The following is a 119,888-nucleotide window of genomic DNA, read 5'->3' as shown; positions in this document are numbered from 1 at the left end:
CTAACCACATGCTACCATGACTCCCTTTACCCACACACTTCTTATATATAGAGCCCACAGCATGCCATTTACATGGGAACAAATAACACTGACTACAGTAACTGTATGTCGTGGGACGCTGTATGAGTGTAGAGAAGAAAATTAGGGGATTTAGGAGCTCTGGTATAAAATCATATCTGACGTCCTCAGATATATTTTAAGGCAACATAATTGGAACCTCTGGATCATTACGTTCCTTTTAATATCACACGCATTCAGGGTCTTATACACTTGAGACATGAAGCATTTACGGATGGCCTTTGTTTATAACCATGTGGCAAATCACTGATTGCCTTTGAAGGAATAGTTTGACATTGTAATGCGCTTCATTTATCTTATCTTGTACTGTTATCGTAATGTTTTAACATCCTTCCACAACAACCCATGATGTTCTTAGCAGATTATTTATTTCTACCAGGTTAATTTATTGTCTTTCACTGAATTCTTCTCCAGTTTTAACTTAGGAAAAGTAAGCTTAACGATGCACAACCTAATTAATTGGTCTGGAAACCGCAAAAAGTTCAATATAGCAAGTATAGAAAGCATTAAATCAATACAATTCTCTAAAGACAAACACACACACGAGCATCCCACAGGAGACGACCAAAATATTGATGCAGTCATACTCGAATAAACCCGTCAATGACCGAGCAGAGCTTGTGAACATATTACATGTGCTGCCCAAATTGCCTCCATTGTCATAACAAACCAATTTTTACCTGTTTTCCTTTCATGTGTTCCTCTTTTTTTTGTATTCCTGTCGTTTTCTCACTGCCTTTTCATCTATTTGAATAGTAGGTCATTTGCAACAATTTGGAGATTTCATCCTGGAGAGAGCAATTTCTGCCCTGAGAGCTGGAGAAAGAGAATAATGGTGACAAAGGGAAATAAAAGAGGGTAAAGTGGGGAGACCAAGATGTGATAGAGAAAGAGAATGAAAGATGGCAGGGTAATTTCATTGTCTTTGACCTGCATGCCTTCAGTTAAATGAAACGTTTTTGGGGCCTGATTCATAGAGGAGCTGTCACTGTAACACTGAAGGAGATGGAGGAGGAAGCAAATATCACAGGAGCTGTCAAGTTGTGGTCTACCAGCTTCCACTGACTGCGTTCAACATGTAGGTCAGAGACTCACAGACTGTCGAGTTCATTTATTGTGGGCGATAAAACTGGGACTTTGTCCAAATACTGGATGAAATAAAAACCAATGGAGACTGGAAACGTAAGCCGTGAAAATCTTTTCTTTCTCCAGACCGGAACCATAAGGTCTAAAGCTTCAGTTCCACTGATTGTTTTCTAACTTTTGAACAGTGATTTCTGCAACAATTATTCATTTTTATGTAATTGAATGATGCTGTGTGAAAAGACTGCATGGATCCATGCATGTATCATTGTTGCAGGATATCTACTAATATTTGTTATCCATGTATTATGCATTCTCTGTTCAATAGCTTATTTTATTATCTCAGTCATGTGGAGTTAAAAACACAGAAGTGAACAGAGTTTTGAAGTTTATAAAAATGAGTTGAGACAACAAAAATCATCAGTATGTTTACTACGTATTTTGCAATATTAATGTTGCAGTTAATTCGTTAATATTCTACAATCATGTTTGATACATATATTTGTACATAGATTGGTTTAGTTTTTATTTGTATAGAGATTAACTGACCAAATGTTTTTTACCGAAGATAAAAAATGACCATAGTCAAAGATTGGTTGGCTGCGTGTTCTGTATGTTGCATCTTAGTACACAAGGTTTGTATTTAAATTGACTTTTTTTCAAATTAAATAATGACTAAAACGATAGCAAAGACAAGGAGGCCAATCATAGTTATCATTTTTTTAATAATGATTTCAATAATGATTCAAAGGTACTTTGTAGTACACTTACACAAAGATTTATCAACGGCAAAAAATGAATCAAAAAGCAAAACCCCTTCTTTGTTATTTTTTCCCCCACACCGTATCCCATCTCCGGTCTGACTCCACAGCACGGCTGCACGGTGGTCACACTGACTGGAGGGTCCCAGTATTGTTACGTTACATCCCAGTAAGAAAAAACATGAAGAGAACCATGTCATCATGAAGAGCTAGTAAGTTAGAACAAATGAATGCCCTGTGACCGCTTTTGTTCCATTTGAAGAAGGCTACTCTCGCTCTTTCCTAGTGCTCAGTGTGTGGGCGTTTGACTGCAGTGAGTCAAACTATGGTGAATTTTAAAAATCCACCTGTTAATGCCAAAGTGCTGTGGCAGCACAGTGTTTCTGCAGAGAGGAGAAGTGCTCAGCAAAAGATGTAATTCATGTGTTCCCTTTCCCAACGCAGTTACAAAATCACAGAGTTGCTTCCTGGTATGTGGATGTGCGGCGAGCTGCAGCTGAATGCTCGTCTAAATTCTAGTGCTCACTGTTTCTCCTTCTACACAGGCTTCTGGTTCTCCTCAAATCCCATTAATGCATCTGCAATCCCAGCCTTCTAATGTTCATATATTGAATATATATGAATATGTTTATAGATAGGTGGTACCCACAATTGTGCCAGAGTTTACGTTTTTTGGGAATTTCATTTGGCTAGTCTTTTAATCTTACAATGTTAAATGTGCTTTTTATTGCTCCAAGACAACTAAAAGAATTAGATAAAACACATCCACAAAGGATATGTACAAGCAAATCCTTGCTCCGGGCTCTTCCAAAAAAGCTCCCTACTCCTCATTTCTTGTGCCTTCTGATAAACAAAAACACTGATATTAAAAACACAGGGAGCGTCTTGTTAACACTGCCCACTCTCCGTTCTCTTTACTGTTCCCAATGGCCACAGATCAGCCCTGAGAGGTGCCTTCACAGGCCTTCGCTGAGGGCCAATTTGGAGTGAGGAGACAACGATTCATTAATTGGGAGATGAGACGAACTTTGTTTGGCCAGAACTGCTCTTGTTCTCGCTGCCGGGTCTGTTGGGAGCCTCCAAAAAGCCTGTGAACGAGGCCCCAGTGTCAGCGACAAAACAGTGTGGAATCCATTTCGGCTCTTAATTACCAAAACCTTTGCTGGAGTAAAACATCTTATTCCATTTTGCAATGGCTGAAGCCAGTCTAAAGCTTATTTGTGGGCAAAAACAGTGATCGAACATAAAATCTGCCTTAAGAATTTGTCTACAAACCCCCCCCACCTCACCCGTCATCAACCCCCACTACGAAGCCACTTTGAAACACTCTGTATCTTCCAGCTAGAGCCACACAGTATATTCTCACATTTCACAGAGCTGAGTGAAAATATTAAATAGAGAATCAAATATCCAAATATAAAACCACTTTCCATTATGACACAAATATAAAGCATCAATTTACATTCTACAGTTCTGAACATCAGAGAAAAACAAAAAAAGAAGCAAAACAAAACAACAAAGCTATAAAAAACAGTCATGGTTACAGTAACTCACTATTAATGCCCATGAGGGTGGATAAACACAGCAGGGCTTCCTCTAAAAGATGATGAATTAAAGCTCTTTGTTACATTTACTAGATTATGGCAATATTTAACAGCTTAAGAAAAACATTTTGAATTTGAAAAAGAAGGTCATGTTTGTTTGTCCAGTTTAATCAAATTACTGCCGTGTTTATCCAACCCTAACTAAAAAATGTAGAAGCACTTGATAAGAAGATGAGAGGAAGTTGGCACTGAGTGGAGAAGCGTATGTTAACAATGTTAAAAATGCCGTGATAAAACACCACTTGAGTCTGGGGATACTCTGGAATTCAAGCCAGACTTCGCTGATATTTTTAAATAAAGAACTAGTAAACATTTATCATAATTTTCATTTCAGTAATAGTAATTTTCTGCCTGGAGTAAATAAATACTTATAAATGAATTTAGAAAAATAAATTACATTCTACATACTCATTATAGGGAATTCAGCTAATTCCACTTCCCTTTAATTAACTTTACGGTAGCCCCATCATCATTTTTCTTTTTATTGATAAACCTGGATTGTAAAGCGATTCAAATACAACACAGCGCCCTAATTAAAATGCAGATGAGCTGCCTTTTTTGAGATTAAGAGAAATTTGTTTTGGGCTCAGATCACTCACCTCAAATGTTTGCGTTTGCTTACAAGCTTGTAAAATGTCACACCAAGTGAAGTCAGTAATTAAACCATATCATCTTGATCATCTCAAGTGAGCAGTAGGAATGTGAACATACTTATTGATATCTCTAACACTCTACTGAAAATTGAATCTCATCAGAATTTAAAGCAGGGGGTATTATTGGGGATTTTTTTTGTGTTTGTGTCCACAGCAGTAATGCAAACAAGCAAACAAGATGATCTATGAAAAATATAAAAAAGCACGCAGCAGAAAACCGTGTTCTCTGACTTTTCAAAGAAGTCACCCACATCGGCGTTTCTTTGATTCCCCATCATGCCCTGCAAGGATACCGCTGTGTTATATGGTGTAATAGTCACAGCTCCGTTTGGTTTAATTCTCTTATCAAAAGAAACATGTTAACTAAATTATATTTCACAAACCATCAATACACAATACTGTAAATTCTGCAACTTGCCTGCTCTGTATGCAAAACAAAATGCCCTTAAGACACACACAGATCTGCTTAATAAGTTATTCCACTTTTCCATTATTCCTGAAGCCAAAATACATACACAAAGTCCTCTCTTACTTTTAATCAATATAATACAGACCTAATACAAACCTAATTTCTTATCAGGAAACTCCTTCTCCCCTCTACTATATAATCTACACTGACCTAAAATCATTTCACTCTATTGGCTGAGGAAACAACCGCGTATTTAAACACACATGCTCTTTACTCAGTTATAAAAAGCAACATTCAAATAAGCAGCTTCGGACCAACTTAGAAAAATACTGTTGATGGTTTTTAAGACATCTAGCTGTCAGCCCCAGGGACACAAGGTTCATTAAACCAGCTGCAGCAAAAGTGGATTCATCCAATAAAGAGTGTGCCAATCTCATATATCTCTTACCCTTTTTTTTCATGAAGCATTTACCCGTAGGGATGTGTATCGTTAGGATTTGATCCATACTGCTCATCGATTTCTTTTAATTAGTGTGCAGAAAGAGAAAAACAAAGAAGAGAATTAACATAAATGTGAAAGGATTTACTGCTTGGCTGGTTGATCTCAGCGTCAATGTATATAAGAATTTCAATACCGAGCCCTGCTCGACACCTCCCAAAGTGTGCGTAAGGCCAACACTTTTCTTTTTTTCACACAAGCATCTTGTGATTTACCAATTTCATAAACACCGTTAAAAGGGTAGGGAAACAATTTGTGATGTCTACCAAATTACACCCACAAAGGTGTTCATCATGAGGCATTATTTATAACAATTATGTAAGAGCCTTTGACAGTGGACTGACAAAACAAACTTCTCCCAGCCTGCCCTGAAAGCCTATTCAGCCCTATGTTTTTGTGGCGTTTACACAGTAAACACAGCTCTGTTTTCATGTTTTCAGCATCAAATCAAACAAATAATCGGGCAGGGCAGTGGGAGAGGCTGCTCAATCACAGGACTGTCAGTTGGATTGATAAAGCCTCATCAGTTTCTCTCATCAGTACATCACCAATCTGCCTACAGATTCAAATAGCAATCCAAAACTAAATAATAATGCACCCCGAAGCCAAGGCTTGTTTAAAATGCAGTTTAGCGCGAGAGGGAAACATGATTACGTATATCTGGCTGGGAAACCAGGACTGGTTTAATATTTTCATTCACAAAGTATAAAATAAATGACCTTGTGTCTTTTTCCCTCCGATCAGCAGATGAGCATGTCTGGATTAAAAGTATTTTTGAGTGCAGGGATTATCAATCCAATTCTTTAGAGTGCATTTACGAAAATAACAGCGTTTTGGGTAGAAATCATCAGGAGATCATCTTCCTGGCGAGCATAAGATTTTACTCACCACGAGCATCATCATGTTTTGGCAAGAATATGTAAAAAAAAATGTCTTTTGCTGAGCTTTTTTTGATCCTTGAGGTAAAATGTGGAGCAATGTTATTAATGCAAAAAAACAAAATGTCCTGTCTGCATTAGGACTGCAGCTCGATTTTGATCATTTCCATACAGAAACGATTACCACGTTTTTGTCATGGAAAATGTTAGAAAGTTCACCAGGTGTAAAAATCCCCAGACAGTTCGAGATTGGATTCAAATGCGAGAGGACCTGAAATTGTACTTTGTCAAAATGCTACATGACAGATTCATCTTTCTCTCCCTGTGAGTTTATGTGGAGCTTACAAGTCAATACCTGCTTTATTTCTTTACACCAAATATATGAGACCAGGATTCTACGCTACTTCAACCTGCAATACCATAATAAGCCTGCTGTACTCTTATGATCTATATCCGTTTTAATGACAACTTGATTATTAAAATGAGATGATGTCACAGAGCTGAGCCCTTAAAGAGAATAAGAGAGCAGTAGATGTGAGCTCTGATCCTGTCTTTTTCTGCAGAGGTAGCACACAACTGTCGAGCCTCACCCAGGGGGGCTGATAACACGCAGCTGAAGTGCTGAAGCAAGCTCCCTGTTACACTCTCAGCATGTTTTTAACGTCGTCGGTGACAGCAGTGCACAAAACAACTCCTCCCCGATAACATCTCGGCAATAGCACTGATTCATTTTCTGACAACAGGTCAGAGCCTCCATTATTAAATTTAGATGAGTAGATGTAGCGGTAATGATGCACAGACAGCACGTTGAGACAGGAACCAATTATGTCACCAATTATGACCAACAGTTCTCGTTGCATGCTTTTTTCTGTGTACATTTTTACCAGGTTAGCATCTTAATTAACTGGCGCACATCTTAAAAAAAAAAAAACAGCAAAAAAAAAAAGGTTTGCAACAATTAATGGCACACACAAATCATCTCTTTAACTATCTCACAAAGCAGTTATGTCATCAGTGGATTGGACTCCGAAGTTAAGATCAGAGACTTAACCGGGAATACATTGCTGAAGAAGTGGGGGGAAAAGTGGAACTACAAGCCCAACGTGAGAAGAAAACACCGCAAAAATAGGGAATCGCACCTTCTTTGTTACTAGAAATGACAAAATGTATCCCTCATTACATAAAGAAAAATGTCAATTTATCCACCTACCATCTTCCTTGCTGAATTGTCCACCAGAAATTACAGCAGGATGAAAAAGAAAGAAAGAAAGAAATCTAAAACATTGTTTCAGATGTGCACCTTGTATACGTATGGATAATATTGCTTTAACACTGGAAAATATGGAATATTTATATAGAAAATATCCAAAACAATAGAAACAGTTTTACATTTACATTTTTTTACTTTTTTATGAAACCACTTATTTACCCACGAGCTATAAGCTAGACCCTCCCCATCCCCTTTGGCACAATAATCATATTAATATTAATTATTATTATATTGTAGAATTACAAGACATTTGAATAGGAATGGTCACTCACACATTCAGAGTAGTAACACAGTTTCTGTAGTCGTAACACATATTGGTACTGTATGATGTTATAACATAGTTCAAAAACATCTCTTTTTTTCATTTTTTTTCACCTTTGTTGATATGTAAATAAATTTACTGTCATCTGAAACAAAACAGAACTGTCTTTGCATGCCCTTGTTATTTACAGAATCTTTTTGTCTGCATTTGTTCTTGCTGGCTACTGTAGAGCAGAGATACTACACTCACAAGGAGAAATCAGACCGTGGACTGCATCTGCATCAGTCAGCAGAAAACATGGAGATCAAGATGGACACACAGGAAACATAATGAAGTACTGATATTTGTTGCAATACCAACAGTCCAATTATCTTAAATCGAGTCAAATTAACTAATCTATGTCTTCGCTGCAGATAACATTCCTTGTATAAAATGTCTAAAAATGACTCTTGTTTGTTCTTTGCTATGCTGAGGGCTTTTCCTCTGTGGAGGGAGCTGTCACAAGGCCAGGGCCCCATTTCTCAAAAGCATCTTAGTGAAGGCATTTCCCTTTGTTTTTGGCACATGTAAGTACAATATATTCCATTTAAAGGCAAACATTTTAACCAGAATCTTAAATAGTCAAATTAGATATTTTAGGTTTTGCAATCTTTTGCAAGTTTTGTTTACTCATCTGCACAGACATTTATGATTGGAATATTGCGTTTGCAATTTGCAATGATATACTACTATTGTAATACCTTTTAGATAAAATATGATTACCACTACTAACTTTTTTCCAAATCCAGGAAGTCTGATATTTGGGATTGGTTTTGTGAGGCCAGTTCTTACGTTAAAGCAGCAGATTGACATTTTGGCAACTTACTGATTGGCTTTCGTGCTGAGAATGAAACGAGAAGATCGATACCACTCTCATTGTCTGTTCGTTCAGTATGAACGTCTTTTGTTGTTCTGCCCATCTTTGTCTGAAAAGAGTGGAGAAGTTCAAAACGGTCTTTTCACCTGTTGCACAGGTGACCCTGGGATAAACTCTCCCAGCTTGAATCTATCAATCTGTGCCCATTGACATGAGAGATGGTGGTAATGCGGATTAATCCCATTCAAAGTACTGTCTTTGAGGAAACAGACACTTGTGTTCCGCCGACACATTGTACAGAGAAAATGTCATGACTGGGATCCAGCTGAGCCTTATATTATGCTTTGTCAAATGTCACACACTAACAATACGCTTTGAGGTCAGATTTCTGCCAATAATCCATCTGAACAAGGTTTAATGACTAAGATGTTTGAGGAAAAACATGCTCTGGTCTTGTCAATCCCTACTCTCCCTCTTTCTCGAGTCACGGACAGAGAGGTACAAAAGGTTTTGGTCCCAACTGCTTCAGGAATCATGTAGAAAATATACATTCAAACTTCTGAAGAAAACTAACTGGAAGAGTAGAAAATACTGAAATACTGGCAGGATAAAAGAAAGCAGCGAGAGACAGACGGACTGACAAAAAGAAAGCTATGTTGAGGGAAAAGATTGTAGAGCTGAATAAATGGAAAAGGATGCTTTTGTGAGAAAGTTCTTCAGAGTAACATACAGTCTGGTATGTTAACACAATGCACTTTTGTCAGAAGCATGACGGATTTCATCACCAGAGAAAAATCCAGAACCTCTCTTATATTTACAGTGTTTTCCCTTACATTGTATTTGTCTGTGTGTGCTCACTCCTATGTGTGTGTATGTGTGTGTGTGTGTGTATCAGCAAATATATATATATATATATATATATATATATATATATATATATATATATATATATATATATATATATATATATATATGTGTGTGTGCCCTTGATAGCCTCTGTTAAGTCCATACAGGCTTAAGGAGTCTTACCCCATTAATACTCATCAATGTAATGTTGCCATACATCTCAGTAACTAAGACACAGCAAAAACATACTCACACACACACACACGCACCAAACACACTCACACACATATACACACACACACACACACACACACACACACACACACACACAATCTCTAATTAGTTGATAGCCATGTTACCTTAAGGCCACTACCCAAACCTAAATGACACGCAGCTCTAGACCTTCGAGAATGATTTGTGACTTTACAGACACCAAAACATTGCAGAGTCATAGTGGCCCCTTTTTGCAGTTCTTCACGCTCCACTTGAGAGAAGCTGCACTAGGATCTCACTGCAAACATGTAAACACAAACACAGCAGACTGTCACAGCTTGATGTCTTCACTGACCAGCCCTCAACGACTCCTTTGCTTCAGGTTTTTACTCCACGTAGGGATGAATGGATTTCATCTTTCCATCCTCCCGTACTCTTCACTCATATTCACCGTGTTGTTTTTGAGCGCTCCCCTTTCACATCTGCATTTTCTTTACGCGTCATCTCTGCCTCACAGTGAGGATGAACTCTGGCTGTAGTTTCCGAGTGTCAGTCTGCTGTACCTTGGCGAAGGGGGAGAGGGGGGAGGATGGGATGGGACTGGGGGGAGACACAGATCTGTCTCTGAGATAGCTGAGCCACTGCTAGATGCCAGGGAGTCGCGGAAAGGCGAGGGCGGAGTCAAAGCAATAAGCTCCTCTTCCAACTCTCCCCTCCTCAGAGGGGAGTTGTTGAGGCAGGTGATCAGGCCACCTCGCATGGGGGAGAGAGACGGGGAGGTCTGGGCGTGAGGAGGAGGCAGGGGGTAAGGTGAATGAGGGATCGGGTGAACGAGACAGCCACTCCGGCTCCCCATGCTGGACTCGACAGGTGGGAGGGGTTGGACGTCGGCGTAGGTTGTGAGGGTCGGGGGCATCTGGACTTCACGGGGCAACAGGTACGGGTCGGCGGGGTGAGGAGATGGAGGCGTGTGTTTGTGAGTGTGCGAGTGCGTCGGAGAGGGGTACAGCATCATGCTGTTGAGCTCGCTGATGTTGGCGGTGAAGCGGTTCACCACGCAGCTGATCTGATCCATCAGTGAACTCTGGCCCGGTCCCGGGTGATTGTCCACAATGACCAAACGGCCATCACTCCCCATGACGAGAGAGCCGCTGCTGGCACGACCGCAACTGCTGCCGCTGCCGCTGCCGCCACTGCAAATGCTGCTCGGGTAGTTTGGAATACCGGTCATCATCGGGGGCTCCTCACCGACACCCGCCCCTAGCCTCTGGCTGACCGTACTGATCGGCGAGGGCGTCTGCGGCCGGTATGTGATGGAGTAGCGCTCCTCGGCTTCAGAGAGATCATACAGGGTCTTGTCTGTGCCAGAGTCGGGATGAATGGACAGTGAGGACATGGAGGGAAGGGAGGGCAGAGGGATATGTGGAGGCAGCTCCCCCCCTCCAAAGTAACGCTCCTCCGAAGTTTTAGAGAAGGGCTTGATGACCGCAGTCTGATTGTTCTCCTTCTTCTTGATGTGGAAGGACAGCCGTTGCCACAGGTGGTTGCCACGTGAGCCGCTGCGCTCTGTCTGCGCCCAAGACACAGATTTACCGTTGGAGCTGGAGAGCCGGGAGGAAGTGGAAGGAAAAGAGAGAAAAGAAAGAGGGGGTTGTTTATAAAGCATGGAGGTGGATTCACCACCTTCAGTTAATTTGTAGTTTATTGATTTTTTTAAGGGCTTTGTTTAAACAAACTACATGTCCGATTAGAGCTCATATGAGAAGGTTCATACACGTTTATTCTATTTTCTTCAGTTTAGATGCAGCAAAAAGTGAATTTTTTTAGTTGAATCAATGTGTATTAACGTTTTGTTTAGGTCCGGGCGTTAGTTTAACAGCAGCATGTCTAAATGACAAAAGGAGCATTGAACATTTCTTTTTTCTGGCAACTGAATGTGGGTATTATAGGCATACTCAACAGAATTTACTTTCTTTCAAATAAAATATACAGTGTTTTTTCTTTGATATTCTAGTCAGAGGACTTGTTTTTGTGTCACATCATATGACATCCCAAAAATAGATGTGGAATTCCTTACTAGTCAGTTATTGTATTGTCATTAGGAACTTGTAGTTTTTAAATTTTATTTTAATACTTTTCCCAATAAATGTAAATTTAGTGTGTTGTTCATTATTAATTCAGGTTTATCTTGATCGAAAATGTAAGAGCACCTGTTAGTAATTAATTCGTATTATGAGTGAAAAAACTGTTAAAATTAAATTTGGATAAAGGTAAAAAATCTTCACTGCAATAAAACCAATCAAGACAAAAACATTACATCGACTGTGGCTGCTCTATATTAGTCGTTATTTATTATCCTACGTGAACAATGACATTTAATAGATACAAACATATTTAATTGGGGCCTTGACTCAACCAAAGATCAATTGGACAACAAAAGGCCTTCAGAGTAATTCCATTACAGTTAATTTCTCGTTCTATTTTTTCCACACAATATGTTCTTCATTTGTCTTTGTCAGGTTCTCTCTTCCTCTCTCTGTTTCTCCCTCTATCTTACAATTTCCTCCACTTTCCTCTGCTTCACATCAGTCACAGCACTGTCCCCTGCCTCCCCCCACTTTTCTTCCTCTCATCCTTTTGTCAGGTTAATTAGTGTGATTAATCTACAGTGGAACTTCTGATTAAACCTCACACAACCGTGGCTGGGGGTGAAAAGAACTCAAATCACCCTGGGGACACACACACACATACATGCATACATCGACTCTGTGATATACACACACACACACACACACACACACATCCATATGCTGCACATCGACCTTCACCTACACAGTGCTGTAATCTACTCATTTGATCTCATAGGAAGAGCCTCTGACGGCTTTAGAGCACATGTTGCGCCTACTTAAGGAGTGCTTTACTGATCGTATCATACATACATCATATCCACTTCTGAAGCTGATTTTAATGTCTTCATTAGCGCAAACATTTGGTTCAAACATCAGTCAAATATTTCTTCTTTTAATACTTTTTAATATTTCTTCTTTTCCCCTCCTGGTCTGCTGGTTTCATGTCTGTCTGCTCAGACGACACAATGACAGCATCTCAAAGGCAACAGCTTCCAGCCCTGAACTGAAGAGATAGACAGCCCTGCCAATTACCACCACCCACAGGGGGAGATAGGACCAAAAGAGATGGAGAGGGAAAGAGAGGAATAAAAGGATCCAAGATGGAAGCACTCCTGACATTTCTCTTAAGAGCGTGATTGAAATCTTGCTTGCCGAACGGGGTGAGCTGGAGTAACGTGCTGACAAACGAAAATATGTTCTTGTCTTTTTCCTCCCTTTTCATTCTGGGCAAGTGGCTGTGCGTCACTCCTTTTGTGTCCTTTGATCGGTTCCCTGTCACAGTAGATGGCTTGTGGATGGCCTTAAGCTGGGTGTGAAAGCTATTATGTCTCTCCTGTCCACACTATCCCTTTAGCCTTTTCTTCCCTTTCTTTACAATCACTCCTGCTTTCCACCTCTCTGTCCATTCCCTCCACCCTCTTACTGTATTCAGATTTCGCTCTCTATTTTTTTCCTTACCCCCCTTCCTCAGTTCACTTCTCTCTTTCTTTGCTGTGTCTCCATTAGGCAATTGTCTGCAGTTCATGTTAGGGTCAGAGGAACAGTCAAGCAGACTCAGGGGAGTTCAGAGAATCAATCTCTCAGAGAGCTCGAACACACACACACACACACACACACACACACACACACACACACACACACCATAAATGGTCTCAGAGTGGGGCCATTACAGAAATGGTGCCTTGGACTGTAACTGAGAAGGAACCTGGCATTAACCTGGCCAATGAGCCTCTTGGGTACACACAGACACACACACACACACACACACACACACACACACACACACGTACCTGAGTGTCTCTCCAGTAGAGCCTCTGCGTTTCCACAGGTTAACCAGACTAGAAGAACGGCTGGCGGCTGAGGATGATTTGCCGTCGCCTACATGCATGCGCACCACTGTGCTAGTGGTGAAGGCACTGCGCACATTACGCTCTGGTTTGGCTAGAATAATGTATACCTGTCATGAAATAAAACATGATATATGTTAGTTATTATTGTCAAACAGTTCTTCAGAAAAGAACAACACTCAATTGAATACTGCACAGAAAAAGTAAATACCTACATCACTGCATTTGTTTTGGAAATAATTTGTGTACACAAAACCTGTCCTTTAATCAATGTTCATTTTAGAGTTATGAAGGCTGTCATGACTCACCTTATTAATGTAAAACTCTGATAAAAGACAATTCTCAAAAGAAGCAGCAGCTATTTGTTTCTATTGATTGCAATTCTGCTGTTTAAGCACAAACTTTCTCTTTAAAGCTCCACAGGAATATCTAGCTATTGTAGAAGTGTGAGAAACCATCATATATGACAGTATTCTAAAGTAGCCTTTTCACTTCAGTGCAAGTATTTGGTGAAAATTTAATTTAAATTTTCAAATCATGTATTCAAAAATGGAGTTAAGTTGAACACACTTTCAACAACATGGTGTTCACTGGGTATGCTGGGTATGAAACAAACACTTTGGGGTGCCTTATCATCAAATTGAAGTATTCACACACCAAACCAAATTGTAGCGTACGACATGCACAACATGAGGCTGAATGTATGCAGTGAAGAAAAAGTTCTTCTTTCTTTGTTCTGGGAGGAGGACATAAACAACTGTTCTTATAAAAAGAATACAAATTGACTTAAAGTTGCTATGAAGAACGGGAGAAGGAGAGCTCAGTGCTCGGCAGCAGCGGCTCCTCCTCTAGCAAGGAGCAAAGCTTTACCTCACTGCTCCAAAATGAAAGTTCCTCGTAGTAACTTTAAATACTCAACGTGTCATGACATAAGAAAACAGCTGTAAAATGAATATATATATATATAAATATAAAATCATTGAATATTTATTGAAAGATGTTTATTGTGGTATTAGCTTCAACCTTACCTTGGGTACGAACATGCAGCACAGCGCCACAGTGGCACTGAGGCTGACACTGAAGCACATGGTGATAATTTTGTAGTTGGAGCCAAAGTAGATGGGTACGAAGGCCAGCCAGATAATACAGGTGGTGTACATGGTAAAAGCAATGTACTTAGCCTCATTGAAATTAGCTGGGACGTTGCGAGTCTTTGAGAAACAGAGAGAGAGAAAGTCAGAGACAAAGTCTAAGCAAATTTTCCAACATTTCTTTATTGTTTTTTTAAATCTTTCTGTAGATTTTGCCTTGTATTGGGACAAAACCAAAATAGACACTGCTACACACTACTAACCCACTGCCTTTCCATTACAGTCATAAATCTGATGCTGACCTCACCATTATGTGTAAGTGAATTGTCTTGTTTTTCTCTGCTGCTGCTGTGTTCATCAACAACGCTTTTGTCTCGATTTAGCATTCTACTCTCACACTTTGCAGAAAATGGATGGCTGCAGGCCACCGATAATCAAACACTGACTTTATAATGTGTTTGGTTCAATAGAATTTAATTTACTGTTGTCGGAAGCGGTAGATCACCAAACACAAACAGTAGGTCAATCATTCCTGTACGTCTGAGTGACTTTTCACATAAATAGCAGCTTGAAGTAAGGCATGCACAGACAGATGTAGTTAGTGCACATGTTCCTACAAATAAAAACATTCGCCTCCAACAATGTGTGACCTTGGGGCTGTCGCTTTGAAGAACTAACCGATGCTTCTGTGACTTTGTCATTTAAATCATTCAGTCAATACTGTATCACAGAAAAAAAAATGCCATTTGATTTTGAAGTAATAATGTACAATAGTTACAAACACTTCAGCTTGTACCTTGAAGGCATAGAAGGTGCAGCTGAGGATGAGCAGGCCATTGTATCCCAATGGAGCAACCACGCCCAGGTTAGTGGTGTTGCAAATGAGGTTGACCTGGCGGATGCTGGGGTAGTCATGGATCACCTGTAGAGACAGAAAATGAAACGGGCAATAATAAAAAAGCTCAATAAAGCATTTGCTACAGGCACCATTTATTTCTTCTAGAAAACGGTGAATTTCTGTCTCTTATTTGTCTGTTAACCTAGAGCTGCTCGATTATGGCAAACAACATAATCACTATTAATTTTGTCAATATTGAGATAATGAATATCTAACACAATAACTCATTGAATTTAGAAACATCATAATTTTTTTTTACTTTTTATTTAGATTGTCTTTTAACAGTGGATTTAGTTTGACCCTCTGATATTATGTATATGTATATACATTTAAATAAAAATGTCAAATATATAACAACAAATAAGATCAACTATGTCGTAATATTAGTGCTCTCGTTCTTCAATATAATATAAAATATGATATAATATAATAACAATAATACAAAATAAAATCAATAGATAAATAATTAGATCAAATACGGTGTAGTTCACCACCACAACCTACTGAGAACTCCTCAACATATATCTAACATCTTGATAAACCATATTCAGTATATTCCTGTCAGTAACTCAGCACAAACGTGTGAAAGCGCACTGCTGTAGAGAAAATGTATAAAACAAGACAAAACGAGAGCATCATTACATAACGGAACGCGGTATAATAAACTTTTTATCTCAATAAACTTATTTTTCAAAATCATTGGAAGACAAAATCGAAATTTAAAAAAAATGTATTAATCACCAAGCTCTATGTTAACCTGTTCTTTATTCTTTTAACGAGCCACTCTCCCACTCACAATGTAAAACACACACACACACACACACACACACACACACACACACACACAGCTTACCTTAGGTGGCTCCATGAGGAAGAGAGCCACGATGATGCCCAGCTGCAGCAGTATGAGGAGGAAGGCAATGATGAGCTGAGCGCAGGCAGACATGAAGCGAGGTTTCTTTGTACAGATCTTCTTCTTGCTGCCTGCCAGGATCCGAGCGATGCGGTTTGTCTAGGGTCAGATGGCAAACACTATCAGGACCTTTTAATAAAATATATACAGACCATTACTGTATGTATATTCTAGGCCATCTGCTTAATGCATTTCTAAACTGCCGTCACTGTCTTTATGCAGACATAAGAAACACTTCAAAAGTATTGCACACAGGAGTTACAATCTAGTGCGATAAGCTCAAGGTAATTTCTTAAGGGAAGGCTATTCCAGTTCAATGCCATTGTTGAATCCTACCTCCCTGTTCTCTCAGCCCTCATTCCCAAAACCCCACGAGACAAGGGGAGGAAAGACCTGTGCCAAGCTTCTGATGTTATGGCATCCATATCCCCTTGTTCCAACCATTAAGGACTGGAAAGTATAACAATCTGCAGTATCAGGGGAGTATGGCCTAGTTTTATTTCCCTGTTTCTTCCTGATTAGGTCCACAGTTCTGTTCCCTCCCGCAGATGTGGCTATTCCCTACACACCATTGATTCGCGTAGATCTAGTGACAGAGGTATTCCAAGTCTTTGGCCGTAACTCTGTAGCTCCACACCTTTCACGACTGCTGCACCCCACATCACATACTTATATTATCATTATTTCACGAATCCTTAACTCAATCCTTACCTTGGTGACAAGCGCAGAGTAGCTCATGGCAGGTGACAGGCCTATTCCCAGTCGTTGGAGGTAGCAGTGGATGACATGGGGTTTGGTTATGAGGCTGAAGGTACACAGGTACCCCAGGCAGATCCCTGCCAGTATTATGTAGCACAGCTCCCTACTGGAAGATTTCACTACTGGGGTATCGCGGAACCTGAACACATTCAAACAAACAATTATGTGCAGAAAGTGAAGACAACCCATATATGCAATAATTTAAACACACACTCAGGAAAGCTGTGATTAAGAAAATTGTATAAATCACAAATTAGGTATGTATAGTGTTTATCTCTGTCTAGTCTAGCACTGTTTGCATTGTTCTTCTCAGTTTGAGTATTTTCTGAGACAAAGGAGAGATGCATTACCTGATGAAGACTGCAGTGACAAAGAATGTGAACATTAGACCGAGGCAGGCAAAGACCACAGCAGCAATGGGTTCAGGGTCTCCCCACCGCAGGTACTCCACTGGGATTGGGTCACAGCCTGGGGATAGAAGTATGTGGAGATGTGGTTCATGAAACAAAATGAATCAAAGACTTCCAGTTTATGTGTGTGAAGCCCGGTGACTAGATACTATAAAGTGAGACTGCCTTTTGCCAAACATTCAACTCCATATTTATCTTTATTCTTTACCTTCTATGTCTTTCATTTTCTTTACGTGACTCTTATAACCTTTGACATCAAGCTTTGGCGCACATCTGACGCAGGTTGAGCGTCGGTGTGCAACGCTTGTTCTGGTGACGACAACCTGCACAGGTTAGGAATCGAGGCACGCATGTTGGACTCACTAGGGTCCAGATTGCAAAGTCTCAACAATGAACTGACTGACCAGCACTGCCTGCAGTAAAAGCCTGTCTTGTTGTGAAACTCACTAGTAACTAGTGAACATGTGTGTGTGTGTGTGTGTGTGTGTGTGTGTGTGTGTGTGTGTGTGTGTGTGTGTGGTTGTGTGTACATTTGACTAAACTGAATGAGTATTTATTAATCATCAATCTGTAATCCATCCATTATCAAAATGAGGATTTAACTTTTTTTCTCACATCTCTCTTTCTAAGTGCCCTGTCGTTTACATCAGACTGCATGCCTTTTTACTTTGCAATGCATATTTCTCTATTGTCCACACCTTCTTCCATACCCCTCCATTTGTGTCTCTATTTCTTCCTCTACCCCTGTCATTCAATCTTTGTATCCGTTTCCTGTGCCTCTCTATTTCTTACATAATGCCTAATCCATCTCTCTGTCTCTCTCTTTTCCCCTTAATATATCCCTTATCTCTATTCATCCTCATCCCTCCCACATTTCTCCCTAATGCTCTCCCTCCTTCCATCTCTGTCTTTCATTAATTAAAGGGACAGTTCTAATTCTGAACCGTCTTAACGCTTGCTGAAATATCTGGCTGGTTGGTCGAGACATATTGTAGCAGCAGGGATGAAGACTCTTTCTAAAACTTTCTGTCCCTATACACATGTTCACTTTAATGTTCACATACTCTCTCCTCCCTGTCTCTCTCACAGACACACACAAACACACACACATGCATGTACATGCACCTATTCTTACAGTATTGCAAATGGCAGAGAGAGGAAGAGTCATTAAAAAAGTCTTAAGTAATCTAATGACTTAAGTCTTTAACACGGTCAATAAAGTTGATCAAATCAGTGAAGTGGTTAGGTCTAGGGGCATAAACAGCAGCCTAATGGCTGGGGAGCCAAGGGGACAGAAACAGAAAATAAGTCACCTGCAGGCTTATATCCCTGTAAAGCCATTTCAGTAAAACTGGATAAATATTGAGACACAACACGCTCAACTCACAATCAAACCTGTAAGACTGAGTGCTGGATCCTTAATGTAGATGATAAAAAAGGCGAGTCTAGGAAAGCCTTCCAATTTCACTTTTTAATATTGTCACACGGATACTTCTGCATGTATTCTGCCCATTTCACAATCAACATACAAAGGTGGGGTTAATTATACATGACAGCAACCAGCACAACAAATACATCCCAACGGGGATTTGTGGCCTATAAATATACCCATGTAATTTGTATTAAGTTGGGAAAACAAAACAAGAATTCAAAACCAGCATCTGTAAACATTAGTGCTCTATTTGTATCCATGATGAAAAATCATCGGTGACTCAGCACTTTAGTAGTCAGAACCACAACATAAGTGAACTACACTACATGGGTATTTCACTTTCATTTTATTGTTTCCTATGAAGTAAATATAACTTTTGTTTTCTTTTTTGAGTATTCTACATCACGTGACTCTGTGCTAGTAAACGTGGTGGCAGCCCCGTACTTGTGCTGGTTTGCTCATTGAAATTGCCAGAATACATGCTGATGAGGGACGTTTTGCCCAAAATGTCCGTGTGGCAATATTAAGGTTGAACTGCTGTCATAGTTACAACTGGATAAAATGTAAATCATACTTTTAAAAAGTACGAGGAATTGAACATCATGCAGTGTGTGTAAAACAGAATAATCTGTCTAATAATCTTATTTAAAGACAGAACATCAACCATACATCAATAAGTTCAAATGGAGCAGCTTCACAACAAAATAACAGATCAGAACCTCTTTTTTCATTTTAGGAATTACTTCTATGTAAATGTAACTGTTAAATATCGTGGAGGCAGTTTTTTTTGTACTACTTAAGCATAGCCCCACCTTAAGAGACAAGGACTACAGCTACTGTCCTGCCTAACAATGAGGGATAAGGACCACCCACCCTTGACAATGTAAGGAGGGCGGAAACTAAGGCCCTTGCTGAGAATTTAGCTCCGATTAATCCTGCCCACATAAATCTAGATGTTGGGGCCGAAAATCCGAGATCAGTGTTTTTCCCTCATGAGTTTTCTCATAGCAGTTAAAAAGCATTAGATACGTCGGCTTTCTAATACTTAATTAGTTCACGGAACCTGTAGGAAATCGTGTTGCGTTTGACCCTAAGCCAAACTAGTGCATTGTGGGAGGGGGACCATTTGGAGGGTTCAGTCAATATAAAGTTTTGAGGCAAACTCCTTCAAACACTCAGACTCAAACTGTGGAACTTTACCGATCAGTGGAGAGGCTAAAATCCCAAAGCTAATCCTCCCTTTTCCTGCTCCTCTCACTCTCCCTGGCTGCTGCTTCTGTCACAGCCTCTATTTATCTCCATCGCTCTCGCTCTCTTTCTGACTCACTCATTCCTTCTCTTTATGTTTCTAAGTTACTTTTCTCCCTCTCTTTTCTTTCTAGTTTTTGCTCGATTGCTATCGCACAAACTCTCTTATTGCATTTTTCTATGATTTCCACACCCACTGTACCTCTGTCCCTGCCAGATGAGACCTTGCTCTATCTCCTCTATTCCCTCTGGCTCTTTATCTCTCCCTCTCTTCATCTTTCTCACTCTCTCTTTTGGCCTGAGGGAGAGAGATCAAAATGTCTGCTGGAGGAACAGGGCAAGCAGTTTGTTTACACCTCATTATTACTGTTCCATATAGCCCCACTAGGGAACACGCAGCACTTATTGTTGATGAAATGAGACTCATACACATACTCACACACATGGACATGCGCAGGCAAACACACACAAAGTGATACACTGGTAACCCCAATCACTCTTTTTTTCACTGTCTACCTCATCTTTGTCATTTTCTCACCCGTTCGCTGCCTGTTTTAGTTTAAGGATGCTTCTCTCTCTCTCTGGCAGTGAAGCTCAATCTGAATTTTCAGCAGGGCTCGATTCATGTTTTAATCATTGAGCTTGGTGAGGAGCTAGAAAGCGGTATAATGAGCAGCTGAAAGCATAACAAGGCAATATTCAACCGCTTCGAATGCAATGGAGGGGAAATACATTTTCATTGCAACTGAAGTGCATTTGCATCGAAAGCTGCTCTTGATGCAGAATAATTAAAACATTGGTGACCATGTTGGTAACAAATTAAAAGGGATGAGAGAGAGGGAGGGGAGGGGAGGGGAGAGGAGGCAAGGGTGAAATGGAGAAATCGTCTCTCAGTTTCTCTGTAAATGGTGCAGGAGTTACTGTATAATATTATGCTGTAACGATATGCTGTATCAGGGAAAACACAACTATCTCATTCTACTAAACATCCTTTATCCTATGAACCTACACACAAAAATGCACGAACATATCATTGTTCAGTTTCCTTCAAATAGCATCACTAGTGCATTGATATTCTACAATTTTCCTCAAGGAGCATGGGCAAATACTGTAGAGTTATTCAACTATTTTCTTGGTAAACTGGAAATTTCTATACGTTATACTGTACATAAACATGGCGACACATACATTCATACATACACATACTGACCTGTGAGGTCAAAAGTAGGCCAGGAGCCCAGTTCACAGGCTCGGCAGGTGTACTCGTCGAACACAAACTCATTTTCTTTGCAGGGAGTGCACGTCCAGCAGCAGCTCACCTCACCTTTACGGATCACCTGGAAGGGACGGAATGCCAAATGTCAGTCTTTGTGTAGTACATGCATGCACCTCATGTGCACCAGGCACTGTATTACGTGGAGCCTTTTATTCCACTAATAACCAGAATGGCGATGCCTCGTGCACCCATCTCACTCACTGGCCTAAGATACATTTGTATTAATTTAAAATGGGGAGCAAAAAATAGTTAGTCTATTCCACATGTGAAAATGTGTCATGTACGGTAAACACTGGATTCACAATATTGCCTGTACTGACCTCTATAACATTTACTAAACACCAAGTGAAAAACCTCCCCATGTAACCAGATATGTATTTGTATGAATCCTCTTACCTTAATTTGTCCTTTATCACAGGGTTCACTGCAGACTGACTTGATCACAGCTTCTTTGCTAGGCCAGATTTCATCATCATCCATCCTCAAGCCTCTGTTGTCCCAGCTGCCTACATTAATGTAGTCGTAGTAGTCCTTCCCCATCTTTTTGAAGTTCATTATTTCATACCTGTGGTATATAGTATACATCCAACATATTAACACCCACATAGTCGTGTCATACGACCATTTAACTCAAAAGAAAGTTATCCGTGACAGCTTTGTTGAGTTACAGTGCATACCTGCCAGGTGAGTCTCCGTTAGCATCGAATAAGATTCCCTCCCCTGACACGCCTGTGAAGTTGGTTTTCATCAAGAAATCCAGCAGTGTAGCACCATCTATAGGTCGCATGGCATCACACAGGCCCTTAAAATACATGAACAATCCTGTCATATCCAACAGAAATGTCCTGACCCACAGCTTAACAAACTGTTTCATGTACTTTGGAAATGGTGGTTTATGGCCACCCAAGTTAAAATTGAATGCAACGAACAGTAAAAATATTCCTTTACTGTCATTAAGCTGAGTATTAACTCTATTGTATTCAAAACATGATTACTGTACAGTTAGTTAGACTAACATAAAGATAAACTTAAAGCACTCAAAACACCAGCAGGGATGCTCCAATTTCATGAAAATTTAAACGTGCAGTGCGGCAGGTATTGTTTTCTATCCCATGACTTTCCATGGCCAATCACTGTAATATTTATACACACAGCGTACAGTGGCAAGTCCAATCATCTCATGACAAGTTAGAATTCAACCCGTGTGTCTGAAATGTTTCATTCCAGTTTACATATCTGCGGGTGACATCTGAAGTCATACCCACAAAGTTACAACTAACATGAGCTGAAATCTGAAAAAGTTAAGCTGCACTGATGTATTTACTTCTGCGTTAGCTAAACTTGTTTCAGTTTCATACCTTTCAATTCAAATTAGCACATACTGTTTATATAGTTTATGCAATCATCCAGGTTCCCATCTTGCACGTTCCCGGTGAGGTGTATGTCGTGTGACGATAAGTCAAAACAGGCCACCATGGAAACAAGGTCAAGTGTAATATGGCAGCAATACCCAGCTGGTAACGTCCTTTTGTCCCAACATTTCCCCTCTCTACCCCTTCATCTCTTTGTACTAGCATGTCCCTCCATTCATCCATAAGAGCGCTACCTACCTGATAGCCTGGGCAGAGTGCACGTTGCATGTTATGCAAGCCATATGCCATCGAGTAGATGGCATTAATGACAAACCCCATCTTAGTGTCCTGTGCATACTGCTGCCGAAGCGACTCTCGCTCTGCAGAGGCGGGTGGTTAGTGTCGGGAGGGGGAGGGAGAATTGGGTTGGTGAGGAAGGATGGAAAGAGAAAGGCAGGTATATCAGAGAAACTCTTAATTTCCCTTCTAGTTTTATGAAAAACAGTGTGCTTTTTTTCCCCTGACATCAAAGACCACTCTCTTTCCTCTCATTTCTTCTCATCGACCACTTCCCACCTCTACATCTCATTTCTGTCTGCCTCTTTCTGCGTCCCGTTCATTTGTATTTCATGTCCCATTTCATTAGAATACATGAGACATGACTCCCTTTGATGCAGCTCCCACACACAGTTTTGCCTTTGAATGGAGGGATTGAAACAGAAAGAGAAAGACAGGAGGGGGGGTGACGAATACAAAGAAATAAAGGGAGGGTGCACTCACAGCCACAAGGGATATCTCCAGATGAACCTGTGTGTATCCATACGGTGTGTGTCTGTGTTTTTTCAGACAGTCTGTTTGTATGTCATTTGCATTAATAGTGGCCATTATGAAAGCCTGTCAATAAAAATGCAGATTGTTACTGTAGCCTGTTATGCTGAACCAAAACAATGCAGCCTCTCTCTGTCTCTGCACCCCAGATGGTCCTGTTCAAAACAGAAGTCCAGTACAGCTGTAACTCGGAAACCCTGTGTTGTATTTGTCTTACAGGTGTTCAAGAAATACATTTCAGGTCTTGTCCCATTGGTATGTTTATTTGTGTCTGTACTCACTGCTACAGGTGCGGTTGTATTTGAGGCTCTCCTGCGGGTGACCTTTAAGTCGACAGTGGAAACGATGCTGCCAGAACTCTGGAAACCAGGGGTTCCTGAGGTTGTTTTCAGGGCGAAGTTTAAGGTAGTACTCGTCAAACCACTTCACATCAGCCGACTGGAGCTTGATGGTAATACCACCCGCCGCTTCCCTAACATAGCCATCTGTTACATCATACCGGTCCGCCCATCCATCACTGCACACACAGAAAAACAAGGAAAAGCAAAAAGGTTTAGCAAACACCATCAATGCATCTGTGAGAATGAAAATACCTGCTCCACTGTTTCACAATCAAAACAAAATGTACACCGTTTCCTCTGAATATGTGGTGGAATCATTTGATCATTCCCAAATATGTATGCTGATTATGCTGCACAAGCCATTTAGAGAACTTTATTGGACACAATTTTTGGGGGATTGAGGTACAACTAAATTGAGGTACACAAATTACCTTTGTGGTTTTTGGTCCTACAATCATAATTGAAGGTTGAAATAACGGGTTTGTCCTGCTAGAATAAGCCTCCCAGTAGCTAACTCTTACACCTTATCTGGACTCCATTACGGTTTTCAGAGTCTGTGTTTCTATGAGAGAGCCTCCGATATCTAAAAAGAACCCTCTTGCAGGTGTGCTGTCTGTGGGCCTTTTATAGGGCCATCCCCTATAGGATTTTATCCCGGTAGTTGAAATAATCAGCCTGATTAACTGAGCGTATACTGTACATGAAAATTATAATGTGCCAAGATGCAAAGATGAGTGGGTCAGCCTCTAGAGCCCATTAGAGTGCTAAGCTTTCTTTACAGAGCGGAATTGTGTGGTTTTACCCATCTTGTGGGGACATAAATCTGTTTAAACAGTCACATTGGGAAGACCTGCCTTCCTTTTTGGAAACTAAATGGGGACAAAATGCAAGTCCCCATAACGTAAATCATTACATTTTAGGGTGAAGACTTGGTTAAAGGTTATGGTAAGGGTTAGGATTAGGCTGGTAGAGGTTATGGTTAAGTTAAGTCTCCAGAAAATGTATGTAAGTCAATGTAATGTCCCCAAAGTGTGTGTGTGTGTGTGTGTGTGTGTGTGTGTGTGTGTGTGTGTGTGTGTGTGTGTGTGTGTGTGTGTGTGTGTGTGTGTGTGTGTGCATGCAGTGAACAGCTGACATGCCTTTTATTGGATGAAATTACATTTTGGGGTTGAGAGATGAAGCACGAGGGCAACAATATGTCACCATAACAAATAAACACACTCACACACAAGCACAGATGAAGACATTTACTTGGCGATGGCTCCAGTTTCCTTTGAGAAAGGGACAAATGAAGAGAATGAGCAACGGAAACACACGGAAGACGAGCGAGAGACGAGAAGCCGAAATAACAAATCAGGAAGGAAAAAAATAAATAAAGAAATGAAAGAAGGTACAAACAGAATGATTAGCAGAGAGCACATGTGGGAGGGAGCTCTTACATCATTATGGGCAATGTCCAAAACTCATCATATCGCTGACAAATAGGCATAAACATTACACACAGACACACACACACACAGACACACACGCACAAACACCAGCCGGGTGCTGAGATGAACTAGGTCAAATGGAGTATTTTGGCTGCAGCTCAGCAGCCGTGCCCCGTCAGACACCAGCAAGACGAATATAACTTCCTCACAATACACACACTGACAAACTGTGGAGCGATATATCGCTGTAGTTTGCATTTTTTTGGGGGGGGGTGGGGGGGAGATTTGGGTTTACTGCTCCTCAAGGAAGCACAGATGGCACAGAGTGTTTGTGTGTGTGTGTGTGTGTGTGTGTGTGTGTGTGTATGAGGGAGAGATAGAGAGAAGAAGGGAAAGAGAGGGGCGTCGATGTGAATGACAAATCTTCTCTCCTCCTTTCACAACTACTGCCAACATGGCCTCAAGCAGGACAATGATCCCCGGTTCTTCCAGTGGTAATGCTTATTTCTTCCTTTCTTCCTTCCTTTCTTCCCCTCCGTGCCTCCAGAGGACAAAACTCATTTTCTCCTACAGCAGGCCTTCCAGCCTCATTCTGATTGGAGAATCAAATTGTTTGTGTGAGTGTGTGCGTGTGTGTAAACTGCCTTCTCCGCCTGCCCTCCGTCTTTTTGTATTTCTTTTCTGTCGTTCTTCATGTCACCCTCTGCTTATAAGCACTGGTCATGAATCACGATGGAAGCATTTCTAGATGGTCATCAATTACATGATAGATCACGCCTGTAACCATCCAAATAAATGTGTGCAAGTAATGTGTGTGTGTGGGTATATGGTGTCATATTTCTATGGCGGGAAAGGTTTGGGGGGTGAGCAGCGGTTCTGTTGCCAATGCTTGTTTGGCTTGTCATAGATGAAATGGAAAAGGCTACTATAGTGGACACAAACTTAATAAGAAGTGTGTATAATTATTTATTTTGGTTACAAGATCTTGCATGAATTTTTTTTAAAACAAAGCCTTAACAAACCACTTATGGTTTGGAACCGCTGACATCCTGTTAATTGTCCCAAAGATAAATCTGAGGGGATAATTAAAAGGCAAACAAAAAATTTGCTTCACAAAATTGTAATAATTCTTTTTAGACATTCCTCTCATAAACATATTTACTTTTTCCCATGGTCTAGTGACAAAAAAGTAAACAAAAATTACAATATCGTAATAGAGAACCGCAATACATAAAAATCGCAGTACACATTGAGTCGGCATCCAAGTATCGTGATAGTATTGAATTGGGAACTAAACATACCGTCCCAGCCCTACTGTTCAAACCATTGGCCGTTTTTGGGTCTGGTGGCATGCAGAGGAGGCTGTCCCACAACGTATTATCAATGCACTGAGTGTGATTTCTTCTTTTTTGCCCTCTCATGCAGTTTTCTTGGCCATCTGTCTCTTTCGCCCTCTCTCATTAACACCTTCAGCTTTCCCTTGAGCCCCTTTGCTCTGTTTTTCCACCATCCTCTTCTTCCCCATCCTCCCACTTTGTCACATTCCATTGCATCTGTCTGCCAAAATGTCCTCTTCTGTTTTTTAATGTTTTTCTTATTTTCTTTCTTAAGTACACAACACATACACCTATGAAAAGCCATATGTCATTTCGACATGTCAAAATGTCATTTTGCGGAGCTAAAATGTTAATTCATGTTATAACGATTTTGACGTGTTTCAAATATATTTTCATATGTAGAAATTACATTTACTTTCCTAGTCAAAACTGATTTACAGATATCTTAAATTGAATTATACATATCAGTAATTCCTTTGTCACTAATAAGAATAATGATTACAGATATCTACAATAGAATTTCTACATGTTGAAAAATGAATGGTAAACGTAATTTCCCATTTCAGATATCAACAGTTGCTTTTCAGACTTTTCAGTCCAACAAATCAAACCATTTCGGATATGTTGGCGTCATCATTAAAGAACAAAAAAGCCATTGGTTGACTTTTAAATAGGCTATTTCTACCTTATTCATTTTGGATATACCTCACTGAAGATATCTAATAAAATGTTTTGACTTGTGGAAATTCCATTTTTGATATCTACCGTAAAGTCAAATTTATTTATATTAATTTATTATATCTTTAATGTCATAACAGTTTTAGATATCTCAAATGAGCATTGCCACTAGTCAGTAATTAACATTTTGACTCGTGATAATTGAGTTGCAGATATCCTTAATTAGAATTGCAACTAGAAGAAATTCCATTATGGATATGTGGACATGGAATTATAACACGTCAAAATTGTTGATATCTATAATTAATATGTGACTAGTGAAAAATAAATTGTAGATATCTTTAATTGTTTTAATTAAAATTGCTACAATTCAGAATTACATTATAAATATGTTGGCTTGGCACTTGCTACACATAGCGAATGCTATATGTTTGTTTAACAGTTAATATGTATTCATATTTACATTATTTGTCAGCTGAATGAGTCTGGCATACTGTGTAAAAGATTATTGTTTTTGTTTCAGTCATAGTTGAGGGTAGCAGCACTGTAGCCATCATAGCAAAGTCTCTAATATCAACTGGTAATCAAACACATGACTAACGTTAACAAATGTACCATCAACACTGCAAGCCAAAGCATTGATTCCTGAGCACAACATACGTTAGCTACTCGTCATTTATATATGAATCCCCAAATACATTTGTGAATCCCTCTGTGGGCATTCAGTAATATTCAGATTGATCCGACCCCATACACTTACAGCCTGTTACGGGCCAAAAGGACCAAACAGTGGCAACATATACACAAATACACTCCTAGCCACACCTGCATTAACAACTAACGGAAAGTCTAAATATTTCTAGAAAATTTGTCTTAACTCTGCTTGTGCTGCTGAGGTTTTAAACCCAAATCTTCTCACTGTCTCACCGAACAGTTTCACTCGCACTGAATTATACGGTCAGTGATCAAATATCAGAATTAAAGACATCAAAAAATATGCAGTGTTTTATTACTAAATTTATATTTGGCCCTTCAGGAAGTAAAATGTTTCGTGAGCTCTCTCTGAAATAATATTTGCTTTCATCTCTGTCCAGCACAAATAGCATAAGAAATGTGATTTTAATAATTTCCTAGTTAGCTCAGTAACTCCCACTCATGTTGGAACAACACATAGCAACAATACAAAAAAAATCTGAATCCCAAATATTTATAATCGTTTCTTAACATGTATATCAATAATCATTTTTGTGGTCTCAGGTTTCTTTCTAGGCACTATTGTGCTTAATTGGACAAAGTATCATAAAATGCCATATTTAAACAGTAATGTGGTGGTGGTTGAATCCTCATTAATGAATTGTCTGAAATAGCTGGATGAAAGCAAGGATCACTGACACAGAGAAGCTTTCACTTATAGCAGCCTGAAAAAGATAAAAGACCATACATGCACTTTTCTAACACACAGTGACGTCAGTCTTCACCTGCGCCTGTTTGGTATCTCGATGACTCGTCTCTCTAAGTAGATGGTGAGGCACAGTATGGGTCGAATGTTACTGTCTTTCAAACAGCAAACTGTAATCTTAGTGTCAAGGCTGAACGCAATGCTCGAAATAGGTCTTTTGTATAAGTGCACCACAAAAAACCTTGACAGTAACTGCACGTGTGGTTAATAAGTGTTTCAAACTCAAACCACCTGGGATGGAAAACACGGTGAGCAGTCCGTTTGTATCCCCAAAAACGTAAATTTATCTTCAGTTAATTTGAAGGCATATCACATGCTCTATACTTACAGTATATACTGATACACAGCATAAAAGATAGGAGAGGAGCTGATGTGATTGGCTATGGTTGACACAGCCACTGATAATGTATGATAGAGGGCTGCGGGGATGACGTATGTTTTTAGCCAACCCCGGATAGTTAGCATTGCACTGGTTCTCTCGACTAAAAGCCAATGGGATTTTTCTATTGGATATTTTGCAGAAAAGAAGCTCTGTTGCAAACACAAGTTTATGATACTTACACGTTTTGTTCAGCAAGATAATCTTCTCAAATGAACACACACCACAGCATTAACATTAAGCTACCTGACATATAGGCTGACCAATCACAAACCCTATTTGTGATCAATATAACTGTTCTTAATGTCATCCTGGTTCTCCGTCTCTCATTCTCTCTCTGTCTTCACATGTCTAAGAGCTCAAGGCCGTTGCCATGGTTTCCATGCCCACGCTCAACCTGCTGTCTGTACTTTGTGTCTCATTAAAGCACACCGGATTTTAAGTGTATGCATATGCATACACACACACACACACACACACACACACACACACACATGCAGCATCCTCTCTCTCTCTCTCACACACACACACACACACGCAGCATCCTCTCTCTCTCTCTCTCTCACACACACACACACACACACACACATGCAGCATCCTCTCTCTCTCACACACATACACACACACACACACACACTCATTCACTCACTTTTCTACTCACTATTCAATTAACATTAGATGTCCTGTCTCTACCAATATTGAAAATGTAATTTGCATAATAGTACAGTGTTGTAGGCCAACGCACTACCTTAAGCAGAACTTTTACAAACCAATTCTACATACTGTGGCCTGGGGCAATTGCCTTTCCATTCTGTTCATTCAAAGTATAAATAGAAACTGGAACTCATTTGCAAGTGAATATTAATTTTTTCTTTCTTGGTTGTGAACTTCATCTTAAGCCATACGTTTTCCAGCAAAGGTTGGCCAGTATTTGGTTAATACTAAAAGCACTAAAACTTGCTAATATACTGTATTTTCTTATAACAGTCAATAGCCTGTGTGAGCAGAGCAAAGGGTCAGGGTCAGAATCAGGGTGCTATGGTGAACCTTATTCAGAGTCTCTCTCTCTCTCTCTCTATGAAAACAAGAAAGTTGCATTTAGATATACCAAGTACACTTCAGCTCATTGTATCTAGATGGCTAGGGTTATCTAGTACAAATCTACTTTTATTTGCCTCTGTCTGTTCCACTGACTTTGCCTGCATTCATACCGCATCTAAATAGTGCTGTGCATTATAAAATGGAACTGACCAGAAATCTTTACCATGTGTATTTGCTTTAGAAATTGATTGTTGTAGCAAACCAGGATGTTTGGAGACTGCTAATCTGACCAAGTTCATAAATCTGTTCTAATCTCCGTTAGGCCATTCATTTTTAATAAGGGTTCAAGCCTTGAAGGGGCTGAAACCATATTGTTTTTGTGCTGATTCATTATTTTAATTATTTATCACAAATGTATTTGTCGTATCATTACAAAACTCCCAAGATATGTTTCAGAATACTGTTGAACCACGCTTATAAAATTCTTTTGAAATTGAATAGTTTCACATGCATGCATGCCCCTGGTGCAAATTTGGCCATAAGTTAAAGACATTTTGTCCAAATGTCAACAAACCAATATGACCAATGGTAGGCAACAGGGATGCAAAAGAAGGGCGTAACCTTGGCACAGATTTGCCCATAAATTAATGAGTTTCTTTAATCCAGGTGTCAGAAAGTGAAAAAGGTCTAGACCACTCCCCGCTTTCAACTTCTAACAAGCTTGAACCCCGGAAAACGCCACTTGCAGCTATCTTTGTTCGTTATTCTCTTATCTATAGTTTTATGGAAACCAAGATCTGCATCTAAGACAATGTGATGTGGTTATTCTTATTGAGATTTTATCTACATCTAAGATTAAAAAGAATTGTGCAATGTCTAAGTAGTAGGTAAATAAGGACATTTTCATTGTGATCACAGAAGCCAAAAGGGTAAAGAATGGAAAAGGTCACGGTTAAAAGTATTGGCACAGTATCAAAGTGTGAGCTCTGTATTGAAAATAAAATTAAATCAAGAGCTGACTGTTTCATTACATCCCATTCCCCACAGCTAAACAGGGCCTTCTCTTTAGAGCATTCCATCTGAATTAAAGTGAGTAGATAATATTTGATCAGAGAATGAACCACAGTGTTTGGGGGATCCACAGATTAAAGTAAATGTTCATTTGTGTTATTGTTTCCCTGTGACCTCAGTTGTGCGGTCCTTGGTCACAATACATGTTTGATGAGCGAGTAGAGAGTGGAGGCATGCATTGCAATTTCCGCTTGTTGTTGTTCTCTAATCGTTGAGACTGAGATTGGCTTTGTTGTGGGAAATGTGATTTTCTACTGGCAAAATATTTGAATGTGATCTGAAGCTGTGCTGCCAATAGGTCACTTCATAAATGAATGTCTAAGTTCAATAATATCATGCCACCTGACCCCAACCAACCCACTCTCTAGCTACCATGGCAACCTGGCAGAGATTCTAGATGAGCATCTGCTGCTTACAACTATACATACTGCACACACACACACACACACACACACCAGCAGTCCACCAACCAAACCTGACAACATTAATTAGCTGGACAGACAACACAAGTTGGGAAAGGGAACACAGACAGACGGGTACAATCTGAAAGAGAGGAAAAAATGAAAAAAAGAATAAATGTAAGCTCCTCTGCATGTCTGTGAACATCCAACACTTTAGTGTCGGCAGCGCAACAGCTGCACATTTATGAGCACAAGCTCTGCTGTCAAAATTCAGACCCAGAAATCAAACAAACAAACAAACAAACAGGTGTTGTCCGAAGGATTCTGTGAATTTCGTTGTTTAATGCAGTAAGAATGCGTTTGTTCATAAGCCCACATTTATGTCAAGGTAGCACCTTATTGTCTATTTCAACCAAATAGGAAAATACATGCAAAAACACTGGTTGGGTGTGTTTTTTGCTAATCCTACGGAGCATAATTTGTGGAGAGAGTTCACTAGTTGGATAATAAGCATTAGCTCCTGCTGCAATAATGCATGTTAGAGTTTTTGAGGCTCAATGATTAATGGATTTTGGATTTTTCATCACACTGGGGACAGGCCTCCACAGTGTGATGAAAAAGCCCAATGGTATCGGATACTGTGATTTTCAGACTACTTGGCACAACCCTTGTTAAAGTCACACTATATTTTTCATTGTCTATTTAGCTCGTAGACAAATCATATGAAGGTTTTAGAGTGAGGCTAAAGAAATATATGCACTCTGGCATTTTTTTTGACAAACTGCAAAAAGTATCATCCAGTCCTCCTCGGCCACGACACCTCATCTATAAACAGCCACAGCCAAACGGAGGTCAAAGTTCACCATGACGACAGCAAAACTCATTAAGCCAAATGTCAGAACTGTCTCGGACACAGTGGCGCTAAACTGTAAATGTGTGTGTGTGTGTGTGTGTGTGTGTGTGTGTGTGTGTGTGTGTGTGTGTGTGTTACAGAGGGAGACGGATGCAAGGCCTGTGTCCACGTGTGTACCCAACTGTGTAATTATGTGAGTGATCGGACCACTTTACACGCTCGTCATTCAATAACACGCACGCACACACACACACACACACACACACACACACACACACACACACACACACAGAGCAGAACAGCCTACGCCTGCTTACCTTGGCAGCAGGTTCACTTCTACTCATCTATCGATGCCACACTTCATTACTCTCCAGCTCTATTTTTCTGACAGTCTCTCACCTCTCATCCTTTTCAGCTTTCTCTTTTTTCCCCACATCTGGATCCTCTTTGTTTCCCCTCTCACCCCATTTCTTCCACTTCATACTTCTCTCCTTATCTGTTTCTCTCAAGGTGATTTCCTCATTTTCTTAACCCTTTTCTTGTTCTATGACTGCTCTTCGGTCTTGTTGCTGTGCATTCTCTATCCATCTATCTATCCATCTATCACACTGTGTATTTATCACTTCAATCTGTATCTTTTCTTAATAGATCACTGGCTGACTCTTAAACATAATAGTTTCCGTCTTCAATCGTATTCTTTCTCTCTGTTGCCTTATTTGCAATTTATTCTAATATTTTTTTACCATGGACAAAATAGACATAATATAGACAAAAGTGGTTGGCTCCAGCCGTCATTGTCTTGGGAGTGACGACACAGCCTAACTCTAAACATTGGCAAAGAGGTGGATCATCGGTGGAGCTGAGGTGACATAAAGCAGACAGCTAGCAGACAGCTAGCAGACAGCTAACAGCTAGCAGCTAGCGACCTGGTACGGTTCCCACCTGTCACTCAAAGTGGCCACGCCTTCAATTATGCCTAACTTTAAGCCTTAATATAACTTAAATGCGTAAGTTTTATAAAAATTCACACCTCACCGAATACTTGTCATGAACCGAGAAGTTAGCTACAGAGGCCAAAACCGTTTGTTGTACCTGGCAGTGAACCTGCTTATTTCTGCTGTATAGTTGGGCATTTTGAGAGTCTATGAGGATTGACTTGCATTTGGAGCGAGCCTCGATTGGGAATTTGAAAAACTATACTTTTTAGCACTTCCACGTAGGTTTCATTTCCCAGCGCCAGCGGTTGCTGCTTGACTTTTTGACTATTACTCAATCTTTCACAGAGCCATAATTAATTTGTCTAATCATTGCTAAAATACAGTTACCTAATTGTCTGGAAAAAAGGGAAATAAATCAAGGGATGTCTGACACAAACATACAATCACACTTAAAATATTCATATATATATATAGAGAGAGATGGGGAATGTTTCCACAAAATTAGCATTTAATCCGTCATGTTAAAAAATGTAAATCAGCCCAATAGGTAATAAGCATCTCCACCTTAGCATCACAACATTAGTGTTACAATGAAAGTATTTGTCAAAATGCACTAACGTTAGAAATGCCCTCAATTCCTCAACTGTCTATACAGATAGACCACAGAGATAGACATACAATACAATAGAAACTGGTAGAGAGAAACAAACCGGCAGAAGAAAAGGGTAGACCATTCACAGCCTAACTTAGATTAATGTTGTCCTCCTTTTTATAATGCGCACATAGCAGAAACGTGATGGTCAGACAGCCCATTAGATTAATTCTCATTCATTCTGGACTGACTCATTGAAGCAAACTATAGCTCAGAGAAGGTCACTCGGAGAGGGACGGATTACAAGAAAGAAGAAGAAGTGATGAAAACTAACAAAAAGCTTTTTCCTAATGGAGAAAAATGACAGTTCCATTTTTTTAGCATGCTAACTTCAGCACAGTGTATTGACCTTCAGGGCTTATTCAAACTCACTCCATCACTGTTTGTCAACGAGAAAATATCCTTCTTGGAAAATATGCCAAAAGCAATGAGGAAGAATTGGGGATCAGAAGTTGTTGCAAAAACATCACAACACGGTGGTTTATGACTTTCATGTTAAGTCCACAAGGACATATGATCAAATGCAGCGGTGGAAGCAACACGTTGGAAAATATCCAATTCAATTTGTTTTCATTATTAAACCAATTCACTTTTGATCACTGGAAGTGTGGAGTGGATAAAGATAGAAAGAGCGGGGTTAGGAGGTCAGATAGAAGTAGTAATTAGCCATGGCTTAGACAAAGAGTAGAAAGAGGAACGAGGAAAACAACAAATAACTACAGTAAATTCCACTTCCTTCTTAAGGCACATCACATTATGTCTGGGACCATGTGTGTATATCTTTTGATCAGTGTTTCACAAGTGGAAACTGAAGCACAAAACCTCCCATGCAGTATACCTACTACAGCATAATTGGAAACATTTTATCTTGTGTGCAAAACGCCTGGAATTGAACTTCAAATACAAAGTTTGCACTTCCTTGCAGTCTTTGACTTTGTAAATAAATTACTTTGTTGAAACTGACAACAGAAATCCCAAGGAAAGCTCATATTTAAAAAGAAAAAGTGGATGAGTGATCACACAAAAATAATGTCATTGCTAACACCACTCCGCCACAAAAACAGATAAATATATTACGTTAAAAGAGGATTGTGTTGTAGAGTGCGTGAACACTTGGTGAAGTGGACCATGGATTTCCATTTTAATATTGGCAGACGGTCTTCATACCTACTGAGTAGACATGCAGCTTAAATTCAAATTTGAATTACGACTGACTTTTGTGCTTGATGAATTGAGAAACAATTGCCCATTTGTATTTTCCTTCGACTTACAGCTGAACCCCCCCCCCCCCCCCCCCCCCCCTCTTCACTTTACAAACTGAGGCAGTGAAGAACTGTGAATAAAAGAGAGAAAGCAGTGAAATTAGGAGTAAAGAGGAGATAGTGAGTGAAAATAACTCTAGATGGTAGGGTAGAGAATGAGGAGGGTACAAGGGAAGAAAGTTGGATGAGTGCAGATAACAGACATTATTCCCCTCCAGCTGGGGTCTTTGTCTGGACGCAGTCAGCTGTGGGATGATACAGATATACGTACACATACATTGTTGAAGAATGGGGATAAAGAGGAAATACAAATTAAACAAATGGCAAAAGGAACAAAAACAGCAAGCGACGGACAATGAAACACATGAGAGAAACAGCAAAAGGAGTGGAGAGGTTAAAGACAACTAATCCATATATATAAGGCAGGACTGAGAGAGACAGAGGGACTGACGTTAAAGTGACACAGATATGATCTCTAGGGGGAGAGATAAAGTGACTGACAGAGGGAGAGAAGAGAGGATCAAAAAGGAGATGGCAGTGTTTCGTGCAAGGTCAAGAAAAAAAGAAGAGCTTTAATGTTTGAGGTAAAGAAGTGAGTGAAGCAGTAGAGATGTTTTAATACCATTTTTTCCTCCCTGATACCAATTCTGATACCTCAACTCAGCCGATACTGGGTGCTGATCCGATACCGATAGTTATTTAGCCAAGCAGGACTGTGCTGCACACTGGCTGCTGAATCACTCTCCTCCTGCCGGCTTTTAACATGGATTTGTTGTTTGAAACAGGGCATTATCAGGGAAAAAATAGAGTGCATGAGAGCGTTTAACCAGTTTGCACATGAACAGAACCGAACGGGCAGGATGTACGGATCAGGTAGCGAGTGACAATTGTTGGTTTTGTTTCTTTGTACCTTAAATGAGCTGATACATGATATAATAATGTGATATTGGATCGGTGCGTAGACTCGCATACTTTCCGTTATCCAACGTTTTATACTGTATCGGAGAAATTTACGATACTGGCAATGGTATCAGATATCAAATGGTATATAGCAGTGGAGAAGGAAACACAAGGAAAGAGAGATGGAGGAATGATGTCAGGGAGGGAAGGAGATAGAGAGAGACATAGGTTGTATTTTCCTCCTGGTCTGGCCTCATCACTTTTTATTGCTTCACACATAAAAGTGCCATCTCTCATATTCAGCACAGCGGACATTGTAATAGCACCTGCTGAGGTAATACTCCACCAATGTAACATTACTCTCGCTCCCTGTAACTCTATCATTCTCTGCTTTTCCAACCCTCCCTCTACCATTTTCTTTTCTTCTCAGCAAAGAAACCCAGCAGTTTCTACAATCGAAGACCACTTTGCCACATCCATGTGGTTTAACTGACTTTCAAAGGCAACGTCCCAGCCTGTGATCAGACTGTTAGCCATTTCCATTTAAAAACAGTTAAAGGAGATGTTAGGATTGTTTTCATGTCTATCTTAATTCAATCTTAATCCACATGCTAAACTAGCCAAGTTTCCATTCACATATTATTTTCCATTCGCATTTTGAACTATCGCATTAGAAAAGTCGATGGAAAAGGCAAAATCGAATAAAATGTTCTCAATTGTGAAAAAGTTTTTTTTCCATTGCTTGAGGTGGTTTTGCCTTCATTGAGAAACAGTTAAATAGTTTATGGAAACAGATTGCCGAATAAATTCTGGCGAAGCGAACATTTAACATGACAGATCAGCTGTTTCCACTGTCGGCACCATCTCGGATATTCCTGTAACGTGCGAATGCTTGTCTTCGTCTCCGAACAGCATTAAACATGGGCAATACTAGCTGACAGGAAAAAACAATTCAAACTTGCCCAATTGAAACAAAATCTTGAAGACCTCTCTCCACTTTTCTCTTGTAGATGAGTTAGATGGCCAAGCCGACTTGTTTTGTTTCTGGTTTGCAACGTCTAGCCTACTTCTCCTACTCTTTTATTTGCTTCAAACCAGTTGATGAAGAAAACGCACCTTATACACATTTCTATTTCTTTGCAACATTTCAAAAGTTGAAGCTTGATTCTTGAATGGAAACATGGCTACTGACAGATTCATTTGTCACTAGACAGGATGCGAGGATCGATTACAGCGACCGCTGACTCATCTGAACCTTTAACCAACAACCTTTAAAGGTTGTGCTAATGACCTTTAAATAACACAAATAATTATACAATACAATTATCATTTTACTACAGTAAAGTTAAAAAAGATTTACTTTTGAAATTAAGTTCAGTTTAAGTCAAATCACTGGCTATCAACATTTAAGACAATATCTAATGCCACATATATACATACATATATATATATATATATATATATATATATATATATATATATATATATATATATGTGGCATTAGATGTATATATATATTCAAACACGCACACACCACACTCTTCTCTACACACACAGCCATTAATGGACAATCTTGTGTCACCTAATGATGGGTCGGTGGCTTAGAAGCGGCAGTCAGAGCTATTCCCAGCTTTACACGATGGCAATAATTATACTGGATGGGCTGCGCGCGCGCACACACACACACACACACACACACACACACACACACACACACACACACACACAGCCAGCTTGTCTGTTTGACAGCAGGGATTAGCAAGGAGAGGTGCAGCTAATGCCCGGTAACGAGGCATCCAGCTTATCGCCCACAGAATCATGTGTGTCAGAGAAAGAGAGTACTAGATCTACAGTAAATTAGCTGCATGTTATTCTGGATTTTAATGGCATTCGTACCACATGTCTCCTCTGAGAGCATGTATGGGCGTTAGCCATTGACACATTACATAAAACAACATGACTAAACTGATTAACCTGATAATTGATCATAAATAACAGCAATAAGCCAATATAGAAAATATATAGCTGTTAGTATGCATATGTACATAATAATTTACATCCCTGTACACAGTGTACATACACATGAATAGACAAGGTCATCATTAGACAGATGTTTTCACTCCTATGGTAGGTGATGATGTAATACACAGATATTGTTTATATTCTGAGCATGAGAGCAAAAAATGCTGCTTGTCCTCTTGTGTGTCCTAATTAACAACGTTGGCATACTCTGGTCTCTGGGTAGCAGTGTTTTTGCTGTGGCAGCCGGTCTCTGTGGTCAGACTGTGTCCCTTGAGTTTGCGCATAAGGATTTGTTTTGCTTAAATTCATGAATGTCAGCGATGGATTTGTGATTCCCCACAAGAAAGCTTAATGCTGCATTGGCGAGAGTCTGTTTCACTTTAGTACCAGTAGCTAAAGAATTTGATGGCACTCTTCTGTTTTTTGCAGTAGCAACACATACTTCTAGGTGTTCTCTGGAGGCAATGTTTTTCGACTCTGAGGATGTTTTGTGGTTTTCTGAAACACATTACTTTCATTTGGTTTTGTATTTATTGATAATCCCTCGGCCTTTCAGTGATTCTTGCGCAAGAGCAGGTATTTGCAACACTCCTTTTGGAGTGAGGAGCTAGGAGTACACTGTCTCCTTAGATGTGGGGAGCAGGAAGCTGCAAATCATCAATGTTTAGGGTTTTTGGAGAAGAATACATTTTATTCATATCTCACCAATAATATGGCCATTTGCAGTATATATCCATACATTAGCACAGTTTAATGATTTGTGTTGCACTGTTGTTTAACCACATACCTTTGCCCAATCACCCGTGTCATAGATGTGTTGCCATGTATGTGAACGTCTCTATCTGAATGGAAACAACCTGCTCCAGCCTTCAATCTGTTGAACTGACCTCAAGGATCTGAGTGAAGAATTCAGACACTGCTCTCACTATAATAAGGGGACACAGATGGAGGCATGTGTATAGTACACAAGTAAACATCCTAATCTCTCTCTCGCAAACTTTCTCTCTGTCACACACTCTCTCACTCCATCTCTGTCTTTCTATGATTTTCTTGCGCTCTGTCTCCTGTGTTGCTATGGTAACAAGCTGTGCGGGGGCTGTGATGCGGCACACATAACACCCGTCTCACTGAGCTCACCGGAAGAGAGGGAAAGCGAGGGAGATGTAGACAAATGGGTGACAGGGTTGGGTGTATTTGTTCGGTGTATGAGTCCGGGGACGACATCCTCGACTTCCAACTTTAGGTGTCACCCAGTTGAAGAATTGTGTTGAAACAAACATTTTGATGTTTAATAGCTGTTAACGATATATAGATTTAATGGCCTGTACCGAATTGAGATGACATCTGCAGTTTTTATGTTGTAACCTAAGTATCGAAACGGAATTAAAAGTTAATTTTTGTCACATAATCTGGTACTTGCTTGGGCTGATGCTAAACCTGGCCACCACCTGCAGATCGCTGTCTGTCAAAAGCTCGCTGGTGTTACAACTAATGACATATCAAAGCCAATCAGATTGTCTGAAAGTCACCCAAAACAGGCTTGATTGTTAATTATAATAGCTCATTAGTCTACATGTTTAGTATTGCCTGATTACAGTAGGTTACACTGATTAACCTCATCTTGATCACAGTCCATCAAAAACTCTTTAGTAGTAAACTTTCTAAATAAAAAGATAAGTAGATACTGTAGAATGAAATCCTAGTAAATATAAAGAGTCGGGCTGTAAACTAAAGCTACCACCATAAAGCAACAAATTGCACCTGGTATGAATCAGAGCCTTATCTGCTCAGTGGATCACTTGGGAACATTAAACGCCCACTGAAGGAGAATCTGTGGCTCATCAGAACACAACAAAGAGGGTGTATACAATTAAGCAAAATGGCCCTAGACTCCTTACCCACCCTTCTGTAACTGACCTCCTAAGCAGACACCAGAGACACTCCAGTATATTGGAGATCATTAAACGTATGCAGCCGTAGTACCATCAGTCAGCTCAGTTTCTGATAGGAAAATCAAACTGCCAATCCCCTAATACAGTCACTGACAACTCTTTCATTGAGTTGCCCAGCAACTTTCTCTAAGGGATTTTAATTGGCAGCCATGGACCTCGGTTTCACTTCGCCCTCTTCTTTCTTGTTTCAAAAGTTTCATCTCATTGTTAAAATCAAGGTTGAGCCACTCTACAACAGCAGATTACAGACCACATAACTAGAAAAAATGATATGTTATCATTGCCTACTTATTTTAAAAGAAAAAAGACCTAAAAGGCCAAAAAGCTTTTGGCCGTAAAGCCCATCATTACACTCAAAGTACAAAAAAGACAGCTGTTTGAGAATCAGGCCAACGCCATTACATGACCATCTAGATCATCTCGACAATCATATCTGTCTTAAAAGGTACAATTATGTGTTGTATACAATATTGTATGTATTTGTGTGGGCAGAGACTATCATTAATACACTTCATGAATGTATCTGCTAAAACATCCAACTTTTCAGTTTTTCTCAGTATTTCTCTGTTCATTTGGAACTGAACAATGAATAGTCAGATTTGTAAGAGTCAGCCAAGGCAACCCATTTTCAGTTAACATTTAATTTAATTTGATGACCCATTTCATGCTGTGACCCATTAACACATTAGGCAACTGAACAAATTGCCTGATGTGATGAATGGATGGAAGCATCTGTTTTACTTAGCTTGTCAGGAAGAGCTGACTTCTTAAAAAATCTGTAACAGACAAAGGAGAACAGTTAATGAAATATTGAGAATTAGTTGCATTCTTTCGCTCAGCCTGTGTCATCAATCCCATTTGTTCAATTGTTCCCTTTTTTCTGTGATGTGCATATAAAAGCAGAAAAACTATTTCAAAACAGGGTGTCTGACAAAACACTCAGCAGCTTAAATTTTTCCATATTCACATCTTTTCTTTCACTAGGGAGCCGCGGTTTCTCAGAGGCATCACAGTTCATATTTCTCTTAATTACCTTTGCCTGGTTTGGAGTCAGAGCTAAATTAAGGCCAATTCATTTCCTGTCCAGGCACTTTAGGAGATGGCAGGGCAATTCTTCACACATAGCCTTTCAAATGTGTGATGGACGACAAGCAAGTATGTTTCAAAAAGGAGGGAAAGAGGCTGAAAAGGTGCTGCAGATTATGGAAATAAAGTAGGAAGAGGCAGAAAGTCAAGTGTGGAAATGGAACGGAGGGGCGAAAGAGTAGCCTACCGAGAGCAACAACAGAGGCTATTTGTGTCCTGATGAAATTAATTTATACATGTCAACGTGATACCAGGGTAAGAAAAAGTAAAGTTCAATGAATGTGCAGAACATTCACATATCTCAAAAATGAAACAAAGAGGGAACCCTTTAGATTCCTGTGTGGATTACTATAACGGCGACTATTAAAGGATTATTTTTGTTTTGTGTGTGTGTGTGTGTGTGTGTGTGTGTGTGTGTGTGTGTGTGTGTGTGTGTGTGTGTGTGTGTGCAAGTATGCTGAGCCACTAGGCTGACGTAACGGGCGGTTTAATCTCACAGTGTAAATCTCAGAAATTGAGCAGCGAAATGACAAACTGAGAGCTCACAACAGACAAACCACGCAAACAACACAATTTGTTGTATCAAAAAAAAGATTCATAAACATACAAATTCAAAAAAGGACACAAATACATATATCAAGACTGGTTGACCTTCGTTCTACCTCACTTTGCTAATATCTCTCTCTCTCTCTCTCTCTCTCTCTCTCTCTCTCTCTCTCTCTCTCTCTCTCTCTCTCTCTCTCTGTCTCTTATGTCTGCCGTCTGTCTCCACCTCCTAGCCTCTCTAATTCCCAGAACTTTTCCCATTGGAGTGCTGAGAGGATAAGGCCATTCCCTCGGAGAGCAATAAGAGGATGAATATGTGTTTGCAGGTGTGTTTGTCTGTCAACCCATGTCAAATTGTGTCTAAATATGCACACATGCATTTTTGCATGCTGCAAATGTGGGTAAGTCAACTGAATACAGGTGTGTATAGTGTGTGTGTGTGTGTGTGTGTGTGTGTGTGTGTGTGTGTGTGTGTGTGTGTGTGTGTGTGTGTGTGTGTGTGTGTGTGTGTGTGTGTGTGTCTATATGCCCACAGGTCTGCCCTACATATAGAAAACATCTTAATTCCCTGTCAAGAGACTCTGAGAGTTGGAATATCCTTTAGAAATTCCTGTGTATTCTTCTTTTGTTCTTGAATTCTCATTCTGCAAAGCGATCACTAGCAGTCATTAATCAGCCGCTCTCTTTCAGTGGGAACAGAGAGAAAAAAAGATGAAGGGGATGTGCAGCAGCAGAACTGCTTAATGATTTGATTTTTGGAAAAAAAATATGTTGATGTGCTCAAAAGCATGACTAGTATGGAAAGGATTGATGAAACAGAAAGGATTGCTATCACCAGTTTTAATTTTTGACTTTATTTTATATTATTCCTTAAATATGCTGTTCAACAATAAATACATTAAACCGTGAAAGCAACACCTTTGAAATGTCACATTTGTGTGACTTTAAAGATGTCCTTTAATCTGTTTACCGAATTGAATGAAATGTACAGTATGTCGATTGTTGTGTATGTTGCATTTTAATGTGTTGTGATTTGTATGGCTGCTACCTTGTTATCAGCATCAAACAAGAGTTAACAAAATGTTTAGCCTCCCTGCATTGGCTTCCAGGTAACTCCAGGATTGTCTCCAGGAAAAGGGACTTCCTCATAAAATAAAGGTAAAATACAATGATAAATAATAAAAACAGGAAAGTTGTTGTCCTGGATATCGCCTTAAGTCTTCCCACTCAATTCTAATAAACATTCATGAGCAAACAAGTTAAACAGAGACTAGAAAGGAAACAATGTTTTTTTTTTCCTTTCTGGTCGAAGGAAAGAAGAAGCAGGATGAGAGAAAAAAGTAAAGTGTCAAAAAGACAAAAAGAGAAGGAGACAGAGGGGCCAACGAAAAACCAAGAAAGAGAGGGGAAAAAATGTGAGTTGAATAAAGAATCTTTTATATTGAATAGTTTCAGTTGAGCAGCATTTTGATCAGCTGTCTCAGAGGACTTCACCCGAACTGACAGCTGAAAATGAAAGTCAAGGTAGAGTTTCGTTAGGGTTTAAAATGTGAAGACACAAACCTGCCAAGTTCTTTGATATGTGGTTGACACTTATGACACCAAGTAAGAAAGAGATCCAAGGAACTTTGCCTTCGAAAAAAGGGCTTGATGTTGTACAACAAAAGAATGTCAACAACAATGACAAAAACACATGTCCCATTCAATGAAAGTTGATGGCCCCTTATCTAACACATTGACAAACATGTGCATATTTGTCAAATAACTACAGAGTTTTGAGTGTTTAATTTCATATAAAATAAAAATAAATAAAAAAAAGTAAAGCCAATGCGGAAGTGGTTGAAACTTGCATTCTTTCTAATGGCCATCAGTGGGCGACTCCTCGGGTTGCAGAATAAGTATTGTATGTAAGTCGATAAAAACATTGTAAACATGAGTTTATGGTCTCAATCGCTAGTTCCAAGTCTTCTTCAATACAGCATGATGTTCATTTAGTACATTATAGTCCAATTAGACTAAAATAGCCGATAAAGCAGGGTATGCTTTAGGGCATGGCTGCCTTGTGATTAACAGGTTGCTACCACAGCGTTGTGCTTTCAGTTCATGAAAGTTAATTGTATTATGTAGTATTGTGTTATTTAGCATTCAGCTGTACCTAGCGCTAGCCTCTTGTGTCACTTCCGGTTGCAAAAAACTGAGGTGACTACCACCAAATATTAAGATAGCCACGGCCAAATGACGAACTTCAGGTTTCAAAACAGCAATCCACAAACCAACTGTTGTTCCAGAAGTAGGAAATCAAAGTCATTCCAAATGCGTAATGACACAAATAACAAATAACGAGGTATAAATATGGTTCACTCCATATGACATGATTAGGATGATATTCAAAGAAAAACAACTAATATCACCGTTATTCTAATATTACTTCCGCAAACACCATTTCCCATAAGCCCTTGACCATCCCAGGTAAAACATCATGGCTCAACAGACAAAATAAGTCTATGTCTGAGTCGCGGGGTCGCAGCTAGTCAGACATGAGTTTATCCAAGAATAATCTGAGATAACAGCGACAAAGTTGGAAAAATTAAGAAGAGACTTGTGTAAGCACCTGCGCGGTAGTTTTTTTGTACGCTACCAAAGTAATCGTAAGAAAGGTTGAGTTATAGAAGCTAGAGGCCATCCCAGACATGACATCAGGACTTTGGCTCACTGAAGATAAGCCGTTAGTATTTTCTGCAAAATCAGACCAGTGGAATGTGAACATTCATTGAAGATATCACATTTGAAAGACAGATGGACATAGGCTCATTCATTTTGGGGAAAATGTAAGTGTGGGGTGGATTAACGATTAGGCTTCAAAAAATCCAAACATTCCCAGAAAAGACATAGATTTGTTCGGTCCCTAAACTGGATGCCCCCGTTCACAACAAGATTCAAGTCAATGGCACAGATTTCCAATGTTTTTTTTAACCCAGTTTAAAACACATTTCCACTGTTTAGTCGCAAGTCAAGAAAATGCAGTCTGTGGGTGCATGTATGTGTGTGTGTGTGTGGAAATGTCTCCCGCAGTGGACCTCCAGAGAGAAGCCATGAAGCCACAGACCATATATTGATCTCACAACCTTTACAGATCGCACTGTAGGAAGATCACAAAACCTAGTCACTCATTTACACACACACACACACACACACACACACACACACACACACACACACACACACACACACACACACACACACACACACACACACACATACACACATCAGTCAACATGCACAGTGTCTCATATTTGTATTTCTAAGATGCAAAAACTCATAAACACTGATGTTGTATAATCAAACACACATTCACACACTAGTACAAATATATATAATACAAATGCAAAACTAATTTCCATCTCTATCTAATTTCCATCTCCATCCATCATTCTTTCCTACATATTCCCCTGTGTTTAATTACAAGCCATCTTTTAATGCAAAGCTATAAAAAAAAAAGAGCAGATTTAATTTCCATCGTTTCACCAATTAAATGACACTAAACAGCTCCTGTTTTAATCAAGAGCGAATTAACATGATACTAGAATGCAGACTGGAATAGGCTGTGTTGGTGTGTGCATGTACAGTATGTGTGAGCGTGTGTATCAGCACCTCTGTGTTAATGTGTGTCTGTGTAAATGTGTGTTTGCAAGGACAGATGCATTCCAAACCCAGCAGTGATGTGTAAATTACACTCTTACTGTGAGCGATTTGCTTTTCATATGTCTCACACAAAATCTTTTATTACCATGATATTTGAATGCCACATACACACACACACACACTATACAGGTCTTCTCCGCTCTGCCCTGAAGTGCTAATCTCTCCTCTCTTCAACCATCTTCTCCCTTCTTTCCATTTCCTCGCCTTTCTGCATCTCTCCTTCCCCCTCCTCGCTCTGTTTGCCTGCTCTGCCCTCACCGTGTCTTTGATCTCCCCTCACTGCTGTGCAGGTGTAAGATACCCTAAAAGTCCATTTTAAAAGACGAGCAGCTTTGAGACATCTCAGAGCCACAAGATTCCATTTAACTTCTCTCTTTCAAATTTCTCTCAATTTTAAAATCACGAGGAAGTGAGGTCTTAACAGACAGCTGTGGTGTGAAGTGGGACACGGCAGGGATCTGACCTCTGTTAAACAATCGGTACAGGGTCTCAGTTTGCATACATCACACTCTTACACTCTGACAAAATGCAAGCAGCTGGATTTAGAGAGGGGCGAAGTGACGGTGTGAGAGACGATGAGATTAAGTCACAACTGAGAGGAAAGAGAAGGAACAAAGTGATGAGTTAATAATGAGATGAGACATTTGAGAGAGTTATGAGAGATGAGGGCAGTGGGGTCGTAGAATATCAGCACGGAAGTCTTCAGGCATTGATCTGAATTTTTACTGAAATGGCCATTAGCATTATCAATTAGCCTTTCTTCTGACAGCGATGATTAGTTAATGTCACTCTCTGTATGACTGTTAGCTCCACAGAAAAAACCTGTACACGTCTCCTGACAGTGATACACACATATGCAGATGCACATAGCCATTCAGATAAACACATGCGCATGCGCCACATATCACCCCAGCTGCTATGCTGGATTCATCCAAATATGGTAGGGGATATTTCCATGGCAACAGCAGGCAGAAGGGGTACAGACTTGTGCTGGATGATCTCCAGAGAGATCTGCTTTTTGACTTTATGATTCAAACTATTCTCTTTTAATTCATTCAACAGTTTAGTTGTTTCTTTAGCACAGTCTGAATATCTGCCTTGTATGAAAACACAGAGAATCCAGCAGTGGCTCCCATGGAAATGTAACAACTGCTTGATTTGTAAGGTTGCAAACTTATATGCATTGTTTTTTTTAATCTATTATATAGTTATATAGTTATATAATTTGTATTTCCACGGTTTGACCAATGTTTTGGCTGATTTTTAATCAACTCGGGTCTCCCCATCAAGGACATGCACAGCACAGAAAATGTTTTCCTAAAAATCTGTTGCTGCAAAACAGCTGCAAATGAGAAAATCCTGCCATTTATAAATGGTGAAGTGGAGACACAGTAACAGGCAAAAGGGAAACAGTGCTTGAGAGGGAAACATATTTTAAAACTGACATGACTGACCATAAAATACATAGATGTTGTTGCTGTTAAGTCAACCATATGATAAGTCATGGCGATTATTGCTGGCTGCCCTGCATGGTCTGGGTGGAAATTTATTGCAAGGAAGGACAGTGCATTTTGTGTAAACATATGTGTGTGTGTGTGTGTGTGTGTGTGTGTGTGTGTGTGTGTGTGTGTGTGTGTGTGTGTGTGTGTGTGTGTGTGTGTGTGTGTACAAGAAGGTAAATACCATTTTAAACTTCTGATGCCTGACCCATTGAGCCATACATCTAAGCAATCCCTTTACAGACTAACACATACTGTAGATTGTTTATTTGTCTGGTACAGTCTATAAAACAACACAAACACACACAATCTGCAATCTTTCTGTAATACGTCATTTAGAGTTTATGATTATTTTGTAGGCCAACAAGTCAGACCGCATTTGTCCATTGCTACAGGTCCTGCCAAACAGGCATCATCACAAAACACTGTGTTTGGACTATTTAAATATGTATTTCGGGTGGTGGATCATATGTATGGCTGCAAAATATGGAAGAAGGAAGTGCAATTTTACAAGTGGGGGCTGAAACAGATTAATTTAAGTAGCATTGATAAGATATTATTTGAATTTGAGAAAGAAGATTATGTTTTGCTTAAAGACAGATAAAAGAGGTTATTTAGCTGAATTAGGGAAAATCTATTGACATGAGGCCATTTGAATTTGTGCCCATAAGTGTGTGTGTATGTGTAGATGTGTAAGTGGTGGTGGTGGTAGTGGGGGGGTTGTGTGTCCCATGTGGCTAGATATTTATCTCAGCCTAGCTATTCATTAATGGGTCTGTAGCCTGCTGGCACAATGAGGAATTATAGGACAGAAGCAATCAATACACCCAGGCTCCAAATCCAGACTGTGTGTCTCATAGCTTTCTTGTGATGTGGTAGTTATCCCCAGGACCTGATGTGGGTTTTTTATATTATTTCTACAGTAAAAACAAACTAAAACAAGAAACACAGTGAAACTGAGAATCTGCTAAAGCTTTTTAAATTGAAACAATTCAAACTTTCACTTTCATGTAAATAGCCGGCACTGGTAGTATTCCTGATGTCATTCTAAGGTCTTCACTGCACTAGATAATCCTTGTTTTATATATTTTGCTAATGTTTATGGAGTATTATAAGTAGTATTTAGTATTTAACAATCCGCGCAGCTTTCCTTGTCGTCATGATTGTTGGCATTGGCCATGTGTTTAACAAAATAGCCTGTTTCCACACTTCTTTAATATTTATAGCCTGCTTCTTCCAGGTGCAACAACAACTTTGGTCCGTGTTGCAAATGCAACACATACAGTCAAGTTTCTATTACAGGCGACCCCTCCCCCAGGCGTTCTTATAACTGGCGCTCGTGGGGATTTTCTTGGCGAGCTCCAAAAACTGTCAGCAAGTGAAAATTCAGGGCCAAAGTCGTGTAGGTTGAACTCGGCATCACTCATGAATGACAAAATTGCACTCAGCTTTTAAAAATACATTGAGTGAACAAACTTTAATTTATCAGTTCATTTAAAGTGCAATGTCACTACAATGTTTATTCCGAAATTTCAAAATTACATATAGTGCAGATACCTTTTTGAGAGGGAGCCAATCCTAGAAGGGGCACAGAGTTGGATTCAGAAGTAAGAGTTTAAGGTCGAAAAATTGAGAAGTTGCTATCAATGTCTACAATAATGTTACTTATCATTAAATGTATCAGGAGCAGGGTACTAAAGCCGTGTCACAGAGGACCCATTCAGACTAATAGCAGGAGGGGGTTAAGTGTTTATGTATAAAAGTGTTTCTCAAAATGAATTCCCTATGAGAGGTTCGAAGATTAAGGTCAAAGAAAAAACTGAAGATTTATGAGACAGTGACTTGACCAAAACAAAAAAAGCCCCAAGATGATTCTCAAGAATGACACATCACATCCAGGCAACGTTAGATGCAATAATACAGAAAGACAGGTTTTTTAAATTATTGTACGTCATCCAGCAAACAGCTCATCTCAACAATACAAATGTAATCTGGAGATCTTCTAGTAGTCTCTATTAATGACCATGCTTATCTGTCCTTGGTAACTGAATAATCTTCGGCATGCTCTTGTAGGGTAATTATCCTGGTATTAAACGGGTGTCTGCCCAACTGGGCTAATCACAAGTTCCTTCCACAGACCTCCAGTGAGCAGGGCACCCACCCGTGACCATCTCCAATTTACAACTACAGTCCGTTTATGATACTGACACTAACAAAGGCTGATATTCAATTAACTGACCTAATCAAGACAGACTGGCCAGAGATGGAGGGCTAAAAGATATACTGTACTGCAAAAAATCCATTTTAACAAGCCCTTAGGTTCCATATTCAGCCATAGAAAACTATTTTCTTCACACAAGTGGAAAGCCACATGGTGTGAGAGCTTTACTTAATTTAAATACTTTTTCACTTAGATCAAGAAAATTTTATTTGACAAGGGATCATTGACTATGAAATGAGGGAGACTGTTCAACTGGTTTCTAGATGGTGTTGCATAATTTAAGGAAACTGTTGGCATTCATTTGGCAAGTAATTTTAAATTGGCAACAGGTTATGTAAGCTAAATTTCCAGGATAATGACTCAGATTTAATATCAAAAAACACTTTCTTTGGTTGGTTCTTAGAATAAAAGGCAATTTGCTGTGCCGAATTACAGAGCCAAACTTTCTTTAGTATCAATTATTCACATTTATTCATGCAAGAATGCTTTGGCTTTTGTCTTGCTAATTGGTCCAATTCCCTATGATATGCAGTCATTGCCACTGCAAATGTTACTGGGGAGACGTTAAACAGCCATGATCTTTGCCAGCTGCTTCTTTTTTACCTGACAGCAATGAGCCTCACCAAAACAGTGTAATGCTAGAGACAATCCCGCTATACCCCTGATCCCACTCTCTTTAATGCAGGTGCTCTGAATAACCAATAGAAGAAACAATGAAAAACCAGCAACACGGATGAGAACCCTCAACAGTTTCCAACCTGCCAAAACCCCAAACTAGGTATATTGGAAAAAGTCGCAGTGTGTGAACACTGCGAGCGACACAGCAGTAAAACAGCCGGCTTGTTCAAGCAATCATTGAAGTAGTTATGTTGTTAAAAAGTACTGGGAACTGGCTAACAGCATTCTTTAGATGAAGCTGAATAGGGTGAAACAAAAACATATGATTTGTTGAGTCTCCAAAGCATTGGAGTGCTGAAAAAAAAACAGTTCAACTTTTAATTGAAGCACCATGAGAGTTACAGCGATCTCTGCGAAGAAATAAAGCCGTTTCTGCAGCCATCTAATTTTGACTGAGAATTAAAGTGATATTGGAAAAAAAAACATTATCCAGTTCCACATATTCACATTTGAGAGCTTCCATTATATTTCTGCTGCTAACCGCTGACCAGTGGGAGGTAAGGTGTTTTGCTCAAAGGCACATTCACAGTAACTGTTACAGGAGGGGAGAGAAGGGCCAGTAGCTCTGGGCCACCATTCAAAACAGATGTGTTGAACTGATTCATGATCCTTCTCTCTCTCCTTCCACTGTCATCTATAATGGCAAGAAAAACCCAATCACCAGGATACACAGAGTATGGTTTAGTACTTTACCTCGCTCTCAGCAGGATGACAGCGATGATGATGTAGATGAAGATGAGTAAGATGAAGGTGATGAAAATGAGCATCGTGGAGACGATGACAACAAAATGATGCCGTCTACAATTTAGTTACGCAGCGCAGATCACTGCGGGAAGAGTAGAATAAAATAGAATTACATTTGCGGCATTATAACGGTAAAAACATAATTATGGGTCCAATCTATTAAAAGTTTATTTTGTTCTCTGCATATTGGCTGGCAAAGGCACTAAAATAAATTTCCATCTTATGTTTATTACACAATTGGCATGGCAACTAAAGGGCTTAGAAGACATTTTCATATACACACATGCATACACACACACACACACACACACACACACACACACACATATATATATACACATGCACAGATATAGATAAAAACAACCCATTTGGAAGGTTACTTTTGCAAGTGAAATGTAGGAGGAACTCATCTAAGCGAGAACAAAGCCTAATGTGAAAACCACCAATTCAGCGTGTCTGTCCATGTGCATTATTGTGAATGTGTAAAGGATAACAATGTCTGTTGCTGTACGGTTTGGCTGTGCAGTCTATTTGGGTATTTACCACCATTCAATAGGCTCTCTATGTTTGTGACACAAAGACTACTGCTCCACCGTTTTTCAGAGGCATGGGAAAAAGTTTTTCAACTAACAAGTCCCTACCTGTTGTTCAGTGGTAATGTCAAGCCCTGGCTACAACTCTAAATAGAAGTATACATAATATAGCACACTTCTGTAGCAGAAGCAGGCCATCTCCACTGAATTAATGACCTCATCCACTATATAAAAAAAATGAATGCACATTTATGAAATAAAAAAACTAGAAACTAAACCGATTACAAAAGAAGAAATTTCTGAATCTGTCTAACTCGGTTCAGCTAATTACAGGGATTGATCTATTAGGATGATCAGTCATTTGCTTAATTAATAAAAAATAAAACAATATGTTACAAAATCAGCAAATAACACTAGCCAGTTTTTCAGTTGGGCAATATTTGGGGCTCAACCAATCACCTTCACCTGAAGAAATGTGGGAAAATCCAACCAGCACTGCAGGTCAAAGACCAGGTTGAAGTTACTTTGAAGTTTCATAATCACCAGCTGGATGCATATTTTATGCACAGAACTTGGTTGAAATTAGTAGTGTATATTTACCAGCTGGGCTTTTCTTATTGTAATGTTAATAGCTCCGTGTTTATAATCATCAATGGATCTCATAAGAGGGTTATTTCAGAGTAGAGCGCAGAGCCACAGCTTTGCCTCTCCATCTGCCCTCATAAACATCCAGTGGCTGAAATCCCACAGTTTAAATATAGCTGCCTGGCTAAATCACATGGAAAACATATTTTCTTCCCAACTTTCCAAAAACTGATCAAGACTCAAATAGTAAATAAAGGAAATCAAGGACCCATTGATGCATCTCAATCATATTAATAATTTCCTGGGGAAACCCCTGTAATGTATATCCCTTGTTTAAGGAAATATACCACTGCTCTACATAGTACAGTAAAACGTTGTAGCTCCACTGACCTGCCAATGAGCAGGAACTCTCCTACCAGCCCCTGGCGTCTCATGGCCATGAGGATGTTGCGGACGGTCATGCCTTCACAGAAACATGCCACCACCCTGGCTTTAGGCAGGTGGCCCCTCAGTCTCTCCAGCAGCCGATCAAAGCTCTGCTCTCCAGCATTGCTCCAGATCTTACCTGAGATAAAAACATGTCGGACAAATACAAATGGTCTTTGACGGATGTGATGCATTTGGATCTCTGTCGCTTCATGAGTTGTGAAGTGCTGAGTGTCTTTTGAGGTTTCTTTGTCACAGTGTCTCTATTTTATTGTGCTCAAGTGTCAGCAATCTGACACCCACAGTGTGAAAACGGGTCTTCAAGGTAATAGAATAACAGGCTGATCTTTATTGTTAAATACACGGTATGTCTTCTTGTTTAGTAGACGTCTGTAAGCTGTGATGGCAGGTAAATGTATTTTAACTGCTGACACCATGGTGTACTTGTTTGACAAAAAGTAAAACACTAACAAACCCTTCCACCAACTGTACACCCACAAAAATCCAATGCAGTTTCTAACTTGACTACAACTTTCTGTAACGTTTGGTATTAATATTGATTAACAGTGGTTGTCTTGACCCGAGTATCTTACCAGAGTGGGCGATACAGATGCCCTCCTTGGCTGCCATGTCCTTGAATGCTTCCATCCCACTTTCACCATAGTTGCCTGGAAAACCATTAAAAAAGGAAAGGGTGAGGGAGATTTAATGAATTCAGTTTTGTTTTAGAATTACTCAGAAAACAGTTTGAAAGCAGAGGAACATCGATGGATGTGTGTAAAGATACATAGATGTAAAGAGAAACAAATGGATAAAAGGACAACCTGTAGCCAATGAGCATTATTGATTCCATTAAAGGAACAAATGAACATGAATGGATGTGTCGATGGACAGAGACATATACTGTATACTTGCATGCATATGCATAGGAAGATGTACATAATGACAATAAATACAATTGATTTAATTCAAGTTTCAACTGACTTGTGCAAACTGAAAGAGGACATGCGCTATCATAAATAGTCTAATTCTCCCTAATAGTCAATATTTTTTGGGTGGAAAAAATGACAGTTAAAGACCTGATCCCTTCTGATTTTCAAAAACATGCCCACTGCAGTAACTTGCCTGCTACTTCTCTTCTCATGAAAGCTCAAATTTATGTCAGAGAAAGCATCTCCCCACTGTGGCACCCGTTTCTTTGCCAGAGAAAGTGGGTGACCTGGAATTTATGCTAATGAATGGTTGTACACACTGGCAAAGAATATGATAGGATTCCCCTCTTTAATTTTTCTTCCTCTCCCTTTTATCTCTTCCCCTACTCTGTGTTGACGGAAGAAAACATGTAAATGATCTCTTCCTCAACCTTTCTTTTGTTTTTTAAACCAGTGTTTTGGTTTTCCCACTCAATATGGTTGTTACATGTTCTCACGTTTGCTCCTTTTGTATATTATCAACGATAGAAGGCAGTCTATTTAGGCATTATTGATCTATGCTATACTTAAATTGATGAAGCTAAATGAAGAGGTCAAAGGAGAAGAAGTGATAGAAATAGAGTGAGGGAAGGACAGACATAAGGGGAATCATGGCACGCAAGGAAAGTACACAGAGAGAAAAAGGGGAAAGAGAAGGAGAGGAAATGTACACAGAAAGTGTCAGACATCCCGCAATCCCTGACCGCTACTACATCTCAGTGGGTGTGTGTGTGTGTGTGTGTGTGTGTGTGTGTGTGTGTGTGTGTGTGTGTGTGTGTGTGTGTGTGTAGTCAGGCCAATGATGAGTGTGGTGGAGCGAAGTGTAAAGTCCTGTAATTAGTGTCTCAGTGAGAGGAATGGGAGACAGATGGTACAGACCGTCCTTCCCCTGCACACATTGACACACACACACACACACACACACACACACACACACACACACACACACACACACACACACACTCATGCACACGCGCACACATTCATACTGTTACCATCATCAAAATCGATAAAGCTTGTAACCTACTTCACTCTGGTCTCAAAAGGGATTTATGTGCGAGACATCTCTCTCTCACACACTCTCTCTCACATGCACATTCGGTAAGCCTATCATGTGTCTCTTTATCACTCCAGTTCTGCCTCTCAATCTCTCTAACACACATGTGCTCCATGCTACTTTATATTACTAGCACACTCTCACACAAAAATACTAAAGCTCCCATCCCTACCAAATAAAAAAGCCCACCCACAGACACAGATTCATCAGTTTATCATCACTGTGGACTCAGAACTAAACAGACAGTCTGTCTGCTCTTCCTCACTACTGAACCCCAAATAAACCTCATATGACCTCATACAGTATGTCATGCATGTCACTATGTATGTCATCTACATCACTAATTATCAAATGGCTTCATCGGCTTTGACATGGACTGTGAATGAATACAGTATACATGCAAAGCAGAGTGAAAATGAACACAGAATCTTACAACCCCTTCAATTCCAGCTCTCTACGTTCAGTACAGCAGTTGATACCTGCAACTCCTGCCTACTTCAATTCACCATGACCACTTTCTCCCTATTGCCTTAAATCGTGCCTTTCATTCATTAACACTATAGTCATGTAGCTCCATGGTGACCGTCACATTTTGGAGGCAAACACCTCACATACAGTGCATGCAGTGACTCGCTTTGTTTCATCACCTTTGTCTGACAGAAACAACTGGGACATCCAGCACTGAGATTGCACATTCTCAATGTCAGTCTGTTTTCTTTTTAACCCTTTAACCCCTTTGTGCTTTTGTCCCTTTTCCCCTATTGCTGGTTTCCTCTACAAAGCTGTGTCTATATAATCCCTATATCTAAATCAATCATTTCAATGATAAACAAAAAAAGAACAAAAACAGCTTAAAGTATTTTTTAACCCAGAAAAACAAGAAAGATTAAAAAAAGAACAAAAATCCTTTCTCGCTGTGTGCTCCTCTCATGTATGCCCCTCTGCCCTCTTCTTCTTTGATCTCTCCTCCTCAACTTGTTATTCATCTGATATCTTGCAATAAATTACAACATGCAATCAAATGCAAAGCTGAAGAGTCTTCTGCTTGCCCTTCGTGGAGCTCCCTCTCCTCCTCCTCTAGCTACTTGCTTCATCTACCCCCGCTTTCTGGTAGCAGTAGATCAGACAGTACATTTTAAGACACAGAGACAGGTGCTTCTGTGTCTTTTCTCCCGATGTTTCCATCCCTCCACTCTCCTTCTCACCCTTCCTCCATCCTTCTCAATTACTGCCCTCAACCACTTGTCACTCTTATCAGGTCTATTACATGCAATTACATGTTCCCTCCTTTTCCCCGCTCTCCCTTCCTTGTCCGTTTCTTCTTTCCAACACTCATTCACTCTGGTCACGGCTTCAGCCAGAGAAAAACAACATGCACTAAAAAAAACGTAAACATTATGAAGTAAAGGGTATCCTCCTGCCCTCTCAGCCGCCTCCTGACAATCCCTCTCGTGTCCTCTCCAAGGTCTCCTCCATCCTCCTCACCAATGCACACACCACCGCATATCACATCTGGAGTGTCTCCAACAATGTGCAGCTATGTCACAAACACAGCAATACCCTGGGGCAGATGCTCACTGACACTCGCACTGTGTCAAACACAGAGTTAAACAAGATTACAGAATTACACGGCTAATAGAACACGCACGTAAACACAAATACATAACAGCATGCATCAGCACACATGCTGACTCAGACTCAAACTTTGTACAGTGCATTTGTGTTTGCATCAGTATCAGTCTACATTATTAAGGAAGTATTAAGTAAATGTAAAGTTGGTGACAGACATGCTATTCCTTGTTATGTTGCCACTTAATTTAGGAGTGCAGCTAACAATTATTTCCCTCTGTCAACTATTTTCTCGATTAATCGGTTAATCGTTTGGTCTAAAAAAATATCTAGAAAGTGCATGAAATGCCCATCACAATTTCCTAAAGGCCAAATGATTGTCTTCAAATGACTTGTTTATTTCCCACGAGTCTATCACGCCAAAATATTCAGAATACAAATCTCGTATTCATAAAAAAACAGCGGTTAAGTGTATTTTTTTCAATAATTTCAGATGAAATGTGCATGTCTGTTATCACATTATTTTGCAATGGAAATAGCTCCAGGCTACAGACAGGATGCATAACAGTTTTTTTTACCATAACAAACTCTACTGCACCATGCTTTTATCCTACTGAGCAAACTCTGGAGCTAGAAATATACCACGTCTGTGCCCAGAAACCCATCTTGTAAATGCAGATACATACAGAGAAACAAACACGTAAACATGTGCACACAATCAGGGCACACTATTTGCACTGATGCATGCGTGTGCTCCTATACATTACATATGGTTTAGTAAACTATTTCCCAGCACACATATCCTCCGGTAAATGCTTTTAACGGGGTTTAAAATGGCAACAGCTCAGACATTTTTCTCTCTTTACGACCTTACTAACATCTGTGCCAATCGGAAATCTCTATTTAATACTCCCTCAGGACTGGCACACCATCTATCTATCTTAACAGAAGCCATTAAATGGATTCCCAGAACATGAGTTCTGCAATCGCAGCCTGAGTCAATTTGAGTAGATATAGTCCTCTGACCCAGGCTCATTAAAACGCAAAGTTCTTGTTATATGGGGACCCAACAGAAACTGGCCCATGACCCACTTTGAATCTTCACCCTGAGGCAACACTGCCAGAGACAACAATAAATATGTGAGCATTTACAGTCCCCATTCATTATACCTTACACTGCCCTCCCCAAACTGTCCCAGTTTCATCTTCTTTAATCCTGTGCAGGCGATGGCAGTTAAAAAGGCACAGGGCATGTCATGCTACAGAGAGAGAGAGGGATGATGGGAAAAGAAAGAGAGAAGAAATAAGAAAAAGTGAAAAAGACAAAAGGGGAGCGAGAGTGAAGAGATGGTTGGCATCTTGATTTATTGAGAGATTGATCAATTTCGGTTGGAGTGTGCTTGGCTGACACATGTCAAATTTCATGTCAATAAAACCCTTTGAGCTGAATTGAATTAAACTGAACATAGGGCACCGAGAGGGAGGCAGAGAGAAAGCGCGACACAGAGGAGGACGATCATGATTCTCTTCAGAGAAATACTAAATGAAGATTGAAACCCAATTGCAACCAAGTGTGTGAATTATTATTAGTTTGTTTTATGATCAGACTGACAACAGACCGTGACCACTACTGGACAGAATATCCGTACGAGCCATAATGGTGGTGGAATGAAAGTGGATGGTGGTGGATTAAAGAAGAATGTGCTGACAAAGGACAATGTGCAACACCTCCCATCCCCTTCACAGCGCCCAGTGAAGCAGTTGAGCACCTTCAGCTACAGGCTGGTCTCCCCAAGGTGCTCTACAAAGACTTTATTCCAGGAACTGTTACACTTTAGATCTTCTCCTCTGTCTATTAAAGTGTTTCTGCTTAAACTCCCACAGACATCAGCTCAGTGAAAACTCATATATGTTGTTTTTGTTGTTAAGCCTGTTCACATATGTTTGATGAAATTGACCTTTAAATTCCCTTGATGCTGTTTTCAAGTTTTTAATCATATTTTATGTAACACAGTTCATCTGAGTTGCTATATGAACTGCATAATGACTATCTGTCAATCTGTCTTTTGAGTCCGATTTGTCTGACGATACCAAACTAGGCCGAAGAGACTTCTTCGCTTTACAAATGGAACAGGAACTGTAGTAAAATCCACACATTGCACACAGAAATTCAAACATGTATGACACATATTATTTACCAATGAGAAAGCACTACTCACGGTATTGTCCCCTCCAATCATATTATTTCATTATGTTGATGTAATTACTGTGCTGATATTACATGCATTATTCAGTTTCTTGCATATCGGTGTCTTTTGTCTGTAGCCTCCAGATGCAAAATGTAAATGCAGAGAATTGATCACCCCCCCCCTTCTCAATCTGCACACTCTCTCATATCTATCCCAAGTACTTGGTCTTCTGTGGTTTTCTGCCGCCATTATCATTGCGTGCTTTTCCCAATTCTCTCTTCATCCCTTGTCCCTCATCCCCCCATTTGTCTTCTTCATCTTTTCCTCAATAAACCCTTTATTTCCTCCCTCTCTCTCTCTCTCTCTCTCTCTCTCTCTCTCTCTCTCTCTCTCTCTCTCTCTCTCTCTCTCTCTCTCTCTCTCTCTCTCTCTCTCTCTCTCTCTCTCGAAAAGGCAGCAGTCAACCTTGAGGACCAGTTCCAAGGTGAAACCTGCATGTCTGGTGAAATACAAAGACTCAATACTTCCCTGACAAACGCACACAATTGCACACACAACCACTAGCACTCTCTCAAACACAAATGCCTTTACACATAAAACACACCCTGTCTTGCAGCTAAGATTAATAGCAGCACACCAGCAAGCTCACACACACACACACACACACACACACACACACACACACGGAGATCTCATAGGAAGGTAAAAATAAATGTCACACACAAGACACATGTTATTTCTGACACCATATTGTGAGCGACATGCAGGGTGATTTGTCTGTCGCCCATCATTGACATAAACAAATGTGGACAGATTAGTAAAAGTGTCTAAACATCTGCAAAGAAACCCTTCGCATTTTCAATTGGAAGAATTAGAGTTAATGATGATACAATTCGGCAAGGTTTAATTAGCATCAATCAAAGTTGTTACTAGGGTTTAGTCCGTTATATTACCAATCTCTCTCCTTATATACTGTATGTGTATATACCTGCATACACTGTGTGTGTATAACACCAAGGTTGACAAATACTGGAATTAATTTTAGAATAATAACACTGATGTAAATAGTTCTTGCTTACTTGGCTTAAACTGAAAATAACTAATGATTAATCGATTAATACATCATATTGATTATTAAAGAAAATTTGTAATTTACAGCTATACTGCATCGCTGCAATGTGTTTTGCTTATTTATGAACACCTCCTCCACTGCATTACCAACACATAATAACACTCATATGCATACTCAGTATCCAGATGTAGTATACACTCACATACATGCACACCGTTAGCACAAATATAGCTCACCTCAAATACTGCTGTAATGCCCTCAGGCAATGCCAGAGGCCAGGATCTAGAGCCCTCGATGTGTGTGTGTGTGTGTGTGTGTGTGTGTGTGTGTGTGTGTGTGTGTGTGTGTGTGTGTGTGTGTGTGTGTGTGTGTTTATCGCTCTCTTCAGGTTCAACAAGTCCTCTCTCAGTAGAGCCATGAACACACACGTTGTCACTGCATTATTGTCCAGTTCATGTAGCTGTCACACATCTCCCACAAGTATACCAACTGACACAACTCACTACCACCTTCAGAGTGAGTGAGTGAGTGAATAGGTAAGTTTGTACAATGCATCTCCATGCCTATATCAAAAACATATAATTCAAAATGTCAATCACAATTTATGTCTATAGCACAAAATCCTTCTCCAGGTATTCATGCGTTTCTCCCTCCTTCATTCATTATTGAGGTATCATGAGAGGATATCTTCTACTTTGAGGTCAATGGCCTCTGATACTCCATCTTCTTTTGACCATGCTCTCTGGTCCATCTTTCTGGATTTCAATCTGGATCATTGTCTTTGCAAAGAAAAAGTTTCTGCTTTCCACTTGGACTACTGTTCCATCTATTTTCAGTCACTCTGGATGAGATCCAGGTAAACACATGCAATGAGGAGTCAAGAACGCAGTTTAACAAGGCGGAGAGAGTACGAGAGAACAAGAAAAAGGAAAAGACAAAAAGTGTGTGTGTGTGTGTGTGTGTGTGTGTGTGTGTGCATGTCTGAGCTTAGAGAGGGAGTTTAAAAGTCAGAGACGGAGTGTGTGGGTGGTTGTACCTTCAGTGTGTATAGCAGACACGTAGCTCCAGTTGTATCTCTTAACAATGTCCACCATAGCTCTTGCTTGCTGGGCATCCGAAGGCACCACCCGCATAAAGTACTTATAAAGGCTCTAAAACAATGGAAATGAAAATCAATGAGTGGCAGAGTTATACGGGAGCATCTAGAACATTCAGTTAAGTAAATGTTTAATTAAATTAAAGTCACATTAAAGTAGCAGAAATACATTATCTCTCCAGTTCCTTGGCCTACTTCTGTACAACTTCAATGGCGTAGATATTTGTCTACAGGTACACGGTCTCACCTTATCGCTGAGGTCCATACTGGTGGCAGAGTAGGCAATCTGTGGTATGTTGAACAGCTGTAGAAGGTTCTGGACCTGGATGGCCACCGAGCTTGACCCTGGTCCAATTAAACCCACGATGGGTTTCTTCCCCCGCATCGGAGTAGCAGAGGGGTCTGCACACTTCATTGTGGGTCCTCCACCTCCTCCACCTCCTCCACCACCTCCTCCGCCTCCCCAGGACGCTCTTTCAGCCCACTCCTCGGCCTCGTCAGAGGAGACGAGCGAATCCCGTATGAACTCGATGCTCTGTTCTAGAGCCACAGCTGAGTGCCAGCAGGAGTCCCGGATCTCGCAGCCCAGGGAGATGTTGGGGAGGATGTGTGGGTCGGTGTTGATGCGGTCCAGTGTGTACATCATGGCCTCCACCCTCTGGATGCCATACTGTTCTCGCACCGCGCCACACTTGCGTTCATGTACCTGTGCAGACGAAGATGAAATCAAGTGAAATTGAAGTGGACTTTAGATAACAGCGTTGTCTAAATTTTGTCACTACTGATGATGACATTCATTATTCTGACACATTTGATTGTTTTAGCAGCCTGGATGAACAGTAAGACACATTTAAAAACTTGGGCTTTAACACATGTCTGCTTCACTGCTGGGCTAATATTGGTTTTATATTCTCATGGCCATTTGCAACTATTAAAAGTTAGATGGAAAAAAAAGCTTAAATGTCAAATAGGTTCCTGGGGAAGCAAGTGGACGTTGAAGGTTCATGAACTCGCACGGAGGTACCTGTTCTACAAATTGAATGTGTTCTTAATAAGCAGAGCAGCATTATAACTCTCTGTCAAATTTGCCCAAAAATGACCTCCAATAATTATTCTGAACATACAATCTACAGTCACAAAAACAGAATGACTATAACTATGACATACAAACCATTTTGCAGACATACACAAGCTTACCTTGTCAGCAGGAGGCTGATGATGGACGGAGAACAACGCTCCGATGATGATGTCACCAGGTATGTGTGTCACAACTCGCCGTTCGGACTGGGCGGAGTCAGCTTGATAAGATCCCACCCAAATGGACAGAACTAGCAGCAGCCAAAAAATCATCTTGGTCCGTTGAGGTAACAAAGGAGTAGCGGATCTCAAATTCTTCATAGCGCCGTCACAGGAAACTTGTCCGAGAAACACTTTTCCTGGCCATGGCAAAAGCTTGTGGCACAGAGGAGTTGTTCAGAATGGATGATGACAATGTATTCCTTTCTTCTGACTTGTCGTTCTCTCCCTCGGATTTCAAGGTGGGACCATCACGGCGACAGCGGAGACAGGTGCAGCAGTGCAACCTGGGAAATTAAAAAAGAAAATCTGGGCTAAGTCTCATTGGCTGAACGAACGTCAGGCTCCCCCAATGATAAGGTAGAGTTGGTCACAGACAGACATATTCACATAAAACACTGTTAGAATTTGAACATCTTTGTAATATGCTGCAGCACACAGGCTTGTTTGTAGTTTATGAGTTGATCTTTAATAATCACATTCTGTAGACAGTCTCCTAATTTCACTTAAACTTGACAGACTTTTTCAAATATACATTCATAATCTGTGATTAAATACACTTCTACTTCATCATCACCTCTCAGTTTGATATGAATGGGATCCCATCGATGTATATGTCATGTATGTATTAAGATAAGTTTAGTTTATCATATTGTCCGCTGCATTGAAAACGGGGGAAACACAGTAACAACTATGATGTGGGATTGTAATGTCTATTATTCATTAAACTTCAGATAAAACAAAAGTAGTTTGGGTAAAGAAGACCTTCAGTCAAGTTTAAGATTAAATCCAAACACGTTTGTATAAATAAGGTCCAAAGAATCACCCATTTTCATTCCCATCTTGTCTTTTCAGCTACTACTACGAGAGAAAACTATGTAGACTAAAGCTTGATATGCTCATATCTTTTTCTCTCACCTTACGGAGGTTGAAGTTTAATTGAAATGGGGATGCAAACTGTGCAAATAAAATCAACATAATGACCATTGCAACGGCCATTACAGTGACCAACATAATGAGCTGTTACTGTTGGTTCTTAATTAAGCTTAATATGATGACCAGAGAATCGGCTCTAGACCAGTAGTCCTGATTTATGCACCGAGACTTTGCAGACTCTGGCCCGGCTTTACGGCCTTGCCCTTTTATTCCTGGTGCGCAGCTCTAAATCACTGTGATCTGAGCGGAGTCACCACTGTCACCACTGTGTCAGCATAATATCAATAACATAACCGCAGCAGCGTATCACACTTCCCAGCTGCTATGAGGAATATTTGGTTGTCCCACAAGTTTTATACAGCACTCACTTGTGACACCAACAAAGTCACATAAAACGACTGGTAGTCACATTTGTTTCTTTAATCTATTTTTCTTATGGTCCCTTGAAGATTGAAAAGCCATGATGAGCACCAAATAAAAAACGTCATTCCTCAAGTGTCTGCCCCTTGACGCTAACCAAATTAAAACTTGGTATGTTGCAACCTAATCTCCTGCTGCTGTAATAGTATTACTTTCGCTTTTGGGTGTTCTCTCCAAATTGGAGCCCCATTGGTCGTTCTCATTACAGTACAAATTGTTTTGGATACTCAAACAAAGGAGACCATGGCAAGTTCCTTGTTATAAATTATAGAAAAATGATGAAGGTTAGGTAGCAGCGAAGAAACCCTTTTGCATGATTCAAACAGACATACAGGACACATCTAGCTACAAGAAATAAACCAAGCATAAGTGTTTAACATTAAGTAAAATAGGGGGGGCATCAGTTTCCTCCTTCTGAGTAAACTTTAAAGTAGCCATCCCTCTGCATGAATGAGCAACTCTTATAATTTGCTTCACCTCAGAGCAACACAAATACTTAACTGCAATGGAGAATTTTAATTGACCGTAAACAGCAGGGGAGCTGGGACAGTTTAGACAGCAGACGATGGCATGCACTGCTTATGCAAAACAGGATCAAGGTTATGACAGGGATGTTGGTGGTTAGCCGAGTGGGGAAAGGGTGGAGGGAGAGAGAAAAGAAGGTGGAGTGTAGTGAATTATAGAAACATAGAAATAGAGGATGAGAGGGACACGGAGGAAGGATAAGGAAACAGAGCGCATTAGATGAAAAGACAGAATGAGGGAAGACGGGGAGAGAAGAGGGGAGAGGGAGAGGTGGGGGGGAAGAAAGAGAAGGCAGAAGTGCAGAGGGAGAGGACGAGAGATAGAGCCAGAGAGGGAGATAAGAAAGGAAACAGAAGAAGGAGAGAGTGATAAAAAAGAGGCATCAAGGGACAGAGAGTCCCGCTGAACGTAATTAACATGACAGTGTCAGGATGGCAACAGGGCTAACTGCTGCTCCAATAATGAACAATTCAAACAAAACTCTGCTTGCTCTCTCTCACTCACACACACACACACACACACACACACTCCGTCTCTACCAATGACGCAATTGTGTCTCTGTCTCTCATTCTCCATATCTACTGGCACATTAATGTAAAAATGTGATGCTTTTTAAACTCTCCTCACTTAAGATTACACTGATAACGCAGCTACGACACATTCCCACTCACCAAAACCATTTTACCACCCGTTTCTCTCTCCCGAAGACAAGACACCGTTTCATTTGCACTCCTCCCGTATGCCTCTCTCACACACTCAGTCACATACATGCTGCGTCTCTCTGTCACGCTCCCCCTCTGTGTGTCTCTCTCTTGTTGCGTAGGCCTAACTGTAGCTGAAAAGGAAAAGAAAATCAAATCCTCATTGCCTAAACAAACATCTTGCACACGCCATTAGGCATTTATATCTCTAGTTCTATCCAAACTACGCACAAGGGGCATTATAAAACCTTCCAAATCAACTTCTACACAGACATAAACAGACAACATAGGCAGAGACAAACATGCTCCCTCCTTCTCTGTCTTGCTTCAATTCACAGAGTTTCATTAGTGCTGCTAGTGCTGACACACTGTTTTATGTGTTGTTGTGGAAGCCTTTAATTTACTATGTATTAGACAGAGACAATAACAATTACAATTTATCTGAAAGAATCCCTTTTCCACAAACATATTTATTTTCCTTTTCTTGCCTTGTATGACGCACAGACATTTGTGTTTGTCATTAATGACAGGGCAGCGTCTGGAGTTTTCAAAATAGAGTGTCGTTGCTCTTTTCGTCATGTGAACAGCTTGACTTTGAGTGTAAAAAACTTTTTTTATGCATATTTTGACAGGCTAAATGAGGAACATTAAAGTAAGACAAATGTAAATCATTCGCGGGGGCCTGGACGAGCACAGTGCAAATATGCACCATGATACCATATCGTAGTGTTTCTGAAATTATTCTCTGGCAACTAAAATGGGTCACACTGCTTTTTCGGTTGTACACAATTTAAGGAAGCTGCAGTATTTTGGGGAGCTTCAGCTCTTCGCTGGGAAGGCTTTTGCTGAGTAGGCATGTGACAATGTGTCTCTCCATATGCCTCTTGTTCCCGAGTGGACAGGAGGTACTATTTTTTGCACCTGAGCCTCAGGAAACAAGGGTTTTTTTCAGCATGTTTAAAGTTTAAAGGTTTCTTTCAATCATCACAAACCGCAGCCTTGTTTTTCGGAATTCTGTAAGTGCCACTAGGAGCTGTTCATGGCTCCCAGACCACATCGCTAAGGCTAGGAGACGCCAACACTCACAACAATCAGATTTGTGTCCCTTGTGTAGAGCCAATGTCCTCAGTTATTCTATCTCAAGTCTCATTAAATAAAATACATGATACACAATGACCTTATCGGACAATAAAGGGTAGAAGGATGTCACACAGCATCAGAATCTCTCTAATTCAGTATATGTGATAAAGACAATACACCACATAGGCGACAATATGTCACTGTAAACATGCTGCTGATAACTGTTGACTCTACGGGAATATATAGACTCAATAATCCATGCATGTATATGTCGTCAGAGGGTGTCAACACATTAAGGACTTCACCTGCTGCAGCAGCACAGACAAGGTGTGACACAGCGGCGCCTGCTTTACTCTCCCACACGAGCTCTGACCTTAAATCACTTTAATGTTCCATCACTTGCAGCCTCCTTTTCTCTCCTTCTCAGCCTCCTTTTCTGCGACCTCGTTGTACTTTGATTTATATATGTTTTTGTTCTACTGTGGTTTCGTTGATGTTGCTACAGCGTCCCAACACATGAATTCATTGACTGCTGTGGTCTTCTCTTGTATAAGTAATCACTGACATACACGAACAGCGTCTGGGTCGAACTGCCTCTCTCTCCAAGGAGAAATAAAAAATCCAGAGACGACAACAACAATGACTGGCGCAGCGCTGTGCATCCGTCAACCCGCAATGGGAGATCAGAGTCCGTCATTTGCACCGAATCAAACACACACACACACACACGATTTTTTTTTCCTTCTTTTTTGCAAGCGAATGGTGCAAAGCATGACAGAGACACCGTCTGAAATGAACACAGCCACAGCATGCACAGATGAAAACCGGGTTTCTGATCCCTCTCCGTCTTATTGGCATGACTGTATCTCCTACAGCCTATCAGTGCAACTGGCTGCTCTTTTTTTTAACTAGGTTACACCGTTACGGGACATAACCTTATAATATAAATCAAGGATAACTAGTCTGGATCTGACTGCAGGTAAGTCCCTTTACAAATACTGCAAGAACAATAGGTAACAGCAAAGTGCGACAAAATCACTCTGAGCAGAATATTAAGTAGGGTAGAGAGGATAAGTCTAAATAAAACACGGTGGTCTTTCATTAAGGCTATATATTTATTTAACGTCCTACTGCAAACCTTACCTTATATGAATCTATGTCTCTCCGGCGCCACTGCTACGGTCCCGCTTGATAATTAGGTTGCAAGTTATACTACCACAGAGGAACGACGCTGCCGATAACGTGTAGCCCAATGTCAACTGTCACACACACCGGAGCGGTCCGATTGCTGTGCAGCCTCCGAGCTCCCTACGTTTTCCAGTCACGCACACCTGAGCCTGTCTCCAAACACCTCTCTCCTTCATCCCGCCCCCTTTTCCTCTACGCTGCTCCTCCTCCTCCTCCTCCTCCTCCTCCTCTCCTCTCCACAGCCCCTCACCCCGCATGCCCTCCGCTCATCTCTCTCTCTTTCCACATATACCCCCCCGTCTCATTCCAGCTCTCTGCTAGTTTTACCATCTTATTTCCCCTCTCATCCACCCCTTTCCAACTCTCGATCTTTATTAATTTATCCTCCAGTCAAGTGTGGCCTAATTTTCCCTCTCTAATTTCACTAAAATAACCCATCTTTTCATTTAAGTTAGCCTCCACTCCTCTCCTTTCCATTATTTTGGTATCTCAGTTTGGATTTGGAACATTTCTTCCACATCATCCATCTTGCCTTATCCTCCTGTCCTGCATCTCGTGTCTTCCAGAAGAAAAAACAGAAGAAAACCCTTGCTTATAAGACTGTTCAAGCTAGCAGATGGTTTGCAGACCACTAATTAAAAGAGAGCAGTTGTCAGACAACGGGCCTGTTGTGTGTCTAACGTTGATTGTCTTGCCTTTAGCTTAGCATGTTCTTACCCCAATAGCGTAAACAATGAAGCGAAGATGTTTTTAAAACGTATTTATGTCATCAATACAAATGTGCTAAGCTAATAACGTTAAGCTAGTGTTACTCTTCTTTATGATTTGCACATTTAACTGACGTTAGCTTAAATTCTTCCGCAGACGTTAGCCTATAGCTTCACGGTGGCTCAGCTAACGTTACTTTGCTAAAGTCTGTTTCCCCATCTATGTGTGATTCCACCTTTCCCCAAACTCCACTTTTCTCCCATTTAACATCAACAAGTCGTCAATGTTACCATTACAACGACGCACAAGGAAGGAGACGCGGTTTTATTTAATGGGGGCACAGAATTCGATGTAACACCTGCTACCATGTTCGAACGTGAATCAATCAGAGCTGAATTCCGGGGTTCTGTTTCGTTCTCTCCTGTTCTGTTAAATTCTAACAAATTAAAATGCGATTTAATGGCGTGAATATACAGCACTTTAAGTAGCCTTTTGCCAACGCGTGTTGTAGAAGGTTCACTTTGTCGCAAGTAGGCTTTATTAAGTCGCGCCAGCAGAGGGAACAACAGACAGATAGAGACACATAGATGAAAACTGCACTGTGTGTGGTCAAACCGAGCGTATTGATTTGTTTGATATAGTGTCTTCTCCTCTCTATCTCTCTGCACATGTTTGTTTTGTCATTTCCCTTTATCGCACTCTGTCTATCTAGTGCCCTCTTGGTCCCTCTGCCGATACTTAATTAAAAATAACAATAATAATACTTTATTTGTATAGTGCTTTAAAAAGGTACTCAAAGGCACTTTACATGGTAAAAATAGAAACAATAAAAGCAACAACACAATCAAAAGAGCTGATGTAACACCAAGGGACGACACAAAACGTACGTATATAGCTTCACAGGTTAAAAGCAGATTTAAATATGAGTTAAAAAAAAGACTGATAGATCAGGAATCTGGACGCAATTTAAGCCTAAATAGCCTATTGTATCCAAGGTTCTTCTCATAGCCTAATTTGTAGTACGAATGTGGACTGTCTGTCTCCCCAGCTGATCAAATAGACATCAGAGGTGACACTGTGCACTGGGATAACGACGCATTGGAGGAGATCGATAACATTTGAAGTTTCATAGCCATCACAGGAGTAAAGAGCAATTAACCTAGACTGTGGGCTTACAGCTTCACCTGGCGTCCACTTAAAATACCCACAGAGATCAAATCATTAAAGATAAAAAAAAAAAAAAGAAATCAATACAAATCTAATGGAAACATCCTGCTTTCCTTCAAACGTCTCCACTCATATAAATCTGCCAGTGACTGACCGCCACTGCCAGCAACGACGGTCTGTTCTTTGCACGGAAATAGAGTTGTTCGTGTCTTTAATCTAACGGTGGGCTATTCAATTTGAGTTGTTTCATTATTCTTACTTGACGTGAATCAATGATTAAAAAAAAAAATAAAAAGTAAAATGAACAGGCTATCGTATCTAAACCTCTCTTTCATTTTCGCGCTATCCTCAACAGCGATTTGTTTGAAAATGTGTCTTGGCATCAACTAGGCTAAACAATATTTCCTTTTCAAATAAAATAAAAACGACTTTTGACCATGTCACGGACGTTACATAAAGTTTACAGTAGAAGGAAGGAATTATAGGAGATTAAAAAATATCATATGTCGCCATCGGCTCCAAGTGAGTAGTCTATAGACACCTTTTCTCAACGGGAATATTATAGAAGTGCTTGTTTGTTATGTTTTATGCATCCCCTTGATGTAGCCACTTTGATATGCATAAATAGCAGAAATAAATGCATGAGAAAATTGTCTTTACTCGGTCACGCCGCTACCCCACGAATGGAAAAGCAAGATAAGTTACATACCTTCGCTTGCAGGACAGGTGAATGCCCCTGGAGAAACACAGCATCCCTCACGCGTCCATCAGCGCATCATGCTGTCGGTGGGTAATCTACTTTTTCACTATGGCAACAAATGAACCCCCCTGTCCTCTCTCTCTCCGCCTCCAATGAGGATGCTCCGATGGCGTCACAGGTCATCCTCTCTCTCTCTCTCTCTCTCTCTCTCTCTCTCTTTATCTCTCTCTCTTTATCTCTGTTTCTGTCTCTCTCTCTCTTTCCCTCTGCCTCGATATTACACCTACCTCCAAGATACCATCTGGAGATACAGGCCTACCAATTGAGAGTAGCCCGGGAGAAAGAATGAGAGATCGAGGGAGAGACAGGGAGAGGGGGAGATAGAAAGGGCTTTAGAGAGCTTGCCTTTGACAAGCCTTGGATTAATTTGCCAGCCAAATGCATTTGGGATTAGCAGACCATTAAAAGAGCATAGATATAGGCTACACAAGCACACACACGTACACACACACACACACACACAACTACATAAATTCCCACACTGTCTTTCTCACACACACACACACACACACACACATGCAGGCTGGACACGGCTTTAGCTGATGTAGTGATAGCCTTACTAACCCTGACCTTTCTCTGTGTGTGTGTGTGTGTGTGTGTGTGTGTGTGTGTGTGTGTGTGTGAGTTAGAGCTGGAGTCAAGAGCTGGATCCTCCGAAGGACACAGGGGACCTGATGGCCAGCCTGTACCTGGCCTTCCTCCTCAGACTGTATAATCTCACAGAGACTAAAGCCTTATGATGATTCCAGCAGCTGTTTTAAGATCACAAAGTCACATTTTCAATCAAACAGCCAACAAAGTGTATATCAATGACGTCTGGCAAGTTAAATGACAATACCTGAGATGTTAGTACGAGTTGTGATGTTTCAGTTTCTCATGGAAAAGTGGTAATGTACGAGTCTTTGGTTTTGGTCAATCAGTATGAATAAGTCCATAGTTTACACTTGTCTCACCAACATCACAACCAGGCTGCTAACTGATTTACAATATTTACTCATTTTGATTGATCTGGATTATGTCATGCATTTACAACTGACTATGCGATGCATCAATAATTGACTTGATTGATGCATCGTGTGATACATTTGATGTTGGAATGCAGACTTTGGAGGATCTTTGGAGATTGAACAATGCATAGAGTCTCCGACACAGTTTCTGTCTGCCGTCGCTTTACAACATGTCTTTGATTTTCTAAATAGAGATGTTTAAAACGGATGAAATGCCAGAATGATCTGGGGTCCCATTTCCATGGCAACCGTTCACTGCTGTAGTAAAACAAGCAGCCAATGAAGTAAATGTCTATGTCTCTCTCTCTCTCTCTCTCACACACACACACACACACACACACACACACACACACACACACACACACACACACAAATTCAACTCTTTAATTGCAAACTTAAAACGTGATAGATGCCAATTTTGATCAATAAGCAAGTTAATATTGAAACACGTGACCGAGCAGAGTGTGTTGCAACAGGAAGAATTGGATTGAAAGGTATGACAGATGAAAATCATCCCGTTACCACACTGCATGTGCGTAATCTGACACTGACACTGTTGAGCAGAGTGTGTGGGCAACAGTGGAGTGCATCACATGGCGACAGGTTCCCTGGTTAGAGGAAAATTAGATTACAGTGACGCAACCAGGACACCCTATGAAACACACCTGCACTGTGTGTGTGTGTGTGTGTGTGTGTGTGTGTGTGTGTGTGTGTGTGTGTGTGTGTGTGTGTGTGTGTGTATGACTGGTGTGTAAAACAGCACATGCATCTAAACATCCATAGGGTAAAATTCACTTTTTACCACACTCCTCCACAAATCACAAGCACAACAGAGTCAGTGTCACAGTCGACAAATCAATTATTCAATGGCATTTCAAAATAACAGTGGATACCCATGGTTGCCATAGACACATAGCTGATTTACAGGGTTGTCACTTGTCTGTGATATTCCTACTCTAAGTAGGACAAATAGAGAAAAAAATAACGGCAACAGAGAAACAAAAACGTCAGTTATGAAACATTCATTCTCGTGTAATGTGATTCCTGCTTCATTGAACAAGTAAATATTGGGGTTTTAATGTCACTTTTAAGTGAACTAAACAATACGATTGTGACATGTGGTTAACATTCAACCTATGGCATTCAATTTCTAATAAGCCTCATCATCTTGATTGTGTTGCTCTTGTCATCATCAGGTATTTACACTCACTAAATATTATTCATGATTTACATATACGGCCTTCTTAAAAGGTGTAATATGTCTCAAATACTTTTTGAAAATTTTTCCCACTAGGTTAGAACAATGTCACAATGTCAACAATTTTCGTGTCAGTTGACAGTTTGACACAAAAGGCAGATCTGTCCACCTACTTCAACATTATGCAACTCCACTCTGCAACAATGTTGAAACGCACTGTAATTAAGTGAAAAAGTCTTACCTCATTGGCAGATTTATACCTAATTATTAAATTATTGTGAGAACAGAATGACGTGAATCTCCCTCAAAAGAGAAGCCCATTGGAACAGATGTGGGTTTAGCATGGTGTATAATCTATGACACTCTGTTTGTTGTTTATTTATAACATTTTAAGAGGAGAAATGCGAATTCAATGCACTTTAAAAAAGAGCAAGTGTCCTCAGATCTGCTGGCAGGCTGTTCCAGAGTCTGGGTGCATACAAACTAAAAGCAGCCTCAGTGTCGATTGTTAACTGTCAGCACAGGTTGACAGGCTGTCATAGTGTCTCTGACTACCAGGACTCCCTGATAACAGGGACGGCACACAAACTGGGGAAGCTGCAGAATGTGAATTTCACCTTGTAGTCCCAGTGAAAAGGGAGCCACTCATAAAACAGAAAAATCTATTTTAGGGCTGCAACTAATGATTATTTTCATTATTGATGAATATTGTTACCTTAATTAATTTGTTAGTTTTGTCGACAGAATATCGAAAAATACTCATCGCAATATTTCCAGAACTCACTGTGATGGGGTTGATTTGTCTGATCAGAAGTTGAAAACCCCAAAAGATATTTAGTTGACTGTCAAGGAAAACAAAATTCACCTGTCAGAAGATGTTTCGTAGAGAACAAAAACATCTCCACCTGTTTTTAAGATTGGATTGAAAAGCAGATTTTCTAGCAAAGAAAGAAAGAAAGAAAGAAAGATCTTCTTGGGCAACGAGGTGCAAGTTATGTCTCCCCTTGTAGTAGAAACCAGTAAGATTTATCTTCTTGTGCAGGGCTGCGGGTTAGGATTTTCATTTGAACAGAAAAAAGTCACATAAGCATAAAAAACACCACCAGCTGGTCAGCTCACCAGTGTTCTCCCTTCCCTCCTGTCTAATTACAATTGATGAGGAGGAACCTAAAACCCTGCTGTGACAGGCAGTCGCCCTGTGGCTGTTCCTCTGTTTCAGGCAATAAATGGGTCATGCTGCCCTCTTGTGTCTGGTTGGGACAAAATAATAAGATAATTATGAGAAAGCTTTACTTCATGTCACATGGTTGTTGAAATATTCTGGAGTTAGAGCGTGAACTGCTGTAACCTGAGAGCTTTAAAGAAGGTGCAATTCTCAGTAAATTCAAAGAAAAAGCTCTCTCTCTCACACACACACACACACACACACACACACACACACACACACACACACATTGTCTGCTCACTTTTCAGAGCAGCCCTGCAGACAGGTTTATCCTGTGATGATCATTCATGTGCGTACTACTGCGTTCCTGCAGCGGGATAAGCTGCACCCCGTGCCTGGCAACGGCAGCATGTGACCGGATTGTGATCCAGAGGTTTGTGCGGATGACTTTCTGCCCTGGGCCCGACTGTAAACTTCTATAGTCTGCGGAATCAGAGGGAGCCAGTGCACACTGAGGAAGAAAAAAACTCTCACTGTCTGTCTTCTTCGTAGTTTCCACATATTATAGATTATTGTGTTATGCAAGTGATTGTCACACTATGGTGAGAACACTGTCAAAGAGCCCCTTATTTTGTAATAAGCTACATGTAATTAAGTTTCTTAAAAGCATGCACAACTTGTGAACTCATAAATCAAGACAATAATGTGATCATAAGCTGTACACACAAGTTACAACCATGTTTTATTGCAGTTTTAAATATTTTTTTATCAAGTTCAATCAAGTGTTTCTTTTGTTGTTCCATATTGGTTATTATTTACAGCTCTGCTTAGACTGATATCATCCCTTTGCAGATGCTTTTTGAGTCTTTGTTATTTACACATAGCTCTGGTGCCATAGAATAACTTTTATTGTGAAATATTGAGTATTATATTGAGTGTTGTAAATACTTGGAAATCTGGCTCACTTTTAAGACCCACATGGAACACCTGACAAACAAACTGAATATTGGATTTTGTACAGTAACAAATCATGCTTCCCTTTTGCTCTCTGTTCTCATACAAATACAGAACATAACCTGTCAGGTCACAAGATATTTTTTACATTAGCTGTATGTGCTCCTCACAAATTGAATGAGCTCCAAAAATGTTTAACTTTTATATGTTTCACATGGCCTCACATAACTAAATCCAACTGGAAATATTGTTTTTGTCTTTATTTAAAAAATAACTGAAAGTGAAACCTGAATGATGGCTTACGATATCAGTAATATAATATATTTGTTGCCCAGACTAACATATACCTTATTTCTCATGCAACACACCAAATAGAGCAGAACCACTGACTACACTGACCAGCACTCCTTTAACCAGAGGAGAAACTGAACACCTGCAGAAGCTCACTTCTGATGTCACTGTGGTAGATTCTTATTACTATATTTTCTGTTTATTTTCCATATCTCACCTTTTCTGTTTCAACCTCACATCAACTTCACACTTGATCAAGCATATACTCTGGCCCAGTCTTTGCCAAGGGTAGAAACCACATGAGTTTCTGCCTGAGGTGGATCAGGGGCCAACTGGTCTCAAGACAAAATGTAAGAGGAATCAAGAATATTATCCTGAGCATGTGATGGTGTGAGTGCACATTCTTGAGTATGAGTGTGTGTGTGTGTGTGTGTGTGTGTGTGTGTGTGTGTGTGTGTGTGTGTGTGTGTGTGTGTGTGTGCTTGACAGAGTGCATGAGATCACAATGAGATCACACACTTTTCCAGAGGACGGCCCCTAAAACAGCTCAATTGGTGTAAGAGAGCGGAGGAAGGAGGTTCGGTGGAGAGTTAGATTGTAGCATAGAGGGGTAGCAAGTTCCAAAAGTTAGTAAGTTAGTAATTGGTTGCTTGTATACATACAGGTACCTGAAGAGTGTGTATTTTTCTCTAGAAGCCATCTCTAGATCAAATTTGGTTGTGTGAAATCTGGCTTGTAGCCTACTAACTAGCAGTAACTTTACGTCAGTGAATCTACTTCTCTGTGCTATAGTTGCGTCTAACCTTGCCAGCTGAAGTCTGTGAGGACATCAGGTCCTGTTGTGTCCACCTTTGCAGCAGGAGTTCACACTGTCTGACTTTCACCATGAGGAGCTTGTATGTATCTGTAGTTCTGCTGCAGCTCATTGGGACTTCTTTATGCCAATTCCCTCGCCCGTGTGCCAACTCAGAGGGACTCCGGACCAAAGAGTGTTGCCCGGTGTGGGATGGTGACGGCTCAGCCTGCGGGGCCATGTCAGGCCGTGGTTTTTGCACTGAGGTGGAGGTCTCAGAAGAGCCCCATGGGCCCCAGTACCCACACAGCGGGATTGATGACAGAGAGCGCTGGCCTTTAGCTTTCTTCAACCGGACGTGTCGCTGTGCTGGAAACTATGGAGGTGTTAACTGTGGTGAATGCAGGTTTGGTTACTGGGGTTCAAACTGTGCTGAGTACAGGGAGTCAGTGCGCAGGAACATCCTGACCATGTCACCTGCTGAGCAACAGAAGTTCATCTCTTATCTGAACCTGGCAAAGAACACCATCAGCCGTGACTATGTGATCTCAACGGCAACAAGAGCAGAGATGGGTGAAAATGGGGAGAACCCCATGTTCTCTGACATCAACAGCTATGACCTGTTTGTCTGGATACACTACTATGTGTCCCGGGACGCCTTCTTGGGAGGGCCAGGGAACGTATGGAGAGACATCGACTTTGCCCATGAATCTGCAGCATTTCTGCCGTGGCACCGAGTCTACCTGCTCCACTGGGAGAATGAGATAAGGAAGCTGACGGGAGATTTCAACTTCACCATCCCATACTGGGACTGGAGGGATGCCCAGTCCTGTGAGGTGTGCACTGATGCTCTGATGGGCGGACGCAGCCCCCTCAATCCTAACCTCATCAGCCCCGCTTCAGTCTTCTCCTCATGGAAGGTAAGAAAATGTCTCTCTCTGACTCTCAGTGAGCACAAACTGCACGGATAACTATGTCTATGAGCCAATCTTTGTAATCCATTATTAAGAGACTAAAAATTCCTTTCCCCACTAAACAAACAAAGGCTTTTTATATTTCAATTTCATTCAGCAGATCTGTTGTTCTAAAGCTGGTTTAGCCTCTTAATCCAAAGAAATGAATGAGTTGTTTTGAAACACACATTTTTTTTAAGAATTCATCTTTAAGTGGTCCAGTCAGCATAAAAGATCAGAGTGAAAATCCTATTTCAGAGGCTTTGTATTCACATCCCAGAAAATGTATCTAAGACTTTATTTTGAGTTATTCAGATAAATCCGTTAGAAACTTTGCAGTAGTTCTTGCACTTCAAATTGATGTGTGGAGCTCTTTACCAACAGTGTGTGTGTGTGTGTGTGTGTGTGTGTGTGTGTGTGTGTGTGTGTGTGTGTGTGTACGTGTGTGTAGGTGATCTGCACACAGCCAGAGGAGTATAACAACCGAGAGGCATTGTGTAACGCCACCGGGGAGGGTCCACTGTTGCGGAACCCTGGGAACCATGATACCAACCGCACGCCGAGACTCCCCACAACAGCTGATGTGGACTTCACTGTGGGCCTCCCCGAGTACGAGACGGGACCCATGGACCGATTTGCCAATATGAGCTTTAGAAACGTTGTAGAGGGTAGGAGTGGTTGAAACACACAAACGCACGCATTTTACGTATTAATGTACTTCCATGTTTAACCATCGAACCTCAACCTAATCAACGGTCTAATCTGTCGAATGAGTTTTGGCTCACTTAGTTTATACAATGTCAGAAATACAGTCACTTGTGTGTGTCTGTCTGTGTGTGTGCATACATTCAAAGAGAAGCAAGCACAAATACAGACACACACTCTTAAACCTATAAATGGTGAGACACCAGGATGAAACAGATGCTCAAAATTCATCCCACTAAAACTGAGTAATTCAATGTTCTGTTAATAAAAAACTGTTTTATTTTTGCTATACTTTGTTGCTTGAGACTAACCTTGAAGCTTTTACCAAGAGCATCTCTCAAAAATAGTCAATTCCATCTAAATGACTACAGTCACAGCCTTCAGCTGGTATCAAAAGTGACACAAAGAGCACTTGAAACACAAGTGAGTACTTTTCTTCCCTCCTGCAGGTTTTGCCAGTGCAACGTCAGGTATGGCAGTGAGAGGCCAGAGCTCCATGCACAACGCCTTGCATGTCTTCATGAACGGCTCCATGTCCTCAGTGCAGGGTTCAGCCAACGACCCCATATTCCTGCTGCACCATGCTTTCATTGACAGGTATGATGAAGCACACAAGCATGTCTCCTAATGGCACACAGGACAAAGAGAGCACACAAAATCTCTTCATCATCTGGTCAATTGTTTCTATTCACTGCAGTGAATAACCACATTTGTTTGTGATGAATAACCACATTTGTTTGTGATGATGAACAAACGTTCATGTGTTAGAAATGAGAAAGAGGGAGGGGTTACAGGAGGCAGAAACAAAAAGAGAAAAGGAAAAGGAAAAAAGACACAGTTACAACGGAAGTTTAAGAATAGTGAGACGGGAGGATAAATAATGGTGTCTTGCACATATAAAATACATATTTAAAATACTTGCTTTTTTGTTAATGTTTTTACAGAAAGATATTGACAAGACACTCATGTATAAAAAGTCTCTTATTAAGGAAATCAAAAATCCTATTTGAGAATATTTAAAGATCTCCACCTTTCCCATTTAATATTATTCGCATTTATCCTTTTTATTCCTCTATGTCTTTGTCTACCTCCTTGATACAAAAATTATATGATTTCTCAATTCCTTTTTCTATCTTTATCATAACAATCTTTATCCACCTTTCCCTTCCTCCCTCGATTTCCTCATCATCCTTCACTCCTGTTTATCTCTCTGTTCGTTCCTTCTCTTCTCCAGCATCTTTGAGCGCTGGCTCAGAGCCCACCAGCCTGTGCGGACCAACTACCCACAAGCCAATGCTCCCATTGGCCACAATGATCGTTACTACATGGTGCCCTTCCTGCCTCTCTACAGAAACGGAGACTACTTCCTGTCCGACAAGGCTTTAGGATTTGAGTATGCCTACCTGTTAGACCCGGGTCAGTACAGAATGACAAACAAGCCCAGTAAAAGATTGTTTCTACAACTTTTCCATCTATGTTGGTGGAAAAAGACAGCTTACAGTAATACACTAGACTGTTTAAACCACAATACACTTGTGTATTTATGTGATTTATAACCAGGGGCAGCTACATGCATTGAATACCATGGACAAAGAAAGTGTGCAAAATTATGTTAAAGGACTATTGTGAAGGACTCACTGAATGAACTATGTCTGTTTGTGCCACCAGCATTTATAATTCAATAATTCAAGCTGTATTGGTTCCAGAGAGGCTTAGCAGATATATTGATATCTTTCACCACTAGATGGCGATTGAGAGCGCAAAATAAAAAAAAATTTATGGTTATGCATACTTTTCATTACGTTTCTCATCATTTTGGTTATGTAATTCATGTCATTCACTTAAAAATAGTCAGTTTTCCAAATATTCGCAACTAAGGTTTCATCATTTCTTCTGCATTCTTTTTGAAGACGTCATGTATAAAGAAAATGACTAACATCATATCTCCACTACAGGCCAGAGGTTTGTTCAGGAGTTCCTGACGCCTTACCTCGAGCAGGCCCAGCAGATCTGGCAGTGGCTCCTGGCAGCCGGGATCCTCGGGGCGTTGATCGCCGCAATCGTCGCTGCACTGCTTATTGTTGCAAGAAGGAAGTGGAAGCGTAACCAGAGGAGGAGGAGGGCGACGAGCTACGGAGAGAGACAGCCATTACTGAACAGCAGCTCAGAGGAAGGCTCGTCTTCATATCAGACTACTCTGTAACACACAGATACTGTACATACAGCTGAATGAACTATTAGGGACACTCAGTGTTTTCATGTAGCAATGCATGAGACGAATCCTGGTACAAGATCAAATTTGCTATTGATTTCCCAAAATAAATCTATTTAAATTGTAAAGGTATCTAGCAGATAGTGTATGTGTTGCCTTTGAGATATTTACTGCTGAGACTTTGGCCCCCAAATTCAGTGGAGGTGAAGTGAATTTCATTGTGGTGATTATGGCATTTGGACATCAGCAACATCACAGGTTTAGATTTTTGTTTTTTAAACTTTTTTCCAATGTTTTTCAAATATTTTCTAGCACTTTTTTACTTTTTTTTAGGCAATAAAGAACAACATCCCCCCCCTCGGTGTATTTGGGTAGTGACAGAAGACATCACGGCATAGATACTTGAAATCTTTTGGGGGGGATTTAGGTGAACTGACCCTTTAAGGTTTGAGACACTATAAATGGAGATTATGCAGAAGGAGCAGGGACCCAACATCAGGAAGATGTCCCTAATATTTTTATACATTCAGCAGATATATATAAGAAATACAGATAAGGAATCATTTTGAGTGACACACCCACACACAATCAAAAACAGAGCCAATAAGTGTTCATTAATACAATGCAACACACGTTAGTGTTCAAATGAAAATGTGAAGATGTATACACTGCACTAGAGTATTGTCTTGTGATTATTTGTACTGTAAATTTGAGTACATCTACTGTCTATTTCCACAAACTACTCGGCAGTCAATGACAGCAACAGTGGTGTGGATATTCTTTCCTTCGTAACTTTTTCTTGACTTTCCTCACTGACATGAAACACAGAACATCCTGATACATAATTAAAATTAATTCATAGTTTAACTGTTATTCTGTGTACAAGCCACACACTGTAGGCAAATACTATACGTTTACTATAGAGTCAAATAAACTGCATTGACGATAGCTCAAGGAAAAGAATAATTTTAGATAGATAATCTCAGGTCTACAGTACTGTAGCTGTAGTGACTGCTCGGGTTGTGAAAGTCCCATTATTTGATACCCCTAATACTCTTCATTAGTAAAAATGCATTGTCATAACTGAGAGCCAAACTGCCTTTCAAGATGTAATATAAACATCAAGATTGCTCAGAAAAAGAGTCTGTGAGGAACTAGAGTATATTATGTACCCCTCGGTTATGAATTTGTATAGGCAAGAATGAACAGGTACCATTCACAGATTTACCTCATTTTATACAGTTCATCAGATACAGTGTAAGTGTCTTTGAGTGCAAAACGGTTTTACAGAAGTGAAATCACTGACCAAATTTTCAACACGCTCTCTTGCATGTTAGCGATGGTGCTAAAGGACCACAGTGTGCCAAGAGGACTGTGATCTTCAACAAGCAAAGACAATGTAGGTGGCATCATGAAAACAAAGACGAATCATGAGTTTGTTCATGCTGCATTAAAATCAGAAAAATCCAGTTTTTCTCTGTGATTTTTTTATCATCACCTGGTTATGAATCTGTTTGTTAGCAGTTTGTATATTGAGTACCAATGTTTAATTCATGGCTACTTCACAAAAGTAGAGGTAGCTTAGTAAAGCAGATTACAGAACTAAACTAGGTGTAGTTAATGCCACTAAACAGTCAAAGTTGTTTGACGAAATTACATTGTTTCTTGAGTATATGCTTGTGACTATGAATTATATATTTGTGATAATAACGTACATTTTTCCAGAATTGGAAAAAAATAATATTTCCCACTTTGTGCAAGTAATCAATATATAAGAAGAAAATCTCTTGTATGTCAGGCTTTGCCCTGTTATTGAAAAAGAGGACAATTCTGAAAAGAAATATACTGTGCAACATGTAAATATATTCAAATTTCAAATGCTAACTAAATGGTTATTAAGCACAATTTAGGAGAATGCTGTCATTTCAGTCACAAAAACAGAAATATCAAGATGTTGATTGTTTGCAGAAACCTGGTGTTTCCAGTTTTGGCACATTTCTTTTTAAATAATAGTTGACTCTAAAACATAAACTACTACAAATGTGCTGTCAAACTTACAAATAGATTGATATTAACTCACCAGTATCCTCCTCGTTCTTATTACAGTAACTTCTTGACTTTCTGGAGATATGTATAAAATAAGGACAAGACACTTACTTTGTTGAGAAATTGCCAAAACCCCACAGAAGTTTTTTTTCACATAACATAAAATAACTTTAAAAAAATATAAATAAATTGTAAAAACAACTAACTAAAAATACTGGCTTGAGGTGTAGTGTAGGTTTGCTTTGTATAAAGACAGGTCTTTGATGCACATACATGAACAGTGAACAAAAAGACCAAATGAAGTGTTCATTAGTTCCACCCCTTTTCACTAATAGGAGCCAATCACCACATGATCTAAATGAGTGACGTCTCACACACCAATCAAATACTTCAGACACAGGAAGTGTTTGTTCACTGCAGGACGCGGGGGGTCTAAAGAGGCTGTCCACAAATCCTGATTCCATGAGTCTTCAACAGATGCTTTTTGGTTGGTAGAGCTCGTTTTTCTTTTTCACATTACACGCCAGCATGAAAAAACTAATTTACTCCACAGAGGGGTGTGTCAGGGAAAAGATGAAATCCAACAGCAACTTCAGCAACACAGAGGATCCTGAGTGGAGAATCTGAGCAGTGGGCTAGTCTCTTCAGTTTTTCTCAGAGGTTGATTGGATCAGATGCTGAAGCCGAAGGTTTTCGAGCCATCAGTTGGGGGTCGGTCTGGTTTGTAGAGAAGAACAGGCCTATAGCTGCATGTTAAGGTCTTGTCCTGCTGGGCCTTTTTGTGACCATGGGCGGAGATGCATATGAGATAATAATACAGTCCATGAATATTCAAGTTCTTTTGGCCAATTTTATATTATGTCAAACGGAAAGTTGCTGTTTTCGATCAGCTGAAGGACTCCTTGTTGAATTCAAAGGTTGTTCCAGAGGATCGTGCTGAGTTACACAGTTTGTGGAGAGTCCTGGAGATTCCCTTTGGTCCACAGCAGAAAACCCCGACTCGCTTACTGAAACCACACACACACACACACACACACACACACACACACACACACACACACACACACACACACACACACACACAGAGAGAGAGAGAGAGAGAGAGAGAGAGAGAGAGAGAGAGAGAGAGAGAGATTTCAATTACGGCTTTACAAATGTGTCTGTGTAACAAACTATCTGGCGGGTCAGGTTAGGACATTCACACTCTACTCACTGCTTATTGGTCTTCCCAATCTCATCAAACAGTAACTTCCACCTGGGTCGACCAACCAGAAGCCTTGAGGTGAGTGGACGGTACTTCTCCTCAGACATGCTCTGGATAAGTAAAGTAAAATAAGGTAGATAACAAAAACATCCCAGTGTTACCTGATTTGTTTGGTCATTTTAGGGCAGCGGAAAACAAGCTGCCAACACAACACTGATCAAAATCATTTCAATCTGCCTTATAGATCCATCAGACACCAGGTCCATTACATGTATCTGAGCTCCTGTATGTTTCAAAGTATTATTTCATTATATTATTACTTCATGTATTGTGTAGATGGCAGAAGACACTGTTGACAATGTCATTTTAGCCTCCATTAATAGGTAACTATGTTTACATCTAAAGCACGATATACATCTACAATATAAAGAGGAGACAGAAGCAAAACCCTGCTGGTTCAGTTTGCGTGTGAGAGACTGACAGCCCAGTAAACTCACTGTATCTCGAGACATTTCTATAGGACATGGGTGTGAGAAAAAAGGTCAGGCAAAGTATTATGATCTTTTTGTGGACAGCCAGTTAATCCCCTTGGTCAATCCTTTTTCACAGAGCAGCTCTGATACGGGTCAGGATCTTTCTGTACAGGTGTAAGGCAACACCCAATAGTGTTATATGATTTTCTACCTTTACTACGGCCTATCTTACACACTAAGCAGACTAAGGGCAGGAACCCTCCTGAATCAGGAGCACGAAACATAAACATGGACGAAAGCACTACATTGGTTGTTGCGCATAATTCACTCGCAGTAGTTCTGCTTCCAGTGACAAGCCTCAGATTAATGACGGACTGGTTCTAAGGCTCCTCGTAAACCTGCTCAGGGGGCAGCGTTCTGTGGAAAAGGGTGTTTCTCACCGTCGAGGAATTGAACTCGGTCTCCCATGTGAGAGGTGGTGAAACTACTAACAAGGAGAAAATAATACTTAGTCACATGACCAAACAAAAATAGGAAGTGGAGCTTGTGAGTCAAACAAACCTGATTCCGGATTCTACATGAGTCACATATATGTGTGCCATTTTGAATAGATGCTGAAGAGTTTGGCTTGAACTCAATGATGTATCATTTAAAAAACACTCGCTGCTGATGCCCAAACAATTAATACAATCAATGATATTCTCACAACAGGTAATGTTTTATTGCTCTGTCTTTATTGAGGTCTCCCATTCATGGTCTCTAATAGTAGTTTGCCACAGCAAGGAAAGGTGGGACGTTTGAAACAAATGCTTTGCATAGACGTGCTCATGCTGAAACAATAAATATTGTGTAGTTCAGAGAGAGAACAGACAGCATCAGACAGACAGTAAACTGTTGAAGCTTCTCGCTCTCTGTCATACACTGACCTCTAGTGGGTTAAATATTAAAGACTGACCAACAATGCATTAATAAAGAGATAAATGTGTGAACAGACAATGAAATGAAATGATGAACACAAAAACCTAGACCGTGTGTGTGTGTGTGTGTGTGTGTGTGTGTGTGTGTGTGTGTGTGTGCGTGCGTGTGTGTCACACCTACCTGCAGGTTGTCTGTCTGACTGACATAAAGTTTCAGATTAAAGTAATCCGGTTTGTTTTCCTGCCAAAGCTAGAAGACAAACACAGACATGGAAACTTCAGTGTTTTAGTGGTTCTGTGATGCATTATGTCTCATTCAACACAGTGATATTTGGGATAAAATGCAACAAATATTCCTTTGGTTTCTCTGATAAAGGAGAGGTAAAGTTACAACCAGCCACAAGATGGCGTGAAATACAACAAACAAAAGTCTGTTAATCCATATCACTATAAAAACCTAAAATTGTTCATTTATATTGAAAATGTATTATCTGTTCTGCTGACTGTTTCAGTAGAAGTAGAAGTAAAGGGGTTATTTACCACAAACAAATAAGACAGTAAACTCTGAGTTATGCAGAGGTTGATACTTTAGAAGTGTTTGGTATTTGATCAATCGATATGTCTTTATAAACTTTTACTGTTTTGAGTATTTAAAAGCACAAGCGCCAAAGTAATGACTCCCCTGCTAATCTCCAGCCTTTTGCGCTTTTTAACCTCTGACCTTTCCCTTCACCTTAAAACCCGGAAAACTTTCTTTGACCTGAGTAAGAGCAAACATAAGAGTAAACCCACACACAGGAATGGAAAGTTGCTATCCCCAGATGTCTGTATCAAGTAGATTATCTTTGCTGGTAAACTGGCTTAATTCACAGTAAAATCAGAGGCATGTACTGACATTTTGAGGAGCAGTCATTTTTTAACTTATTTTTAAAGCCAAATAACTACTGAAGTCCTTTGTGAAACTGAATCTTTTGACACAATGTTGACATTTAAGCACACAAACAAACTGGTAAAAACAACTACCAAACTTGATCATGAACCACAGTTTAGCTCCCACATGTTTTAATCAATATAGCTTGAAGGCTATATCTTGTTAGACTTTGTCCTGACCTTGTGATGAAGAGCACACAGCAGTTCAGCAAACCAGTAGAAGGACTGGAGCTCCCTGCAGACCCACACAAAGTACAACCTCTGCAACCTGAAACCTGTCCAGCCTTCACTGAGCAGGGAGAAGGGAAGAGAGAAAGAAACAAAATAACGCTTGCTCCAATTGTTCATCATTTATCAGTTTGTGTGTTGTTGTTTTTTTTCAATAACTCACAGTAGAGCATGCAGCACGCAGGCGAACGGCGTGACTCCTATTCCACCCGCAACACAAACACTGACATCGTAGTTGAACACTTCCTCTGATGGACTTCCAAAGGGACCATCAATGTATAGCCTGAATGTACAGTGTGGACAAAAACACAAACACACATTAGCAGATAAACATCCTGCATTTGAAATCACACAGTTTGGGTGCAGCTCGTCTGACCCCACAAACACACACACACACACACACACACACACACACACACACACACACACACACACACACACACACACGTCATCTCTACAACAGCTGTTCAAACACTTGTGTCATCGAAAAACATGCACACACACACACACACACACACACACACACACACTCTAAACGGACAGATATAAAAATACCAAGCATGGTCAAACACATAAAAATGATCTGCATTCAGAGAGTATACCCAAATCTGCGATGATAACACTAGACATGTAACTCAAAACTGAGCCCAGAAAATGTTTGGTATTGCTGCAGCAGCCGTTACACACCCAGATGCCCACCACAGGGCCAAGTGAAGCTTGGCTCAACGTTACTGTCACATAATTACACGCACTGTGCTCAGTAACACTAACAACTTTCTATTCATGGCAAAAACACATTGTGTAAAAATAGATAAATACCGGTTTGACAACTTTGATGTAGCTTGGCTGGACGTTTACCTTGTTTTCAGCCTTTATGCTAAACTACGCTAAACATGTTTTGAACCTTTCCTAACAGAAACTAACATTGACGTTAACATTAAACTGGTTTCAATATTGCAGATATTGCATTTTTTTCCAAATGTCTAACTGTTCTTCTTGCTTGGAAACAAAATAAAAGCATATTGGGGTAGTTCAGTGTTGAGTAATATCATTTGTACTAATTTGATTCAATTCATTGAACTTAATTTAGTGTTAGTGGCTCTTTATTAGAATTAAATAAGCAAAATATGCATACTACACTAGTTGAACTATACCAGTAAATGGAAATTAGCCCAAACCCTTCTGACCATAAGTGGGCATTGTCATACACCCCACTTTACAGAGGGGGGGTTGATAGTTTGTTTAGCTCTGATTCACTGTCACAAAACAAACTCTCTCTCTCTCTCTCTCTCTCTCTCTCTCTCTCTCTCTCTCTCTCTCTCTCTCTCTCTCTCTCTCTCTCACTCAAACACAGAGCAGGAAGAGCACAGGGTCAGAGGTCTGGAGGTCAAAACCTCTGACCCCTCTGTGATTCTGAGCCTTCAAGAGAAATCATGTCAGCCACATCACACACACACACACACACACACACACACACACACACACACACACACACACACGTACTTTGGGTATCTCCTTTGTTGCACCATGGGAAGGATCTCCAGGTCCATCCTTGGTTCAGGAAGTAACAGCTGTGTGAACCGCTCTGAGGAGAGGAGAGGTTTTGTATTTCTCATTACTTCACCCACTGATCTAACTCTCTAAGAATGGACATGGTCATAACGATTATCATGCAAACATGACTGTACAATTATTGCCACATTTAGAGGTGTCTCTACATTCCAACTCAATGCTTTCCAGTGTTTCCTTACAACTTGTGATCATGGAAGATTAAGGGGCCAACACAAACAAACCCACTTCCTTTCCTGTGTTCTGAAAACGTGTGTGTGTATATGTACAGTAGCAAGTGGAAACGTGCATATGTCGTAAAGGCCATGGTTTCCTCCTGAAGTGATTACCTTTGAGTCCGCTGCATACCAGTGCAACTGATGCAGTCAAATAAAAAAGTGCAAGATATAGGTTAGTGTTTTTTGTGACTTTTCCTTTTCTCTGACATGCTGCATGTGTATGTAAAGTGCTTAGGCCTTGAACACAGCAAAACGTTTATAAAGTCAAAAACATCCCATATTTTCCCTGCTCTTTAGCTGAAATTGTACAAGCTCTGTAAATGTTAACTGTGTAATGTGTGTATGTGAATGTGTGTGTGTGTGTGTGTGTGTGTGTGTGTGTGTGTGTGTGTGGGTGTGGGTGTGGGTTAGGGTTAGGGTTAGGGTTAGGGGGGAACCATACACAAATAGTAAGACAGAGACAAAGAGAAATAGAAATATGTTTCTATACGTGTGATAGTTTTTCAGAAATGCTTCCTCCCCAGAGAGAAGGGACAAAAGGACTTACATCCTGTCAACTCTGATAGAGAACAGAAAATGTGTGTGTGTGTGCCTATTTGTCTGTCCTTATATCTGTGTGTTACTGCACATATTGTCCTATGTAAGCATCCCAATGTGTCCTTGTGTGTGTGTGTGTGTGTGTGTGTGTGTGTGTGTGTGTGTGTGTGTGTGTGTGTGTGTGTGTGTGTGTGTGTGTGTGGTGTGCACCCACCAGTCCAGTCTCCCACGACTCGAAGATGGATGCCAAAACTTTCCTTATTCTCTGTGGGACACTGCGAGGAGTTAGAAAGCAGACAGTTCGTTACAACAACAAAAAACTGCATGCGTATACAAGTACACACACTCTCAGTTGTTGGAGAGTACAAGGAAACACTCACATATATGAGCAAATAACACAAAGACACGGACATCCACACACACAACCCAGTGGACATCCACAGTACATAGCTAAAACTCCTTTCAATATATTTAACAATGCATACATACATACACACACACACACACACACACACACACACACACACACACACACACACACACACACACACACACCCACACATACACACGCACACACACACACACACACACACACACACACACATGGACACACACACACACAGACACGCTAAGCCTTCCTGTTGGCAGACTAGCCTCAGGGGTCTGTCTGCTCTCTGTCAGTGTGATTCCCTGCTTTCCTCCTCAGAGCTCCATAACACATCAGGCATAGGCATGCACACGCTGGTGTGTGTGTGTGTGTGTGTGTGTGTGTGTGTGTGTGTGTGTGTGTGTGTGTGTATGTGTGGGTGTGTGTCTCCATTCCTGAATGCCGAGTTGCTGAATAAACAGAAAGTTGTTTGTTTGTCTTCTGCTTTTGTCTTATAGAATCTGGACTAAATGTGAAAACACCAACAAATAACGTGGAACAGAGTATTACTGGACGACCCAGCTGTCATTCAAGTGCCTGCCAGCAGCAGAGGAGGGTGGGATGTTGGGAGAGACAAAGAACTGCATGTTCTTTGCCGGGGGAAGAAAGTTTAAGAAACTGTAAAAACATGTGTGTGTGTGGGTGTGTGTGTGTGCGTGTGTGTGTGTGTGTGTTTGCATTGTGTCATGAGTGAGGAATGTGCTACATAAAGTCTTACCGTTGTGAGCGTGAAGGGATGGTTCTCGAATGAAGAGACACCTGGACAGTTAAGAACAACATACTGAGAAAGAGAGGGGAGAGATGGAGAGACAGCAGGACGACACAGAGAGAGAAAGGGGGAGAGGATTAGAAAGGGAGCACATGGAGAGAAACAAAGGGAGGAGAGAAACAAAGGTGGAGTCACATCAGAAAGAATATGATTAACCTTTTTACTTAAATAACTTCACTTAGTTATAGTGGAGGAATTTATATTCACCTCAAAAACATCATACGATTAAATAAATAGTAAAGTGATGAATAAAACTGAGATGTAACAAAAACAAAATGTTTGGAGATAGAGACATGTCATGTCCTCTCACCTGTCCGGGACGAGCTTTGAAGTTCTTCTTAAGCATGCGCAACTCGATGACGTCACAAGGGTGCCGGATGACCGTCACGATGGTAACAGGGTCGCTGCTGCGGATGTAGCGGTAGAAACGCTCGGCACAGTAAAGACAGAGAGGACCGGACACCCAAAGCCATGTCTACAGACAGAAAAAGAGACACATGTTCGGAGCTCTCAGCAGTTACTTTAGTGAGTCATAGTTACAGTAACATGACCAATAAACCCCAATTAAGTGTCAAAACGTAGTTTTCTCTGCCAGAATTTTTCTTAAATACCTCTATGTAAGGGGCTATAAATTGAGGTTCAGCTGGTCCAAACTTTTAGCAGCGTTCTAATGATTCAGTAAAGCTTCAACCAATCATATCTTTTTGTTTAACCCTGTTCCGTTCCATCTAAAAAATGCTGTTAGCCAGATCCCAGTGCTCTTTAACAACATAACTACATCAACACTTGAGTGACACTTCAACGGCGACTCGCTGGGCTGTTTTGTTGCTTTTGACACTTGTAGTTTGAACATAGCATTAGTGTTAAATTTGGATTTCAAATAGATGTAGTCTTGCATAGCCAGAGCTATCTCCACAGCGCTGTGACAGCGCTAAAGAAAGGTCCAAACATTACTATTCTGTTATGGAGGAAAAAACGCTCTGGCTTGTTTGTATTTCAGTGAACCAATCACAAACGTTGTGGGCGGCGCTAAGCACAGGATGCAGTGACTGATCCCTAGCCGATTGCAGCCATTTTGCCACTAATTTATGTCCACTTAAGTAGTTCTTTTTGCCAAGTGAACACATCGTAATTGTCAAAAATTCCTACTTAACATACAAAAAGAGGCTGACTAAAACATTTTTTACACTAGGCTGGTCGATCATTATGATCTGAGATATCAAAAGAGTGCAACGTTAGCCCTGGAAGCTTTGGGAATCTTATGTTGTATCTATATGTTGTAATCTCCCAACTTGTTTCACGAAGAACACAAGCGGGCTCTGAATCCAAAAGAGAGCATATTCATGAGAACGCCATGCAAAATCTTTGGACCTTTCTATCACAGTGTGTGGTGTTTCTGTTTCTTCTTCTTGGCAGTTCCCTGTCGCAGACTAATTGCTCACAACTCCAGTAAACCCTGCAGAGCACAATCGGGTTTAAGGGGGATTTTATGGAACCAGCTCGTTGCTTAACGACCATGTGCAAACACATAATCACACACTCAGGAAGAAACACACGCAAACACAGGCCTTGATGTAGAAAGAGGATACCTGCCCCTCCCTTACAGCACTGCACCTCTAATAAACAGGACCAACTCCCTCCAACACCTCCCAAATACTCAACACAACACTTACACACCCTCTACTACACAGACACACACTTAGGTACGAACACTTCCTTCAACAGGCACACAAATACATTTTTAATGCCAAGAAACACATAATAGACGTGCGCAACCACATACACACACACACACACAGACCTGGGGGTAGTGTGGCTGGAAGTGAGCCTCCTCTCCGCATCTCCTCTCTTCATCCTCACCCTGCTCCAGCTCCTCGCCCTGCTGCTCTGTGCTGCTCTGATTGGCTCTGAGGCAGCCTGGAGGATGGGCCTCGATGTTGGTCTGATACTTCAGAGCTCCTCTGACACAAAAGAAAAGTGACATAGTTTGGTTATTTTAGAGTAACATTTAGGATTCATGAGGTGTGGTTATATAAAAAAGTAAAAGTTGTTGATGGAAATGTCTCCAGCGGTCTCCAATATTTGCTGACTTTTGTATATGAAGATAAGTCTTATCTTTTCCTCTGGAGGAAGTGGTTGAAAGGGAGACAAACTGTACAAACAGTGCAGAAAAACTCACCGATCATGCAGAGACAATCCCACGTACACGGACACACACATAGATAGCTAAGCCCCTAGACTTACCCGACCATGTGCACCATAAGAATGATGTAGAAGACAATGAAGAGGTTGTGTGTGTACCAGAAGATCTCATAGTTGGACAATCTGGGGAGAAAAAAAAGGCAAAATAGCAACATGTGTAATTATTTTCAAAGAAACTCTTACTTCTAAGTCACACCCAGAATGTTTTATAAGAGATATAATGACTCAAAATAGATGTAAATGAGGAATAATAGCATTGTAACATGATATAAGGGAACAAGAGAATGAGAGAAACAAAAAGAGCAGAGACAACAAAAGAAGAAAGCGAGGTCAGAGTTTGTTCAGGACCAGACGCACAGACTCCCAGCTCAGAGCCTGAGTAAGCAGGACATCAGAGGTCAATATTAAAGGGGTCATTACACACAACGACCCCCCCCCCCCCCCCCCAAATAAACACTGCAAATACTGAACATCACCAAACCCTGTATTGATCCTCTTTTACTGCCACTTCTTTCATGTTTGTTTTCTTTGCACAAGTTTCTGTACAGAGACACCACGAGGACTGAGCAGCTTGGTTCAATTTAAACCAAAATGTATGTTCAACCCTGTTAGGTGGTCAGTGCCTCATCATCCATTGACCCTCATCATCCATTGACGTTGATAAGGAGTTGCAAAAATTAATTGAAACTGCCCTTATATTTACTGTGATCTTGGGTTCGAGTCCAATTTTTCATAGATTGGGGCTGAACATAAAATCAATTTTGCTGAAAATCATTTTCCAGGAACCAAAGATAAGAATTACCTTAAAAAGGTTAGATAAAAGCAGAAAAAAACAACATTAGGCATTATTGATTTATTCTTTTCTTTTAAACATTATGATTTAAGAGATGCATTATAAACTATTAGAGGTTTAAAGGGATTAAACAAAAAATATTTTATGTCAATTTTCATTTTATTTTAAAATTACTACATTTTATGCTAATTGACTAATAGATTTTACAACATTGATCAAGTGCAAATGGCCGTTAGTTGGCTATCTAAACATGCAGATGCTTCTGTAATTCCCAGAATATGTTGATAACCTTGTGAGCACTAACGTGTGTTCATATCACTGGATCATTGTGACTCATATTCTTCTGGTGCACGGCGGCCTTCATCCCACCTCTCCAGACACTAAATTCAGCTCTTATCTAAAGCATTGAGTGGTCTGGAAAAGCCTCTTATCCTCTGTTCAATTACTGAAGAACTGCATGAACTGCACATGCACACACACACACACACACACACACACACACACACACACACACACACACACACACACACAGGTACACACACTTCAAGTCTCACAAACCAGCATGGGTTGCTCATGTGTGACCCACTATGACCTGAGTAATGACAGAGCTGTGAGTGGAGCACTTAGTTAGGATTTGCTCTGTAACAGACGTCTGTTAGCGTGTCTCTTTATGGTTTCCATCCTACATTCTTCGCTCTCCCTAACAAGATGAACTCAGACGGAAAGAAAAAAGAAGAAATAAAAGACCTGACACAAAGACATACACACAGAGGCAAAGACCAAGGCTCCAATATGGTTCCCATTCATTCCAATGAAAGTTGCTCACGCAGCGAACAAACCAAAAAAGGTTTTCTCTCACACATGCATTGAGAAGACAAATAAAACGTGATCTTTAGGCTTAAGGAAGCTTTTACAGATGGTAGTGTGGTTGACCTACCGTACACAGTAGGAGGAGGATGTGAACATCAGGAAGAGGATGAGAACCAAGAGGACGCCTGTGACTCCTGGGACTAATGAGAATCAGCCAATTAGAGAGCAGAGACCAAAGTCAAATCAACATCCCAGGACACACATGTAAAGGGAGAAGTCTGCTAACTCAGATATTTCCTCATAATTTAACTTTAATTTAATAGTAAGCAAGCAATTCAGTTTTTTTCTACAATAACTTATTTTACCCACTTAAACAGCAAAAATACAGAGAAAAGAAAAACAGGACTAAAAGCAGCAGGACCTCCTCTCCTCTTGGCATAAAGCCACTCTAATCTGCAACACATTTACCACCTACACTGCTTCACAAGAAAAAAAAAAAAAAAAACATACCAGCATGCATACACACAACTTTTGTCTTTACGCAATACTGTATAAGAAAGAGTCGTTCTTCTTACTTGTGGTCAAAATGATCAGCTTGGGGTCCTGAGAAGGAAACACAAACAATAAAGAATTGCCCACTTTATGTTTGGTTGTGCAGAGGTGAGGTGCAGGATTGATATTTCCATCTCAAGCTCCTTATTTTTCATTCTTCAAACAACTACTTTCATCAAATTTCACCAGCGCAACTGAGTGAAACACCATAAATGCATTTCGGCCTTAGGGTCAAGGTAAGATCAGGGGTTAGATTTGTTGTTGTGATGGTTATGGTTAGAGGGCCACTGAATGCATCAAGTCAATGAGGGTCCTCACAAGTATAAAGTGTAAGTCTGCATGTGTGTGTGTCTCACCTCTCCTTTGTAGCGAGCCAAATTGAGAGCAGGAAAGTCCTCTGAGTAGCTTACACTGAAGTTGACAACATTTACCAGGTGGGCAGACACGTGTACAACTACAGAAGAAGAGAGAAAGGGTTACACACTGCTGATTCAAAACACATTTTTGTGCACAGACACCAGCAGATATACAGAACAGCTCCTCTGCTTCAAACACACACACAGACACATTTAATTATTAAGGTCAAAATGAACTAGCTAGTGGACACTCGTACAAACATCTCTTTGTCTATTCAGCAGAAAGTCAGCAAAACATTCTTCCTGACTCACTGGCACACTCTCTCTCACACACACACACACACACACACACACACACACACACACACACACACACACACACACACACACACACACACACACACACACACCTCCCTGACATCATAGACTAACCATGCAGCCGTTCGACAGCTGATGGAATTAGAGGGCGTAATCATGAGACACAAGGGTCCTTTTTTCTCACTCACATCCTTTCTCACTCCAACTGCTCCCCCACACACCCCCCTCTCTTTCCTCTCGCAGTGTCTATGTCTCTCTCCTGCTGTCTCCCTGTCTTCATTGTCATTTGTCTCAGAGCTGTGGAACTCCGATATTAGAACATGAGAGCCCTGTGTGTGTGTGTGTGTGTGTGTGTGTGTGTGTGTGTGTGTGTGTGTGTGTGTGTGTGTGGTGTGTGTGTGTGTGTGTGTGTGTGTGTGTGTGTGTGAGTGTGTGTGTGTGTGTGTGAGGTGTTGATGAGTTGAGGAAGTGAATGGCAATTATGAAATACAACTTAAGCTAACAGATGATGTAATTGTGAAGAACAGATTCCAGATCGTTCTATTGGCTCTAATGACGGAAATGTTGTTTGGTCGGTCCACCACTTTGCTCCAGCCTGAAATATCTCAACAACGTTTGCAATGATGTGTCTGCAACTATTAGATGGTTTGCTATGAAATTTGGCACAGAGGATGAATCCCAATTATTTTGGGTGGATTGGCACAAAATGATCCTCATCATCGGGTCACAAGATAAGATAAGATGGTGAACATTGTGAACAGTTAACCTGCTAAACATCAGCATGTTCACATTGTCATTATAAGCATGTTAGCATGATGATGTTAGCAACGAGTGTGGCTGTAGCGTGGTTTGACAGTCTTAAGGGCCGTCCACAAAAAGACAACACTTATAATGATAACTATGTGTTTTTTGTTTGTGCAAACGGGAAGGCCACTCTCAGGGTGAGTACTACTATTGTACTGTTTTATCAGAGTTTAACTCTTTCCTTAGTTTGTCTTGCTTTGTTTGATTGCTTTGCTTTTGCTAAAGCCTTTGTTACAAAGACTATGATACACTAGATTGAGTTGCATCCTGTGTTAGTATTTCTGGAGTTTGACCCAGACTAGAAACTTAAGTCATGCTTCGATTTTGACCATGCATTTTTAATCTGTCTCTTTCGATTCCCCTAAACGTATATAAAATAAATACTAAATCGCTGAAGAATCCCTTTGAAATCAATTCTGTCTTCCTCTACATGCTGTCTGGTGGAGTTGTTGTAATTCAGAGGTCCCTGTTGAAATTTTAGAGGCTGTAAAAATCTGTTTTGTTTCTACAAACCACATCCCAACACTCATCAGCCACTGTCACGATGTTACTGGTCAGTAGATCTTTATAGCAGCAACAGGACCTCTACACAATGACTGGATCACTGTGAGGAAAAGCACACAGCATGGGGTTATATAAATAGGTGGCTAGTGCTGACTTAGGTCGTCTCTTTCGTGAGAACAAGAGAGTCACGTGTTACTGTACAGATATGAATGAATAAGAGGAGGAAGCCTGTAAAGCAGAGAGCCAGCGGACACACAGCTGCTGGAAGCTCCCATGATGTCATGAGAGGAGACTCACAAGAGAAACAACACACACACACACACACACACACACACACACACACACACACACACACACACAACTAGACAGCAAAAACACATGACTAGCTGAAGGGACATCACAGCTGGTACGCCGGGAATGCTGAGGCAGCCTGGGTTCATTTATCCACACTTCTCACACACACACAAACACACACACACACACACACTGACACACACACTGTGATACATGAAGAAATATGAGCTGTGGTGTTTAGTTTTTACCGGAGAAGATACATATGGAAACGCCACATGCCACATGAAAGGTCTTGCTCTTGTCCAGCAGTCTGCGAGTCTCTCTGCTCGATACCTACAAGAGCATATGGTGTTACAACACAGACAATAGCATTATCTTTTTGGCTGGGATTCAAGGGAAATACAACGCGCATAACTCAATTTCAACTTATCCTCCTCCCCTTACTACATTTAGAAATTAACTTTACAAATAATGCACCAAAAGTATAGAGTTGCACTCAAAATGATTCAACCCCCATTGCAAATTAGGTTTATTGGCAACATTTACAAACTTTGAACCGTTTTCAATGAACAACTCAAACAAGAACAATTTAAATAGCTCAACACAACTAATACTACAAGTGGTTTCTCCTAATTCAAAACAAAATGCCACTTTTAATGACTACTGCAGTCTCAAAATGATTCAACCCCTTCATGACGAGCCTCTTTAGTACTTAGTAGAGCACCCTTTTGCTGTTATGACCTGATGCAAACATGATGCATAGCCAGACACCAGGTTCTGACAGCGTTCCTGAGGAATCTTAGCCCATTCCTCATGGGCAATGGCCTCCAGCTCTCTAATATTCTTGGGTTTGCGTGCTGCAACCGCCTTCTTCAAATCCCACCAGAGATTTTCAATGGGGTTCAAGTCAGGCGACTGTGACACTCTAGAATCTTCCAGGACTTTTTCTGAAACCAAACCTAGGTGGACTTTGAAGTATGCTTGGGATCATTCTCTTGTTGGAAGGTCCAACGACGCCCAAGCTTCAGCTTCCTCACAGACGGCATGACGTTTTCTCCTAGGATTTCCTGATACTTGATTGAATCCATCTTGCCCTCCACACGCTGCAGGTTTCCAGTGCCAGAAAAAGCAAAGCCGCCCCAGAGCATCACCGAGCCACCGCCAAGCTTCACTGTAGGCAGGGTGTTCTTCTCAGCGTATGCTTCATTCACGGAAAGGGCTAAGATTCCTCAGGAACGCTGTCAGAACCTGGTGTCTGGCTATGCATCATGTTTGCATCAGGTCATAACAGCAAAAGGGTGCTCTACTAACTACTAAAGAGGCTCGTCATGAAGGGGTTGAATCATTTTGAGACTGCAGTAGTCATTAGAAGTGGCATTTTGTGTTGAATTAGGAGAAACCACTGAAAACAGCTGAAAGTTTGTAAATTTTGCCAATTAACTTAATTTGCAATGGGGGTTGAATAATTTTGGGTGCAACTGTAACTGTTTTCTTGCAATTTTACATACAAATCCTTCAACTTGACGTCTTTCAAAGTAAAAACTTGATGTAGCCGCCCACTTTTCTAACTCAATGAACCTATTCTTCCCATCCCTCTTTCCTTACTCCATCTCCACCTCTTTCTTACCGTGTGTGTTCCTCGGACAAAGGTGAGCAGGGAACGACACATGGGCAACAGCACCAAGCTGCAGTTCAAGTTTAGCAGAGACGCAGACGCCCTGCTGATGCACAGCCCTAGCTGGGAAAGACAGAAAGAGACACACACACACACACACACACACACACACACACACACACACACACACACACACACACTGGTAGTCAGCAGGATGTTGAAATGGGGCCTGATGCAGTCTGATAAGGCTTTGGCGGATTAAGATACACACTTTTGAGCTGTTCCTATTCAGATTTGGACTATTCAAAGTGCACACTGAGGGCTTGAGGCATGACTTCCACTCCACACAGGGTTATTGAAAACCATCTTTGTCCTTCTCAGTGTGAAGGCTAATAATCGTTTTCCTTTATCCGTCGCTCTTCTGAGGCTTTGCCTTTAAACAGAACACTTATTTAGTTTTTGTTGGGATTATGACACACAAAGACTAATTGTTTAAAAGAGAATTCAAAATGTCCCTGTAAAAATCAATATCGAGCAAATAAAAGGCACAATTAGCCATTCCTTTATGCAATGTACTCATGGATGTACAGACAACTGTCACTGAACTTCTTTGATACCGAAGAAAACCTAAAGATGTCATGATTCTGGAGTTGAAGGGATCTTTTTTTCTATGCCGATTCATGAACATTTATACAGTAAGACACCATAATGACAATCCACGGAAAGTTTTAAGTCACACTGAATCCAAAAATATTTGTGTCATACTTGACTGAGTTGTGACTCCGAGAAGAAATAGCTAAAGTACTTTAATTGCCTCAATGAGCTGTGTGTCACAGCCACTGCTGCTGCATCAACTGCCAAATCAGTGGGCCGCACTGCAGTAACTAACCTCCTGTTGTAATTAAAACACCAGCATACCTGTGCCTTTCACCTCCCAGAGTATCTTTTTTATTTTGTCGCTCTTTCTTGTAGTTGCTCTACTTAATGTACCTGCAAGCCTCGTGGCCACTTGTGTCAGGTGGAACGTGGAACTGAGTATCAAGGCACTTGTTCTCAAAGGCTTCTCCTTAATCTAAAGTGCCGTTGACTGCACCTCATTTATACATCCCTTTGTGCGAAAGCGTTTGCCAAATGAATAACTGTTAATTAAGCATTTCTACTACATCTCAGAACATCTGAGCTGACACAGCACCTGACCAGTTTACCTGAAGTGACATGGGAGCGATGTCCGCTATCTGTCTTTACAAATCTCAAGCTACAGCTCAATAATCAAAGATGTTTTCACGCGGAAACACTGGATGTGCTTTGGCGTCGACTAAACTCAGCACATTTGAACCCTTTTCTTGGCAGCCTCTTTTGTGCACCGCTGGTGCCGTCTCTTCTGATTACCACTAAGAAACTCAAACAACTAGTGTGAGAGATGAAGGTGAGTGAGTGAGCTGATCAGAGATAGAGAGATAGGTCATGTGTGAAACTGCAGTCCAACATTTTAAGAGGTACTCCATCCCCGAATCTTGTGAGTATTAAACTCTAACCCTTTGTAGACTGAAAAGGTGGCTGGTAAAACGTGTTTGTTGCTTCACTAAGAACAGTGAATGTGGGCTGTGTGAGTTTATGTTGATTCAATGGCATTGAATTTCATGGTGGTTAACCAAGGCGCTCCAATGACAAATTGTCCTTATCTTGTTATCTTTTTTAACGCAGTGATTAAACAATTAATATCCAATTTGGTGCCTTCAGAGTTTATTGGTGTGCAGACTTCTTTTACATTAGGAATGACCCTTCGTCATACGGCCTTTACGTACTATCACTGTAACTCACAGTAAGTGCAGGATCATCAGCATCAAAGTGAAAAGCAGACGGCAAAGACACCATTCATACGTTAATGACGGTAACAGTGGTTGTGCTGTGTGTTACGTGAATTGCTTAAACCTCCAGCAATGGATATTTTTGGGGACAGTGGAAACAAGCTGTGAACACAACATTGACATATCATCATCTTTTAAGTTGCTTATGGCTATTTACTATTTACTTTCCGTAGTTACAGCTACGAGCGGTGTATGAGAACAACCTGGAGTGAAACAGATAGAGGTGCAAGGCATACTTTAAGGTTTCTGAAGTATAAGAATGGAGCACACAAACACGTCAGAGTGAGAATCTACATATAGTGAGTCAAGGTTGACACTTAAAAGTCTGATACCGTTACCCTTTAAAAACCTCCCAAGCACATTCACTCAACACAGCTTTCCATACAAAAGTAGCTGACGGCAAAACCACAAGCAGGATATCTGATATCTTGCTGTCTGTAGATCCCAAACAACCAAAATACACACACACACACACACACACACACACACACACACACACACACACACACACACACAAATACTGAACCATACAGGTGAATGTGAGAAGATGCTTTTTGAAGATAAATCTAAATTCCCTTCAGCTGCATTAAAGCTTCAAAATACATCTCAATCTTGCATGTGCACACATAGACACACACACACACACACACACACACACACACACACACACACACACACACACTTAAGCCCTCCGGCAAGGCATTCAGTCAAAGCCAGTGGCGTGCCCACACTTGCCCCTCTCTCCCCAGTGCCTCCCACTGTACAGGCAGAGCATGAATAGCTCACACATGCTGCTTGCTGCTAAATTCGAATTTATTTTATTCCATACTACACACAACTCTCTTGCAATCAATTTTCATATCGTATTTTCTTCACTGGCTGAATACGAACACAGGTCTTGACAATTAGGGGGCAAATAGCTGGTGGACAGCAACAGGCAGCATCTGAGCTTAGAAAGTCTCAGGTGATTGGACAGAAATGTCAGTGGCATTTGTGTGATTTTCTCCGAAGGCAAGGAACATTTGCTGTGGCACAAACACACACACGCGCACACACACACACACATAGACACACACACAACAACATAAATAAATTTGTGACAACAATTACACCAACGCTGACATGAGTCAGCGCGTTCATCAAAATTGAATTTCTCATTCTGTGGGAGCTTGTGTGAGTGTGTGCCCAAGCTCGTGTCACTATTGGACTGGCCGACCTCTAAACACACACACACACACACACACACACACACACACACACACACACACACACACACACACACACACACACACACACACACACACAGTTGTGGCTAATTGCATGTGACAGTCGACCATCCATCACAAAACCTGCTCCTGTGATATAAATAGAAGTCTCTGAAGCCAGGAGCAGCATGTTTCTTCAAAAACAAAGATTTAGTCCCTTAACTTACAAAAAACATACAGTCGCTGTCATCTAGGAAGCCACTAAGAAGTGTCACGTGACCAATTTGTGGGCCAATTTAGTTACTATTTATTTTAAGTTCTATGTTGATTTTCCTCCATCTGAACTACTAAGTACCCGTTGTTGTCAAAACCTAGAATGTAGATTCATCTCTTTGTACAGATCACACACTGTGTACACACAAACACAGTCCTGAGTAGAAATCTAATCAAGCATAATAAGTGACAACACCTGTGTGAGTGGGCCACAGCCAGGTGTGTAGGGGCTTTAAGAAATGGCATCTGAAATAGGATTGTGTCCAAAATCACTCACTTGTTCACTGGCTCTCTGCTGCCTGTATCAGAGATATTCAATATTTGACTCAATAGTTAGCAATAAATTGAGATCTGACAATTATCACATTTCTTGCCAACACTAACTTCAATTTAGCATTTATAAAATGTGAAGCATTGCATTGTAGGTTTTGTTAAGAGAAAGTAGTGTACATGCAGAAACTCAAATAGATGGCGGAGGTGAAACATAGTTACTACATAGGAAAAGGGGAGGTGATTTCAGACCCAGCGTTGGTCTTTTACACAGCAAACATTTTGACTTATCATGAGTGAGAAAAGCTCAGGTGTTACTAATAACATTAACGATGGCTTGCCATGTCAGTGTGACGTTGAGTCTGCAGCACGCACACAACCAGGACCCTGAATTCAGCCATTCTTGATTAAATTGTTTACACCTGTGCTTTTCCGACTGTGACAAGTCAAATGTCTGACATAAAAACTACATCAGTATATCTAGTGGGGGTTTGTATGCTGTGTCAGTCATTAAGTCTTAATAATGATGTGTGGGATTGCATGTAACAAGCTGAAGCAGCTCAATATTTACACTTCTTTGCAGATCAGAATGAACTTGTCCACCCAGGTCACAGTGTGACTTTTGGAGAATTGGGGGAATAAATAAACACAATAAACAACATAAACTTAATATTTCATACCTCAAACCAAATCTTTTGTTCTGTACATATTAGTTATTTAATGGTCCATGTAGTTATGTTTGAACCTTTTCACAAATATACAGTAAAGGAAGAGTTTAACTTAAAGATAGCATTTTTGGTCTATCTTCAATGATTGTCAGTTTAGTGATATAATAAACTTTGACAGAACCACAAAAACTTGAATAACTTTGATATCTAAAACATGTAGCTCCTCAACACCTCTGACAACACATTACAAACCCGTAGTTTGAATTTTGGTGGTTGAACAAACTTTTTGTTTAAATTGGAATTACAGATTATAACTTTAAAAGTATTGGGTATTGAGCATTGATAATAAATGCAGTGTGCAGTATGTAAATGTGTCAAGTCTCACCCCAAGCATGTTGTAGAGGTAGTGATACTGCTGCCCAGTGAAGTACAGTAGGAAGGTCTTCAGGAAGAGCCAGGTGTTCGCCCCCAGCCACAGCATCTACATACACACACACACACACACACACACACACACACACACACACACACACACACACACACACACACACACACATGGAATGGACAGTATAGTCTAAGATACATCCTTGTTTTCATCAACAGGACATAGAAACACACACAAATAAAATACATTCCAAACAACATTTCAAATGTTTCCTGTTGGGCTGTTCCTGTACAATTCATGTGTCAGGATTTACATTTGATCTTTAACAAAAAAAGAAAACCATGGCATATAATGGTTGTAGTAGGCTGTATGGATACAGCACATAAGGTACAATAAACTCACGAACTGACTGAGAGTCAATTCATTAAGTGCCTCCTCAGGATGGAAGTTGGTAGAAGTTTTAGTTGTGGGCAAAACAAACAGTCTCCTCTAATGAGTGACGCACCAACAGATGTAAAACACAACAGACAAGTTTCCCCACCAGGACAAAGTGCTTTCCTCCCTCGTTGGCGACCCAGCTCCGCAACGACACAACCATGATGCCTTCACTGGCTCAGCAGCTGCCGCGAACTTTTCCACCAACGCGTCGGTGTGTGTGGCTGAGAAGGTAAAGGCTCGTCCTCCCTTGCAGCTCAGCGTCCGTCTGACTGACTGTGTTTGCAGCGTCCACAAACCGGCCGGTGTGCGCTCCGTCCCCCCTGCACTCCCTCGCTACGCCGCTGACTGTCTGTCTGCTCGGAGCCCCCCCCACAAGTCTCAGCGGTGAGGAGGTCCGTCTGAAACACATATCTTACCCCTCATCTCGTTTCAGTTTGCAGGCCTGAACGCTAGGTGAGCTACGTCTTAGAACATCTTAAATAGAAGTGACTTTGTTGGTTCACTTTATTAATTCCGAACAGACAGAACAATACAAATCACGCCACACTGCTCCTGTCTGTCACTAGAGGGCGCCATAGTCTTACAATGAAGTGCGCTTGTATCCTTAGCTACTGTAGTACATACATAATCATTACTAATGCTTAATAGATCATTTAAAACTAATAATTAAGAACGAATTTTGGTAATCAGGTTGTGTCAAATCCCATTGACAGGTAAGACCAATTATTACTTATCCCAGGTGTTATTAGCATCTTATTAATTGCAGACAGGATGATTCAAACCCTTTATAAATAACGTATTCACTTTTAGTGAGAGCCTTTATTAACAGATTACCAATATTTGCTTCAACAAGCTGAAAAGGAAAACACCTGCCAACGGTGTCAGCAGATTTTCACAATCTGCTGATCAGAAATTTGTTCTTGTTAATGTCTTATAACTGATCCATAGAGCATTACTGAATGATTTATTAACCATAATAAACCCAATAATTACAACGTATTAACCCTTTATTGAATGCCTTATTGTGACCTCAAAGTGGCAAAAGCAGTATAATCAATGTTTCAGAGATTATAATGCTTATTTCCGACCAATGTGTTAATCTCTGATATCGCTATATAATTATAGATTTGTAGATTAATTGGGGAAATGAGCCACATGCACAAAGTAGCCTACTACGTGCCATCTCTTTGGGCTGTCGGCGCCATCCTGTGTCTCAAGAAAGAAATGCAGCTGAAGCTGTGATGAGAGGAGATTTGTATAGGACCAGAGCTTTACAAACTGATGTACAAGCTGAAGGAAAAAAAAACATGAAAATACAAAAAGTATTCATTTGGTTTAAACATGTAGCTATAATATTTAAGGTTTGATTTCTGTAGATGCACAGGGTTTCTCCCTGCTGACACTTGTTGTGATAGCTGCATCCACCACATATTTTTTTATGTTCCAGAAGTGTGAAGCCCTGAGCATCTGTGTTCAAACCCCACAAAAGACCAAATATCCTCTGAATATCGTCAAATAGAAAAGGTATATATTGTTGTTGTGGAAATATTTTAAATAAATAAGTTTTGTGAACTTCCAAAAAACAATATCTTTTCACAAAACATTTATCTGAGTCATGAAAACATTAATTGGAATTAATGCTAAAACGTGTTTATACATTGTATTTCTTTTTATTGCCAAAGGAGTGGTCCTGACATTTCTAAAATGGTTTATTTCTCAAGAATTTAGTAATACTTTACTTGCCTGAAAAAAATTATTCCTAAATGAAGCAGAAGAGGCCGTCATACTCTGTTATGCCCAAATACACATACACACTTTCAATCACACAGGTGGCATGAGCTTAAATACCACAGAATATTAATCTGCTGTTACATTTTATAATTGAATCATTACCCTAAGTCGTGCTCATTTGATCATGTAACTGTAAATAAACTAAATCATTGGTTTCAGGAGAACTTACGTACCCAAACAACACATTTCAAATTAAATCAAAATCCAACTCCCCATACGAGCTCAAGGTTGCAGGCTTAATGAAAGTTCTCTCTCCAGAAACACAGCGTGTTGAGGATGAGGGAGAGCTGTGGTCTGTGTCCTCCCCACATTCCTGAGGGCAGAGAGCCTCCTCCCGGCTTCACGCTCCAGCCCACCGCATGAAAGAGCCGCCCTCCACCCCACACAGCTGTTCACAGGACCAGGAGGGGTTGAGCACGACCACGGCCCGCTTGTCTTTTAGTGTGGGAAAATATGTGTGATTATCTACAGTAATATACACCAACGCTTTTCGAAGTAAATGAGGGAGTCCATTTTGACTTGTCAGAAGGTTGACTTTCTAAGTTTCAACTTAATTTTGAAATACCATGTCAAAATGTTTACTTAGTATCTTATGATTTTGACCAAATAGTTAATGTAAGTGGTTCTATTATATTGTGTCTAACTTTGATGCATGTCTTTTGTTGGCAGAAATGGGCTTCCACAGATATGTGATGAGTCTAATTTGTTACTTGCGTATATGAATAAAAGCTTCTGCAGCTTGTGTTAATGTGCTATGATTTCATATTTTCCCTCTATTATCTTCTTTTTCCAGCTATATTTACACTTATTAGGATAAACCAACATAAAGTGTGTTATTAAGTTGTTGATCCATCATGAGTCTTCTTTACTGTAAGACATCTCTTCTATATGAGCTGAGTAGAGGTGTCAGATTCAGTGTCAGTCTGTAGAAACTCATTATTGACTCCTTTCTGCACTGAATTGTTGCTTTTACAGCTTATTGTTGGCTGGATTCTCGATTCTTGGCCATCTTGTCTCGTGTTGAGTAATACTGAGTCAGCACATAAATGACCAGGGTGCAAAAGACAGTCATAAGTCGACTAGCCAAACCACTAATGACCGGCTCCCTCTTTGTATTTGTCTGCAACTTGTCACTCACTGCCTCTGTCTTTGCCAGACACAGAAAGTTACCTACCCTACTCCCTCCCTCCCTCCCTCTCTTTGTCTCCCTCTCTCGCTCTCCCGTGCCTCCACTGTGCACTACTTAAACAAATTACTCTCTATCGCTATCACTATCTCTGCAAGCCTGCTCTGCAGAGTCAGTTGTGTCGGTGCGTGGAAGCCTCTGGGACGTACTGCTTAACAATGACGAAGGAGACCGGGTTAATTTGGTGGATCAAGTGGAGTGTGATTGTGACAGGTTTGTTGTTGCTGGGCTTCATCATAGGTAAGACATGATAACTTACACTGGACAGTAATGTAACAATCTGCAAGTGATATCTACTGTGCTCTGTGTGTTTGTTGATAATGAATGAAAGTTCCTTATTTAACAATGAAAATAACGAGGGAAAGATGACCATTACAAGTGTATGAATGGAAGTGAAGGCAGTTACTGAAATAGCGTAAATAGATACACATGATGAAGATTTGTTTTCTTAATAAATGTCTTGTCAATAATTATTATTATCAACTATCAAATCTACTTGGTGCTATTTCAGTTGAAGTTGTGTTGTTGTGTGTGTGAGCTTTTAGTTTGTCACTACTCTGACACATTTCACGTCTGCCCGCTTACTGCAGGCTAACACATGCTGTCCATAACCACAACTCCATTTGAAATATAATTTCCAACACAATGCAAAGCAACTGGGCAGCGAGTAACACTTAGATATTCTGCATGTTTCCCCCTTTCTCCCACTGTAATTTGATCTTTTTATCAAATCATAAAGTCACACGGTGGTGACAGTAAACTGTCTGCACCGTGTTTGTTTGTACGTGTGCTGTAGGCTGGTTTGCAAAGCCAACACATCCAAACACTGAAAACAAAAGTACTTCCAGCAAATATCTGAAGGGGTTACTGGAGGGAATGAAGCCAGACCAGATCAGACAACACCTCAGGTAAACAGCACCACAAACACGCTTAACCTGTCATGTTCATCAGTAGAAGTAAACCAAATCACAAACACAGTAGTCTTCTTTTAAAAGACATTTTGACAGGAAAGAAAATAAACTTGAACTCTCATGGAGGAGTTCCTTGCCACAGACTTTCAGCCGTACAGGGATGCATTCTAAAGACTGCAGTGATCCCCTAATGTTTCATGGAACAACTCTACCAACAGGCCAAACTTTGTACTTGAACACATGGAAGGTGTTTTTGGTAAACAAAAGTACTCAGACTAATAGCCTACACATGGTTGTCTGAGGTGACCAACCGCAGCCAAAAGGCATATTGAATTCGGGGCTTTCCTGGATAAAAGAACTTACACTTCACTGTTACTTAAAATGTTACTTACTGGGACATGTCAAAGCAAGAAAAGCACAGGTTTATATCATCAAATGAATGGTGGCTGAATTCTATGTAGCTGCTTCAGCTTCAGGTTCCTGCAATTGTGTATGCTGGCTCACTGTCACACTGTCATGACTTACTGGGACACTTTAATGCAAAGGACAGAGCCAGTCAAAGTCAAAATGATCCTTGTTAGAAAGGCTTTTTAGATATATGCAACATGCTGTGTTCAAGTGAAGTCAGACAACAAGAACAACAGCTTTGCATGCATTGCATGAACTATTTAATTTTTTTAAGAAAAAAGTGGAGGCTCTCACTTTCCCCAGCCATTCTAATGACAACCTTTTTAATTCTGTAAGTGACTGCTAGCCCTGCGACTAACTGTTTATATCCTCTCCACAGGAAATTTACACGACTCCCCCACCTGGCTGGTACAGAGCAAAATCTGAGATATGCAGAGCAGATCAGGAAAGAATGGCTGGAGTTTGGACTGGACACGGTGGAGATGGTGCCCTATGACGTGCTGTTGTCCTATCCCAACAAATCACAGCCGAATTACATCTCGATAGTTGATGAGTTTGGCAGTGAGGTACTGTACAGAACATGCACACATCCAGTCAAATGCACTCAAACTGAGAAAGATCAATACATTAAAAAGAACAATGACAAGAAAGCAAAGCATGTTTTGCCCACATATAATCATTAAATAGAATGTGCTTGTTTCTGGTGTATTATTGTAATCATTTGATACTCGGCTACCACTTAAATTATTTAAAAGTGACCATTTGCATGCCTTGTGTTCTCAGAGAGAAACTAATTTAAATGAATGCTTTTGTATCATGATTGCCAAACTTATTGTGATACTATCCCATTTCACCACTTGAAGCTCTCTGATGAAATACTCTATTCTCCACACTCACCCCCCTGCTGATCATAAATTCAAAAGGATTGAGGTTTTTCTCACACACATGAACAACAACACTAATTCAGTCCAACCCCCCGGACTACTTCTCAGTCCATTTGGGGGAGATAACAAAGTTGCAGCGTGCAGGTGGAGATCATACAGACACATGAGAAACACAGCCACATACTGCTGCAGACTGCTCCTGCTCCACCTCAACACAACACTGCAAGACAGCTCATTCAAGTCCAAGGTCCTTTTATAGCCTTGTGGTGAGATAAATCTCTCTTTATGTGTCTTATGACTACAGATAATGATACGACACAGAGGCAAACAAGAGAAAAAAGACCAGGGTATACTACACAGCCACATTGCAGCATGCTGCTAAGATGCATTCAGGAAACACGGTCATGATTAACATTTCAATTTATGACTGGACAATATATCAATAACATATCAGATCTAAATTGTGATATGAGACTAGATATTGTCCTCGATTTTGGATGATGTTCTATGGCATAAGTGTTTTCCTTGTTTCAAAGGCTGCATTACACTAAAGTGATGTAATTTTCTGTAAAGTAAAAAATACCTTTACTTTGTACTTAAGTGCAGGACTTGAGTAAATGTAGATACTTCCCCCTCTGCCTAATTCCCAGAGAGTTGACAGTGGATACATTACAAATTTTAAAGCATTTACTAAATATAATAAAGGGCCATTTCATCTTTCTTTCACAGGTTTTTAACACTTCCTTGGCTGAGCCAGTTCCAGAGGGTTATGAAGATGTTTCTAACATTGTGCCTCCATACAGTGCCTTCTCTGCCAAAGGACAACCTGAGGTACACGCACACACACACACACACTCACACACAAAAACAACATAATCCTACTGACAGGGGTGTTTAAATACATTTTCACAGCAGTAGTAAAAGTTAACAAGGATTTTAAACATTACCCATCCTCACCTGTCTGATAACCTAAGATGTCTCTTCTCTTTGTCTCTCTCTCCAGGGGGATTTGGTGTATGTGAACTATGGTCGAACAGAAGACTTTTTCCAGTTATTGAAGGAGATGAACATCAGCGTTACTGGGAAGATTGTCATAGTCAGATATGGAAAAATATTCAGAGGCAATAAGGTAAGAAAAGTCTTGGTCTTGATTCTACATGAAACCGCCAGTTGAAGGATTTCTGTCATTCACTGAGTATTGTAATTTAAAGGACTACACCTGTGGTTAAATGTAATGGAAGATAACATTTAAAAAGCAGCTGAATACAGTTAGGCATTTCAAAATATCTTTGTGCACATCTTTTATTATTTTATTAAACAATTCGTCAATGTCAAACTAATCACCCATATTTTATCACTCTAAGGATGGCAATAAATAAAATTTTGTAAGCCATCAAAATGACTCACTTCACTCTGTCTGTCTTGCTCCACCAGGTAAAAAATGCCATGTTAGCCGGAGCAAAGGGTATCATTATGTTCTCAGACCCAGCAGATTACTGTGCTGCTGGAGTCCAGGTAGAGTATTCTGCATCAGAGCATTTTTGCGTTGTGTGGATTATGAAACTGTGTGTGTGTTGACAGCCTTTCTTAATGTAGTAGAGGTTACGTATGTGTTGGACAATATTGACATCATAAACCTTAAAACAAGCCTTGATCAAGAGAACACCTGGCGATGGTATCAAACTGGTGCGTAAAGTCGGGGACCCCTTCCAGCACCCTCGGACTACACCCATCTTCAACCTTGGCCTTCATATTGATCTCAACTACACACCTGTAAAGTTTTGTGACTGCAACTTGCACGATTGTGACACTATCATGGTGACAAAATAGTTCCAAACCACCTCTGTGGTAGTTCCTGCTACAGGCTCCAGGGCCACATTTTGAACACAAACACTCACAAGGTGAAAACAACACCAGTCGCGGCTTGTAACAAACAACAACTACAAATGTATGAACCAGATCATGATTGGAAACAGTAGATTCTATGAGATAGCCTTCAGGAATTTAGACCGTTATAATATTATTTGAATCAAGGATACAAATGCAATCTGTGGCGTCAAATAAAGCTTTTTAATTACTTATGTATGTATGTGTGTGTGTGTGTGTGTGTGTGTGTGTGTGTGTGTGTGTGTGTGTGTGTGTGTGTGTGTGTGTGTGTGTGTGTGTGTGTGTAGTCCTACCCTGATGGCTGGAACCTACCCGGTGGAGGAGCTCAGAGAGGAAATGTCCTCAACCTGAATGGAGCAGGAGACCCACTCACACCCGGGTACCCCGCTAAGGGTGTGTATCTGTGCGTGCTTATACATGTGAGCCTGTGTGAGTGTTAACATGTGTGTGAGTTTATTTAACATAGTATTGTCTGCTGTCTTTCAGAATATACTTACAGATTCAGCCTTGAGGACGGAGTGGGTCTTCCCAAGATTCCTGTGCATCCAATTGGCTACCATGATGCAATTCACCTGCTGAAGTAAAGAAATTTGTCTTTTCTTCTCGACACTTTTCCAAAATTAAATCATTCAATCATTCAGAACAGTGGTATTTGGACAAAGCCTACTGCTACGCCAGCGGCTCCGTGAAGCTGACTGCAACATGCTAACATGCACACGATGACAATGATAGGATGCAGATGATTGGGTAGCTTTCACCATAGTTTAGCCTGTTAGCATGCTAACATTTGGTAATTAACACAAAACACAAATTAGTGGGGGACATGAATGTATTCATGGCAATCTAATCAATAATTGTTGAGATATTTCAGTCTGGACCACATCGGGCCTTAAAAACATCTTGATTTGAATCTTGAATTTAGTGCAAGAAACTAAAATCCTTAAATAAGTTGGGCTGTTGATTTGTATTTTTTTCCAGAATATGTGAATTATTTGCCATTCAACAGGAACATGGGAGGACAGATTCCACCCAACAACTGGAAAGGAACTCTTGATGTCTCCTACAGGATTGGTCCAGGCTTTACGGATGACTTCAAGAGCCAGTAAGTGCCTACAATAAGCTTTTATGTCCAGTTAAACAATGATTACTTATGTCCACTTCACCTTGTTTTAAACTACTTTTTTCACAGTAAAACTCTCCATACCAGTTGATGGTCTCTCCTCTCCTGCTTCACTGCTGTCTGTTTAAAATGTCTCTCCACTTTTGTTGCTCTTTTTCTCTTTCTCAGCTTTAATGACCCAGTGGCAAGTAGCCAACTGGCATACAATGGAAGCACTTGTACTTCCTGTGTGTGAGAAACATACTGAGCACATCCACACACAAACAAGCTGCACAAATTAAGGATGTAGAACAGCCACTGGGTCTTTTTGTACATTTGAACTGTGGTGAACTTTTGTGGATTTCTGAAGCAACAATCCCCATATCAACAAATAGAATAAACTGTCTGTTATTCTTTTACTTTGCCTTAATTCTTTTTCTGTAGAAGTGAATTTTGAGGCATCAAACACTTCCTAAAGAACTATTCTCTGCCTTCCTCTTCTCTATTCTACTTTGTCAATCTGTGTATGTCATTGCTTGAGATGAACACAATGAACAGGCTCATGTACATTGTAAAATCAAATAGAAAAATGCCATTCTTTTGTGAATGTTTTCTATTCTCAAATTCTGTTCACATTAGTCATTAGTCACTCTAGTGATCAGTTCCTCCATTGTCTCTTTGTTTGCCACTGTATCTTTTTTTGTCCCGTGTGAATCACCTCTTCCTTAACCTGTCTGTCTCAGGAAGGTGCGTATGAGCATCCACACTAACAACCAGATAACCCGGATCTACAACGTCATTGGCAGGATTAGAGGAGCTCTGGAGCCAGGTACAGTACCACAATCCAACCGGCTCTAATCCTTCATTAAAGCTTTCAGCAACATTGAACACACAACCAACACATGTGTATAACACTAATAACGCCAGTCTGGACACTAATATTGAGATAACCATAATAACAGGATAGAAAAAGACGATGAGCTAATTTAAAGGCCTTTGTTCAGAAAATGTTGCAATTTTTTTTTTTTTTTTTTAAACATTCAGAAAAGTAAAACTTGCGTGGCTCAATCTACTTTATACGCTGCAGCTTTGAACAAAACTGACAAGAAATACAATGTATCAGTCTTATGATAAGAATAGTTTTTGAGGTGATAGAATGGGGTATTTGGTAGCAATTGTTTCATAGAAAGAACAAATCGTGTGTTAAATACAGATTTTAAGAGTGTGTAAAGTTAGGACGGTAATTCTCATAATTTATCTCTCTTTCTCTAATTTCTCCATCAATGTGTGCTGTTGTCTCTGTGTGATTCAGTGTGTGTGTGCTGTTGTCTCTGTGTTTGTGAGTGTAGACAGGTATGTAATTCTGGGAGGGCACCGGGATGCCTGGGTGTTTGGAGGGATTGATCCCATGTCTGGTGCTGCCGTGGTCCACGAAACAGTCAGGAGCTTTGGCTTGCTGCTTAGTAAAGGTATGTCTCTACAGGTGTTGATTGTGAATAATGGTGTCAATAGTCACTCCTCTCAGTTAGTGTGTGTGTGTGTGTGTGTGTGTGTGTGTGTGTGTGTGTGTGTGTGAAGTTACATCTCCGTTTATATCCACTCCAGGACAATGGGTTTTTTTTCTGCAAGGGTTGTACAGGTACCAGAATGCATGCTCTGGTCTGGTGTCCACAAAATCAAGGATGTGTGAATGTGTGTGTGTGTGTATGTATGTAGGCTGGAGGCCTAGGAGGACTTTGATATTTGCCAGCTGGGATGCAGAGGAGTTTGGACTGCAGGGATCTACAGAATGGGCAGAGGTACACATAAACCGACCCATACACCCTCACAACACACACACACACACACACACACACTGACCACACCCTTCTCTACAGGATAATGCCAAGCTGCTGCAGGAGAGAGCTGTGGCCTATGTCAATGCCGACTCTGCCATTGAGGGTGAGTGCGTATGAGTGCTCAATATTCTCAATAAATAGTTAGTTTTGATGTAACACGACTGTGTGGATGTATCTATTTGAATTCCAGGCATGTACACGCTGAGGGTTGACTGCACTCCATCTCTACACACTTTGGTGTACGACCTCACTAAGCAGGTGAGCAGACATAAACAAACAAAAATAATGGTGCAATTTGAAATTGATTTGAGCAAATTAATTTGTTCTTTTACTCTCCATCTTAAGCTGTATTCCTGTCTTTTCCTCTCTCTCATTCCCTCTGCCTTGCCTCTTTGTCTTTCTTTCTTTTCTTTCTTTTCGTTTGCATGTAGATAGCCAGTCCAGAAGAAGGAGAGGAGGGAGTTTCTCTGTACGAGAGTTGGCATAAGAGGGACAACTGGACAGATGACCGTGATGCACCCAGGTAAAACGTTTCTTGTACTGGTTAGAGGGTGTACACAAACTAACAGAACCAACAATAAAAGACAAACGGTTCAAGGGAAACAAAAATTCAGCAGCCACAAGAACAATGCTGCAATCAAAAGTTAGTAGAAGACAAAACAACAAGATGATTACTAATTATTCAATGCAACTGTTCGAGGAATATTGCAGTTTTGATGCACTATGCAATGATGTAAAGGGACTATTGAAAAGCTTTAACTCTACTATCTCGTGTCTGTCCACTCTGGTGTGCTGTAGGATCAGTAAACTCGGGTCAGGCAGTGATTTTGAGGCCTATTTCATCCGTCTGGGAATTGCTGCAGCCAGAGCCAGATACACCAAGAACAAGGTGAGACACGCTGCACTCACAGAATAACCATTGTTATATTATATTGCTGTGTATGCTAAATAATATCTTAGTGTGTCTTTTCGTATTGTGAGTATACAACGCGATGCATATCCATTTTATCAGTTTTAATGTTTATGATTCTTGTGAAACTTAGAAGACTATAATTAAGCCAGTGTACAGCTTTTTGTATGTGAGCCTGTGCATATGAAGAGAATGTTTGTTAGTTTGCAATATTAGCTTCCTCTTTTTCTCTTTGATGCATGTGTTTGCAGCTTCAGTGTGATATCTACTTAACTGTCTGTGTGACTTTATTCCTGTCTGTGTATTCATAAATAATTGAATCTACCTATACTATGCTACACTAAGGAACACATTTTGGATTTAAACAAGTTGCTTGTCTAATTGGGGATAAAGTTTCTGCATCAAACATGCTTTCATTGCAGTTACACTCTGCATAAGCTAAAGTGATTTCTGTGTAATTTAAGGGTTGAGTTAAAGTTAGAGTATAGAGTAAAGTATCTTTATGGTAAAGGTTACTGTGAGCCTCTGTGTTGTCAGTGTAACTCATTGAAATGTCCTCTGTGCATTTAGAAAACGGAGCGGTACAGCAGTTATCCAGTCTATCACAGTGTGTATGAAACCTTTGAGATAGTGGAGAAGTTTTACGACCCCACCTTCAAGAGGCTTCGTGCGGTGGCCCAGGTGAGAGGTGGGCTTGTCTTCCAATTGGCCGATTCCCAGCTGCTCCCTCTAGACGTTAACCAGTATGCAGACTCACTGGTGAAGTACGCACAGAGCATCGCACAGCTGGCACAGAGGCACTCAGAGGAGATGAAGATGTATGAGGTGTCCTTTGGTAAGTTGCTTTTGATCACTGTGTGCTCAGAATACGGGAATTAAATACCAAGTTTAACTGAAGTTAAAATGTTTGAATGATAATGCCAACCTGCTGACTTTTCAAATATTCGTTTTCCTATATTTTCAGATTCCTTGTTTTCAGCTGCGGAAAACTTCAGTGTTGCAGCCAGGGACTTCCATGAGCGCCTGCAGACTCTCAACAGAGCAGAGTACGAGTGTAACAATAACATTTCATATCTTTTAGGTGTCCAAACAAATGCTGAAATATGTTGGTTAGTATTCTCTAGTTCAGTGGTTTTCAACAGGTCTGGCTGCAGGACCCACCATCACCCCTTAATGACAAGCAGCAACCCAAGTTTTCAACTTCTCAAATGTATTTAATGAAAAGATGGTGCAGTTTGAACCTGAGCTGAAAATGTCCTCTGCAGTCGTAGTAGTAGGGAGCTGTCTTGTGCAGAGAAATTGTTCCTGTCAGTCCCCGTCCCACACGTTTCGCATAAACAAGTAAAACTGCTTTGTTTGTTACGTCTGTAGATTCGTCCATTTGTAATGCAAAATGACCACTTGCCTTATATCGAGCTGTGGTCTGTTGTTTGATGTCATCCGACATGTCTTCAATTCACCTACTTATAGTGTCATTTGACAGAGGTATAGTTTTCAGTTTATCCGCTGCGGATTGATCCAACAAATGCCGCTTCAGTTTTGACGGCTTCATGCTTTCTTGTGCCAGAACCTCGCTGCACAAAACGCACTGAGGTTGTTGTCCTCTTTTGTCCTCAATGTAAGAAAAACCTCATGTAGTCGGTGTCACTTGCGTTTCGCTCAATTAGCACATGAAAACAAACTTTGTGAGTATTCTTCTATACTGTGAAATGGCGGGTGTGTATTAGCATTACAAGGCATTAACGCCAAATACTGTTGAGGAGTGTGAATAACTCCGCTGCATAAAAAAATTCCCTTCAAAATAAAAGCACAAGATTTTTATTTTTTTTTCCAGGCAAAGGTCCGTGACCCACTGAAAACAGGTCCCACCAGTTGAGAATCATTGCTCTAGTTCATATATGCTTTGAAATGTACACTCAGTGTACTTTTTACTATATACATGTGCAATCTATTGCAATCAAATACAACAGTTCTGATATGTGTAACTTCAATGATATCAATGAGGTCATTGTTAAAGGTGGTGTCATTGTGAATTACATTATATTGAGGGGTGTTTAAAAAATGTTTGTCCTTCATATTTAAATATGAGTGGAGGTGGTAAGAAAAGTGGCCACTAATTCAGTCTAGCCAAGTGTGTGACCAACATTTTTCTGTGTTTGTGCGCATCAGGCCTCTGCAGGTACGTGTCATGAATGATCAGCTCATGTATCTGGAGAGAGCCTTCATTGACCCCCTGGGTTTACCTGGCAGACCCTTCTACAGGTTAGACACACACACACACACACACACACACACACACACACACTTACAGGCGTCTCATCAACCAGTCAAGAACTTGAGTACTATGACCACTAAATGGCATTGTGCTCTGCATTTGACTTTGAATGGTCAGTACAGGTAATTCCTAAAATTGCTTGTAATTTCTGTAAATCTCTTTACATGTTCTATGTCAAAAATTACATTTTTAAATATTTGTTGCATTCATGATATAAATATTGATATCTGAACCAGACAGCGTTGCACGTTTACTCACGTGTGCAAAAGCGTCTCTATTAGAGACAATGACGAAGCAAATTAAGTTGTTTGACTGCAGGGTGAAAATTTCAACAATCCCATCAACATCAAACTAATGTGAGAACTGATTCAACTGACAAAGAACCAGATGAACCTGTACAAAAAAAGAAAAATAAACTTGTGAAGTGTTGGGAGGCAAAGTCTCCCGCCATCTTTGTGCTGGACAGAATGTTTTACTGCAAAGCATGTACAACACATCGATGAGTGACACATAGTCCACTAGTTCAAGGTAGCACATCCAACAGAGCCACAGGGCTATAAAGCTCTGGAGCTCAAAGCAACATGAGCGGGCAGCTCAACGCCAAAATGAGGTGGGGGCTGCAAGAGCTGGCACATCCATTGACGGGCCGATGAACAACACTATTCACAAGGTTTTCATTACAAAACTGACGTATAGCTGCATAGTATCTAAATTACACAAAATATAAGGTATAATGTCTACTACTAATAGTGGTTCTGTTGAGTGCCTATTCTCTCTCCCACTCTCTAGCCCACTTTTAATTTAAGCAAAGTTGAGCTCTTTTTTATCAGCAGACCTAGTTTTTGCAGCTGCCTCAAAGCAGACTGTGGGAAAGATTTGTTTATCATATGAGAGGGGTAGATAGAGCCACACAGGGCATAGCATTATCTTTAAAACTGCATGTGCTGCTGTAAACATGATGGTGTGAATTATAGGCCTAATGTGTATCTGTGCTTTGCAGCATTACTCTTACCAAGTTCATATTTTCTCCTGAATTAAAGCCAAGTTTACATTCCTTTATTCAACCTATGATACATACTCCACAATAAAAAAGTATAGGCTCTAAATTCCTTTGCATTTTTAAACCCTTTAGATTTGGGTTTCCCTACTTTTCATTGACCTGGTTTCTTTGCTACAGATTGCTCTCACTTCGTCTATTTATACATATTTGCAATTACATCTTAAGTAGTGATTATTACTAGCTGCAGTGTCTTTATTTGGCCCTAAACAGGTAACTTAAATTTGACTCTATGATTGAAATTCTTGCATTGGCTGCAGATACCGATCAAAGCTGATTTTTTAGGTTCTGATCGAGACAGATTTGAATAGATAAGAACCACCCTGCATAACTGATACTGATACTGTTGGCACTGCATGTAAGCTTGTTTGCAGGTTTAATAAAAAAATGTTTAAAAATAGTTCATAATCATGCTGAATACACGTGTAGTGCCTTTACTATCACTTTTGAGCTTCATTTTAAAAACACACAACAATATAGAACCGTAATACCTCCAGTACATTCCTTAATGTGGCCTCACTCCCTCTTATCTGTTTCAGGCATGTGATTTTTGCTCCCAGCAGCCATAATAAATATGCAGGGGTGTCTTTCCCTGGGATCTATGATGCATTGATTGACATCAAGAACTCAGTTGATCTGGAGAAGGCCTGGGATGAAGTCAAGCATCAAATCAGCATCGCAGCATTCACCGTTCATGCTGCTGCCATGACACTAACACCACCTGCATGAAGCAGGCACAAACAGTCTAAAGCCATGTGACTGAGCCATCTATTGATAATTATGTTATAACGGCAGAATGTGAAGAGAGGGAATACACTACACACACACACACACACACACACACACACACACACACACACACACACACACACACACACACACACACACAGAGATGGACAATCCCTGTCATGTTCCAAGATCGTCCAGAGCTCAGTGATACAGTGAATATCTGGGGGCCATAACCACAATACAACTTTATCATTTATAATGTGAATAAAGTAATTATTTATGTTTTAGTGTTTTTTGTTTTTTAATAATAGTCTCTGACTACAAGGGAGCCAAATTAAAGCAATCCATTCTTCGTATATGGGCAAAAAAACTGAAATCCTGTCCATGTTGGTCTGAGAATAATCAATGACCCCGTTTTATTTACATCCATGTTGATATTTGTTGGATAAATTGCTTCCCTTCATTTCTTTAAAGATTCTCTAGGTAACTTTGCCTGGGTAAAACAAAATGGATCATGCTGCGTGGATGCTTCAAATACATTTTGAAGTATGTACGCGGCGGCGTGATCCAGTTTCTTTTCTTCCCAGGTAAAGGCTTTGATGACGTTATGATTGTTTGTGTAACCAAATAAAAGCTGAAGTATGAAGAGTCAACATGCCTGTTGGAGAATGTTGTCCTCAGTCAAGATACCTTTGATAATATCATTTTTTTTCTTCAATTATTTTAAATACATTAGGGTAATTACAGAGGCCTAGATACAAAAGTCGGCCATACTTGTCAATTCAATTAAACAGGGAAGTCACAAACATTTCACATTAAGGGATATATGTGTATAGTGCACCTGCAATCGCTGCTACACTATGAATCTTTTTTTAAAAAGGACTTGCCGTCAAAATAAAACTTAGGCTTGTGGATAATGAACTCAAAAGGTCATGTTTGACATGAGGTACACCAAGTTAAATTGCACATTTTGGGTAAAGGGGGACCATAGAGACAGAAATACATTTGACCCTTATTGCAATTGCTGCAATTCTAAATAATCACCAGTAGAGGTCAACAAACGTTAACAATTGTTTTTTGAGGTTTTTTTACCAGCTTTTCATAACATGCTAAAAGTGCCCTCAGAAACGACCAGGCACATTTTGTCCAAAAAAGAGCAGATTATATGTTGATATATCAAAGTATTTTGATTTTATAAATACTCTGATTCCTTTAAAATCATGTCATGTGTTTTATGTTCTCTTGCTTTTCAGTTGTTCTGATTAGACCTCTGCTCAGGTTAAAAATGGGCGGAGCTACGGTGTAAAATAATGTGCCTCCATGTACTAATAAGAATGATCAAAGCGTAATTCGTCCTACCTTAACAGATGCACTAGAGCTGTTAATCAAGCTTAGTTTCAAACTACCGGTTTGTGCACACCCTAACCCTAAGCCTGAGAAGAGGCCGATCCAGGGATTTAAAGTCATTTAAATCACCTGTGTGAGTGTTTTCTGGGTGTGCATATGCTTTCAAATCTGTATTTTGGCAGTGAATCACAATCACAAAGAAAACATAAAGTAGTTTACAACTCTCTGTTAATTCAATTATAATACCGGTAAGTAATGCTAATATTAAACATATCCATAAACCCGTCGGTGATGAAGGTCACATGTTTTTACTGTAGAATATCTTTGTTTTTAAACTCAAATACCATTTGAAACTTCTTTTATGAAACTTTGATCATTTTATTCTTCTAGCTGCAGTTTTGTTAAAATCACTTAAACTTAAACTGATTTCAGGACTTCTTCTTTATAGTCACCATCATGAAATACAATTGTATTGATCTCATCTCATCTCATCTCATCTTCGACCGCTTATCCGGGATCGGGTCGCGGGGGCAACAGCTCCAGCAGGGGACCCCAAACTTCCCTTTCCCGGGCCACATCCATGATGCGTATTCATGCGATATATAATTAATTAGAGAGCTAGAAACATAGAACATTGATTTGATTTTTTATTTGATTTTGTTGATTGAAAGGACTCAGGTGCTCAGGCAGGAAACTGAAGGTTGCTGCAGCTCAACGGCGTGGTGTCCCGTGGATCGACACCGGAGGGCAGGCAGCGACCTCTAGTTCCCGCCGCTGGGCCAGCATCCTGTTCCCCATCCTGAGCCCCGACTCCGAGAGTCCGAGTCTGGTCCGCCTGAGCACCTGTGTCCGGAGCAAGTTTGGCAGTCCGCCGGAGCACCGGTGTCTGGAGCCCTTCTGCCCTCCGGTGTCGATCCACGGGACACCACGAATTCGAGCCGCAGTAACCTCCAGTTCCCGCCGCTGGGCCAGCATCCTGTTCCCTGGAGCCCCAACTTTGAAAGTCTGAGTCTGGTCCGCCTGAGCACCTGTGTCCGGAGCAGGTTCGGCAGTCCGCCGGACAGGATGCTGGTGATGTCACGTGGATCGACACCGGAGGGCAGAAGGGCTCTGGACAGAGGTGCTCAGAAGGACGGCTTGCATCTGGCAGTCCTGCGGCCGCGGCGGCGATGGTGGCGATGGTCCATCTGTCTCCAATCTCTCTCTTGAGTCTTTAAAAAGACTGTTGTTGTCTGTTAAAGATGTGTCTTGCGGCGGCCGGTCACTCCGAGCCCGGAGTGGACAGCGGCGGCGGCTGCGGTGGTGGCGATGGTCTGGCTTGTGTCTGGCAGTCCTGCAGCGAAGGCTTATTAGCATTTAGCTTATTCTTTAGACTAAACAAAACTGGGCATCGTTTAATAAGAGGCACAGTTACTCAATATCTTCAATACGATTCGGAAACACAATTCATCAATTATCAAACTCAGGCTGATGCATTATCAACTCAAGTATGATAAGATGAACAGTTATTCTCTTTTGCCTTTATAATCACAGAGGAATGCAAGAGAAAGAAATATAGCATCCTAGTTAGTTCACAAAATTCCGCAGAATTATGAAATTTCTGTGAGGCTAACAATTAAAAGTAATACAAGTAATATGCATAAAATGATTAGCATTTAGCTTAAGAGTTATATTTCTCACCAACCTTGTTGTGACTAGTTTTTTAAGGAAGTACTCACTCATTCTTTAAACATCACTGGGATCAAAATAAAATCTTCCACAAAGTATTATGCATAAAATGATTAGCATTTAGCTAGTTCTATTTCTGAGCATATTCTAAATGTTAAAGCTACTTTAACCCTCTGAACCCCAAGTAGTTTTGGGGCGTTTTTTGCTCCCGTCACATTTTACTCTGTGGCCTCGTTTTTACTGCACAATCATGGCTAGAAGTTGAGAGAACTCAAACATGTCTTGTGATGCACTTAAAGTCACCAGGAGGTCTTTGCTGGTGAGCCGATGGAATTCTTCAGATATCTTAACAGAATAACAAAACAATGAAATACCATGTGTACATACAATTACTGGGTAGCAGTCTTGTTCAAAGTATGCACCATTTTAAAGGGATATTTCAGATTGTTTGAAGTGTGTTTGTATGAGGTTCTTCTCCATAGTCAGTGTGCTGCTGTGGATGTATTTTAGACACCTAAAGAAAATGTTAATCAGTTTAAGTGTACGCTATGTTAAGAATATTTCCGGCTCTTTATCCTGCTGTCAGACAGACCTCACTGTAGGGGAAATTAAGCCTTTATCAATGCTCTACTCAAAGCTAATTCTACTAATAACCACTAATAATGATTTCTTTAGATGTCTAAAATAAGTTTTGCTGCTGCCCTGTCCACAGCATTACATTGCATTTCTGTCTATACACTGAACTAGCATATATTTGCTTACAGAAAATTGTTTGCAAATATATATCATTTAGTTCCAGCAAGAAAGTTTCATAATGTATTGGCATTTGAAAACATGAATCTTAAGGATCGACAATTCAATACAAATTTGACCATGACATG

The 119,888-nt window shown here is 40.4% G+C and overlaps 4 protein-coding genes across 5 annotated transcripts; 2 read left to right on the top strand and 2 right to left on the bottom strand.

The window, feature by feature from the left end:
- Positions 1-4,131: 4,131 nt before the first annotated feature.
- Positions 4,132-69,080, bottom strand: grm5b (glutamate receptor, metabotropic 5b). Of its 2 annotated transcripts, none has more exons than XM_068709507.1 (18): positions 69,016-69,080; positions 61,483-61,868; positions 60,533-60,991; positions 60,226-60,340; positions 52,925-52,999; positions 52,296-52,470; positions 23,877-24,112; positions 23,026-23,147; positions 22,093-22,217; positions 21,812-21,980; positions 21,350-21,476; positions 17,400-17,517; positions 17,002-17,188; positions 16,231-16,389; positions 15,276-15,401; positions 14,417-14,599; positions 13,332-13,498; positions 4,132-11,013 (listed from the first exon to the last, which is right to left on the bottom strand). In XM_068709507.1, the coding sequence occupies exons 2-18, from the start codon at positions 61,681-61,683 to the stop codon at positions 9,924-9,926; spliced, it is 3,834 nt and encodes a 1,277-aa protein (XP_068565608.1). In that variant the 5' UTR covers positions 61,684-61,868; positions 69,016-69,080; the 3' UTR covers positions 4,132-9,923. The 2 variants fall into 2 exon arrangements, with proteins under 2 accessions (XP_068565608.1, XP_068565600.1); XM_068709499.1 differs by lacking the exon at positions 69,016-69,080 and adding an exon at positions 66,387-66,540.
- A 5,401-nt stretch (positions 69,081-74,481) lies between these two features.
- tyr (tyrosinase) lies at positions 74,482-78,345 on the top strand. The gene is made up of 5 exons (XM_068717543.1): positions 74,482-75,394; positions 75,879-76,095; positions 76,582-76,729; positions 77,367-77,548; positions 78,088-78,345. The coding sequence occupies exons 1-5, from the start codon at positions 74,567-74,569 to the stop codon at positions 78,333-78,335; spliced, it is 1,623 nt and encodes a 540-aa protein (XP_068573644.1). The 5' UTR covers positions 74,482-74,566; the 3' UTR covers positions 78,336-78,345.
- A 943-nt stretch (positions 78,346-79,288) lies between these two features.
- LOC137871614 (NADPH oxidase 4) lies at positions 79,289-101,337 on the bottom strand. The gene is made up of 18 exons (XM_068709488.1): positions 101,121-101,337; positions 100,580-100,675; positions 95,923-96,033; positions 94,544-94,628; positions 92,376-92,473; positions 92,043-92,070; positions 91,595-91,667; positions 89,907-89,987; positions 89,464-89,623; positions 87,973-88,137; positions 87,612-87,674; positions 86,681-86,741; positions 85,646-85,727; positions 84,306-84,425; positions 84,095-84,203; positions 83,166-83,234; positions 81,604-81,704; positions 79,289-81,397 (listed from the first exon to the last, which is right to left on the bottom strand). Exons 1-18 carry the CDS (start codon positions 101,175-101,177, stop codon positions 81,277-81,279), a joined length of 1,680 nt encoding a protein of 559 aa, XP_068565589.1. The 5' UTR covers positions 101,178-101,337; the 3' UTR covers positions 79,289-81,276.
- A 2,756-nt stretch (positions 101,338-104,093) lies between these two features.
- Positions 104,094-116,645, top strand: naalad2 (N-acetylated alpha-linked acidic dipeptidase 2). The gene is made up of 20 exons (XM_068709477.1): positions 104,094-104,234; positions 104,791-104,902; positions 105,693-105,879; positions 106,927-107,028; positions 107,201-107,326; positions 107,632-107,712; positions 108,372-108,477; positions 108,571-108,664; positions 109,091-109,186; positions 109,927-110,012; positions 110,533-110,652; positions 110,900-110,982; positions 111,061-111,124; positions 111,212-111,279; positions 111,453-111,544; positions 111,820-111,910; positions 112,502-112,766; positions 112,896-112,977; positions 114,101-114,193; positions 115,803-116,645. The coding sequence occupies exons 1-20, from the start codon at positions 104,153-104,155 to the stop codon at positions 115,990-115,992; spliced, it is 2,220 nt and encodes a 739-aa protein (XP_068565578.1). The 5' UTR covers positions 104,094-104,152; the 3' UTR covers positions 115,993-116,645.
- Positions 116,646-119,888: the final 3,243 nt, after the last annotated feature.

The sequence above is a fragment of the Cebidichthys violaceus genome, unplaced genomic scaffold, assembly GCF_023349555.1.
Source record: "Cebidichthys violaceus isolate CVI_PGR_0920_01 unplaced genomic scaffold, fCebVio1.0.p SCAF_1, whole genome shotgun sequence".
NCBI classification, from domain to species: Eukaryota; Metazoa; Chordata; class Actinopteri; order Perciformes; family Stichaeidae; genus Cebidichthys; species Cebidichthys violaceus.
This window is presented reverse-complemented; position numbering and strand designations above follow the sequence as displayed.

Bases quoted from the DNA above. Each gene is read 5' to 3' on its own strand.
- grm5b (XM_068709507.1), bottom strand. From the start codon at position 61,683: ATGAAGAATTTGAGATCCGCTACTCCTTTGTTACCTCAACGGACCAAG. The intron at 21,981-22,092 runs GTATGCACTGTA...TATATACCACAG, and splicing joins AACGGAGACTCACCTGGCAG to GTATGAAATAATGAACTTCA. The intron at 11,014-13,331 runs GTACGTGTGTGT...CCGGCTCTCCAG, and splicing joins TCTACTGGAGAGACACTCAG to CTCCAACGGTAAATCTGTGT.
- tyr (XM_068717543.1), top strand. From the start codon at position 74,567: ATGAGGAGCTTGTATGTATCTGTAGTTCTGCTGCAGCTCATTGGGACT. The intron at 76,096-76,581 runs GTAGGAGTGGTT...TCCCTCCTGCAG, and splicing joins CTTTAGAAACGTTGTAGAGG to GTTTTGCCAGTGCAACGTCA. The intron at 76,730-77,366 runs GTATGATGAAGC...TCTCTTCTCCAG, and splicing joins CACCATGCTTTCATTGACAG to CATCTTTGAGCGCTGGCTCA.
- LOC137871614 (XM_068709488.1), bottom strand. From the start codon at position 101,177: ATGGTTGTGTCGTTGCGGAGCTGGGTCGCCAACGAGGGAGGAAAGCAC. The intron at 92,474-94,543 runs GTAAAAACTAAA...CTTCTTCTGTAG, and splicing joins TTCCATATGTATCTTCTCCG to TTGTACACGTGTCTGCCCAC. The intron at 89,624-89,906 runs GTAAGTCTAGGG...CTTTTGTGTCAG, and splicing joins CTTATGGTGCACATGGTCGG to AGGAGCTCTGAAGTATCAGA.
- naalad2 (XM_068709477.1), top strand. From the start codon at position 104,153: ATGACGAAGGAGACCGGGTTAATTTGGTGGATCAAGTGGAGTGTGATT. The intron at 109,187-109,926 runs GTAAGTGCCTAC...TGTCTGTCTCAG, and splicing joins ACGGATGACTTCAAGAGCCA to GAAGGTGCGTATGAGCATCC. The intron at 110,013-110,532 runs GTACAGTACCAC...TTGTGAGTGTAG, and splicing joins TAGAGGAGCTCTGGAGCCAG to ACAGGTATGTAATTCTGGGA.